Here is a 130,805-nt window from a genome sequence, read left to right on the forward strand (position 1 = left end):
GACATCCCCGGGAGCTCCCCGCACTCTGCTGACGACGAAGAGATCAGTGATCATGCTGGTCATTGGAGTGTATCGAGCCAGAACACTGAATGTGATGAGGATCGATATACACATACCAAAGCGGATCCGAATTCAAATTCTCCCGCCACGATTAAGGGACAGATAATGCTCGCGCTGCAATCGCCGCCGGTGATTCGGGCCATTGTTGACGCAATTTACTCCGAGATATATGAGAAAATTGCTAGTGATTTGCATGATGGTCTCCAATTAGAACTTCAAAACAAAATGCGAGAACTACAGTCACTTGAAGTAAAACTTAATAAAGTGTCGAAAAGTCTGTCAAAGATAGAGTCAAGTGTTGAAGAGCAAGAACAGTATAGTTGAAGGAGCTGTTTGAGGTTTCATGGAGTGAAAGAAAAACCCAATGAAACAACGGATCAGGCAATCATCAATCTAGCGAAGGAAAATATGGGTATCACTCTAGCACCGACCGACATCGACCGCTCGCATAGACTATCTTCTAGGCAAGCAGCGTCAAGTGTTGACGAAGGATCGGAATTGATAGAGTCCAGCAGAAAGCCAGTGATTATCATCGCTAAATTCAGCAGATATAATGTAATGGACATAATCTACCGCAATCGCATGAAACTTCGGGGCTCCAAGGTCTACATTCATGAGGACCTTACAAGCTACAGATCATCTCTACTTTTCAAGGCAAGAACCAATGTCAACGTGAAGAAGACTTGGACATCAGACGGCAATATAACTGCTTTCACCAACGATGGAAGGAAAGTACGTATTGCTTGTGAACGCGATCTTGAAAATCTTGACAGTTAGTTTATCCTTTATCTCGATAACTAAAAAAGCTTGAATTGTCTTATGGTCAAACTCTTTCCATGTATTAGATGTAAAAAATCAGTTACTAATAATCAAAATGCTGTGTTATGTGTAAAATGCCTTCGATGGATTCATCTTAAATGCTCATCCCTGAGTTCTGAGTTTTTTCATTCGGATACTGACTGGATTTGCGATGTATGCCTGTATAGAGAATTGCCTTTTCATCTTATTGATCAGTATGGAGAGACGGAAGGACCGAGTGTAATTGAAAAAACTTCAAATGACAATCATTATGACTCTATCCCACTTGTCTTTGAAAAACTGAATTGTAACAAGGGATTGAAAATTGGACATCTAAATGTATGTACTTTGTTTAAAAATGTAGATGAAATTAATCATATTTTAGAACAAAGCAATTTGGATGTCTTAACTCTCAGTGAAACAAAATTGGATAGCAATATATTTGACTCTGAAGTTTCCATATGTGGCTATAATATTATCAGACTGGACCGAAATAGACATGGTGGTGGTGTCGTTATATATTTAAGAGATAACATTGTATTTGAAATGCAAGAACATGATTTTGGTCACTTGGAATTAATATGTATTAAGATCGTTATTGAGAAACAAAAACCTTTTCACCTTGTGACATGGTATAGACCGCCAGATTCAAAGAAAGATGTTTTAGATGATTTTAATTTGTTACTACAATATCTGGATTCTCAGTGTCTTGATTTTATCATACTTGGTGATATGAATTGTGATGTATCAAAGAAACCTCATAACTTTCATACTAAAAAATTATTATCGCTTGCCAATGATTACAATATGAAACAATATATTTCGAAAGCTACCAGGGTAACTGACATGTCTTCCTCAACTATAGATTTACTATTTTCTTCTAATGATGACATAGTTCAATTCTGTGATGTTGTAACAGTTTCTTTAAATGATCATTACATGATTGTTGCACGTTTGGGAAAAACTAAAATGACATTTTCTAAGCACAAATACGTCACCTATCGTGATTTGAAAAAAATTAATTTTTCCTCATTCTGTAAGGAACTGGATAAATGTTCATGGTCTCAGATCCTTTCTGAAGTTGATGTAAACACAGCCTATTATAATTTTCGAAATATGTATAATGATATCCTTAATAGGTTTGCACCTGTGAAACGTAAACGAATTCGTAAGAAAAGTGTTCCATGGATCAATGAACAGATTTTAACGATGATGAAGGTTCGTGATCAGTGTAAAGAAAGGGCTCGCTTATCTGGTGACCCAGATGTCTGGCGTGAATACAGACTGTTACGCAATCAAGTTACGGCAAAGCGACGTAAATCCAAAAGGGAATATATAACAAAGAACATTCTTGAGAACTCTGGCAATAGTGCTGGAATATGGAAACTGCTGGGTAAAATCCTTCCAAACAAACGCAAAAGTCAAACTTTGAAATCACTTGATATTGGAGGAGGTATATTGTCTGATTCTAAAGACATCGCAAATTATATGAATGATTATTTTGCAAATATAACTAAAGAACTTAAAGATGGTGCTCAGTTTGCTAAGAAAACGTTTGAACCAACAATCAAACACTCAACTGTGTTTTCTTTTAATGAAGTTACACAGAACGATATAGTAAAGTGTTTTAATGAGATTCCAAAAAACAAGTCTTCAGGATTAGATGGTATACCTACCTGTATCTTAAAAGATTCAGTTTCACATATTATTGTACCATTGTTACACATAATAAATCTTTCTCTTAAGCAGGGAATAGTTCCATTAGACTGGAAAATGGCTAAGCTCACGCCATTATTTAAAGGTGGTAACTTAAAGGATCCTACTAATTATAGGCCGATTTCCGTATTGCCTGTACTATCGAAAATAATGGAAAAGGTTGTTTTTAAACAAGTATATAAATATGTTTCTGATAATGATATACTTTCAAATAATCAGTTTGGATTTCGCCCCAATTATTCAACAAATACAGCCCTCTTTACAATTACAGAAAATATTCGTAAAGAATTAGATATTGGGCAAGCTGTTGGATTAGTATCGCTTGACCTTCGGAAAGCATTTGATATGGTTTCCCACGATATTCTGTTAAGAAAACTTGATCTTCTGGGGTTCGATGAGTCAAGCTTACGATGGTTCCAAAACTATTTAACTTTAAGAAAACATGTAACAGTTATCAATAATACATTTTCTTCTTATAATACAGTTACCTGTGGAATTCCACAAGGGAGTATAATTGGTCCCTTGATGTTTATCATTTTCATAAATGATATTTCTACTGTTGTAAAGTTTAGCAGTATTTCAATGTACGCTGATGATACATGTATATACTATTCCTCAGATAATGTTTCTGATTTATGTTCCTGTCTAAATGAAGATTTGGCACGGATTTCAGACTGGTTGAAATGTAATGAATTATTACTGAACCCTAAGAAATGTGAATTTATCATATTTGGATCAAGGCGTAAATTATTACCATTTGCAAATGCACAAGTTCAAATTGACGGTGAAAAAATAAAAAGAGTGGAAGAGTGCAAGTACCTTGGCGTTATGCTCAGTGCACCGCTCAACTGGAACGCACATGTTAAATTTGTTAAGACGAAAGCGACAAAAACCCTGTATTGTTTGAAACGGCTCAGGCCGTACATCAGTCTGAATACTGCTATAATGCTTTACAAATCACTCTTTCAACCACAATTTGATTACTGCTCTATAGTATGGTTCAATGCAGGGAAAGTTTTACTTAAAGAATTGAGTGTTCTTCAAAATCGAGCACTGCGTATGGTCTTAAGAGTTGATTATAGATATAGTACCAACCTGTTGTATTCTACTCTGAACATTGACAAGTTAGAATTGCGATGGAAAAAACAGGCAGTTTCCTTTATATTTAAATTACTTAATGGACAACTTCCATCTTTCTTGTGCTCCAAAATAAGTATCAAGAAAAGTAATTATTCTCTTCGAAATTACCAGTGTAGGATTAATCTCGAAAAACCAAAAAAAAATTTCATAAGGGACGGCGGTCTCTATATAGGTATTCAATTATTTAATTCCTTACCAAGTAATACCCGTCAATTGGATCAGTTCTCTTTATTTATGAAATCAGTTAATTCCATCGACTTCTAACTCATCTGCCGGGGGGGGGGGGGGGGCTAGAGAATTTCTATAATTTCTTTTCGTACATGCGGTTTTATGTAGTTTTAATTATCATTGTTTTTCATTTTAATTATGTGTGTTTTATTTTATGTGTTACTGTAATATTTTTGAATATTTTCGTATTGTCTCACTTTTACATGTTTTTAATGTTCACGGACTTGCTGAAAAGCAGTCTGTTATGACTGAATGTAAGTTTTACCGTGATTAAATAAATACAATACAATACAATACAATACAATACAATACACAGACCAACCCGTCAGCAACACGTCAGCTACACGGACCAACACGTCATCAACACGTACCAACACGTCATCTACATGGACTAACACGCCAGCTACAAGGACCAACACGGCAGCTATGTTGACCAGCACGGCAAATAAAAATTTGCTCATAAAAATGAGCCTTTTGTCATTCTTTTTTCTCATCCTTGTCGCAAAATTATTTTTTTTCTGAGTGAATTACAAAAAATATCAACTCTCCAAACTTCATTAACCAGTAAAAATGCTGGTTATCGCGTTCTTTCACGTGGACGTACGTACACGTACAAGTCGAGTGAAATCTAAAATATTCGCATCTGTAGTGAACAAGGGCAGACGACGACGCACAGTGGGCCAGGAGAGAGCAAAAGTGCGCCAAAACTAGTTTTTGGTCATGAAACAAATTTTGTTTTTTTCATGTTCTAAGCAAAGATATGAACCTGTAGAATGCCTCCATACAATATTTCTCCATTAAATTGATTATTAGTTGCCCATTTTTATTCAATATTACCGGAAAATGACTCTATACGGCTACCGCATGTGTAAATGACACGTTTTAGATATTTCACTGTTTTAACAAAACGGATTGCTTAATTAATTTCTTATTCACGGTGCTCATTGATGAATGATTGTTCTAAGTGATGAAATATTTTCAAGATAAAGTGATAATCCCTTCAGAGGCAATTCTGGACGAAACCATTTGACAATGGGGGGTTTTAGCAATTTTTTTTTTCATGAGCATTTCTTTTACAAATTGCTACCGATTGCTGCGCTGTAAATACCATGACGGTCTTTGTTATAGTTCATGCTTTACATTGATACCAAATTTAGCTGCATATACGTGCATTTTCTGGAGATATAACCAATTTTCCAACCACATGTTCGCCGTATTTATCACAAAAATCGTTCCAAGTTAGTGTCCCATTATGCGCGTGCCGAACGTTGCGGGTGACATTAAACAAACTCCCCGTCGCGTGCTGGGAGAGAGAGAGAGAGAAAGAGAGAGGGGGGTGTCTGGCTCAAGTGTCTGGCTCTTGTGACTGGTGTCTGCCTTTAAAATATTTTCGTTAAACATACGTAAAGGCAAGCTTTCATTTCCAATTCCACTAACTATATAATAATACATGTAACACAACTTCATTTTGATGCCAAACTGTTCCATCCCGTGTCCCATATCTGATATGCTCAGCTGTCATCCTGAGAAGATTAATTCTTAAGGTAAGATTCCTAGGTAAGATTATATATTTGTTTTGTTGTTCATAAACCAAGTAGGGGCTACTGTATATCACTATAGCACACATGACTAGGGATGTGATAGGTCTCACGCAGTTTTTTGACAAAATATGAAAATTTGTATAGGACAGAGATGGGATATACGTGGGCTCTATTACATGCCTAAGTTGCATTATCATTATTAGTATTTATCCCCCCAAAAGGGTATGTAACTTTACATACACGTATGAATTCGTTTATCTCTTGGCTCATTTTAAATTTGCTATAATTGTTAGTATCGATCAAGAAGGAAGTGTATATTATCATTTCAAGGATTGTTTGGTTGATGACTCTCATTGACTTTATATGTATTCCACAGACTAATGGTAACAGGTGACATTGTGATTAGTAGCAAATTTTTAAGAGTACAACAATCACAGCCTCTTCCCCCTGATGTTCAAAATATGCTAACAGATCCTCTCACCAAAGACATAATAGTTGGTGAGATAGTAGAGAGAGACTCTGATTCGGAATAACTTTGTATACGCCGTTCTTGGTGAAATAGGTAGGCCTTGTAGGGCCTTGTACTGATTATTCTGCAGAGGACCCGGCCTCTATTATTGCATTGACGCCCAACGGCGACAATGCATTGTTCTTGTTCCGTATTCCTATTCCGTCGTCTTCTTCTTCTTCTTCTTCTTTGCATTGACGCCCAACGGCGACAATGCATTGTTCTTGTTCCGTATTCCTATTCCGTCGTCTTCTTTGCATTGACGCCCACTGGCGACAATGCATTGTTCTTGTTCCGTATTCCTATTCCGTCGTCTTCTTTGCATTGACGCCCAACGGCGACAATGTATTGTTCTTGTTCCGTATTCCTATTCCGTCGTCTTCTTCTTCTTCTTCTTCTTCTTCTTCTTCTTCTTCCACAAAATCCCATTTGTTTAACACATGGTGTTTGTTAGCTCTGCCCTGGCTCCGTCCCTCATCCAAATTCATCCAAACTTGGTAGACATGTTGTCCAGCATCCCTAGTTGTGCCCCTCGTCTTCCTTTTTTCAAAATCACTCATGCATGACCATCTAGGCGCCATTTTGTAAATTTCAAGTCCATTTGCATACCATTACTAATCTCGTCCTAACTCCCGCATCCTGCCTTCTACAGACTTCTAACAAATTGCTATAGATAGTCAAAGAGTTGCCCCATCAATTGCGACGTATAACCTGACCTTCAACATGCCATCTTCATGCCCTAAATTCAAATCCGAAATAGCCTTCCTTCAAAAACGTCATATTTATTGAAATGTAAAGTCAAAAAATCGTAAAATGGCCATAAGTTTCTTGTTTTTATTTGTTTTGAGCTCATATTTTCAGGAATTGATACTGGTACAATATCATACATAGGAATGAGTTTTCACGCATCACTGAATTTCCGTTACTGAAATAGCGCCCTCTAAAGTTTCAAAAACGCTTATCTTTGAATGCTCCTCATTGCGTCATGCATGGCCAAACCCGTACCCTTTTTTAGATTTAGGGTGTTTAAGATATGCCCTTTCATGCCATTTAGAAAAAAATATACCTTACCACTGACGAAATATCTGAAAAATGCTCCCGAAAATCAGCAAAATACGCAAAAATGCACTATAATGCCAGCACAACTTCAACTTGCTCTTATTTCCTTATTATTGAAGCTTATCCTTTCTAACTTGGCAGATATGAGTATTGATATATACTCTAACCGTTCGTCAACCTTTTGTAACAGAAACTGACAAAAATCTGACGTCAGCTTAAAATTATTGTGCAAAACCTTCATTTTTAATGTCTTTCTTTATATGGCATTTACTTCCGGTCTATTGCTTGAGCACAAATAAAAGTGGTATTAATGTCACCGCATTGGAATGCTCTTTCCAGTGATACCAAATATGACATAGGTTACAACAGAAAATTTCAAGATAAGCCAATCTGAACAAATGGTATACTACTCAGAATGCACACATTATCAATAACATAATTGTATACAATGTCTATGGCATAACGTATTATGCATGCACATCGTTCTGATACGTATACTTTACACTGAGTTACGTTAATGAACTGTCAGGGAAATTTGTAGCTTATTCATATCACTCTCTCTGTGTCTTTCTATCCCTTCTCTCTCTTTGTTGAGCGGCCATTTGGTCTAAAAATTGACGAAATCTGTTTGACTCGAGAATGTAACTTCCTATAGAGGGCACAATGTACCAAAATCCACTTTGATTAACATGTAATTTTTGTTAGTCCTCCCCTGCCTCCGCTCCTCATCCAAATTCATTCCGATTTGGTAGACATGTTGTCCATGATGCATTATTGTGTACCTCTTATTTCATTTTCTAAAATCTTTCATGCATGACAGTGCATGCGCCATTTTGAGTGAGTGGCATCATCATCTCTCTCATTTGGATGTAACTGGCTCGTTCATATAACTATTTTGTTAAAAATAAGCGAAACTATGAAATGTCATAACTTTCTTATTTTACATCCGATTTTGATGAAATTTTCAGCATTGTGCTTGTCTGATTTTTCCCTATTGATTCCAATCAAGATTTTTCTGAGGTGGAATTGACCTTTCAATCAGACGCGTCAATGCATGCACATCGTTCTGAAACGATTGCAGTTCTAGTCTTTGCATTGACGCCCACTGGCGACAATGCATTGTTCTTGTTCCGTATTCCTATTCCGTCGTCTTCTTCTTCTTCTTCTTCTTCTTCTTCTTCTTCTTCCACAAAATCCCATTTGTTTAACACATGGTTTTTGTTAGCTCTGCCTTGGCTCTGTCCCTCATCCAAATTCATCCAAACTGTGTAGACATGTTGTCCAGCATCCCTAGTTGTGCCCCTTGTCTTCCTTTTTCCAAAATCACTCATGCATGACCATCCAGGCGCCATTTTGTAAATTTCAAGTCCATTTGCATACCATTACTAATCTCGTCCTAACTCCCGCATCCTGCATGCTACAAACTTCTAACAAATTGCTATAGATAGTCAAAGAGTTGCTCCATCATCTGCGACGTATAACATGACCTTCAAAATGCCATCTTCATGCCCTAAATTCAAATCCGAAATAGCCTTCCTTCAAAAACGTCACATTTATTGAAATGTAAAGTAAAAAAATCGTAAAATAGCCATAACTTTATTGTTTTTATTCATTTCGAGCTCATATTTTTAGGAATTGATACTGGTACCATATCATACTTACGACTTAGTTTTCACGCATCACTGAATTTCCGTTACTGAAATAGCGCCCTCTAAAGTTTCAAAAACGCTTATCTTTGAATGCTCCTCATTTCGTCATGCATGGCCAAACCCGTACCCTTTTTTAGATTTAGGGTGTTCAAGATATGCTCTTTCATGCCATTTAGAAAAATATATACCTTACTGCTGACGAAATATCTGAAAAATGCTCCCGAAAATCAGCAAAATACGCAAAAATGCACTATAATGCCAGCACAACTTCAACTTGCTCTTATTTCCTTATTATTAAAGCTTATCCTTTCTTACTTGGCAGATATGAGTATTGATATATACTTCAACCGTTCGCCAACCTTTTGTAACAGAAACCGACAAAAATCTGACGTCAGCTTGAAATTATTGTGCAAAACCTTCATTTTTAATGTCTTTCTTTATATGGCATTTACTTCCGGTCTATTGCCTGCGCACAAATAAAAGGGGTATCAATGTCACCGCATTTGAATGCTCTTTCCAGTGATACCAAATATGACATAGGTTACAACAGAAAATTTCAAGATAAGCCAATCTGAACACATGGTATACTACTCAGAATGCACACATTATCAACAACAGAATTGTACACAATGTCTATGGCATAACGTATTATGCATGCACATCGTTCTGCTATGTACTTTACACTGAGTTACGTTAATGAACTGTCAGGGAAATGTGTATGCTTATCCATATCATTCCGATTTGGTAGACATGTTGTCCATGATGCATTATTGTGTACCTCTTATTTCATTTTCTAAAATCATTCATGCATGACAGTGCATGCACCATTTTGAGTGAGTGACATCATCTCTCTCATTTGCATGTAACTGGCTCGTTCATAATTAAAACTATTTTGTTAGAAATAAGCGAAACTTTGAAATGTCATAACTTTCTTATTTTAAATCCGATTTTGATGAAATTTTCAGCATTGCGCTTGTCTGATTTTTCCCTATTGATTCAAATCAACATTTTTCTGAGGTAGACTTGACCTTTCAATCAGACGCGTCAATGCATGCACATCGTTCTGAAACGATTGCAGTTCTAGTCTTCTTCTTCTTCTTCTTCTTCCACAAAATCCCATTTGTTTAACACATGGTTTTTGTTAGCTCTGCCCTGGCTCTGTCCCTCATCCAAATTCATCCAAACTTTGTAGACATGTTGTCCAGCATCCCTAGTTGTGCCCCTTGTCTTCCTTTTTCCAAAATCACTCATGCATGACCATCTAGGCGCCATTTTGTAAATTTCAAGTCCATTTGCATACCATTACTAATCTCGTCCTAACTCCCGCATCCTGCATGCTACAAACTTCTAACAAATTGCTATAGATAGTCAAAGAGTTGCTTCATCATCTGCGACGTATAACCTGACCTTCAAAATGCCATCTTCATGCCCTAAATTCAAATCCGAAATAGCCTTCCTTCAAAAACGTCACATTTATTGAAATGTAAAGTCAAAAAATCGTAAAATGGCCATAACTTTATTGTTTTTATTCATTTCGAGCTCATATTTTTATGAATTGATACTGGTACCATATCATACTTACGACTTAGTTTTCACGCATCACTGAATTTCCGTTACTGAAATAGCGCCCTCTAAAGTTTCAAAAACGCTTATCTTTGAATGCTCCTCATTTCGTCATGCATGGCCAAACCCGTACCCTTTTTTAGATTTAGGGTGTTCAAGATATGCTCTTTCATGCCATTTAGAAAAATATATACCTTACCGCTGACAAAATATCTGAAAAATGCTCCCGAAAATCAGCAAAATACGCAAAAATGCACTATAATGCCAGCACAACTTCAACTTGCTCTTATTTCCTTATTATTGAAGCTTATCCTTTCTAACTTGGCAGATATGAGTATTGATATATACTTCAACCGTTCGTCAACCTTTTGTAACAGAAACTGACAAAAATCTGACGTCAGCTTAAAATTATTGTGCAAAACCTTCATTTTTAATGTTTTTCTTTATATGGCATTTACTTCCGGTCTATTGCTTGAGCACAAATAAAAGGGGTATCAATGTCACCGCATTGGAATGCTCTTTCCACCGATACCAAATACGACATAGGTTACAACAGAAAATTTCAAGATAAGCCAATCTGAACACATGGTATACTGCTCACAATGCACATATTATCAACAATAAAATTGTACATAATGTCTATGGCATAACGTATTATGCATGCACATCGTTCTGCTATGTACTTTACACTGAGTTACGTTTATGAACTGTCAGGGATATTTGTATGCTTATTCATATCACTCTCTCTGTGTCTTTCTCTCCCTTCTCTCTCTTTGTTGAGCGGCCATGGTAAAAAAATGGACGAAATCTGTTTGACTCGAGAATGCAACTTCCTATGGAGGGCATAATGTCCTAAATCCACTTTGATTAACATGTAATTTTTTTTAATTCCTCCCCTGCCTCCGCTCCTCATCCAAATTCATTTGGCAGATATGTTGTCGATGATGCATTAGTGTGTACCTCTTATTTCATTTTCTAAAATCATTCATACATGACAGTGCATGCGCCATTTTGAGTGAGTGACATCATCATCACTCTCATTTGGATGTAACTGGCTCGTTCATATAACTATTTTGTTTAAAATAAGCGAAACTTTGAAATGTCATAACTTTCTTATTTTACATCCGATTTTGATGAAATTTTCAGCATTGTGCTTGTCTGATTTTTCCCTATTGATTCAAATCAACATTTTTCTGAGGTGGAGTTGACCTTTCAATCAGACGCGTCAATGCATGCACATCGTTCTGAAACGATTGCAGTTCTAGTCTTCTTCTTCTTCTTCTTCCACAAAATCCCATTTGTTTAACACATGGTGTTTGTTAGCTCTGCCCTGGCTCCGTCCCTCATCCAAATTCATCCAAACTTGGTAGACATGTTGTCCAGCATCCCTAGTTGTGCCCCTTGTCTTCCTTTTTTCAAAATCACTCATGCATGACCATCTAGGCGCCATTTTGTAAATTTCAAGTCCATTTGCATACCATTACTAATCTCGTCCTAACTCCCGCATCCTGCATTCTACAGACTTCTAACAAATTGCTATAGATAGTCAAAGAGTTGCCCCATCATTTGCGACGGATAACCTGACCTTCAAAATGCCATCTTCATGCCCTAAATTCAAATTCGAAATAGCCTTCCTTCAAAAACGTCATATTTATTGAAATGTAAAGTCAAAAAATCGTAAAATGGCCATAACTTTCTTGTTTTTATTCATTTTGAGCTCATATTTTCAGGAATTGATACTGGTACCATATTATACATAGGAATCATTTTTCACGCATCACTAAATTTCCGTTACTGAAATAGCGCCCTCTAAAGTTTCAAAAACGCTTATCTTTGAATGCTCCTCATTGCGTCATGCATGGCCAAACCCGTACCCTTTTTTAGATTTAGGGTGTTCAAGATATACCCTTTCATGCCATTTAGAAAAAAATATACCTTACCACTGACGAAATATCTGAAAAATGCTCCCGAAAATCAGCAAAATACGCAAAAATGCACTATAATGCCAGCACAACTTCAACTTGCTCTTATTTCCTTATTATTGAAGTTTATCCTTTCTAACTTGGCAGATATGAGTATTGATATATATTTCAACCGTTCGTTAACCTTTTGTGACAGAAACTGACATAGAGCTGACGTCAGCTCAAAATTATTGTGCAATACTCTCATTTTTAATGTCTTTCTTTATATGGCATTTACTTCCGGTCTATTGCTTGCGCAAAAATAAAAGTGGTATCAATGTCACCGCATTGGAATGCCCTATCCAGTGATTCCAAATACGACATAGGTTACAACAGAAAATTTCAAGATAAGCCAATCTGAACACATGGTATACTACTCACAACGCACACATTATCAACAACAGAATTGTACACAATGTCTATGGCATAACGTATTATGCATGCACATCGTTCTGCTATGTACTTTACACTGAGTTACGTTAATGAACTGTCAGGGAAATGTGTATGCTCATTCATATTACTCTCTGTGTCTTTCTCTCCCTTCTCTCTCTTTTTTTTTGAGCGGCCATACGGTCTAAAAAAGGCCCAATGGACGAAATCTGTTTGACTTGAGAATGTAACTTCCTATGGAGGGCAAAATGTACCAAAATCCACTTTGATTAACATGTAATTTTTGTTAGTCATCCCCTGCCTCCGCTCCTCATCCAAATTCATTCCGATTTGGTAGACATGTTGTCCATGATGCATTATTGTGTACCTCTTATTACATTTTCTAAAATCATTCATGCATGACAGTGCATGCACCATTTTGAGTGAGTGATATCATCATCTCTCTCATTTGGATGTAACTGGCTCGTTCATATAACTCTTTCGTTAAAAATAAGCGAAACTTTGAAATGTCATAACTTTCTTTTTTTACATCTGATTTTGATGAAATTTTCAGCATTGTGCTTGTCTGATTTTTCCCTATTGATTCAAATCAACATTTTTATGAGGTGGACTTCACCTCTAAATCAGACACGTCAATGCATGCACATCGTTCGGAAACGATTGCAGTTCTAGTTTATCACTGGAATCATTATTTTAAAGATTTCACTGTCCACTTCCGGTATCAATCCATTTTAATTCGTGTAGGTGTGGATAATCATTGTACCCAGGGAATAGAAAATACTTTTTTTTTACAATTTCACTTTGAATTTTACAATTCCGGATTCTTGGTAGGGCGCCCTCTTTAAGCGATACTCAAGTCACCAATTGAATTATTTGTACCCCGAGCACAGACCTTTCTTGTGTGTTTGCTGTTTGCTAATATGCTTAATTATTGCTGAAATTTCTCTAAAACTAGTTGCTGAAAATTTGAAACTTATTGTAGAATTAAAAACATGTAATTTCTTCTCAAATGTTAACAGCCAATCAGAAAACAGTATTTTAACGACGTCATCAATATTTAAAAATACTTTTATTGAATTCTACGGGGGGGGGGCAATTACCCCTATCTACCAAATTTAATCGTATAAATGTGTGAATAATGGGTTTTGGCGCACTTTGGGTTCATTCTGGCCCACTGTGCGACGTTGACTCGAACGATCAGAAGACTGTACTGCTACGTCGTTCTCGTTCACTGCTCCTAAAATTTAAGACAGCATTTACGAAGCGCTTTAGGATACTTAGATCTCCAGGAATTTTCTACGCTCGGCCGGAGTTTAGGCCAGAAAGAGTTCATGTTACGTGATGATATATGTATGGCCAACAGTTGGTCTTTTGGTGCTGTACCGATTTGTGTTCACAACGCTCAGATTCGGTGAGTCATACACCCGTCGTGCAAGAAGTTTTAACTAGTGTAATGCAATGTCGGATCCTGATAGGTCAAATAAGGCATGTGTGACCCTTGCCCACCCCAACCCGTTTGATTATCATATATATATATATATATATATATATATATGATACCATTGTTCTCTTCATCCATTTCTTTACAATATTTAAATAAAAGAGTTGCCAAAGCTGTTGTACATGTATAACTTTACACACATATATATATATATATACATACATATATGTATGTGTGTGGGTGTGTGTGTGTGTGTAAATGTTAGTTTAAAATATTTTGTGTTAAAAAAAAATGGGGGAAGATCGTTTTTTGCTTGTGTTTCTTTTTCCTGACACAAATCACCGCCAATTGGAAGCGAATAGCATTATTTCTTGTTGACCTTTTTATGAACAAAAATGCCCCTATTAAAAAATCCCGGACCCCCCCCCCCCCCCTGGATTCAAGGTATTGATAATATGATTGAAATCACGAAGCGGTCGGTGGATTCGGTTGTGCGTGAGTGAGCGTGCGATGGTATGGTTGATGGATGTGAATTACTTTAATACAAAATACTGGAAAAAATAAACCGGACTGTTTGTGTGTCTGTGAATATACTATAGGGCCTACGTATTATGATTCAAAATGTGTTTTCTTTTCATACTAGCTTAATGAAAGAGGTCAAGGAGAACCCGGATGAGTGGTTTCATTGGAGAATGAAAACGATGTATGAGGATGATTCTGTTCAGCACGTATCTACCTTCACCGGTGCCAATTCCGATAACATAGTCCTGATTGAGAACATGACTGCTGGTAACAAAAGGGGGACAAACTGTCACCCCATTACCAATAAGAAATATTTATGATGATGATGATGATAATTATATTGATAACAACATCATCAATTATTATAATAATAATAATGATAATATTAATAATGATACTAACACTAATACTAATAATACTACCAACAATAATAATAATACAATTTGTAGGGAGCAGCTTATACAAATGTTTAAATTTAGCGCAAGGGTGGGCAGGCAACAAAATTATTTGTCCACCGCTGCTGCAGTTCAAGACATCAAGTCTACATGATATGAATATTCATGGCCTGCGTCTTCGGAATAAGAGAACGCACGCATGTGCACTCGTCTTCACAAAATTGTGGTCGTTTGCGTTGCCAGGAATGATTCAGCATCCTCAAATTACCGGTACCCTTACCAGGGGCGGCGATCATGGGGGGCCGGGGGCACAGTTCCCCCTCCCCACTTTTTGAAGCACTACAAAGTGCCCTTCTTGCGCAATAAAAATTCTCCCTCATGATTGTGCACTGTGCCCCTTTCAGAGGAGGATCCGTTTTATGTGTTACCAAGTGTCCTTTCTCGTATAAGTGCCATTTTTTAAAAGCAAAATGATCCCTCTCAAACGTGTGTGCCCCTTTCCACTGTGAAGAACCCGATTTATGTCGTTAGCAAGTGTCATGTATTGTATCACTGTCAATTTTTACCGAAAAATACCTCCTCACGAACGTGTTCTGTGCCCCTTTCACCTGAGAAGGATCTATTTCATGTGTGAACAAGTGCCCAATTGCCTTCTTGTAAATTTCCTATTTCGTATCAGCCCCCCCCCCCTTAACCCAAGAAAAGTGCCCCACACGAACGTGTTATGTGCCCATTTCACCTGTGAATTATACGCGTTATCTAGCGATTACCCCTTTGAAACAAGAAAAACATTATTCTAATTTTCACATGTTACTATTGATAATTATGATAAGTGTTTATTAATTGGATCTCGATATAGATCCAAGGCCTACATGTATGTATACCGGCAATTTCAGAGTGCTGATTCATTCATGGCAACACAAGCAACCACAATTTTGTAAAGATGAATTCCGCGCGCAAGCGAAGACCTACTCTTATTACGAAAACGAAAGTCATGAATATTCATTATCAAGTAGACTTGGGGTCCGGAACAGCAGTGGGAAAAACAACTTCGCCGACTGGCAGTCGAACTGATATTGGCTGTTGTCATTGTTTCATTACTGTTGTTATGATTTTATTATCCTTATCGATAATATTATAATTTATTTATCGATTTATTTAGTCATGTTTTATTTATAACAAACGATAAAATAAGTTGGAGGGTAGTTCTGTTCAGTTTTAAAACTGCTTTACAACAGAGCCCCCCAACCCCTTTACAAACATAATTATTATTTGCAGTCCCTTTCTAATTAAGCTATTCTTAATTCCGATGTCAACATTATTTAGCCACACCCTCAAGCGTCATAGTATATTTTTACACCGTGTAGACCTAGTTATAATTATGTGACATCTACAATTAAAAAAAATATATATATATTGTCATTAAATGCCACACTAAACAAGGGTTTAGGCTGGTTTGAGCATGGGAAGTGGCACATCCTGGGAAGGTGGAACTAAAGTGGTATGGCATGTGTGGGGGTGCATATCTTAGGGAGGTGGAATGTAAGGTTTGGAACGTCAACTGTTGAAAGCAGAAAAAGGGGCACAATTTTCGTTTACTTGAAAGTGTCGGAACTCCTGTGCTTCAGCGGGAGGGTGCACCCGTCTACGCCCTAGCTATATACGAAAGTTTTGTGGCCGCGGACCTTCCGTAAGAACACGTTTTATTTTTATGTAGGTATCAACTCAATCATGAAGTCTTTCAAATTCCACAGAGGCGATTTTATCTTAATGACGAACTATACGTACAGATCAAATACGGCAATTGCAGAGATGATAACAAATACAAGAACAGGTAAGACTTTTGTATTTCACTTGTCATTAATTGGTCCAATATATTACTTAGTAAAAAAAACCTTTCCTTATAATTCTCGGTTGAAGTCGGTCTATTCACTTTGCTACTGGTCTTGCAATCCACTACAAGAGTGTCAAATCCATTCTTTAGGTCAATTTCTCATCAAATTTGATTTTTTTTTGGTCTGAATGTATAGATTTCTAGTAGCTCTATAAGATGATACCAAAGTTGAAATTCCCATTAAAAAGTGCTATAAAATGGCTTTAAAATATTCTTTTTTTCAAAAGGAGAAAAGTCCACACATATTTTTTTTTTGGAAAAGAATATGAATATGAAGACAGGTAGATTTCTTTTATACCCAATTCTATGTCCTCATGCATGTCATGGTAGGGTATCAGGAAAATTTGGTTTCGCATAACAATATTGCAATATGGGAGAATTTGAAAAATGATTTTCTTGGAGTGGACCTAACCCCTTTTGGAAACAAACTATTCTTAAGAGCTCATTTGTCAAAAGGGGTTAGGTACATTGTTCATAAATTTAATTGTTTTCTGTCTCCAAACCTCTAAATTTTTACTCGTTCTGATGAAAACAAAGAAAATTTCAATTTCACATGAAAACGTGAATAAAAGTGGCAAAGAAAATTAACTTTTTTAATCAAAATAGATTGGATTCATTTCAGTTTACTTGCAAAAGGGGTTAGGTCCACAATGATTTTTTTGGTTAATATATAGAAAAAAAAATGAAAACAGGTAGATTTCTTTTATACCCAATTTTATGTTCACATGATAGGGTAGTACATCATGACAATTTAGTTTCTCATAAGAATATTGCAATAAGTGATAATAAAAAACATGTTTTTTCTTTGAATGGTCCAAAGTGGACCTAACCCCTTTTTTAACTAAACTCTTCAAATACAGATCAATATCACTATTACCATCATTATCAAAAGTTTTGTAAAGGATCGTATTTATTAGAGTGACAGACTTCTTAAACAAACATAATAATTTTTTGCAAATCACAGTTTGGCTTTCGAGCAAATCACAAGACAACTCAAGCGATATTGAAATGCATCGATTTATTATCACATGTCGTTGATCAAAATTTACATACAATTGCAATATTCCTGGACTTTTCCGAGGCTTTCGATACAATTAACCCTGATATCCTACTATTAAATTTGTCACACTATGGTGTTAGAGAGACAGCCTTGGAATGGTTCAGGAATTATCTATCAAATAGAAAACAATTTGTACAAATAGATAATCATAGTTCTGCGTTGCGACCAATAAATTGTGGAGTTCCACATGGTAGTATATTGGGTCCGTTATCATTTATTATACACATAAATGACTTTATAAATGATTTATACACATCAATCTTCAGATGTTGTATCTTTCGTTTTATTTTCAGAAGATTCGACCTTATTTTATTCTCATGCGAACCAAAATAAACTATCATCTGATATAAATCTTGAACTGAGACATGTAGTTTAATGGGTTAAAGCCAACAAATTATCCCGTAACATCCTGAGGACAAACTTCATGTTTTTTAGTAATACTTTGCAAAATCTACCTGGAGACATCCTTTTGGACGACACTCTTCTGAATAGGGTCTCTTCAACCAAATTCTTAGGGCTCATGATTGACGATAAATTGAAATGGAACATTCATATTAAAAATGTATTCAAAACTACATTGTATATCCAGGAATATTGGTGTAATGAATAAAATAAGACAATTTTTTTTTCCAAAATGAACACTTGTTACACTATATTCCTCCCTAATACTTCCCTATCTGAATTATGCAATAATGACATGGGGTAACGCCAACAAACGCCAACAGGGCAATTCATGTACAAATTTAATTTAAATGAACTGCCAAACATATTAATTAACATGTTCACAAAAATAACGTCATTAACAATTACCCCACAAGACAATCCCCCGTTTTCCACCTTCCCCGTACCCGCACTCAACTTGCACAAAGAACAATTTCCTTTTACGGTCCTAAATACTGGAATACACTCAGTCACGACATCATTAACTCCGTTAGTCTGAACTGCTTTGAAATTAAGCTAAAAAGCACATTCTCGAATCTTATACAGTGCGTATCAAAAAAAAAGTTTGCAGTTAGAAAAAATCCTGTAAAATTATACTTTTGTAATATCCTGAATATTTTTTCCACATTTTAACATTTGCACAGATCCATTTAAGCAATTGACGATATAACTGTCGAAAAATATTTCCGCTTGAGTGAGCACCACTTACTTTTGAAAAGTTAGTGAAAAATGATTTGCGCAGAACTTTGAAATAGTTATGCGAATAAAAGTACACCTTATACACGTGGAATTTAGCAAGTAAAATTGATGTGAAGATATATTTTACCTTTTAAACTTGTTTCCCTGCCCAAAACACTTCAAAGAGTGCATTGCGCCCCACCCCATTCCCCACACACCTAGGCCATCGTGACGATATTTGCTTTACACTGAGCTGTGATTTACATGACATGGCTTAGGCTTGATTTTCATTTTGTTAATCATTGTCAAGATTGGGAAAAGTGTGGAGAAACAAGTACTAAATGAAAGATGAAATTTAAACTAATTTTAAATGATACAACTTAGTGAAAAAATGGTGGAGATATATATAAACTTTTGTATTTAGATGTAGTTATGTCCTCAGATCCAGCTGGCACAAAAAGGGTAAAAGTTGTGCTTACTAAGTGTTGAAATTCCAATTTGGGTGGCAGAATTTTTACAAAATGCTTGAATGTATCCGTTTTATTTCAATTGAATAAAAGTGCAAGGGAAATGTATGATGAATGTTTTGCAGGGTAAGTTTGATTTTGCCCTTTCCCCTTGACACAGCGTGAAAACGAGCGTTTCTGCGCAAACAGATTTCTGCGAGCTTTACAAAAATGGACAGTGTTCACTCAAGTGTAACATTCTGTCAAAACTTTTACTTTTATTGGATAGATGAGACCCAAACCCAAGAATATATTTGAAAAAAATTACCCACATGTTGTATATTTTTTAATTCCCAGGGCTTTTTCAAGGTGTAAATTTATTTTGATACGCACTGTAGATTAAGCCCCAATTGAGCGCTCACGACCCAACCTCTCTCTTCTCTCTCTCTTCCTTCCTCTTTGTCCTTCCCTTTCATCTGCCATCGCCCTTATTTTTTCTTCCTTTCTTTCTCTTTCATCCACACAGGTGCACCAGTCTTTCTTCTCGGTTACATTTCTTTTCACTTTCCATCCATCGTTTCCGTCCTCCATTCACCATAATAGCATAAGACGTTTTCTTTTTTAGGATTGTTTTGTTCTCGTTCTTGCATTTATACTTATACCTACAAATCTGTATTTTAACTTATTGTTTGATGAATCCTGCTTTTTAGTGGATCCCTCCAATTCCTCAACATTTATTTAAATAGTAAAGATGAATAAAAGAAGGTGTATGCAAAATGCTTTATTACGAATATTCTAGTTATTATTATCATAATTATCTAGGTCATTATAAATATCAGTATTAATGTGATATTGTTTGTGTTTATTGTAAATATTTGTTTATCTATGTCATATTGTCATACGGTATATATTTGTATATTCATTTATATATTTGTAATGATTTCTTTTACTGTTTAATTGACTTGAGTTGAAATGAAAATAAATCAAAACTGAAACTGTTAATGGCATATGACAAGTTAAGGTTTATGTTTATATAAGTATGTTTTGAGATGTTTTTTGAAGAGGTCAGGAGAAGAGAGGTTTCGGACATGTCTGAGAGATGGAGGGAGTTTGTTCCAAAGACGGGGAGCAAGAGATTGAAAAGAGTTGAAACCGGCCTGTTTTCTGCATTTTGGAATGACATAGGAAAAAGCAGCTGCAGAACGAAGAGAGTATGTAGATCTTTGTTGCTGAAATAATGAAGAAATGAAAGAAGGAAGTGTGGTTGACAGAGATTTATAGGTTTGAATAAGTATTCGATAATGTATTCTATCAGAAACAGAGCCAATGAAGTTCATTTAGAAGAGGGATAACACGACACCATTTTGGTTTGTGACAGATTAATCTTGCACATTTGTTCTGAAGGCGTTGAAGTCTTTCAAGATCTTGTTTACTAATACCCCCAAGCAAGCAACCGCCATAGTCGAGCCTGGAGAGCAAAAGTGCTCATACAACATTAAGACATGTGTTATTATCCAATAAACTTCTGATGCGATTGAGACTGTAAATTAGCCAGTTGAGAGTACGACACAATTATGTTACATGTTCAGTCGATTTAATTTCACTATAATCAACTCCTTAATCCTTAATGGTTGATGGTATATGAATATCTATGTCAGTCTTTAAAGGAAAAAGAAAGGTCAAGGAACCGATTAAGGTGTGCAGCAGATGCAGCAACAAAAAACTATGTTTTACAAGAATCTAATTTCAATTTATTATCAAAAAGCCACGATTGAATGCCAGACAAACATTTTGAAATCCGAAAATACGCGCAAGCTGCATTTTCAGGATTGGTAGGAAAAAAAAAGATGAACATCTGAATGTCATCGGCATAAACGTGATACTGAATTGAGTGCCGACTGATGATGTTCCCAATATTACCGATGTAGTATGTAAACAACTTTATGTGCACTCGACTAGTAGACATGTTGCTAAGATACGATTTGAACGAGGAAAGAGCATTATTTCATAGGCCGAAATCATCAGCCAACCTTTGGATTTTGTGATCTACCGTATCAAAAGCAGATAAGAAGTGAAGCATTAATAAGAAAACAGCTTGCATATTATAAATTGCACAATTCAGATCATTCTGTAGACTAATCAGTGTAGCTTCAGGGCTATGTGCCTCACGATATGCAGACTGCATTGGATCAAGTAAATTATTCTGTGTCACAAAAGTAGATACATGTTTGGAAACAGCCTTTTCAATCACTTTGCCTACAAATTGCATGTTAGACACAGGTCTATAACTACCTAAACTATCTTTGTCCAGGGTAGACTTCTTGAAAACCGGTGTTATAATGGACGATCTAAGACTTTCTGGGAAAATACCAGTAGACATTGACAGATACAGAGCACGTAAAAGTACTGGGAGTAAAAACAGACAAATGCTTCTTAACCAGCCATGTAGGCATGGGATCCAAAGTGCAAGATTTTTTTAGGAGCACTAAGAAATCATACGTTGTAAGACATTCTCCACTCACAGTATCAAATTTATCAAGGGATGAATCAAGTTTACATGTATTTGTAATACGTTAGATACACTACCATCAGTTGGAACAGTGCCCTCTATATCATCCCTAATTTGAGAAGTTTTACTGGCGAAATGATCTGAGAAACTTTCAGCAAGATCATGGCTCCCTTAATTGGCACATGTAAAGTTAATATTTAGGCCTATCATGCCTATAATCGTGTGTAAAATAAATGTTTAAAGGGATGGTCTAAGCTGGCGTTATACTTATATCTTAATAAATAGAGTAAAATTCACAGAGCAAAATGCTGAAAATTTGATCAAGATCGCATAAAAAATAAGACGGTTATTGAGTTTTAAAGATTTGCACTAGCCGTTGAAACAGTTGTAGGCATGTCTTCATGAATATTCATTAGGTGGGATGATCATGTCACATCCCCACTTGTTCTTTTTTGTATTTCATTATTATGAAATTAAGTTTATTCAAAATGTTCTACCAAGAACTAAAACAATTTGATTGACAACTGATTAAGGGCATTATTTATTTATTGCTGCCACATTTTTCATCAAAATGGAAAAAAATCATGTACACTTTTATGAAAAATTATAACAAATATGATTTCATGTAACATAGAAAAAAGAAATGTTTGTATGTGACATCACCAGCCCACCTAATGAATATTCATGACAACGTGCATATAACTGTTTTCACAAAATATTGATAAACTTTAATATTCAATAACTTTGTTATCTGTTATAAGATTTTGATGAAATTTTCTTCACATTCTAAACACTTTTTTGTAAACATGGAGTAGATCAATGTTATTAACCTAGCATGGCCCTGGGAAGGGGGGGGGGGGCGTCGGTGAATCGCCCCCATCAGTTTCCTTGGGGTTGCTGCGTGTATTATTCTCAATAGGCTGCACAACCAGGTATTCTGCAAGATGTGTAAAAATTGGAGAATATCTAATGACCTTTCTGTTTTCTTTTCGAATTTCGCGTACATTTTGTAATGAAAACCTTTTTTTTTTTTTTTTTGGAGGGGGGGGGGGCATTTTCAAATTAACTGCAGCACCCCCCCCCCCCCAAAAAAAAAAAAAAAAAATCGTTCCCAGGGCCCTGTAACCTAGACAATTATGCGAGCCTAATTGCGTGCGTTGCCCTGATGTAAAATGGCGTTGGTACATGTACTTTTTCAGAGGAGCGTGAATTTTCTCAAGTGAGCCCTGTAGTGTTTGAGCGTTATTAACTCTATATGGTTTCGATACAATCTTTTCCTTTGTTTCTTTCTTATGAAATTTTGTCTTACTTTGGCGATAGTGATTTCGTCCATAGGATTAGACCTTTGTCTGAGAGATCGGATAAGTACAAGACATGGTTACTCAGTATCCTGCGCAGCAACAATTGTCGACGTATTCTTGACGTAGCATGCGGAACGGGATGAGTGCATGTTTTATATACCTTTCAAGTATTCGAAACGTATATAATAAGCGGGTGTTTCAAAGAGAATTAAGCGTGACGTCGAGTAATGCGTATCTGCTGACGCGCAAATAAACGCACAATCTTATTGATTACAGAACATAGCGTGCGTCTTCTTAGCTTTTATCAAATGCGGCCTTTTTGCTGCATGCAACTGGACAATTAAATAAGTCCGGCTTTACACTGCAAAAAACTCCGGTGTTGATTTAACACCAGCCCGGAATGTCCACACCAGAGAAGTATTGAAACAACACCAGTTTGGAATCAAACCGATGCTGTTTTAATACTAATTGGTGTTGTATAAAAAAACCTATCTAGATTAGACCAAAACGAAACTAGTGTTGTTTAACACTTCTCTGGTGTGGACATATATAGATTCCGGGCTGGTGTTAAATCAACACCAGAATTTTGCAATGTAAGTCATAATTATCTTTATGAAACATCCACTGTATAAATCAATCGGAGTGGAAGTTAACCCTGATATTACATTAGTTTTAATAAAAAAATATATATTGCTAAATCTTTTATGAAAATGTGTCAAATATTAACGAGTCAGGATTTTTTTTACTTCGTGACGTCACAGACGAGTAGCTTTTTTTTATATCTCTTGTGATATAAACTCAGGCTCCATTCAGAAGCGGTATTGATGAAAAAGTATATACATTATATATATATATACAGTGAGTCCCAGAAAAAACGAAACCGAGATTAAGCGATGATTTATCATAACTTTATCACAAATACAATAGACAAATGACCTACCAATGTAAAGCTTAGAATCTCCTCTTTCATCTGATATTACTTAGATTATTCCCAATTCACGCATGAGTGAGCAAAAACAATTTGAAGAAAGGATACCAAAAACTCATGTGGCAGGGGGTATCTGAATTTCAAAAAGAAAATCACATGCCTAAAAAGTTCAATATCTGCTCTTTTATTTGATACCTTAATCACACAAAAAAATGGTCAAGAAGTAAAAAAGTTATGTTCCCTCGAAACAATGCTTGTATTTCCATAATTTCATTAAATAAACGTGTTTTCACCGGTTTCCCACAGAAGCTACCGCATGGTTAACAAAAGACTTCATGCATGGCTGATCGTCAACAAAACGGAGTGTCAAGTGAGTTTGAACGCTAGCCTGCAGAACCTCTTAATTTTATGAAATTATTGAAATTCAAGCCTTATTTCAAACAACCAGAACTTTGTTATTTCTTGACCATTTTCTGTAATTGAGGTATCAAATTAAAGAGCAGATATTGAACTTTTTAAAAATGTGGTTTTCTTTTTGAAACCCAGATACAGCCCACCAAATGACTTTTTGGTATCGCCTCTTCAAATTGTTTTTGCTCACTCATGCGAGAATGAGAAATAATCTAAGTAATTTCAGATGAAAGAGGAGATTCTAAGCTTTACAATGGTAGGTCATTTGTCTATTTTATTTGTGATTAAGTTATGATAAATCATCGATAAATCTCGGTTTCGTTTTTTGTGGGACGCACTGTATATATATATATATATATATATATGTAACTTATTAAGTGTCAAAATGCTCTCGAGTTTCAAACGGAAATACATTCCGCGTAAAGAATAAACAGACAATTTATATACATATATATTTACTAATTTAAGTTTTATATTTCAGTGAAGCCGTTACAGTTAGGAAAAATACAACTGTGTCCTGAAATGATCAAGATATAAAAATACATTGTACAAATGAACATACAAATATGCTAAGGAGTGCTACCAAAAAGAGAAACACAATATATTTTAAGTGAATAATCGTCGAAACTAAATGAAAAATATTAAAATCATTAGGATAAACCTAACAACTACAATTTTATATAAAAAGAAAATGGGAAGCCTAATAGCAAAAAAGAATATACAATAGTAGAATAATCCCAAACAACAACGAAGGTACATTGACATGAAGAATGGTAATATGTAAGTATAAGTTAAATAGAACCCTGTAACCAATGAATATATATCGAGATGCATACATGCATACCAACTTTGCTTTATTTGCATTCTATTTCAGTTATTCCAGAGGTAGCAATACTGAATCACTTATAAAATCACTATTGTCCATGAAAGTAAATCCAATATCTTCAAAGTAAATAAAACAAAGAGACGACTAAGAAATCATGTGGAAATCGAAATTTTACAGATGTTTACTTCACTATAATTAGACTGATGAATGCGGAAATCAATTAAGAGTTATTTTTTATACCTCTTAATTATTTTTTTTTTACAAGAAAATAAAAGCTCGGGAAATTAAATATATATAAAATGCGCAAATTTTGTCGATGACGATAAAATCGATTCATCGTGAATATATCATTTCAGCATAAGCATAAACGTAAGACTCTAACTAGGAACTAGGATCAAACTAAACGTCAAACTGATAGCGAATAGGCATCATAATTACACAATATATTTTATTTGGGGAATATAATTCAAGTAGTTGTTAACATAGACATTACTGCTTATTTTGATGATTGTGTGTACCAATCGAAACAGCCGTATTTCTTTCCTTCGCAACAGTCTTTTTTTAATCGATGCACCGATTTTGCTAAGTTTGCACCGGCGCTCGATGACAACGATAGAACACAGATTTTAAAATATTGCGTGATGTTTGTACACAAAATCACGTTGTCGAGACATTTTGGTCTGACATGTATCGCGTTATTTTGGAACCATTTTGGAGAATGGCCAGCCACTTTAGGAATCTATGTTCATTATAAACTATACAGCTTATACAAAGATTATGATTATTTGATTGGTTAAAGCCATTCAATATTTGATCCGTTTTTCGCTGCATGCAAATTTAATTTTCCATTGCACGGCGGCCATGGTGTCATGACAGGCTGGTTCTAAACAGAGTCGCAGTTGACGATCGTCTGTACACATTTGTATTGGCAAATAACTTTGGCTTATCTGAACATTAGGTTGCAAGCGATCATTCCGGATTCATTTGTTTAGAACCAGCCCGTCATGACACCATGACAACTGACGTCATCGCTTCATTACTCTATACATTACTCTCTTATACATTCGTATACCACGTGCTGAAAGTATACCGTATTTTCTGTATCACCTTGCTCTTGAAGATTTAGGTCGCCGTAGAGGGAGTACTTGCAGTTTGGTCCAAATATCTCTTTGAGTAAGCTACTGAATGTGTTGACGTGAACTGGCGCTAATGGCATTGTTACCCTGTGCAAAGAGAATGTAAAGCATAAAGGTACGAAATTATTAATATATTAACCGTATGTTTTATGTCGACCAAAGTTTGTTTGTAAAAAGTGTCGAGAGGAAGGGGGGGGGGGTGGTTGTATCAGCACACCAATTCAAAAATGATCCTGAATTATTCAAAGATGGAACAGAAAGTCATCTCAGAAAATGCCAAGTACATGGTGCGGGCGCGTCGTGGTCTAGTGGTTCTGACTGTCGTGGGTCTTGGGTTCGAATCCTAGTCATGGCGAGTTTTCCTTCAGCAATAAATGTATCCACATTGTGCTGCACTCGACCCAGGTGAGGTGGACGCGTACCCGGCAGGATTAATTCCTCGAATGCACTAAGCGCCGATGCACAGTGGGCCGGGGCGAAACAAAAGTGCGCCAAAAGTCATTTTGGGCAATTTCAGATTTTTAATTTTTGTCATGCCTAGCTGAAAGACAACACTTTGAAGAATACTTCATCAAAATATTTCATTCGGAAATTTGCATAAAGGTTGTTAATTTCCTACCTCAAATCGTAAAATGTGACATTTTGCGAAATGCCGCGTATAATTATGACAACTTAGTTGAAAACCAAGCCATTTCACATGAGGTTTTTCATGTAGGAATCTGAAATAACACCCACATTATCCTGATATATTTTTTTATCGTGTGGAAGGGTTCAAAGTAGATAAAAGACACCTTTCATGAGGTTTATAGGATAATTATTCTTCGAAATAGGCTGATAATCCATGTTTTTTGCATTTATATTAGAAAAGTTTAGATTTCCGTGGATTTCCGTTTAAATTCTATCATCATCATTTTGCTAGATGTCAAAGCTTTAAGTCGATACCAAATTTAGCTGCCCGTTCTTGCCCGTTTTCATGTTAGAGCCGATTTTACTTGACACAACACCCCCAAAACCTGTTCAAAAACTGTTATTTTTATACCGCGCAGTCATCGCAGCGCACCGTGTGGGGTGGATATTGCCGTTCATTTTTGCACGGCGATGGCAATTACCCTTCCATTCCATGAAAATGACATGAATTCCGGGCATAATGCAATCAAAAGAAAGGTTGATAACGCATATTAGGGCTACCAGCCCCTCTTCCAGAAATAAAAGTTACTTGTAGAATAATTTCAGCCAAAAACCCTCCTCATAGTAAAACATTCGTGGTGTTATACTCTGCGTTTTACCCAAGTCTACTCTGCTTGATAAAGCATGGTTAATATTTTTCAGATTTTTAGTATTTTTTTTAATCTAATGATCATTTCGATGCAATAAAATTATTTTCAGGATCTCATACACACTTTTTAGGCATGTGAGAAGCATTAACCAACATTCACTCTGGTCAATCTTAAAGTAACACATAACACAAAGTTTATATACTGCACATTGTTTAGCGTAATTTGTCTTTTCACAAATAGGTTTTAAGTAGCCAATCAAAATTTGGTATCAAACTGACGTCATATCGGCTTTAAATTATGTTCAGTCGATTCTACGCCCAAACTTACCCTTAATCATCATGTTAAAGTAAAAATATAACTGGGAATATAATTTTGGCGCAGTTTCAACTCATTCTGGCCCACTGTGCGACGATGGTAGCTCGAGCTAAAACCGGGGTAATAATAGCAGCGCTATGTATCCGCTGGCAAAAAAAGCTTCATAAACCAAGCTATTATTATCATTATTATCCCATATTGAAATTGATATTTATCAGACATGTAAAAGAATAACATGTCTCGGGAAAGACAACAAATGTCGAATAACCCCTACAAGGTTACTTCTCGGAAAAAAATATACAGTATACAAATACTTATCATGTCTTTCGAGGATCTAGCAAAAACTATGGGTACCGAAAAGATATAAAATAGTAACCCTTTTTTTCGGGGGCAACGTTCTATTAATCTACTATACCGGAGGCTGTAGTAAATTTGATAGAAAATTGAATTGATGGATTCCGAAAATTACTATATCATGGTAATCTCACGCTTTCAGATTTTGTAGTGGAAACTATACTTTTAAGAAATGCTGTAGAAGTCCTATGCAACACACTTAATGTAAAGGATACATTTATTGTATACAATAAAATAAAATAAAACTGAGAATTAAACTTAACACATAAGTATATATAAACATAGTAGTAAGCATACATTTAATACATATTGAAAACAGTGAAGGTAAAAGATATTGAAAAAAGACAACTCACGCGAGTTGGAAAATAAACATATAATTATGTGGTCAGACGATAATTGCAATTTGACAATTCATCTATTACTGAAAGTATTCTGTGTATAATTTCTGAATAAACTACAAAATTAAATACGTCATATTTCAAAATTCTTCTGCTGACGCGTCTACTTACTTTTCTATTTTGTCTTTCCCTGTTTCTTCACATTTGACAACCATATCGTAGATAATGTCTACCCGCTGCCGAACCCCATCCTTTTCTATCACATCGATTGATACACTGGGCAGAGTGTCATCCTATGAATGGGAAAAACACAGATAACGAGAGAATTAGAATTTCACTGTGGGCAAAGGCCATAACCACAGTCTTATCCAGCATATCATTCACCCACGTCTGGTACGCATCTGTAACCCTTAAAATACTTCGCTAATAAAAATTTGAAAGGAGTTTTGAGGACTGGTGAAGGGGAGGGACATGGTCGTGCCAGGCGCGGTTCTAGGGGGGAGCTTTGGTAACTGAAGCCCCATGCAAAAAAAAATAATGATAAAGCGCTCAAGCCCCCCTCCCCCCCCCCCAAAAAAAAAAGAAATATATATATATACATATATAGATGCGTATATGTATTGAATAATGCAGTATTCTACTTTTGTCTTCAAGTGCTCTAAAATCAAAGCTTTTACTATATTTCAAACATTTTCTCGCTCGGTCATATCTAAATGCAAAATGCATTAATGCTCTCTTAGCGAGTATAGTAAGTCCGTGAACCCCAGCAATACAATTAAATGAGAAACTTTTTTAATTGACCTCCCTAATTCAGCAAAGACGAATTCGAATGCTGTAAAATTCATGTTTTAACACTACATTTTTTCCTTATTTGTCAAACGCGATCTGAAATTCTGTCATTTTTATTATAATATACTTTTTAGGGTTTTGAGAAAATGCTTCAGTCGCTATATTCTCCCTGAGCGAGTCTAAAATTATCTAAAACATTTAGTTTAGATATAGGGTTGTCGATCCATGTTTGGATTGAGGGTGTGGTAAAAAACATATCCGACATTTTCAGCGCGCTCAATTTTGACGTCAACTTTTAACAGAATTTTGCACATGAATTAAGAGCTCCGAATTTAATGTCAGGTACAATAGTTTCACAGTGTTTTCCGGTTCTTTTTAAAACATACTTTTGAATTGAATACTATTGTCAAAAATTATCGTGAAGTTAAATAACATGCCCTCATTTATAACACAAATCAGGGCCTTATGGGTGTTCATACATAAAAATGAAATGGTTATTAAATCATTATCAAGCATTTTGTATAATTATTTTTTTTGCTAGGTCACTACGCTCCCTCGCATTGCATTGGAAACATATTTCGGGACTGGGGGGCGGCGGACGAGCTGCTTGGTCAAAGCAGTAGTCTCTATTGTACACATATCATGCTGCTCATCATAGTAAACAAATATATCAGGCTTTGAGAAAGTATAATGGAATTATTTATCCGAGGTTGGTCTGGCAATTACTATTTTTCCCGAGGGGCGAAGCCCCGAGGGAAATATAGTAGTTTTGCTAGTCCAACCGAGGATTATGCTTTCAAATGATACGCCTGAGCACGACCGCCCAGACATTTGGTTAGCACTTTAAAAAAAGTGCGATCAGGTAAGAAAGATTATCCTAAAATTATATATTTTTTTAAATTATAATGCTCAATATATGCTGATTTTTTCGTGAAAAATATTTATACACATGAAACACAAAATTTCAGTGTCAATTAAAATTTCATTTTTTTCAGATGTCATTTTTGTAATCTTATTTATAAATTGTTCAGTAAAAACAAAATAAGTGAAATTTGATTTCTCGCGGGATTTGAATGAAATTTTCAGCAAGATGCGTGTTTATTTTTTTATGTTACTATACATGTAAATTCGAATAAACTTTCTTTGGGGTTTGACCTGTATTTTTAAATGGAGGCCCAGGGCTTTAAATAATGATATGCAAAAAACACATGAATAGAATTCCGCGAGAAAATTGCTGAATATTTTATAAAAATATGATGATGAATAAAATGAAAGTTATTGAGTTTTAATTCTTGCCAATATTTTATGAAATCAGTTATCAGCATGCCTTAATGAATATGCAGTAGATTGACTGGTGACGTCATGTTCCCCACTTTCTGTTGTTTTTTTAATTTAATTTAAGTCCTTCATAATTATTTAATATTTTCATGTGCAAAGCTCGTCTCCCTTGTAATTAAACAAGTCCCGGAGCCAACAAAGATTATCTAACAAAGTAACTCAATAGTTCTGGGTATTTACATACTTGGAGGTAAAAAATCAGAACACACAAAATAAAATGTAAAAATCCTAAAAGAATAATTGAGGATATGACGTCATAAGCTCGATAATTGCATCATAAGACAGGAGAACTGTTTCAACAAAATAATATGTATAATTAAGCACATGAAACGTTCAAGATAGTGGATTTTAACAAAGAGCGAGCTGAGATGACAAAAAGGTGATTTTGTTTGACAAAACTTGAGGACATAAATGGTTGAGAGATTTTAGATGGTAAATCAGAATAAAACGTAGGCCTATACCTTATGATAAACGTTCCTGTTCACTACTACTCCGCGATCAAGCATCGAATCCAAGTTTCTGTGGTCAATCAACAGCAAGCCCCCTGGTTTCAAGAACTTCTTAAAGTTGGTCAAACATTTCCGATGGAGGGTCAGCGCTGGCGGTAGATCAACGAGGTGTAAAATGGAACTCCCCAAGCAAAGCACTGCGTCGAATGGTTCATAAGATGGTAGGTCTTCGGTTAATGTCAGCCAGTTCGCTTGTTTGACAACTGCAACCATCAATAAAAGTAAGATAACAAACTAGTTATTTACTATAATCGTAGGTCTACATGTGTCAATAAGAAGGCATAGGAACCTAATTCCAAACCATCAATGTTCCCTTGCCCTAAACAATGCCTCTATATTGAAGGAAAAAAATACACATTTTTACAAGTAAAAATTTGAATAAAGGCCATCATGTATGTTTCGTTCTTAATAAAACTGGTCGAATTTATGTTCAATTACCTTAAGATTCCAACTAGTCATTATCAATTAATTCATATTCAAAAGGGTTTGATAGAAAAGCATAAGTTCAATCAAAATACGTCCGATTCGGAAATCCAAATTTAAATATTACATTTATTTTCATTGTGAAAGTCAAGGCATACACTCTAAAAAACAACGAGTAAAACTTTACCCAATATTGGGTAGGAAGAGAACATGCATGTTTGTTGGGTATTTTTTCCCCTCAATATTGGGCAAAATGCATGTTTAAAGGGTAATTTTCAACGCACCATTGCGTAATATTTACAAGATATTTGGTATCTTTTAACCCAAGAAACATGCATGTTACCATTTTATCCAATATTGGGTAAACTTTTTTTTTAGAGTACCATTTGCTTACCCCAGTCTTTGAGTTCTAACCGTTCCTTTTCCGACCTTGCGTAACTAAGCATCGCCTCAGCATCATCGCAACTTACTACATCCATGCCATGCTCGATTAGGAATAGGGAATCTACACTGTATGAAATGAACAAAGTAATATGTATAATATATTATGACTATATTTGAGACTGCAGTTACTGAAAGTGCTCAGCTGCATACATATAAGAGCTCATGAAGTATTAATATAATAGGGCGGAGCAAGTTGCTTAGATGTTTAGTTGTAGACTGTTACGCGCGAAAGGCTCATCAGCAACTAAAATCACTAAATCAACTTAAAGTTAAATTTAATTTAAATTAAAGTACAGCACTTCCCCGAGCAGTTCAGGAGACTCCAATTTACACGTGCTTGCAGAATAAAATCAGCCACTAGACCATGTAGACGTCATCAAGAGAATAGGCTACCACAGGCAATCCAAACTCGCCTGTCCAACATTTCCAGCAGCGAATACATCTTCAACAGTGCAATAACCAGACTACGAACAATCGTTTTACGATGCTGGACACATACCCAAGCTGACATCCAGGTGGAGGGGGGCACTTCCATTGACGAGTGGATACCATGCGCGACCAAGGGGTCTCGAAAATCACCCTAAACACGTACTTTCCATATTCTGAAAATGCACCCCTTGACAAGTATTGGCGTGTGAAACCCTACCCTTAACAAATATTGGAAACGAAACTATTGGCAAGTATCACTGAATTGAGCCCTAAACAAGTACAGCGATATTTCAATTGTTATGTCACGGACGTCGGTCGTCGACTACCTTTACCTACATCGTTGGGTTTAGTACAGCCCCACCTCCCACACCTCGCGTCAATCGTACTCTAAACACGTAGGCCCGTATTCTGAAGTCGGGTTTAACTTAAACTCAAGTTTAAAGTTGTGGTTTAAGTATTGACAGCCAATTGTTACATAAATCACTATTAAAAAACAGAAGGGATATAATATTTCAGCTCATTTGGTTCTCAAATTATTCATAATTGTCTAGGAAGTATATATAGATTATTGTCTTCACCATCGATGAATCAGGAAAGAGCACAGCAAACATAAGAAACGCACAACTTAATAAAAAAATTGATACTTTTGGCTGTCCATACTTAAGCCACAACTTTAAACCTGAGTTTAACTTAAACCTGACTTCAGAATACGGGCTGTAGTGTTGACTCTTGGGGGAAAAAGTACATCCTTTATAAAACATTTTAGTCAAAATTTTTTTTATAACCTCGCAAATTCGACCCTACACACGTAGCTTTCCTACCAATTTTTTAATATTATTTTAGTGTTTTTGACACCTGTATTACGTTACGTACGTAACGTGCCCTATCTTGAAAAAGGCATCCTTTTTACGTGTTTTTGGGGTCGCGCATTGTATCCACTCGTCAATGTTATTGCCCCCCCCCCGCGACATACACACCGAAACAGACCAATTATCAAAGAAAACGAAAAAGAACATGGGTAAACCCACCACACATCAATGATGTGAGAATGAACATCGATAGAAAGTTCCAAGCCCTTGTTGATCAAAACTTCCAAAAGGAACACCAGCAGCTCCAGAAGGTCTGCAACATAAACACTCTGAATGGCTCGTAGGGCCTATAGCTGCATGGACAATATAGCCACAACTCCGGGGGGGGGGGGGGGGGCAGTTACATTGACGAGTGGATACATGCGCGACCCCCCAAAAAACACGTAAAAGGGATGTGTTTTTCAAGATAGGGCACGTTACGTACGTAACGTAATAATGGTGTCAAAATAGTAAAATAATGAAAAAGGGTGTCTATTTCGCTAGGAAAGCTATGTACATGCTTAGGGTCAAATTCGCGAGGGTATAAAATAGACTAAAATGTTTTATAAAGGATGTACTTTTTGCCCCAACAGTCAACACTACGTGTTTAGAGTCCGATTTGCGCGAGGTGTGGGAGGTGGGGCCGTACTAAGCCCAATCAGGACTTCCCTGGCCCAATGGTGTACATGTAGGTAAAGGTAAAACCGACGTCCGTCACATATGACAATTAAAATATCGCAGTACTTGTTTAGGGGTTCAATTCAGAGAATATTTGCCAAGGGTATCGTTTTGTTTCCAAAATTTGTTAAGGGTAGGGTTTCACATGCCAATACTTGTTAAAGGGTGCATTTTCAGAATATGGAAAACACTTGTTTATGGTGCTTTTCGAGACCCCATGGTCGCGCATGGTATCCACTCGTCAAAGGATGTGGCCCCCCGGGCAACTACTACAAAGGCCCACAACAACGGGATAATGAGACCATGGAGCTACAGTATAATAGCTCCATGATAAGAGAAAGCCAATGACTCCTGCAACCGAAGAAAAGCAAACCATTGTTCGTAATACTGGGATCCTTCGTAAATCAAACCACCGTGACACACTATTATGTTATCCTTGTATTCTACATTTACTCCTTCCTTACTGAAATTACGGTATTATGGCGTGGGGAAGTGCATTAAGTTTGCTAATTAATAGATTATTTATATTGCCAAAAGGAACTATTTGTACAGTGCGTCCCACACAAAACGAAACCGAGATTTACCGATGACTTATCATAACTTAATCAAAAATAAAATAGACAAATGACCTACCAATGGAAAGCTTAGAATCTCCTCTTTCATCTGAAATTACTTAGATTATTCCTCATTCAGGCATGAGTGAGCAAAAATAATTTGAAGAAAGGATACCAAAAAATATTTGGCGGGGGTATGTGAATTTCAAAAAGAAACTCACATGTCTAAAATGTTCAATGTCTGCTCTTTCATTTGGTAATTTAATCACATAAATTGGTCAAGAAGTAAAAAAGTTATGTTCCCTCGAAAGAATGCTTGTATTTCCATAATTTCATTAGATAAACGTGTTTTCACCGGTTTCCCACAGAAGCTATCGCACGCTTAAAGGAGGAATATATTGATTATGAATATGGCCTTATTATATATCAGTGGAAAGGTCATGATGTGGGGATTATCATTTGGTCATTCAAAAATAACGAAAGTAATACATAAGGTGGAAATCGCCAATAAAAAAGCGCTAAAATGCCTCTCCGAAATACGCCTCCCATCGGTCTCTGAATTGACTCGAATTTGATGACGTGTATGAGTGTACGAGACGTGATTGGCTCTCCCACGTCAAGCTCCATTGCATGCAAAACCTGTTGCAAGGGTACGTTTTCTCCACACTGTCACTGAATACTTCGATCACGAAATGAAAGAAAACCCAGAAGTTTATCTAGATTTTGGATTTTCAAATTGATGATTTTGAAGATGAAGAGAATGATGATGATCGCCCACGCTGAATGGAGTAAGTCCTGCCCCTCTAATTTACCAATTAGGAGGTAAGAATGAAATTGGAATTCAAAATAAAAAATTTGAGAGTTGAATTAAAATATTTTGACCAATGGAAAAGGGCTTTGCCCTGTCCATCAAAAACAGTGACAGTGGAGTGAGTAAGATCAGGTGACCAAAATATTATTATGTGATGGAAAAATAATAGCAAATAAAAATATTTTTTTCGGGAATAGAGGTGTGAGCTAGGTAGCTTGACTGAGTGTGGATGCAGTATAAAACCCCATGTTTTCCTTCCTCTTTGCACTTGCACAAGTTTGCATAAATTTTATCCAAGTCCCAGAGCATTTGCCACCCCCTCTCCTTCTTCTTTCTTTTCTTTCTTCGTCTTCGTAACCAAATGGGACTCCTGAAGAACCGGCTATTTAAGTTAAATCAAAGTTTGTCCTCTAACAGAAAGAAACTTTTATAATTTTTTCGTCTGTGTCTACGATTTGCCGAGTGTTAAACAGAGCAACGAACATGACGAAAGACTGTGATTTGGCGAAGCAATAATCTTCAGTTCAAAAGCCTCCAATTCTGTTCTTGAAATTCAAACAGCTGGACATGATGTATATCTTCTTTACTAATAAGTTCAGTAACGAACTGCAACAAGTTAAAGCGTTCAAAGTGATAGAGAGGAAAGAACACATTTTTGTTGATCCTGGTGGAAACCTGTGGCAAAGGAGCTGGTGACCCGACCGTGGATTGATTGAGATGGAGGAAACGTCCGTCACATCGTAGCGAGGAACGTCGAGAGAATCCAGAAATCAGCTAAGTAGACAAGTTTCTTCATATAAAAAGGTCTATATAATTAGAACTATAAACATCTAATCATATAATACTACGAAATGCATTAAAAACTTAGGGCCCACGGACTATAATAAAAAAAACTCTTTCTTTTCTCCTTGACCCTAACCTTTTCCCTTACTATCAGTTTGAGTGATGGTGTGAATGTAAATGTATGTTGAGCTCATAATTTACAGTGTATCTTGGGTAATACTAGAAAGTAAACCATGGTAATGGGTTTTGAGGAAACCAACTTTTGAGAAAACCAAGGAAGTGTAAGCATAAATTTTAGATATAATAAACAAACGACCAAATTAGAAATTTAAATCCTTTGCGTTTATGTTTAATGTGGTCTTTGTGTTAACTAACCTCCCCCCAGCTCGGCAGTGGTGAGGCGGTGCTTTTTCCCCTGAGCTAAACAGACCTTACAAAAAAACATTTCCCTGCCCGCCGGGATAAAGTCGCTGTCGAGGAGGGGTGGGGAGCGTTAGATATGGTACCATCTCCCCCGGGGGGGGGGGCAGTCAAATAAATTGCTGTACACACGCGTGACCCAAAAAACGCGTTTGAAGGGGTGTTTTTCAGTTTTGGACGCGGTCCACGCGCGGACTCGTTAAGGGTATCAAAAACACCGATTTTCACGAAAAATTGTGGTTTTGAAAGACTGGTCAATGGTCAATCGCGGGGTCAAACGTATTTAGGGTATGTTTTTGCCCCCAAAGCTTTTTTTTTAGACTAGCCAAACGCGTTTCGGGTATGTTTTTTTTCCCAAGCTTTTTTTTTGTCTTTAAGTATCGACTCCTTCGATTTTGATTACTTTTTTCTGAAACGCACTGTATTATCTAATTCATCAATGATGAATTACTTTGCTCATCGGGAAACCCTTACTTATATTTACACTATGATTTCTTTTTATATTTATTATGTCACGTCAATGATTTGAATTTCAATGTAGATATTCCATTATAAATAAATATAGATTTTGCTTTGTAATTGCGTATTGTATTATTATGTTAATCTCTCTATATAGTTCCAATGCGATTACTATGTCAACTGTATATATTAGTGGAAGATAAAAACAGGTGAATTAAATTGAACGTTTATGATGCTCATCATTAGCATGCAACGAATACAAGATGATGAGTGTTTCTTACTATACTACTACCCCTTATGTCCACGAGTCAACATGAAATTGATCCAGATCCATACATACTTTCTAAAAAAGTTTCTAAGTTTTGATATTTCCAAAAAAAACAATATTGGCTTATAACGAAGCATGGTCAAAGTTGAGTGACCGTAAGTGCCCTCTGATTTTGACCATTTAACCCCATCTCGTGCGAAATTATCAGTAGTACTTATTTGCGCCCAAGTCCAACATGTCCAAGTTTCATAAAATTGGTTCATATTCTTTCAAAGTTATGGTGACATGCCAAAAACGTAACCTTCGGCATGGTCGGTAAGATTTTGACGACACCACCCCGTCGCCGCCGCCGTTCCAAAAAGTCTCGCTCTGATATGCAGGCAAAACACACAAAAACAGAAAAGGGCGGGGGGGGGGGGGGGGACCTTTACATTATACCAACCATTCATTCCATTTATCTAGACTCTGGATATTCAAATTTCAAGTCTTATTAGCAATCATTTAAAATTATTCATGTTTGGGGGTATTGGCCTCGATCGGTATTTTGCCTTTGCCAATCCCTTAAAATTAAATCAAATGGATGTTGGTTTTACCCTTTCCTTTTGTCATGAAATCGATTTGTATGGATTGATTTGTTGTTTTTATTGTTTTGTATCATACCTTTTGAATGGGCGTGAATAATATTGGTGAATTTGAATTGGAATATTGTACAGCGACATGCGAGTTACATCAACAAATTGAAAATCTCCAACGAAAGTGACAATTAAGTAGTTATTTTTATAAACAACACACGGGTCACAATGCATTATGGCTGCCATGGTAGTTATGAATTTCTAAAATTCATTTAGTATCACATTTATACAGTTGTACATCCCGACATTTAAGCGATGAGGACTTGCATTGTCTGCAATAGTGATGTCAATGTGAGGTAGACATAGTTGCAAAGAATAATCATTTTACTCAAATACAATGTAGTTTTACAGAAATATACGTTTATTTCACGAAGATATATAACGGTGTACCATCTGTACAGTTCTGGGGTAAAATATACGTAGGTGAAACTCCATGAATTCATGATAACTAATTGGAAAACAAATAGAAGAGTATCCGAAATAGCTATTACTCATCAAGTAGCTAACTTGAAATTTTAATGACCTATTTTTTAAAAACTGATATCACTTTTTTATTATTGATCTAATGCCTGTATAAAAGCTTCACCGTGCACTCTTTACAATGAATGTGTAGGTGGAAAAAAGTTGTAATGTTTTCCCACCCACACATAGGTTAGATTCTGATTTGATAAGCCAGTTCCTAGTTCCACTTTGCGTATGATCAGAAGATTCTGCGCATGATCAGAGGAAGGTCATTGGTACTAAAGTGACATGGTGGTTTAAATTCAATGAGATAAGCACCAACTTTGAGGTCTTGATTATTATGTTCTTTGAATTGTTTTTTTTTTCATTTACATCCACTCAAAAAAATGCGTCCACGAATGACTGGTATATTTCACAGTTTGCAAAAGTAGAAATGCAACAAATACCTTCATTGTGTTCATTGATGTGCTATTCTTGTCACCTGGTCTATTCAATTTCTTCATCCTGCTATGTAAGGCATGCATACGTAATATCTTGCTTTGAAATCTGCCTATCATAATGAAAGAAATGGAAGGTAATTTGACCAAAATTGTCCATGAAGTAACTACGAACTGGGGCCCGTAACACAAAATTTAGCAATGATCGTAGAACATTTTTCTACGAATGATTGCATAGACTACAATGTACAATCAATTGTGAAATCAAGCGTACGATCAATCGCTAACCTTTGTGTTACGGGACCCTGGTCTTTTAAAACTAGTTAGTGATTGCATGCGGTTCTACTTACCCTGTTCCACACGCTGCATCTAGTATCCTATGGCAGTTGTTACTTCTCAACACCCCCAGTAACCATTTCTTGTACTCCTCAGATCTTTCTGCCAAGGGACCGAGTTTCTGGACGGCATCTCCGTCATCAAATGGATTGGCTTTCACGTCCTGAAAATAATGACATGCATGTTTAATATCGCTCATTTCAACCTCCCACGACTCTCAGAGCAAATACTCAATAAAATGTAAGGCAAATGCGCTCTGGTCTAATTTTACAGACTAATACGAAGGAAGAAAAATATTAACTATAATTTTCCTGTTTATATTATAATAACTTAATTTGTGCCCCCTCTTCACCTACATTTCACTCTTTCTCTCTCTCTCCCTCCATACATCTCTACCCCCCACTCTTTCATTGATTTCGATCTTGAAATTAAAATAAGTATTAAATCACCTCAGGTCACACGTGTCAGATACCATCACAAATTAATTGTCACTACAAAAATGTCCATGCGCTCTGGTGACACTGCTAAGTTGTTTCTATTTATACACATAGAATTTGGTGGTGACTTTTATACCGATGTAAACTGTATACTGGTACCATCTCAGTAATAGCTCCATGCTGGTTCTAATAGAATTGACTTGCACACCGGCTTGCACATCATATACATTTTACCACATTGCCATGTCAGGAATATTGCATGCGCTTGGATGTGTCTACCATATACATGCAGCGGCGAGCCAACTAGGCATAATGCCAAGATCAGTGCTTCGTTAAAATTAGTAGAAATACTATATAGTATACTATGCTATAATAAGTGCAGTAGGATTATCATTACCATTTATATTAGTATAACATATTTCACGTGCTGGCGTGCAGTAATTTGTATTTACCATGTTTCCTGTACGGTGACTGGAGCCTGTGAACAGATGTATCGGCTTGCACTTCTAGACGATTCAACTGTATCTCGTACAACTAGGTTGAGCAAACGGTTGGGTGTTTTCCAATGTCAACCATCCAGGAATAAACAGTGATCACACGTGTATTGTACACACCCTTATTTACTGAGCGTGGAGTTCTGCAGTTACCAATATAATGAGAATTCAGTCTCCCATCTGTGGTTGTAGTCTAGTACTCTAGACTCTATTCATTTTTTGTTTAATTCGCTAACCGTGCATGCGCAAAGCCAATTACTTATTTGCGATCCCCAAACTCTGGTCTCTCCAATGTCTTTCCAATGGTCAGAGTGGCTTCTCGGTGTGAACACTCTGCTTTGGCGTTTGGTATGTGAATAACGAATTATAGTGTCTAGAAATAGACTAGTGCTGCTAAGAAAAATAACGCGCAAAATCACTTTGCTCGAAAAGCCTGGATCGTACCATGATATGGACCTATTATCGAACCATGAATTTGGAAACTTCGCCATGATTAACCATACACAAAAGGAACGTACTTCCTTTAGAATTATGTTCAATGTGCAATCCTGGAAAAAATAGTATCCGAGCCGTTGCAGTAACGACTGAGGGTGGTATATAGTTTATTTGCCTCACTATCTTTTTGACTGAGTAATTATAGAAAAGGTGTTAAGAATGACAAGCATACCCAAATCTGGTCTGGTAAATCGTGTCTATCTTTTGAATCGTTGAATGAACTGATTTATCGTTTGCAAAATAGCAAAAAGCTTTATAGAAGAATTTGCCAGAATTGGAATAATGTATTAATATTTAAAAATCATGTAGTTCACGAAACACGAGTCTCGTCTGATTTCGCGATGAATAAATCATGAAATATGTTTTACATCTATATATATATGACAGTTGACCTTACCATCGTCATCAAAACACATGCGGTAAACCAATGATATATATATATATATATTTACCAAGTATGGACACAATTATGCAGAAAAAAAGAAGTGAGAGCAAGTTAAAACCTTCAACATTATTTTAACAAGAAAAATAATACACATGGCCTCCCATCTTTTAACCATTGACCTCTAGATGACATTTTACCTCGCCATCTTCTTCGCCAACTATTTGTCCGTCACTCCTGGTGCTAGCTCGCATTTGACATAGATCATCCTGTTCAACGGCATTAAATGGGCTTAGAGTAATCGGCGCGTAAAAAAACTTAAGAAAAAAAAAACCCAGATAAAATAAAGCTAGTTCAGCTTGTTGTATTTCGTTTATTATTATTAATATCAATACAAAGCGACTTATTTTAACGAAAGTTATATTTTGTTCTCAAATTTATATGTGCAAAGTTAATTCTCTTTTTTATATGTTTGTTTATTGTAATTATCAGTATTTTCATCTTTGTATATTTTGTACATTTTTATTGTCATAATTATGTTCTTGTTTGTTTGCACAGCCCCTTTGTAAAATAACCTTGTAGCTGAATAGGGCTTTACCGTAAATAAATAAATGATTCAATCAATCAATCAATCTTTGTTAATTTATTTCCCATTGTCATTATTCTTGTTATCCTTTGTATTTTCCTTCTCCATGTAATCGTTCTTGTTTCCTTGAGCACATTACACAGCAAAAACTGTGGTGTTAACCGGTGTACATAGAGGACCACACCAGTTATTTTACTCCGGTGTTAAATTGATGGTGTTAGTGTAACACCTATAGGTGTTATTACAACACCTTTGGTTGTTACATTTACACTCTTTGGTGTTATGTTCAACCTCTTTGGTGTAATTTTAACACCTCGGGGTGTGGTCCTCTATAAACACCAACTGGTGTCAGTTTTAACACCACAGTTTTTACAGTGTATGAATGTGTATTTGGCACTATATACAGTATTTTATCCATATCAGAAATCTGAGCAGGGCACCTTAAATACAGTGTTGCCTGCTAAATGACTGTGATCAAATGGTTGGTCAATAAGTTTTCATTTTTTATCCACGGACCCAATATATCGCCCGCTCTGGAAACTTATTGACAAAATGCGTGGATATGTAGCGGGCAATAAGGTAGAGCTAAAAGTAAAAACTGAGTCAGTGAGATTAATATTGTAAATATGTAATATGATTTTTCACTCTCATGCACTCGCCATTTCATTTCTCACTATCACAGCCTCTCTCTCACTCTCTCTCTACTTTATCGTTTCTAGTATCTCGTTCGTTTTCTCCAGTGATATTTTAATTGTGATTACAGTATTAAAGAATGTATTTTATTTACTCTGTATATGCATATGATGTGATTTTTGTAGGTCTTATCTTGATGCCATGGTAATGAACTAAGATGGTGCTTATCATTTAGCAACAGGTACATATGTATTTTCAGCCACCTAAAATTAGGGAAAAGGAAAGAAAATAAACATGTTTTTTTAATCAAAATGTGTGCCTTTCTGGGGCCATTTGCAACTTTGATATTTATCATTTAGTTCAAGCGTTACCAAAAATAACAGCAATTTTCATCATCCTAAAGAAATCATTTAGAACACTTACTGTAACTTTTGTTCAAAAATAAAAAAGTAGGTCAAACCATACGCATACTGAGTTAATTCTATTGTGTTTTCAAACTGTCCATTATCTTGTCAGCCATGTTATTTTTTTTGTAAATTAGATGTTATTTAATGACATGGCAATGCCTTATACATTTTTAAATTCATTTAGCAAAAAAACATGTACGCGTATGTTTGGCATCCTAAATTTAGGGGAAATGAAAGAAAAATAAGATTTTACAATGTATTTTTTTTTTAATCACAGATGGGTTTTTTCTGGGGAGGAAATGATCAGTTGCCATGGCAACGGGACACACATTTGCAAAATCAAATATCATTAAATTCAAGCATTGCCAAGACATCAGTTTTTATCATTGTAATGAACTCATGCGAAACACTTACTGTAATTTATGTTCCGAACTTATGTAGAATGATATTTATTTAATATTCCACCTGTCCATTATCTTTTCTACAATGTTATTTCTTTGTTTTGTAAATTATATCTTAATTGGTTGCCATAACAATGGCTGAAGATGTTATTTATATATTAACATCAAGCATATACAGTATGATTAGCACCCTCAAATTAGGGGAAATGAAAGAAAAATCAGACTCTTGAATTTTTTTTTTTTTTATCAAAGGTAATCTGGGGGGGAAATAAGCAGTTGCCATGACAACGGGACATTTGCAACGTTGATATTTATCATTAAATTCAAATATCACCAAGGCAACATCAATTTATACATTCAATGGGTAAACGCATTTTAATCGAAGAATTTAAAGTGTAAAATAACTTCAATCTATTGATAGTTCTCACAAAATTTTCTTCTGAGGAAATCGCAGTTTTATGTTTTACTGTGCCATATAGTTGTGTGTAATATTTAAGTTTAAAATGTAATATCAGACTTATAATTTGAAAATCCAAATAAATTTTTTTGAATATCAAAGGTAATAAAAAATGTTAACCTATTCAGTCAAATTATCAAAATGCGTGATTTATTATATCCTTTCACATTTCACGCTAAAATTACACTTTCGCGCAAACATGGCAAAAGTGCGCTTGGCATCCGGCCGCAAGCTATTCCTAAGTATTTTAGCAAGACTTTTAGCTGGGATGCCAAGCATTGAATAATAAAATACAAAATAAATACTGAGTGAGTGACGACGTCGCACAGTGGGCCGGGGCGAAACAAAAGTGCGCCAAAAGTAATTTTGGGCAATTTCAGATTTTTAATTTTTGTCATGCCCAGCTGAAAGATAGCACTTTGAAGAATACATTAGCAAAATATTTTATTCTGGAATTTGCATTAAGGTTGTTAATCTCCTACCTCAAATCGTAAAATGTGACGTTTTGCGAAATGTCGCGTATATGACAACCTAGTTGAAAAACAGGCCATTTCACAGGAGGTTTTTCTTGCAGGAATCTGAAATGGCTCCCACATAATCCTGATATATTCTTTTTTCGTGTGAAAGTGTTCAAAGTAGATAAAAGACACCTTTCAGGAGGTTTATAGGATGATTATTCCTCGAAATAGGCTGAAAATCCATGTTTTTTACATTTACATTAGAAACGTTTGGATTTCCGTGGATTTCCGTCTAAATTCTATAAGCATCATTTTTTCCGATGTCTATGATGAAATGTGCCCTTTTATTCAAAATAAAATACTCTTTTTGACGTAAAACATATATGTTTTAGCTTAGAAATTCCCTCTTCTTGTAATCGCACTTGGCGCTCGCATCAATTATTGTTAAGTTTAGTTGGGTACTCATCCTTTATTCAAGGTTACAAAAATGCTAAGAATGTCCAGTTTTCAGGTTGGAATATTAAAAGTTCTCAGCTCGCGTTTCGTGCTCGCATTATTTGATTGGTGAGATTTGTATACCGTTCATGAGTCACTAGATGCAAACGTGTTCCTTTTCTGGTAAGTATATTAAAATTTTCCTCTTGCGTTTCGCGCTCGCATTAATTATTTAGTTAGATATTCATCTTTTTCATGATTAAAGAAAAACTGCTCGGAATATCCTATTTTTATGTCCTATTATATTGAATGTCCAAAGTTTGAGCTTGCGACTCAGGCTCGCAACATCTCGCAAAAATGCCTTTTCAACAGTAATTAGCGCCAAAAGGCGAGTTTTACAATTTCAGATTTTTTTTCTCGAACCTCTCTCTCTGGGTATTTTTTTTTGGTAGTGGCCCTTTGAGAAGTTAAAAATCTTCAAAATGCAGTAATGGAACAATCTTTTAATTTACAGAGCAATGACTGAGAAGAAGTTTGACATCAAACAGACATTTATACTCTACGAATTGATTTTATTTCGTTAGGATGCCCAGTCTAATTATACCTTGACGCACAATTTATTTTAAACATATCATAAATATAACTACTGGAATTTTAATTATACACTTACTGGCCTTTTCTTTGTTTTTATTTATTTCCATTTAAAAACAAATTATAATACATGTAAAAACAATCAACATAATATCATACGAAGTGGGGGAGTCACTGAAAGCTTACCTGCTTGTCAAGAGAGGCTCATGTTAAAATAAAACAAAAACAATGGTCCTTCTGATGTAAATGGAACACATCAAAATCATACAAATTAATATATAACAAAAACGAAGACAATGAGGTCTTAGGAGAGAGGTAATACAGTTAAATAAGTGAACTCATTTTTATACACTATGGCCCGTATTCTGAAGTCGGGTTTAACTTTAAACTCAGGTTTAAAGTTGTGGTATAAGTATGGACAGCCAATTGTTACATAATCACTAAAAGTAGAGATATCATACTTTCAGCTCATTCGGCTCTCAAATCATTCATAATTGAGTAGGAAGTATAAATAGACGATTGTCTTCCCCATCGATGATTCAGGAAAGAGCACAGTAAACATAAGAAACATACAACTTAATAACAAATTTGATACTTTTGGCTTCCCATACTTAAACCACAACTTTAAACATGAGTTGAACTTAAATCCTACTTCAGAATACGGGCCTATATATAAAAACATTCAGTAAAATCTCACCCAATATTGGGTTAAAGGGAACATGAATTTTTGCTGGGTATTTTTGGTATGCCATATTGGGTTATTTCAACGCAACATTGCGAAAAATTTACAAAATATTTGGTATCTTTTTATCCAACCAATATGCATGTTACCAATTTTCCCAATATTGATAAACCTTTTTTAGCGTGCATAGGTTGGCAAATACATTACATTTTATCTCACATACATGTATATTTGTTTTGTATCTTCTCTTAAATTGGTTTAAAGATTTACTACGGATATGCATGGAATCAGGTAAAAAGTTCCATAATAATTGATCTTCATAAAATATAGATGATTTGGTAACCTGTTTTCACATTATATCTTTACTACGAGTATGTACAGTACACCTTTATTACACTGTATTAAATAAAAAGAACGACTAAACCGCTTTGGGAAGAAGGTTATTGTAACAGTGATACATAAAAAAATGCAATATTATACTGAATCATTTCATAAATAGGAAGTATCGTTCTTAATAAAGGTTTTGTATGAGACAAATATTCAGAATGAGTTATCATACGAATAACCTTCTTCTGTAAGATTTTTTAAAATTTTATTTGTCTTCTTTACCCAGGGTAGCCTGTTCAGTGGTTTAGACACTGTTGTCAACCAGGGCCCTGCACAATACATATTTACATAAAACAATCAAAAGAACACATTTTATACAACACATTAAAAGTCGACATTGTTACACTGCAATACGAAGAGAGAAAAATGATTTGAGTTCTTGAAAAAGGAAGCAGTATTGGAAATTGACAGGAAAACAAGGAAAAATTAATAGGTATGTATTTTCATTATTATAGGTTTGTACGTTTTTATACTTATAAATTTATCAATTCAGTGAAAAGATATGTGCACGACTTAAACTAGTTTTACGAGCAAATCCCATAACCATATTACAGTAAAGTGTGATGTTATATATGATTAATACAAGATCGTAAGGGCCTCCTCTGATAAAAAATATAACTTAACTGAGTATTCCTAAGCTCTTTTTTAAAATTTAATTGTGACATATGAGAATCACAAAAGAGTTTTTCATATATTACAACACCTAGACAATTAACTTCGGTCACATAGTAAACATGATAAATGGGACTGTTTTTAATAATAGTGATCTATCATTGTGCACATTTTTGGAGTTGCTACCAAATATCATATATTTTGTTTTATCAACATTTAAAATCATGTTTTTGCTTTCTTCCATGTATCAATATTTCGCAAGTGATTATACATGGAAGATATAAGAATGTATCAGTTCCTGTTAAATAAAAAGAGAATTGTCATCTGCGTATAGTTTATATTTTATTTTATCAGACTATAAACAGTTAAAGAGATATCCTTTCTGTAAATAAAAAAGTAGCGGGTCAAGTATTGATCCCTAGGGCACTCCACCTCCTATGGTCGCCTGGTGTGATATTCTCACATTTAAAAATACATACTGTTGTCGATTGTGTAAGTAATCAATAAACCAGTGTAACGAAATACCTCGAATGCCGTGGTGAAATAATATTATGGTCAATAATATCAACAGGTTTTTTAAAGTCCACAAATACAGAATTTAATTCATTTTGGTTAGGTGATTCAACACTTATCCTACCTTACCTGAACTACGGTATACTTGCATGGGGTAATTCGTTTAATTACCAACTGGATAAATTGTTAATTCTTCAAAAACGGGTATTGCGAATAATTTGCAATTCTGACAGGTTAAGTCACACAAACATTTTATTTTTCAACAATAAAGTATTAAAGGTGCATGATTTATATAATTTCTTTTTAGGGTGTTTCATGTTTCAATTGAACTCAAATGCTCTTCCTCATGCTTTTACATCACTATTCCAAAAGAATCAACATTTGCATACTTACCCTACCCGACAGTCGTCATTCTTTCACTTGCATAGGTTGAGAACAGTGCTTAGGAAAAGAACGATGGTATATACTGGTCCAGTTTTTTGGAATTCCTTGGATATGACACTTAAGCAACTACAAAATTATAATATTTTCAAACATCACTTGAAAGCAAAGCTTCTTCTTCGATATAATGAAACAAACTGAAATTGCTATTTATTGGCATGCTCTATTGCATTTTTGTCCACAAAGCTTATTATCCAGCTCCGCTCACAATCATGACTTTGTTGACCAAAAATATAAACCATGAGAATCGCTGAAAACTTTGTACAAACATTTTATCAAGCATTAATTGATTTTATAACATTTTGAACTTGGCCAATGCATGTTGAAATTATGTTAAAAATGACAAATATATATATAACAATGTGTATCTGAAAAAAATAAATAAACTGAAAATTAGTTTATGGTGCTCTCCCGATGTAAATTGACTTTTCTATTCACCCCAAAAGGTTGCAACTGTAAAGTTTCATATTTTCACCAAAAAGAAATTGTATTATATCTTTATTCATCCATTCAAAATAGACAACGGTTTTGCATGGCCGGGTAAAAGACCGTGTCAATCAGGATGAAAATCATATCGCTTTGTAAATGACGTGTTGGAAGTAAGCTGTGTTTTCTGTATCAGTCATGTCCTGACGTACAAGATCGCCGTAGATGGCGTACTTGCGACTTGTTCCAAACATCTCCTTCAACAGTATACTAAAATTGTGAAGATAGACAGGTGCTAACTGCAATGTTTTCCTGTAAAAACGATAATGAACGTATCAATTGATAACACAGAAAACAATCACTGGCGGCACCAATGGGGGGGGGGGCATGGAACATTGCCACCCCTCTCCCATTGCCCCCATAAATTCGTTAAACTGGACAACAGAAGTATAGTAAATTCTGCCATTCTCATACAGAAAGATGTAAACATTATTGAGAATATTCAGCGTCAGGGTGCAAGGTGTGTCCTTCGTGACTATAGCAGAGAGTCCAGTGTAACATTTATGCTGTCAACTCTTCACTGGGATACCCTCCAACACAGACGCCTTCTTAACCAATGTGAAATTTTCTACAAAATTCATCACAAATTTGTTCAAATCAGCATGCCGTATCAGGTTAGGCTCAGCAGTAATTCCCATCCACAACGTTTACACTGGACATCAGCTTAAGTACACCCAACCCTTTTGTTGAGTGACTTGCTACATATAGGCGCGATAGCTCAGTCGGTAGAGCGGGGGTTTCGGATTCCGGTGACCAGGATTCGATTCCCAAGTGGTGCGCTAGTGCCCTTTGGTAAGGCATTTATCCTCATTACCAGGTCCCTCGGAGAGGACCTTAAGCCGTTGGTCCCCTGGTTGCTTGCTCACAGGCAGTCGTGCTTTCTTAGCAGTCAGGTAGAAAACCTCGGTATGTTTCCAAGAGCCATCCGTATTTGGAATACTCTCACAAACGCTGTTGTCAGTTGTAACTGTAACCTCTGTAGCTGGCCTCCGGGGAGCAACATTGCCTGTCGTTCAACAAAATGTTGGCTCCCCGTCTTACCTTAAGATGCTGTAAGAGGGACACACACGCACCACCCGTACACTGTATAGTGCACCAACAATACCTCCAAAGGATCACCACATCACCTGAAGCACTGGCAGCACCTGACACGCTCAAACCTATATAGGACGCGAAATTATTTTTCCCCCACCGCAGTTCCTGACCCCAAGTCTATAAGAATATTCATAACATGCGTCTTGGGCTACAAAATTTATTGTAGCCGCTCACGTTGCCACGAATTCAGCATCCTTAAATTACCGATACCCCTACATAAGCCTTAGGCTTTGATCTCTATTTAGGTCCAATTCTTGCACACTTATCAAATTGGCATCAATGACAAGACAAAATGCTAGGCTAGGCTAGGGCTCGGGCTAGCCTATAGTGTCATGGTTAACCTAGAACCGGTAAATTCCGAACTTTACGTTCCAAGGTTACCAAACTCTTGATCTGACGTAAGTAAACGTAACGTTCGGAATTAACCAGTACTAAGTTAACCGTGACATTAGGCCAGCCCTAGCCTAGTCTAGCATTTTGTCTTGTCATTTAAGAATTGGATTTAGATATAGATCTAAGGCCTTTGTAAGGGTACCGGTATTTGGAGGGTGCTGATTTATTCGTGACAACGTGAAAAACGCAATCATTTTTTTCACGCATGCGTACTCTTATTCCGAAGACTCAATTATATCATGAATATTCATTATGTAGAATTGGGGTCGGATCTGAAAATTTCGCCTCCAGGAGAGCGTGCACGCTTTCTGGGACAGTACTTCAAGGTGCAAGGTTCGACTTATCTTACTTTAAGTGTGCATCGTGTTATCGGTTAAGATCTGCTTTAGAATGCAAAGCTTTACCTTAGAAGTAATATTTATGGGTGCTCCACTGGGGTAAAACAAAAATAAGAAACAAGGGGGGGGGGCAGCGAGGAAGAAAATGAAAGTTAAGGGGAATAGTAAAACTGAATGAAATAAAGGGAGGGGAATGATTGCAATCATATATATAACAAAAACAAATGTTCTTCACTGTTTGCGCTAGAAGTGACTGTTGAGTGAGATAAATACATGGTCTGCTGGAAAAGATTACATTGGGCTTAAAATATCGATTTTTAAAGTCAATATGCAATTGACAAGTTTTCGCGCAATATATTTCATTATTTGTTTTGAGCGATACGCATCCTTGCTAAAGATTATGCTTTGGTCACACGGCCATGTTACAGACCTGCGGATGCCTTCGTATATTTAGATAATGAAAATGCGTAATTTTTACCCACAATAACGGAAATTTGAGCAAATTACCTATATTCTGCAGACGATATTAGTTATGGATGTTACGTATGAAATACGGATGTTACGGGTAAAATCTGCGAATGAAACCATCCGCTGCTAATCCTGGCACAGACACATGTAACGGACGATTTACGGATGTAACGGACGACTTGCAGACTTTAGGGATGACCTACGGACATGTCAACGTCCTCTGGCGTCCGCATCATCCGCATATAAACCTACGTGGAGCGGAACTTGCTTCAGTCGCATTTCATCAGGCCTGGGAGCTAGAATTGTTTACCATAGTGTGCTTAAATATGCTTACAGACTGATTGGAGATATACAGATTGTTTGCAAATATACAGAATGGAAAAAGAAAGTCTTCATTCAATATTTCTCCACAAATCATATCATCAAATGCAAAGTGCATGTAATATTTTACAAACAATATTACATATACTAAATAGGTTCATTATTGCGGATTGAAATAATCGCTAGAGGGTATTCATTTGTCTCGCAATCTACTATGGTCAACAAGGAAATTCGTGATCACTCTCGCAAAAAGTGTTCACTGGCTTTCTAGGAAATTCGTGATCACTCTCGCAAAAAGTGTTCACTAGCTTACAAGTTCACGAGCTTTCGAGTGCCGCTGCAACTCTTTATCAAGTGACACTTGATAAAGATAAGTGACACTTGATAAAGAGTTGCAGTGGCACTCGAAAGCTCGTGAACAATATTACATATGTATAGCAAACAAAATATATATATTTCTTGCGTGCTCATAACGCGTTCTATCTCATGCTGATATTTTAATTTCTTGGACATTATGAAAACGATAAACAACCATTCAAATACCTAGTTAAAATATATCATATTTATTATACAAAATATAAAAAAAAAAAAAAAATAATTTCTACCTGGTATACCATATACAAACTTTTTTTTGAGAGTGATTTTTTTAATCATCTAAAAATCGACGAGTGAAGAAGTCCAAGCTGAAGAAAATCCCCAAAAGGCACTCGAAAAATCCCCAAATTGGACTCTATATCCCTAAATTTTGTAATCACAATAATTTCTGAAAAAGTGAGGACATTTATCATGGTTATAGCCCAAAACTATAGTTAATATGTGCGTGTTTGTTCACACCTTACATATCAGATTTGTTTTTTTCGATTCAAAGTAGATTTGCAAAACTACCATTGTATCGTACAGCCAACCAATTTCAATGCAATGAATACATCAGTTGAATTGCGTAGGAAATGCGTGATGTAAATTCTATGATCTACAATAGATTGTATACTATTATTAGCATCATATTACTGAAAACTTGAAAATAAAAAAATCTTAGTGCTTTTCACCGAAACCTTCAAAAATCCCCTAAACTGCTTGAAAATCCCCAAATTTATTTTCATCCTCCCAAATTATTTTCAATCCCTAAACAAAAGGCTTTTCAAAATCCCCAAATTTTCAAATGGCAACACTGTTCCCAGAATAAATAGGCAATAGTTTTAGACTGTTTTGAAGAAAACAAACACAAATCAGATTTTAATGTACGAAAAGTTTTTCTTTTGCTTTTCATTTTTTTTTTCAATGGAAATTATCACATACCATTTCACAACTGAATTAAACCTAAAATTAATTAAGCAGACCAATTACAACAAAATTATCCTTTTATGAATTTCCCATAGACTTTGTACACGAAGTAAAAAAAAAAAGGGTCATTTTCGGCACGATATTGTCTCATAAAAAGTCATGTGGCGTCGTGATGCTAAACCCGTTTATGAATTAGGTGTATTATTTCAAACATCGCGATTGGCCAATACGCGTCACATGACATCCAAATTTTTTGTGCATTGCACTGCAGTGCAAAACGTGCGAAACGAAAATTGACATTGCACGCTCAAGCAAACCAGTGCGGTAGAAGTCCCGGGAGAAGTCCAACAAAACTTTACTATAACTTTTTAAGAATTTGTTTCTGTGTTGCTATTTTATAAAACAATTAATGCACTTGCTCTGTCGTGCGTACAAGTAAATGCAGAGAAAGCTCAGTTTCTTCAGGTGGTGCACACTGGGGACTCGCCGCCAGCGGCTCGTGCACAGTGCGGCGCCTTTTGCGTATCGCGACAGCGCCATCTTTCGATATTACTTTACCTCAGCTTGCCAAACAAACTCAGTTGTTGTTTTTTACAAGTGCACACCTAGTTACAAATAATGCGTAAAGCATTTTCTTTTATTTGAATGCAGGATAAAAGAGCACATAGGTGTCGTAGCCGGGATCGAACCCGGACTTACCATGTATAGCCAGGCGCCTTAGACCACTCGGCCACGGCACCTCCACTGAAAGATGGTTGCCTTCAGCAGTTAAACGATGTGGTCAGTATACGGACAAAGATTACAATAGTTTCATCACTTTAGTTGACAGTGTAAATACCCCTAAATATATCAAAGTATATACTTTTGTTTTGTTCTGAGGTGGGAGTGAATATTCACATACTTGTATTTAAAGAGCTCACTTGCAAAAGGGGTTAGGTCCATTTTCATCATTTTTTTTTTGTCTCAATGTATATATTTTTAGTAGCTCTATAAGGTGATACCAAAGAAAAGTAGAAATTCCCATTAAAAAGTTATCTAAAATGGCAAAGAAAAATAACTTTTTTTTCAAAAGGGTTTAGGTCCATTTCAGTTTGGTTGCAAAAGGGGTTAGGTCCACATATAATTTTTTTGGAAAAGAATATTTAAAAAAATATTAAGACAAGTAGATTTATTTTATACCCAATCTTATGTTCTCAAGGTAGTGTATCATGAAAATTTAGTTTCGCATAAAAATATTGCAATATGGGAGAATAAAAGAAATGATTTTCTTGGAGTGGACCTAACCCCTTTTGCGAACAAACTCTTCTGAAGAGCTCATTTGTCAAAAGGGTTTAGGTCCATTGTTACAAAACCTCTAAATTTTTAGTCTCTCTGATGAAAAAAAAAATGAAATTTACATGAAAACGTGAATAAAAGTGGCAAAGAAAAATCACTTTTTTAATAAAAATAGATTGGATTCATTTAAGTTTACTTGCAAAAGGGGTTAGGTCCACAATTATAATGTTTAAAAGTATATATAGAAAAAAAATAAAGACAGGTAGATTTCTTTTATACCCAATTTCATGTTCACATGATAGATAGATAGATAAATTTTATTTTCACACGGTAAAAAACCCAAACAGATACAGAGTCTGATTTGCATTGGGGCCATGCCATGAATAAAATGTACAAAGTTAAAGGCACCCAATCTTAGTATACATGTACATAAATAATACATAAAACATAATAATCGTAATTATTACCAGGTGATAATACAAAAAAGTTAAGTTTATACAAATAATTACGAATTGTAATCAAATGATAAGTTGGACATAAACAGAATATCTCCAATATGAATGCATAATACACAAAATATAACACTATTACAGGGTGAAATATTACTCAGATACATAATTATAGGGTAGTACATAATGACAGTTTAGTTTCTCATAAGAATATTGCAGTAAGTGAGAATGAAAAACACGGTTTTTCTCGAAATGATCCAAAGTGTACATAACCCCTTTTGCAACTAAACTCTTCATTTGAAGATCTAAGCTTCGAAGGCCGTGATGAAATTATTTGTTAGCCTTGTACAGGATGTGTGATCGCAAATTAAAAAACAAACATACTCTGTCCAATTTCGAAATTCTAAGTTAAACTATGGGTTTCGATGCCTCCATTAGCTTTTAATAGCTAAAAACTAAACTCGGAAATAAATAATACTAAAATTTTACATATTGATAACCATTCTTAACAAAGTGTTTCTGTATTTATTGATATTTAACACATTAATCACATTTATTGTTATGCATATTAAAACATACAAAATGATATTACTAATTGTGACGGTTACATAATTATGATAGATAGTAGACGTAATTTACATACAAACAAGCGATAACACTTGAAAAAATTAAAATTCAGTGGACAGCTATCATAAGCAAACGGGGGAAAACTGTTTTTTTTAACTTACGTTTTCATGTAACTTTTCAATGAAAACTATTTTAAGGGATTTTAATCAGACAATTGCTCATTAAAGTTAAATGATGCATGGATGTAAGCACATTTAGTTCCTACAGTGTATTTTCATTTAAATAATGATATTAATACTGATGATAATTATAGTGACTGCTGATAAAGGGTACAGATCCACCCATTGGTGCTCATGGCGCTTCAAGGTCAAGTCCACCCCGGAAAATGTTGATTTAAAAAATAGAGAAAAATCAAACTAGCATTACGTTGAAAATGTCATCAAAATCGGATGTAAATTAAGAAAGTTATAGCATTTCAAAGGCTTTCAATGGCTTATTTTCCACAAAACAAAGATATGCACAACTCAGCGACATACAAATGAGTCAGTCGATGATGTCCATCACTCACTATTTCTTTTGTTTTTTATTGTTTAAATTATACAACATTTCATTTTTTACAGATTGGACAATAATGGCCCACTTGACTGAACCATATAGTATTAAACAATGCTAATTTCTAATTTTTAGGGAGGAAATAAATATTGTTTCACTTGAAATTGAGGAGAAAATTAGAATAATTCATATTTCATATAACAAAATATAAAGAATGGTGAGTGGATGACATCATACGTCTCCTCATTTGCATACCGACCAGAATATGCACATAACGGTTTTGTGAAAGTAACTGGAACTTTAAAATGTAATAACTTTCTTATTTTACATCCTATTTTGATGAAATTGCACTGCAAAAACTCCGGTGATGATTTAACACCAGCCCGGAATCTATATATGTCCACACCAGAAATGTATTGAAACAACACCAGTTTGGAATCAAACCGATGTTGTTTGATACTAATTGGTGTTATATAAACACCTATCTGGTGTTAGACCAAAACGAAACTAGTGTTGTTTAACACTTTTCTGGTGTGGACATGTATAGATTACGGGCTGGTGTTAAATCAACACCAGAGTTTTTGCAGTACGTCATCGTTATGCTTGTTGGATTTTTCTCTTGTCATTCAAATAAACTTTTTGTTGGGGTAGACTTGTCCTTTCAAGAACGTACTAGATACATAAACATAAAGAGCTATTAAAATCAAATACAATTATACAATAATAGAAAATATGAATTTTAGGTTTGCATGGAATATGCAGAATTGTTTTCATCTCAATATCTTTTAACTTCTAGACTGTCTTAAGTATTACATATATAAAACACATAATGGGTTAAACGTGTTGAAATTGAAATAATTTAATATGCATTTTATCGAAAGTATGATATTGGATTTTGCATTAATTGTTAGCGTAAAAATTACCAGTGGATTAGGCATGCTTTGCATGAAAAAAGTATTTTGATTTCGTGTTTTACGTCATGTATACGACACCACTCCTCATGTGTATTATGACATGGTCTGAACATCACATGGTGTGATATATATGTGAACGTAACTTTCTTGTGTGTAGTTACCAATATGTAGGATGTTTTAAAGTGTCCTTTTTACAGTCCCAAATTTTTAATGCAACCCATTTTCTACTATGAAATAATAATAATAATAATAATATAGGATTTGTATAGCGCACGTATCCACCTTGCTAGGTGTTCAAGGCGCTCCTATATTACCCCGGCTATTAAGCTAGTCTACCAATTCTGGTGCGCACAGCTTTTTGAGGAATTACTTCCTGCCGGTACCCATTTACCTCACCTGAATCGAGAGCAGCACAGTGTGGATAAATTTCTTGCTGAAGGAAAACACGCTGTGGCTAGGATTCTAACTCACGACCCTCTGTTTTGAAAGGCGAGAGTCAGAACCACTAGACCACGACGCGCCCACATAGGTTTAAGACTGAGTCAAACGCACAAGGTAAATTGATTTATGTTGTTTTGCGGAAGACATATTGATAATACGCCGGTGAATCCACCTCTTCACATGACTTGAAATCAGCAAAAGTGTCGTATTCACAGTCTTCCCCAAAAATCTCTTTCAGAAGACTTAAAAATTTATGCGTCCGGATCGCTTGCAAAGGGATCGTCACTCTGTATAATTCATAAAACAAAAACAAAAACAAAATTGAAGTTAACATTTCATAAAATATATTTTCACAAAGTAATAATACTTGGGATATGTCGGACGGATTATAATTCATTTTCTGGAAACTTCTTTTAACATTATTTAACATTTTCTTTCAGCCTTGCAATTGGTAATGCAGGCAGGCCGAGATCTTGTTCTACAGTCAGACTACACACATTTTTTTTCGAATAGCAAAATTATCATATTTATCTATTCGTCGAGGGTAATCCAGAGTATATGTATAAATGTATATATATATATATATATATATATATATATATATATATATATATATATATATATATATATATATATATGAAGAGTTCGGTTGCAAAAGGGGTTAGAACCCAGGGGTCCACTTCCATTGAAGAGTGGGTACCACGCGTGGCCAAAGAAACAAGTCAAGAGGATCTCTTTTTTCAAGATAGGGCACGTTACGTAATATGGGTGTCAAAAACGATACAATTATTTTAAAAAGGGTATATAGTTCGCTTAGAAAGCTACGTGTATATGGTCCAATTTGCGAGGGTATAAAAAGACTAAAATGCTTTAATAAAGGATGTACTACATGTATTTTGCACCAACACTACGTGTTTAGGGTCCTGTGGGAGATGGAGCGGTCCCGGGAAACTTACTCATAAGCTGTTTGTTTGTATGCTTTTCTGATGTAATTATTGTAAGTCAAACAGGCATGTATTGCTGCTCATGCTGTACCTGTTTAGGGGGTCAAAGTAAGGGAATACTTGTCAATTGTACCGTTTTGTTTCCAAAACTTAAGGGAAGGGTTTTCAGTGGTGCATTTTCGGAACATGGAAAATACTAGGGTGCTTTTCGAAACCCCATGATCACGCATGATATCCACTCGTCCATGGAAGTGCTACCCCCCCCCCCCCCGGGAAGGATGACATTTAATGCGATTTACGGTTGAAAAATTTTGTTGATTCCATTAGCGAATTGTTATCTAGTTTATATTACAAAATATCATATTTTTGTTTTTGGCTGGATTGAAATGTGGAAAGAGTGTTTTCATACGATATGAGGTTCCCTTTTTTATTCATTATCTGCCTGAAGTGCATGTCAAGGTTAGGCATTTGTATCTCCATCGGCCTAAAAATGCTATTTACGAATTCGGTGGAAGTGCATACGTGTATACCGTGAGGGCTTTTAAAAACAAATCAAAGGACGCATATTTTTTCTTTCATGTTTTTTTGTTATAACTTTTCTTTCTGTCTGGCTGGTTCTTTTGATCCAACACTTTGCCAGGTTTACCGAAAAGGTCCATGTATATGACCAGGGGGTCGTTTCATAAAGCTGTTCGTAAGTTAAGAACGACTTTAAGAACGACTGGTGAGCCTTTCTTACGGGCTTAATCATTGTCACTGAATATAACATTTACCACAAGAAAGGATCACCAATCGTTCTTAAAGTTGCTCTTAACTTTAATACGAACAGCTTTATGAAACACCCACCTGGAAAAGTTGTTAAGGGCAATGTTTTTTGGTTGATTTGTGTTCTGGATGGGTTTTAAAGTAAATTGTGCTTCGTTGCCATCTCGTCAACCTTGGGAAATTCGAATTAGCATAGTTAGTATAATCATGTTATTAGCATACTTCTTTTATGTAGTATGCTACTAAATAATAAAGCAGAAAGATTGAAAACAAAGGATACAATTGTTCTAAGGGTTCCAGTGACGAGATATTGGGTGTACAAGTCCCTCCCAGTTTCCGCGAGTTGGAACTCGCGGAAACCAGGGGGATGGTACATTTTCAGGATTTGTTTAAGATTAAACAGAGCGCAGTACGGGTCACGAAGAGTTATGAACGAGTAGTACCGAGTACTGCTCGAGTGATTGCGATCTTTTCTCGAGTTTGGCAGAGTTTACTGAGAGTCTTTCAAGATCTTCATACGAGTAATTCAGCCCTTGATAGGTGGGAGTTGTCGTGCTTTCTGCTTTTTCTGAGATGGATGACCAGATAAACCTTCTGGATGGACCTTCAAACTCTGACTCGGAACCAATAACAATTGTTCTTTCATACTTGTATCAAATTTGATGAAATGGGGTTCTGAATGGTGAAAGACAATCAGGCATGAAGGGGGGGGGTGCGAATATATGTGTAGTAGTGCTCAAAAGTTAGTGGGGCCCAGCAGAGAATGAACATATCTAAAGTGTTGAAGTTATGTCATGTTTTAGATATATGATTGTGAAGTCAGGTGATACAATATTACATTAAAGTTTGCTTTATAGTGCATGGCTCCCTGAACGTTGTAGTGATATTGTCTACACTCAACACTCAGCACAATGGAGTACATTTTGTGGTGGGGTTCACTAACAACTCTTTTTTTTTTTACATGTAAACATTGTTCCTGACAACCTGAAAGCTTGCCGAAGACTGACAAGACATAACAATTAATGTGTGTCAGGTGTTGTAGTATACTTAGCAACAGCTAAAAAGAAACACCTTGTAATTGTTACTACACACCGATGAAAAAACATTGACTGACTTATAGTAAAAAGACCTATTATCTTGATGTTGATTTCATGCAAAGAGGGGGGCCTTCTAAGAAATGAATGAATAACTTAAGAGATATCTGAAAGAGTGTTATTGACTTTCGTAAAATAAGGGAGGCTATATGTAGCAACGTTAAGCTGCTTGTGAAAACAACTACTATCAGGATTCAAAGGTAAAATAATAGGACCCTCTAGCAAAAAGAGTATTCTTTATGTTTTCAGTCTTTCTGGTTTAAGATTTGTAACACATTGCATCATAAAAATATGCTAATTACATGATTATATATACTATGCTAATTCAAATTTCCCAAGGTTGCCGAGATGACAACCAAGCTCAATTTACTTCAAAACCCATCTACACTGTTATAAAAAAAACAGAGGATTTTACAGAAGAAAGAAAAACAGATTTTACAGAAAGAAGTAACCAAATCATTCTGTAAATTGTTAAAACAGAAAAAAATGTATACAATTGTTATAGAATTTTACAGAACAGGTCTGTTTTAAAAAGGGGAAAACAGTTTTATTACAATAAATTTGTAAGATTACATACACCAAATATATATTTTCTGTAATTTTACACAAATGCATGTAATATTACACAGTGCAGTAAGATTACAGGTGTTCTCGAGACTCTGCTGCAGGAATTTTTGTTTTTTTAAGTAGAAATTTTCTAACAGTGTAGAACACAAATCAACCAAAAAACATTGCCCGTAACAACTTTCCCAGGTCATGTACATGGGCTATGGGGCTTTCCACTGGACTTTTTCGGTAAACCAGGCAAAGCGTTGGATCAAAAGAACCAGCCAGACAGAAAGGAATGTTATAACAAAAACCATGAAAGAAAAAATATCTGTTCACTGGTTTCTTTTTAAAAGCCCTCACGGTATATGCACTTCCAATCGATTGCCTAACCCTGACACGCACTTCAGGCAAATAATGAATATAAAAGGACCTCATATCGCATGAAAACACTCTATATTTTGTAAATTGTCCCAAACGATTGTGGTTATATATTTTGACCTTATTTGTATGTTGATTGTATTATATATATTTTTTATATTTGAAGACAATAAGCATGCATTCCAGGGCTCTCCACTAATTGTTCAACTTTTCAAAATAATAATCGCGGCAACTCCATCCGGAGCGGGTTGCTGAACCTCAGCATGAATTTTAATTCGATACAAACGCGATAAAAAGGAAGACTCTGGATGACATTGAAACTGTACTAATTTTGTCTTCCCTGCATAGCAGAGTGAGACTATAGTCGCAGTTTTTCCGACGGCGGCGGCGGCGGCGTCAACATCAAATCTTAACCGAAGGTTAAGTTTTTGAAATGACAGAATAACTTGGAAAGCATATGAACCTAGTTCATGAAACTAGGAAAAAAGTTAATGAAGTATTACTGAACATCCGTCATGAGTTTCAGGTCACATGACTAAGCTCAAATGTCATTTAGGGTCAATAAACTTAGACCATGTTGGGGACTCAACATCAAAATCTTAACCCAAGGTTAAGTTTTGAAATGTCATCATAACTCCGAAAGTATACATATTTCATTAAACTCGGACATATTTATCGTGAATTAATGATGAAAAACATAAATTTTCTGATATATTTCGAGGTCATTGACCTTAAGTTCATTGACCTCTAGAGGTCAGCAGAGGCCAAATCTGTATTATATTCTAATTTCAAAATAAAGCCTATGGTAAGATATAACACTGGTAAGAGTTTAATGCTTAAATCATAATTTTTTGAAAGGGCTTTGGTCAGATCAGGCTTTGTACTACTACTACTACCAGGCGCGGATCCAAGGGGGGGGGGGCGAGCCGGCCCCGGCCCCGGCCCCCCTATTTTTTGGCAACCCAAAAAAAAATCCTTTTAACTTTACAGAAACGCTGAAAAAAAAACAGAAAGAAAGGTACGAATGGGTATTACCCATGTTTAATTTACAGCCTCTTAACGGCCGGCCCGATCCCAGACCTACTTGCAGTGGCACTGCATTCTGTTAGTTCACAAACTGTAGGTAAACCACGCTACCGCAACTGCGCGCATCAAGACATTCTCCTGCACATGGGTCACCTGCACTCCATCAACGGCCGATTAGCTCGATAGGAGGATTACCATATGTGCACAAGTAGGCTGTAAAACAGTATTTCAAAAAATTCTCAAAATGTCCTGTTTTCAGGCCCTTATATCAACGGATTTCGAGCTCTCATTAATATTCGATTGATAAATAAGGTAACAGTTTCACGAATTCCTAATAATGAAATTGTCCCTTTTTCAGAATGGAATATCGATATCGACAAGTTTCATCTCGCGATTAGGAAGAGGAATAGGAAAAAATAGTCATTTTCATATGATGACAAAATGTCCTTACAATTTATCCGGGTGCTTGGTCTAAGTAATAATTAAAACAAATCGACTCACGCTCACATCATTCAAGTACGATCCATATCCACTTCACAATTTTCCTACGATGCTTGAAATAGTGCTTAAATTGACCCTCTTCAGAACGCCTTCAATTTTTTTTTCAGCTCGCGCTTGCGCTTTATTGATTTTCATGATAAAAGAAATGTATCTAGAATGCAGATTTTAGGTCTAAATCTAAAAAACACGCAGTTTGTTTTTTATTCAAAACGTGCTTGAATATTTCAGTTTCAGGTCAGAATATCAAAAGTTTTCCTTTTGCGCTTCGCGCTCGCATTATTAATGGAGGAAAATACCCAATTAGTCAACATTTTTGTGATTTACGAAACATGAATAAATAAATGTGTCCCGTTTTTAGGTATTAATCTATTTTTTTCGCTCGCGCTTCGCGCTCGCATGAAATGTTTAGTTATATACCTTTTCTGTATATGATTACAAAAAGTGCTTAGAATGTTCATATTTTAGGTCAAAATGTCATAAATTTTCAGCTCGCGCTTCGCGCTTGCATTATTTGATTGTTGAAATATGTATTGTTTTCATGGGTAACTGCAAACAGTTCTTACGGTTTTCCGTCAGGCCAGAACGTATATTGAAAAATTCTGCTAGCGATTCGCGCTCGCAGTTATTATTTAGTTACATACACAGCTTGTTTACGATCACAATCATTGCTCAGAACAGTGGCGTAACTACGGGGGGCTTGGGGGGGGGGGGCACGTGCTCCCTCCCCCAATCGGCTGGCCAAAAAAAAAAAAACGGGGAAAAGGAGAAAAAGAGGGAGAAAGGGAGAGAAACGTAGTGGGGAAAGAAGAAATTATTGTTAATTATAATGTTTTATTATGTTATAATTATGTTATGTTATATTATTTAAAAAAATAATAATAATTTTATGAAACATAATTTGCGCAAGGCATATGTCTTCATTGTTCTTGGTGCTCGCAATGACTACAAAAAGTGCTTCATGTCAAGATGTATATTATTCTAACAAAATCAGCAAGAGATTGGCACTCACAAAAGATGACTATGGTGAGATATGTATACTCTTAATGGATCCTAAAATATAGTCCTTATGATGTCCCTGTTTGGGGTCAATATATACAAAAATTTCAGCTCGCGCTTCGCGCTGGCATTGTTTGTTTAGGTGGACAGGTATGTAATATGTTTACAAAAATTGCTTATAATGTCCTTTACAGGTCTGAATTTCAAAAAATTTCAGCTCGCGCTTCGCTCTCGCATTATGTGATCAGTGAGATACATAACCGTTTAATGGCACTGTCCTAAAAATGTCTCTATTATGTCAGTATACCTGGCAACTGAGCGCGCCTCGCGCGCTATTTAAGTGAGTCATTTCTTTTGCTGGTGCCCCCCCCCCCCAAATGCCGTGACCCACGGTACGCCACTGGCTCAGAATATTCAATTTTCAGGACAAAATACATGAAATTTCCGTAAAAATTTGCTCGCGCTCGTACTATTCAATTAAGGCTTATATGACATTATTTATGTAATTTCGGTTTGAGCGGTTTCAGTTTCCCCTGTACAAATACGCAATAGGGGATACAACCACACTGACCGCGATCAGTCGAAACGTCGTAGCGCCTTGTCACGTGCAAAAATCATTGTAGCGACGATACGACGGTTTTGCATTTGCATATCAAGTGCGCGCAGCTGTTGTTTGCTTTGCTACAGTGCACGATTCCAATGCCGGGATTTGCGTATTTTATCAAACAGTGTATGGCATCGCCCTGAAAATCCGCACATAATAAAATAAAGTGAATTGCTGCCTGGAAATCAAAATATACAATAGAGTAGAACATTTACTCTCAAATTCTGCCAAAATCTCAAAATCGAGTTTTGACCAAAATTGACTGATTCGACGGTTCTGATTAACACCGACGATTAACATCAAACTAATATGATAAATGCATTTTTCAAACAATAATCTGGCAGAATATTATTACGATTTGAAGGAGCTCGGAGAAAAGCCTTCAGATGCACCACCAAACCGATCCTCTTACCAACGAACGTAGAGGGCGTTAATAATGGCTATGTACACTGCAAAGTTTTGAAGCCCTCTATGTCCGTTGCCCCTTACCTTTCAACGATCCCCTTGGATGGAAGAGAATCCTGTCGATCACTGTGTTCCTGGATCATATCATATGAGATATTTGCAGCAAACGGGTTTCCTCCATTTGTAACAAGCTGGGACTCCATATTAGCAATGGTATCGTGCTGCGGACAAGGGAAAGAGGAGGGAAACAAACTGGACATAATTGACCCATGATCATGATATTTAACGTCAATTTTGTCAGAATTTACCATTTTCATTCAAAATAAGGTATAAAGATATGTACTATAGAAATACATGTATTTTATAATGAAGTAAATCGGAATATATAGATGATTCGCAAAAAAGAGAAAAGCCAAATAAGCCCATTGGTCAATATTTCATCAAACTCGAATGTGGAATAAGTGAATGGCCCATTACATCGGGTTGACGTGTCCAGTTAGGCAATCGCGTAACCAGACTATTCGAGAAAAGGGTTCCTCATAATTCTGGAAACATCGGGTCCAGTTTACCCGACCTTTTGTACAATTGCCTATAGGCCTATTTCATTTTCAAACAAGTGGAGCATCCCTGGCAGTCTCGTCTGCATTACGCCATTCAATAAAACAGCAGTGCTGACTTTGAAAAAAAAAATATTGAATAGTTATATATTATATATAATAAAATACTACGTTCATTTGTTCTTAATATATATTTCTGAAAATTGAGTTTTCAAGTTTGAGACAATATAAGTTTGTGAAAAAAAAGATATCCAAATTTGATTGCTCTGCCCCGGCATTGAGCACTTTTGGAAACCTCAACCAATCCCATACCAAGTGGATATATATATATATATATATATATACATATATATATATATATATGTATATATATATTATATATTTATTTATGTATGTATATTTCAATACTTTAATTTTACGCCCGATAAAATGTAAAAACTTGATATGAAATTGACATCGCTTGGAAGTATTGTGCTTTGATGACATGTCTCATCTTTAAATTTGCAAATTCGCAAAAATGTAATAAGGTATAATTTATACAATATTGACAAAATAAAATGCAAAATAGTGACTGACGCCATTGTCTCTCTAATTGCCGTATGTCTTTGTGGTTTTTAATGAACGTTTGGTTAATTTTGTGAAAAAATGCGAAACTTAAAGATGTCATTCCTCATTTTACATCCGATTCAGATACTTTTGCATAATACATGCATTATTTATTATAATCATTGGATCATTTTCGTTTGATTGAAATCAATCAGCTAATTGTTCCGGATGGCTTCCCTTTTAATCGTCTGATTTAGGTGGAGAAATGCTAAATTCAACACGTCTTTTGCTTTTTTCTTGGGGGGGGGGGGCTTTTTAGTTATGATAACCGAAAATCGCTTGTGTAGTCATTTATAGAAATCAGCAGGAATAACGACAATTTACTTCATGTCAATTAACTTTTTTATAATTTTTGCAATATAAACATGAAAATGAATAATAATGTAGCATTTGCTTTTCAATTTGACATTTAAAATAAAGGTTAAACAGGAAGGTAAATATCAAGTAAATTAATGGATTTTGCGAAAGTTGTAAAAAAAATCTATATTGTAAAAAATATATATACAAACTATGCCTTGAAATAGAATGTACAAAACAATACCTTGTAATAAACGTTCTTGTTGACCGGTGCGCCTTGGTCTATGACGGCATCCATGTTCCTATGGTCGATGAGGAGAATGCCACCAGGTTTCAACATTGATTTGAAATTTTTGAAACTCTGACGATAGAGGGCCAGTTCTGGTGTTTTGTCGATGAGACAGATAATGGAACTTGAAACACACAACACTGCATCAAATGTTCCAAGCCCGTGGAGATCGTCTCTTAGAGATAACCAATTAGCTGGTAATATTTCTGTAAAACGGAATAAAATATCATACAGTGGAATGCTAAAATTAGCATTCATAAGTAATCGCATTTCAAAAGTTGGAGAAAACCGGGGAAATCCCAACGAGCATGACAAGGGTAACCACCCGGGAAAAGCCTGTCCGGTACAATTGAGAATGGTATTGCCCTGACGTTACCATGTAGTACATGTAGTAAAAGCTGTTGTATAAATTATTGCTAGAGGCGCGAAGAATTGCAATTAATTTTTCTTTTATTTAATTGATTTCGTCTGTACTTTCGCCTTGCTCTGCACCCTCTATCAATCGTGACTGTGGTTTAAATGCAAAGGCAGCTAAATCACCTGATTTATGGTGAAATGTCGAAAAGGACAATATATATATATATATATATATATATGAGAAAGTATACCTGTACAACAGCTTTGGAATGAAGAGAACAATGGTAGGCGTAGCTTTAATCAAGATACCCCAGAGCTATCTGCCCTTTGGAAAAATTGGTGATGCCGAAAAATGTATCTGACGGGAACGGAACCAGGGCCCCCAGCTTTGAACACCGGTGCCCTAACCACTTGACCACAGAGACGGGTTAGTGGCTTAGGCGACCCAGATCCAATTGACCGTCAAATAAACAGATTTTTTATACCACCAATTAAATTTCCTTTATCGGGTGTAGGTGAGCTTTGAAAAATGACAGGCCGCCATGCCTCAGCTGGATCAAAGCTATTGCTCCGATTCAGTACATTTATGCGACAAATTAAACAAAAGTGAGAAATTATACATGGACAACAGCTTTAGCAACTCTTGTGATTAAATAAGTTGTGAAAGAAATGAATGAAGAGAACAATGATAGGTGTAGCTTAAATCAACGGTCCCCAGAGCTATCTGCCCTTTGTGAAAATTGTTGATGCCGAAAATTTATCTAACGGGAATCGAACCCGGGCCCCAGCTTTGAACGCCGGTGCCTTAACCACTAGATCAAAGAGACGGGTTGGTGGCTAGGGCGACCCCGATCCGATTGAACGTTAGATAAACGGAATTTCGATACCACCAATTAAATTTCCTTTGTAGGTGAGTAAGTGATTTTTTAACAATGACAAACCGCCAAACTTCAACTGGATCAAAGCTATTTTTAGATACAGTGCATGTATGAGACAAAGTTAAATAAACACGAGAACGCTGCCTCATGCAGTACCAGGGGGAAATCCTCAGATGTTTTCACCAGTTACTGGGAGTTTCTTTCGGCCCTTTATAAACAATACTCCCTCTTGGTGATGAGTCAACAGAGCAAATCACCACCTTCCCCACTGGTAACAGAAAAAAAGGAAGGAAAAAAGAAAGAAAAACGAAAAGAAAAAGTTGCTCAATTGCTGGTTACCCTCTTCCTTCGGACATACTTGGTCCAAATCCAAGCAGAACCCTTCTCTGCAGCCTTAGAAGCAGCCCTATGCAAGCAAGCTTATTTTCTCTATTTGAGAGCCATTGCTTTGAATACAGTACAATTGTATGGGACCTTTTATACAAATGTGAGAAATTATACCTCGACAACATCTTTGGCAACTCTTGTATTCAAATATGTTGTTAAAGAAATTAATGAAGAGAACAAGCTTCCTAAGAGCTATCTGCCCTTTTTGGAAAAAAAAATTGATGTCGAAAATAAATGCCACTGCCGGGAATCGATGAAATTTACTCTGATGATTTCCCAGTGCCTTTTGGCGTCCCACAAGGATCACAATTGGGTCCCGTGTTATTTACAATGTACACTGCCGATCTCATTTCAAAGGTTCAGACGGGCTTTCCTTAGATATCTAGTCACTGTTATGCTGATGACAAACATCTCTAGAAAATAGCATTTAACAATCTTGCTAATTGTATACAAAGCACTTCTTGGTAAAGCTCCCGGTTACAATACAGATTCATTGATGTAAAAATAACAGTAATCATGGTTGCAATTTGCGCAGTTCAACGAATCATCTGCCTTTACAGATCCCATCATTCAAAACTAAAGTAACTCAAGGTGATCGAAAATTTGCTTGTGTATCCCCAAAGCTCTGGAATAGCTTACCCCTGGAAGTTAGGAAAGCACCACCCGTAAACAATTTTAAATCGAACTCAAAAGACATGGATTTAATTAATAACAAGCATTTTAGGAGACCTAAAAGCGCACTATAATATATTCTTTGGTGAATAGTTTCTGCACTCTTTAAAATGGGTATATTATTATTATGTTTATAATACCAGGCTCTCTTCTACAAACTGACATGGACTGAAATCTACAAATGTATCAGGCTGTGAAAGCCTGATACATATCACACGTTCTTCCGGGGTTATTACTATTGTATTCCTGACAAGAATGTCAACCATTATACTTACCCCAGTTTTCAATTTGTTTCTCCTGTTTTACTTGTCTTGCGTAGTTAACCATTTGCTGGGAGTCATCCGAACTAGTGACATGGAAGCCTTTCTCCAAGAGCAATAATGAATCCCCACTAACAGTGTAAAGTAGAAAAAATGGCATTCGTTTTTGAAAATTATTGAGATCAATCTCAGCGTTAGTCGAAAAATCATTTACACTCTAAAATAGAATAATGATTAAATTAAATCTATATCGGCCTATTGATAAAGAATAGCCGAACATTCGGTTTGATTTTGAGCCTAAGGATTTATTTAATATGAAACTCGAAATATGGATTTTTTTTATATCGCTTTCAAACTAAACATGGTTTTAAACTCAAATCCACAATGCCAAGTCTAAATATTATGTTCGACTGTTCATTATTTACAACCGATCGGGATTAATTGTTATATCCTTAAAAGTAATAGTGTTTTAAAAAATAAATGAGTGATCATAGGGTTAGAAAATACTTATATAGAAATTTAAGAGACACAGAGTCACAGACCTTAGGTCATGATCACTTGGATTGAGAGAGTCCACATGAGTGAACGAAAGCTCGCCCCAAAAACGAAATTAAGGTTGGTAGAAGTGAAACTTAACACTATTTCAATTTTAAATACTATATACTTGTACCCTATGAAACTAGAGAAGAAACAGATCATGATAAAACTTTAAACGCATTTATCCCCAAAATCGTTCTTTTTACTGAAATCGCTTCCAAGCCGGTTCGTACAATCGCTGACGATATAAAGAGCAGTGACCCAACAAGAATTTGTCCTTGCTTTTGGTATTAAAAGTCCATCAGTTATTGCAGCTCTGGTTCTGTAGCCATGAATAGAATTCGCTTTGTCAAATAAATTGGTCAGTTATTTTGGTGCCTGTCCATTTATAGCTCTGTATACCAACTTACATCTTTGCATTTTCCACCGATTTTCAATTGATGTCCAGTTCAACTGACTGAAAACATAATCTGTGGAAGTACGTGTACCAATTTCAAGGACAATTCGTGCCATTCTTTTATGTTGTTTCACAAGCGACTCTTTGGTCGTAATTGCACAATTTGACCAAGCAGTGTATTGTTTTCCATCATGATGAATAAATATTATGAATTGAACATTTTTATCGGTACGACCCTGCGAAAGAATAGTTTGCATATTGAGGTATATGAAATTTGCATTGATATGGACAGAGTAATAAAGGTTTATTCCTATAATTTGAGGCTCCTTGTTTATTCCACGTAATTATTCCATAATTGGAATATTTGGATGCTAAAATAAGGCTGTGTAAATTTTGATGAAAAGGACATGTATATCAATTTAGCCTCGTAATGGTATGCCCTTAATATCCCGTTGCCCGTAAGATTTTCACGGAAATTCAGGTGACCATTTGAACCATGCAGAGCAACTTCGTAGCCAGGATTTACTTTTGGATGGGGCGGTAAGTGTCATTTACAGAGCGGGCGAAGTGTGCTTCCTAGGGGGGGGGGGGAGTTTTTGATATCTCATTAAATTCAAATAAAAAGAAGACGTCTCTTACGTCTTTAGTATACCCTTATTAACTCGGATTCGATTGACTTGCTGTGACTATTTTTTTTCGAAACTAATTACGATTGAGGAATTTGAAGTATAATTCATTTGACCGCGGGGGGGGGGGGCGTTTGGAGGGGGCGACCGCCCCTACCGCCCCCCCCCCCTGGCTACGAGCCTGATGCAGAGACCATTAAAAAAAAAACTTTCCTCAACATTTCACTTTATACTCAAAGTACATAACCTGGGTGTGTATGTGACCAAGTTCATGACAGGTATTAGATATATTGCTCGATCAATGGATTGAATGTTATATAAAAGCAGACAATCATTATTACACAAGATTTAAATAAAAATCATTTTACTCACCCAGTGCCGCAAGCAGCCTCTAAGATACGGTGACATTGATAACTTTCTAGTTGCTCTAACAGCCACCTTTTAAATCTTTCTGACCGTTCATATTTTACGCCAAATTTTATCACAATATCTTTTTCTTCAAATGGGTTGGAAAAAATTGAACATGTTGAAGAACCCGGCATGTTTACTTAGCGGTTGATTTTAGTAGACGCAAATTATATATATATATTATTATTATTATAATTCTATACACAAGGCAGACCGGTGGGGAAGAATGTTAACCTATTGCCCGCTTCGTTCGACTAAACATGCTAAATAAAGGTGCGTTGGACTGCCAACTTCGACTCAAGTGATAGTTGCGACCTATCCCCGACCTTTCGATGGAGAACACGAACGCTTATTTACGACGGTACTTGATTTTGGAAGAGACTTTTGGGCCCGTCGTCATGTTGGTAAAACTCTGTCCTGGAATGCAAATTGTGTGACATGAGATTTTTTTTTCGTTTCGCATCTGGAACGGAAACATTCAATATGCGTTTCGTGTGCAAAACTCTGGTTGCTACTATGGTAACAGCGATATATCCGATTTAGGACGACTTTCCAGAGCCACATTTGGTTCCTCCCAGAGCTCGAGAGGCCGCCCGGGGGCCCACTTCCATTGAAGAGTGGATAGCAGGCGCGACCACGCGTAAAAAGGGAAAGAGTGGGCAAGTACGTTATGTATAGGCCTATGTAACGTTATAAGGGTGTCAAAAACGATGTTTAAAATACTGAAAAGGGGGATATATTTCCAATACTTGTAGGGTTTCACAAGCTAAATACTTGTTAAGAGATGCATTTTCATAATCTGGAAAAGACTTGCTTCCCTTGTTTAGGGTGCTTTTCGAAACCCCATGGTCGCGCCTGGTGTCCACTCATCAATGGAAGTGGTCCCCCGGGAATTTGAATCCAATCCCCCATTTCTGGGGAAAGTAAAACATAATGCCCATTATATTGTGTGCTAGAGGCATATCGTTTGTGTAGGAGTATATATAGGCAAAAGAAAAAAACCCCGCAAATTCGACTGTTATTCAGACGTTTACGCCTATTGTCTATGCCGTGTACATATCAACGCATGCGAAATGGTTTCGGCTGGAGAGGTGATCTGACCCATGGAATAAATTGCCAGTGATCCACCAATAATCCACATCAAATGCAATATCGATTCGATGGACTGTAATGATCTATATCTAAGCCTTAATTCAGTAACTTTTCCATCACTCAATATGTACTCGATTTGTTTGAAAAACCACTTTCTTATCCATGTTATAATCTATTGTAGGCCCTGCATTTCGAATATCTCCAGCCAGCTGTCATAGTAGAGGCTCGCCGCCGGCTCAGGGGGCATATACATGTACGATGATGACCATCAGTCGTAATGTACATGCATGTATGGTGCGGGTGTCGCGTGAAATAATTTTGCACACGAAAAGCAGATCTATGGGGCCTGTAACAAAAAGCTTAGCAATGATTGTAGAGCAATTTCCTACGTTTGATAATATTGACTATAATGTACAATCACTCTTAAAATCAAGTGTATGATTAATCGTTAACTTTTGTGTTAGGGGACCCTAATGTTACCGTCCCTGAGGTTTGCGAAAGGTGGCTGATCATCTCAGCGACGCGGACATTAATGTACATCGCAGAAGAATCGCATATAGCCACTTGAAAATTTAGACGAAGCGGACGGCCTGGCATGGTGGCATCCTGATATGGGGTTGCATTCTGCACATTATACATGTAGGTCCCGGGATGTAGGTGCTAATTTGGGGAAGAGCACCATAACGTATCCCCACTAAAATTGAAAATAAAACATGGAGAAGGTTCACAATGATATATCCAGCCCTAATATAGAACATATATGATGGACGAGTGGAAATAAATACAAAAATGTGGCTTTATTCCTTGCGTGTAATTGTCCATAGACATCCGTTCATTTGGTCAATAAATGACCATGACCTGTAAGTCTAGACTCGTCGAAGTCTTGGCACATATTCACTAAAAACCCCTTCTGGTATCAGCGCTTCTCGCTAGCATAGTGGGAAGAGGTCTTGACTGCAATTACAATGAGGTGAGTTTGAGTCATAAGGTCCCAAACAAGGTAACCCACACTTTAAATCCATCGAAAAAAATCTGAAGTGAACAAACCGGAAATGTCAGCAATTTTTTTGTTATTTTTGGAGCGGGTACACATGGCAATATGTCCCTTATTTGCAACTTTCCAAAAAGCTACATGTAGTTGCAACTTAAAGGTGCGCCCAGTGCATGGGCGGAAATCCCAGGGGGGACAGGGGGGACGTGTCCCACCTACTCAAAATAGTAGGGGGGACACAATATCAAATGTCCCCCCTACTATTTTTGGTCTTTTATGATGGTAAGAAATACATCATTCTAAATCGAAATAAAACATGTATTTTGGGACGAGATATGACCTTACTTTGGCGATGATAAATTTTTTTTTGCTTGTCAAATTTTCCCGCCCCTTGTCCCCATAGGCGGATCCAGGGGCCGAGGAGCCCGCCCCCCCCCCCCCCTCTTGGCGGAGCAAAAAACGAAAAAAAGGTAAGAAAGAAGGAAAAAAGGAGGGAAAAGAGAGGAGAAAAGGAAGAGAAGGACGACGAGTGCATAAAATAAGATGAGGGGAAGACTTGGAAAATAAAAATAATCTTTCGTAGTGCGTATCAAAAAAAAACGGGACAGATTTGAAAAGTCTATAAAATTTTAGTTTCAAATAATGATGTCTATAATTTGGTGTCAATAGATGCTCTAAGGTCTTATCTTTGAAATGCAATTTAAAAAAATAAATTTTATTCATGCTTGACCGAACACGGGACGTTTTTGTTGGGGGTTCAAAAAGAGGCTTGCGCCAGAATTGCAGAATATGTGCATGTAATACAATGATCAGACTTCTTGCTAATCAGGAGACTTCCTCTTGACCTTTTCATTATCTGTGCCACAATTTTCGAATTATGTTGTCAAATTTCATTTACAAAGTTATTTATTTAATTGAATTATTTTGTTTTTTCATTTAAACTTCTCTTACCTTTTAATTTTCCTTCATAAGTAACTGAGAAAAGAAGATTTTTTTTGTTAACCCAAGCAAGAAGATTTGAATTATTAATTGGGAAAACTTGTGATTATTCAAATCGTTTTATTATGTGAAACAAATTATGTTATGTACCTTTAAAAGACATGAATCTATTTTTCAATGGGTCATTAATTCGTTGACCAAGTTTAATTGCTTGACAGGAAACACAGGAAGGGATTCATGTCTTTCAATGACAATGGTGTATTGAGTCAATTTTGAAGGAGCTAGATATGGCAGATCGGGTAAAATGTATTAAAAAGTTGTGAGCGAGCGAAGTGAGCACGCAAATATTCCCACTTTTTTAATTACAATATCAAATTTTGTGATAGATTTTGACATAATATTCAGCAAATAATATCATATTTTACTTTCTATCTTTCCTTTTATTTTCTGTCCACTTTTTTTCTTGGTCATGATTTTTTTTAATTGAGGGGGGGGGGGAGCAACCCCAGAGCGCCCACCCATCTGTGTGGCTTTGTTCAAAAGGCACTATAACCTTTGTAGCACATAATGAAAGGATTTGAATAAAAAATCCATGCTCTCCCATAATTCGGTTGAAAAAAATAATTTAAGCTTGAAGAAGGAATATTCAAAGCTAACAGAGAGCATATTAAAAAGAAATAACAGAATAATTCAATCAAATAAATAGATCTGAAAATGAATTTTGACCGCATGATTTGAAAATTATGGCAAAGATAATGAAAAGGTCAAGAGGAAGTCTGCTAATTAGCAAGAAGTCCGATCATCATATTCTGCAATTCTGGCGCAAGCCTCTTTTTGAACCCCCAACAAAAACGTCCCGTGTTCGCTCAAGCATGAACAAAACTAAATTTTTTTAATAGCATTTGAAAGACAAGACCTTAGAGCACCGATTAACACCAAAATATAGACATAATAATTTGAAACTAAAATTTTATAGACTTTTCAAATCTGTCCCGTTTTTTTTTATACGCACTGTATAACATTTTCGCTCGCGCTTCGCGCTCGCATTGCCTGTTAGGTGATTTACATATCTTGTTCAATATGGAGTTCGAATATCAAGTTTGGAAGTCAATATACAAAACATATTTCACTTTGGAAATCGAACTTTCATTATTTTGTGTAATTTACAAATAGGTTTTTAAAAAGTGCTCTGTAAAAATGTCAGTGTTATGGTCTGAATGTTAACATTTGCTGCTTGCGCTGCGCGCTGTCGCAAATTTCGATTTATCAGGTACCTATTATTTTTGTGTATTCCATAAAGTTTTTAAAATATCCCTTTTCAGGTCTGATTGTCAAGACGTATCAGCTAGCGCGCTGCACGCTCGCATTTTTTGGCGAGTTATATAAATGTTTCAATATTGACTATACAACAAACTACTTAAAATCCCCTTTTCATGACAGTTTATCAAAAATTTTAGCTCGCGATTTGCGCTCGCATTAATGGTTAAAAATATATTAACTGATGCATCCTATTCATAATCACAAAAAAGAAATTTCAAATTTTTATGCCATGATATCATCAGATTTCGCGCCCTCATAAGGCATTAATAAATATGATATTAATTCAATAACTAAATTGTCCCTTTTGTTTCATCTCGCGCTTAGAAAGAGGAATAGGAAGATAGTCATCCTTTTCATATGATGACATGTCGTAAGAATGTCCCTGTCCTATGTCAAAACTCAAAGTAATAATAATATCAGCTCTTTTTTATAAAGTGCGATACATATCCACCTTACCATTTTTCTACAAAGGGCTTGAAATATAAAGTTGAAATTTACTCTTTTTTCAGATCGGAATATCAAAGTTTCATGATTTTCATGATTAAAGTTGTATTTTGAATGCCTAGATTCTAGGTCTAAATATGAAACACGCTCGCGCATGTTTATTTCAGATATTCAACTTGTTCTCTAATTTAAAACATTATCCAGTTTCAGATCACAATATCAAAAATTTTCTGCTCGCGCTTTGTGCTCGCATTATTATTGTAGAAAGACCCCATATTACTCATCATTTTGATGATTTACAAAACATGAACAGATTGGCCCATTTTTAGGTCTAAATCTCGAAAAAAAAAATCTGCTCGCGCTTCGCGCACGCAGCAATCGTTAAATTATATAGCTATCCTGTTCACGATTACAAAAACTGATTAAAATTTTCCAGTCTTTCTTTAGAAAGTTCAAAATTTTTCAGCTCGCGCTTCGCAATCGCATTTTTTTATTGTTGAAATAAATTATGTAACGCCTTAATGGCTAAATGCAAGCAGTCCTTAACAGGTACCTTTTCAACAGGTACCAGTTCAAAACGTATATAAAAATTTTCTGCTCGCGGTTTCCGCTCGCATTGTTAATACTCATCTTTTTTAGGATTTACAAAACATGTATAGAGTGTCTCGTTCAGTAAATATTATAGGACTAAATCTCGAAATTTTCCACTCGCGCATCGCGCTCGCATTAATTGTTTACTTATATACCTATTATGTTTGAGTTACAAAAAGTGCTTAGAATTTCGATTCTTTAGGTGGAATGTCAAAAAAAATTCAGCTCACGCTTCGCGCTCGCATAATTTGATTGTTAAATGCTACTTTAACAGGTATCTTTTCCATCAGTTCATTTCTGCTCGCGCTTTGCGTTCGTAGTAATTATTAAGTTGCATACACATCTTTTTCAGGATAACAAACATTGCCCAGAATCAGTTCAAATTTTAGGAAAAAATACATAAAACTTCCAAAAAAATTAGCTCGCGCTTCGCGCTCGCATCATATATGAGGATTATGGTATTATATATTAATTTATAAGAATAAAGCTAAGAAGTGACTAATGAGGACTACCCCTTCAAAGAAACAAACAAAAATCATCTTCGAGCTGCCGATCGGGGAAAATAATTATGGCTGAAACAAATTTCCGCCCCCTCCCCTATTGGCGAAGGCTGGATCCGCCCCTGTGTTCCCCCTACCTTTTGGGAGAGATTTCCGCCCCTGGCCCAGTGTGACATCTTGTCTGCAAAGTGCAGATCAGATTTAGAAAATTAAGCCTAGGCAATTTGATGTGAATCACAGCTCCGTGTAAAGCAGAAATCATCACGATGGCCTTGGTTGTGAGGAGGGGGAGGCCGGGGACGCAATTGTGTTTAATGACGTGTTTGGGGGCAAGGTTACCAGTTAAAAAGGTAAAAAGATTTCTTCAAAATCAATTTTCTTCTATACACGCACTGTATATTGCTATGAACGTAAACATGAACATATTGCTATGAACGTGAACTTCATCAGCTAGCTAGCTGCCTCCCGGACGCAAAATTATTTTTCCCACCGAGTTCTGGACCAACATATGAATATTCATGAGTTGCGTCTTCGGATTGAGAGTACGCATGCGCGTGGACTTTGCCTCGACCAGTGCCGGTCGTAAGCATTCACGTTGCTCAGAATGAATTAGCATCGTCATATTACCGGTACCCTTACATAGTTACATAGGCCTTATAGGCTTAGATCTATATATATATAAACTCCTCAAAAAAAAGTTTGGAAATCTGACTTTGATCGATAATCCCTCCTCGGATTAAATAAATAACAATGTTTAATTAATATCAACGAATAGAACATTTAATTTTCTTGCAGTCAGATGTCATCAAAGCACTATTATCTTGATCATGACCCCTTTTGCCTAATAATTTTGACAACATTTTTCAAACCAATAGAGATATACATACATATAATACTAGAAACTCAGCTGATACTTGTGCAATATATGGCCATTATTCTTTCTCAAACAACATATTTTTATGTAGGGGACCCATTATTTGGAATAAGATCCCTCAAAATATCAAGCAGTGCAAAACCCTTCAAAGCATTAAAAGACATTTAAAAATACATTTCATGCAGAAAGTCTAATACTAATAGTAATACTGATATAGATAAATTGTATACTTTTGTTATGTTTGTTGTTCTGTATTTCCTGACTGCATTTGTTTTTTAATTGTGTTGTTTTGTGTTAATTTCAGGATCACTAACTTATAAGTTCCTTGTAACTTCTCAGTGATCCTTCCACTATTCTTAAATATACTCACTTTTGTTATAATGTATTTCATTGAAATATTTATACTTTTTGATTTATATGTTTTTTATGAAGACTGTGGTAAATAAAATTTCAATTTTAATTTCAATTAATCATTGTTAAAAGGGCATCCTTGCGCAATGTTGCCAGCGCGAACCACCAGCTCAAACTTCTTGACATGTCGTGTAATAAGACATGGAAATTAAATATTTTGAGCTGGTTTTGTAATCATGAAAAAGATGTCTATCTAACTAAAAAATAACTTTACGCTCGCTAATTTTTTTTTATATACTGACCAGTAAAGGAAGCAGTTAATTACTACATTTTAAATAGGATACATAACTCACCAATAAAAATAATGCGAGTGCAAAGCGCGAGCTCAAAAATGTGTGATATTCCAACCTGAAAACTGGACATTCTAAGCATTTTTTTTGTGAACGGGAAGAGAACGAGTACAATAATTGATGCGAGTGCAGGAAGCGAGACAAAAATTTGTGATATTCTAACCATAAAACAACATTTTATACATTTTTGTAACCATGAGCAGGATTAGTACTGTACTAAACAATAATTGATGCAAGCACGATTCAAAATCTGTGATTTTCGAACCTAAAATGTTTTATGTTTTATTATTAAAGAAGGTATATTTCTCTTTTAAAAAGGGCATATTTCATTTGGAAAAAAAAAATCCTACAGGGATTTTTTTTTTTGGGGGGGGGGGAAGAGAGCACAAAGCGCAAGCTAAAATTTTCACATGCTTAAACTGAAAATGAGTAAATTTTAGGACTCTTGTCAGTTTTCATAATTTTTTCTGCTTACAACCACCTTTAAATTTCAATTCACATTTCTTGAATCTTCTACACTTATTTTACCTAAAAAAACAGAATAAAGAATACTAACAAAATAAAGTTATATTCAAAAGGATATCAAACAAACAGGGCGCACCCCATACCCTTAGTTGGGAGAGGGTAAATCTTAATTATTTCTTTAAACAGTTAATCAATCATTAATTATTAATACTTATTGACAATATTAATAATTTTTAATTATTCAATTATTATTTTTTTATTATTATTTCTTGAAACCATATTGACACAAAAACAAATACGTTGTTTATTTCCTTGAAACTGTAGAGAAATGAAATTCACTGTTGAACGATATATTTGCAGATGATACCAATATTTTTTATTCTCACCCAAAACTTGAAATTGTAGTATCTACTTTAAATGATGAATTATGTAAAGTGTCTACTTGGTTCAAATGCAACAAATTGTCTTTAAACGTAAACAAAACATATTTTATGCACTTTAAACATTATAATACCCATGCAGTTAACGAAGAAATAATGATAAACATTGACAGCGTCACCTTACAACAAAAACAACATTCAAAGTTTTTAGGAGTAACTATTGATGAAAATTTATCGTGGAATAATCATTTACGCCATATCACCACTTCCGTATCCAGAGGTGTTGGGATAATTTCCAAATTAAAATACTTATTACCCCCGAAAACTCTTTTTCTTCTTTATAATGTCTTGGTTCTCCCTCACATATCATATTGCAACATAGTTTGGGGTAACTGTGGTAATACAAAAATTAATTCGATTTTCTTGTTACAAAAAAGAGCAGTTCGTATTTGTGCAGGATCACAATATCTCGCTAGATCCAGTCCTTTATTTTTTAAATTAAGAACTTTAAAAATTTCAGATATAAATACATATCAAGCTGCTAACTTCATGTTCAAATACAAAAAGGGAATTCTTCCCACTTCCTTTCAAAATATGTCCACAATCAACAACACCATTCACTCGTATCCAACACGAAACTCTGACAAATTTCATCTCACAAATCCAAAACTAATAATAGCACACAAATCCATTCGACATTACGGTGCAGATTTATGGAACAATTTATCACCTGAAATTAAGTTATGCTCTACACTTTATTCATTCAAGGCTGTTTTGAAGAGAAATACACTGTTAAAATATAATACCTAAAATTTCTGTGTGTTACGTACCAACCGATATTACAATCCCCCCCCCCCCCCCTCCCCTGCACTTGCACTCTCGCACACTTTAACTTTTATCAACATGATTATAACTTCCTCATTTTACATTTTCTTTCCCTATCTACTTTTTTGGTAATATTTCTATTATTTTGTGCAATAAAAGATAAGTCTCTTTTATTGCACTATTTGTCTGATTTTCCTTCCCCTTTCCTTTTGAGGCCTTTATCAATTTCAAGCTCTAAGCTTAAGATGAAGGTCTCCCACATTTCAAAATGTATTAATGTTGATATATGTATATATATATATATATATATATTCTGCTATTTTTTTTAACAATAAAAAAAAAAAGAAATTTATCAGGTATAAGTATGTTTCAATTAGATTGTATATTATGCATATGTTATTAATTATATCATTTGCTTATTATGTTATGCTAAGGAAAAAAATGATTACACTTGTATATGCTTTTTTTGGAATGTGGAAATAAATAAATCAAATCAAATATATGATTAAAAAAGAAGTAAACATTTCTTCCCCTTTGTTTTGTCAATCTGACCCAAAACATATATACAATTTAGAAAAGAGATAGAGAGAAGAAGAAGTTCCACCACCAAGAATAAACTTAGACAAGGGGGGGGGGGGGAAGGGAAAGGAAAAGATGGAGTAAATGTGATATTATTTTTATTATCTATCGCAAAATTAGCTTTTCCTATAGAAAGAGGGGGACAAATTTTGTTCACTCGCTCGCTTCAATCGCTTTTTTCTTTTTTTTTGACAGAAATTTTGCTTTGTATGCCATGTTTGGCCCCTCAAAGTTTCTGGCTCATCATGCCATTGACATAACCCATTTGGATATGACAAAATTGAAGACTGTGTTCAAGTTTACCAAATCTTTTCAGAATATCATTAAGACTTAAAACATTCTTGTTGGCCAAAGAAAATAATACAAGGAAAATCCTAATGGAATAGAAATCAACCTTGTTATCGTTCCTTAGAGTTAGCTATGTTTAAAGTATGAAAATTGTTGTCAAAATTGCAGTCAGATGTAAAAATTATTCTTGTAATCAAAGCACTATTATCTTGATCATGACCATTATTATTTACTGTCATTATCATCATATGATTACAACATATTACCAATACATAATGCTATTTTTCATAACTGATGTATTCTTTGTTTGAATTTCTTGATAATGGTGACAATTACAATTGATGACACTGCTAGTACACTTACTACTGCTGCTGCTACTGTTACTGGTGATTGGTAGTATTGACCATTAGTGTTATTAAATATATTTAAAAAAAAAACAATTGAAACATTTATAATTATGCCTTGAAATTTCAATGCTGAAAATCCTCAAGGCCAAGGCTTTGAAAAAGTAGGCATTACGGCGCCTTAAGGCCAAGGCCGAGCATCAAGGCACTACAACACTGATTAGTACTAGGCATTAATTAGACAGGTCCAGATTTGAGGTAAAGTTAATGCGCTAGCCTAAGCTAGCCCTACCCTAGCACATGTCTTGCCATTAATGGCAGCTAGTTTATTAAGTGTTTAAGAATTGGATATATATATAAGCCTATCTAAGCCTATAAGACCTATGTATCTATGTAAGGGTACCGGTAATTTGACGATGCTAATTCATTCTGAGCAACGTGAATGCATACGATCGGCACTGGTGGAGGCAAAGTCCAAGCGCATGCGTACTCTCAAGCCGAAGACGCAAGTAATGAATATTCATATGTTGGTCCAGAACTCGGTGGGAAAAATAAGTAACCCCGAGTGCTAACAGCTGACTGTTTTACAACTTGGGGAGTGATACATTTTTATAATAGGGGTGATCAAACTCACTGGAGGGACTTTAATTCACTTATAACAAAGAAATGTTAACTACAGTACTCATGTTGAATGCTCTGATGAAAATTATATGAGTTTTACATTCATTTGAACGAGAGGACAAGATTATATACATCCAGTGCATTATGCGTGAATCATACTACCATTGAGACCCCTGGCCGGCCGCGAATATTTAGGCAGAAATCTTTCATAATGCTTAAGTTAAACCACGGGATAGCATATCCCCTCTGTAGCGGCATGAATATAATTGGGTATATTTGCCATTATTATGTACTGTTTACATGCATGTATCTTGTATACAGAGTCAGTGGAAAAAGAAAGTAAGAAATGTCAATGCAAGATTGTACACAGCGCATTGCTTATTGTGCTCCTTGATTCCAAGAAGTCCAGGAGAAGATGAGTCATGTGGGTGAAGCATCACCCAAAGTATAGAACAAAGAAAGTAAGATTCAGAAGTTGCAAAGATTCAGAAGAAGATAGTCAAGAAATTATATTTATTCCTATAAATTGTGAAATTCTCCAGGATTGCAAACAGTTGCGAACCGCTCAATTACCGCTCAATCGCTCAATCGTCGCTCAATTGCCGTGCAATTGTTGAAGTACAGGTTGTTGACAGTTGATGCTGGTTAAAGGTTTCTTCGCTGGTCGTTGGTTATGTCGACCTAGAAACTTCATTACAAGGCCGTATTTGATGTCAAGTTGTTGATTTATGTGTCGTCATTATTACGGAAGAAGTTGAAGAAGGAATAAACAGACAAGTAACTGTAAAGCCGCTGTTTGAGTCTTCAATTAGCGTGTTCGAACTAAGCAATTAAGAATTTCCACGTGTAGTTTAAGAAAGGCAGCTACACGACAGTTCGCAACTGCATTATGGATCCCTCAAATAAACCAAATTCAGAAGCCCTTGCTGGAGTTGGACCTGGAGCTGGAGACGACGAGGATGATGTAAAGTCTACCACATCTCGGGGGAGCGCCATGTCCAGAGTGTCTTGTGTAAGCGATACATCAAGCCTGAAACTAAGAGCAGCGAGGGTGAAGGAGGAGCTGGTGAATAAGAAAAGGGAGCAGTTCTTACAGGAACAAAGACTAAGACGAGAACAGTTTAAATTACAACAGGAACAATTTGAACTGAATGAAAGAATAGAACTTCTCAAGATCGACCATGACAAGGAAAATGCCAAGGTTGAAGCCACCATGTGGCAAGAACAAGTAAATGAAGAAAGGGCAGAAGCAGGATTCCGCCCTTACCTAACAAGGACTTGGACAATGTACAAATTACAGAAAGGTGGTTCTCCACCCAGGGAGAATCAAATCATCAGGGTAATGTACCAAATGTTCAAAAGGATAATGTATATGTTAAAGGTAATGAACATGTAAGTACTGGTGTAGTAGGTGAAGGTACTACAACAATTCATAAGCCGGGTAATGAAGGAGTAGGGTTAAGCAGGGGATACAATGGTAATCACCAAGTTAATAGCCAAGCACAAGAACAGAAACCCTTCATACCCAATCCATTTCAGACCCCAGTTAATAACATGTATAATCATAATATGATGGCAATGGCTCTAAGTTTGCCAAAGCCAGACATGCCAACTTTCTCAGGCAATCCGATTGATTATTGGAATTTTGTGAATAGTTTTGAAGTTAATATTGCTGACAGAATTCATGACAGTAGGTTAAAATTGTCTTACTTAATTCAGTTTACCTCAGACAAGGCCAGAGAGGCCATAGAAAATTGTGTATTATTAGATCCCGATACAGGTTATTCCCGAGCTAGGATAATACTACAGGACCAGTTCGGACGGAACTACATAGTGGCTAGAGCTCACCTGGAGAAGGTCATCAATAGATCACCACTCAGGGCCACGGACAGCCAAGGTCTGTGGGATCTAGCCAGAGACATGAGGAGGTGTCAGATGACAACTTCTCAGATGGGGTACTCGGCTGATATGAGTACAACGGATACCCTACTGAAGATTCAACATCTTCTCCCAGTCCACATTCAATCCAAGTGGGCCAGCCGAGCACATTCACTGATGGAGCAATCAGTGATGCCCAACTTCTCCCATCTGACAGACTTCATCGAAGAGTCTGCTAAGGTGGCGAGTAATGTGTTCGGTAAGAGCGTAGGGCGTCCAGCCGTGCAAGACAAGAAGGCATCTGCGGGGAAGCCTAGGCCAAAGGTTTCGACCTTTAATACTACAACAAGCAAGTCTGAGAAACCTAAGGAATCGAGCTCATGCCCATGCTGCTCAGAGAAGCATGAGCTTGATAAGTGCCGCAAATTTAAAGGTCAGTCAGTAGATGAAAGGTTTGCCTTTGTCAAGTCTAAGGGGCTATGTTTCAATTGCCTCAAAGGGTCGCACATGGCAAAGGGCTGTACAGCTACCCCTAAGTGCAGCAAGGATGGGTGCAAGAAAAGACACCACACCCTTCTTCACATGGAGTGGTCCACCAAGGGCAAAGATAAAGGGCAAGAAACAGGTAAGCAAACTGGGGCCGGGCAAGGATCTGACTTAGATAACCAGGCCGACACTAATGCTGTTGGTGGTCAGAAAGAGGTTTGTCTCCGAGTTTTACCTGTCAATGTTAGAGGCAATGGCAGGGAGGTGACAACATGGGCTTTGCTGGACCATGGCAGCGATGTTTCCCTCTGCGAACAGCGTCTTGCAGATGACCTCGGCATCCAAGGTAAGGAGACAAACTTCCGACTGACCACGGTGAACAACACTAATACCCAAAGGGGAGGACAGGAGGTTAGTTTCTCCATTCAAGGAATTAAGGACAGGGATGTAATTGATATGCCCAGGGTGTGGACGGTAGAATCACTACCAACAACCCATAGAAGTATACCAAGGCAACAGGACGTAGATAGATGGTCCCATCTGAAGGGAATAGAGCTTCCAACAGCTGCCAAGAAGGATATCACCTTGCTCATAGGGAGTGACACCCCAGAGGCCTTCTGGGTCCAGGAAGAAAGGAGGGGAAAGAAGAAAGAACCATATGCTATCCGTTCTCCACTGGGATGGACAGTCATGGGCCCCACCGGACGCAGAAGGAAAGGAGCATTTGAGGTGAACAACATCTCAATGGATGACCATTTGCAAGAGCAAGTCCAGAGATTCTGGAAACTGGACTATGCTCCTGGTGATGAGAGTGAAAGATTAGGTGACTCGGTAGAAGACAGGAAGGCTCGTGCCATGATGGAAGACACAATCCGTCTTATGGATGGCCATTATGAGATGGGTTTACCTTGGCGTCAATTCCCTCCGTCTCTACCAAACAACCACAAGATGGCAGAGTCACGTTTACGATCTCTAAAGAGAAGACTGGAGAAGGATGACAGCCTTCACCAGAAGTACACAGAAACTATGACAAATTATTTGTCGAAGGGATTTGCAAGGGAGGTGGACGAGGACCCTCAAGAGGAGGGCTCTATCTGGTATCTACCTCACCACCCAGTGACTCATCCCTTCAAGCCGGAAAAGGTGCGTGTAGTATTTGACTGTGCTGCCAAATACCAAGGAATCTCCCTTAACAGCCAGTTATTGAGTGGACCGGATTACACCAATAAGCTTGTTGGTGTGCTTCTTCGCTTCAGACAAGAGGAAATAGCACTGGTGGCAGATGTGGAGGGTATGTTCCACCAAGTGAGGGTCACACCCACCCACACTGATGCGCTCAGATTCTTGTGGTGGGAGAACGGTAACACAGACACGACGCCTAAGACGTACAAGATGCAAGTGCATCTGTTTGGAGCGACTTCGTCTCCAAGCTGTGCAGGCTTTGCACTCCAAAGGACTGAGGAAGACAACAGGCAGGACTTTGATCCAGAAGTTTGTCAGATAGTCAAGGACAATTTCTATGTCGATGACTGCCTGAAGTCTGTTCGCTCTACAGAGGAAGCGATAAGGCTCATTCCTCAGTTATGCAGCCTACTAAGAAAAGGAGGATTCAGATTAACAAAGTGGGTCAGCAATGACAAGGAAGTGTTGGAAACAGTCCCTCCTACAGAAAGGGCTGCATCGGTAGTTGATCTAGATTTGGATCATCTTCCAATAGAGAGAACACTTGGAGTCTTATGGAACATGGACTCTGACATGTTTAGCTTCAAGGTTTCTCCCAAGAACGTACCAGCAACAAGAAGGGGTATACTGTCCGCCACAAGCTCCTTGTATGATCCACTTGGATTTATGGCACCTTTCACAGTAAATGCAAAGCTTCTTTTGCAGGATCTTTGCGCCCAAGGTCTTGGCTGGGACGAGAAGATCAAGGACCAGGACTTGCAACGCTGGCAAGCCTGGCTGGCTGAGTTACCAGAATTAACCTCAGTACACAACCCCAGATGTTTCAAGCCATCTGACTTCAAGGACCCTGTCTATATGATCTCCATGTGTTCTGTGATGCGTCAGAAAGAGCATATGCAGCATGTGCCTATCTACGGATAGAGGATTCTGGTCGCACCCACAGTGCACTTGTGATGGGAAAGACAAAACTTTGTCCTCTGAAGAAGATGACAGTTCCCAGATTGGAGCTATCAGCAGCAGTACTAGCGGTAAAGCTGGGTCGAACCATCATGGAAGAACTCAGGCTACCAGTGAGGAGCGTCACATACTGGACTGACTCTACCTCAGTGCTGCTGTACATAAGGAATACCAGCAGGAGATTCCGTACATTTGTTGCAAACAGAGTAGCTGTCATTCAAGAAAAGAGTGACACTTCACAGTGGCGCCACGTTGATACCAAGAGCAATCCAGCAGATGATGGTTCAAGAGGATTGCATGCAGGACAACTATCAAGATGGATCCAAGGACCAAACTTCCTTCTAAAGCAAGAAGAAGACTGGCCGGAAGCATTCCTAACCCCGACTGACCAGAGAGTATTGCCCGCTCAGGACCTCAAGGATGATCCTGAGATGAAGGGGACTAATGCCATATCAATCAAGCCTGAAGATAGCATTGGTAATCTGATCAGTCGCTATTCAACCTGGAATAGATTAAAGAGAGGAGTAGCTTGGATCCTTCGCTTCAAGGCACACTTGATAGCCCGCACAAAGAAAAGTACATCTCAGAAGACTACAGATTTGACACCTTCCGAGTTGTCGGAAGCTGAGCTGGAAATAGTGAAGTACATTCAGAAGGATGCCTTTCCAGCTGAGTTTGAGAAGAACAAGAAGTCAAGGGTTGAACAGTCCTCCATGAAGAAATTGAACCCTACCCTAGTTGATGATGTCCTGAGGGTAGGAGGGAGACTGGACAGATCACCTATTGACTTTGATGCCAAACACCGCATGATATTGCCAAGCAACCATCATGTGACCATACTGCTCATTGAGCACCACCATCATGAAGTTGGTCACTCTGGTGCAGGCATGACATGGACGGCACTAAGGTCGAAATATTGGATCCTGAAGGGGGTTCCACTGTTCGACGGATCATAGGGAAATGCATTCAATGTAGGAAGAGGAATGCACCAAGAGGAAGGCAAATGATGGCTGACTTGCCGAAAGAAAGAGTGACACCTGGCAGGCCACCATTTACCTTCACCGGAGTCGACTACTTCGGGCCATTCAGTGTTAAGCAAGGACGGAGCCAGCCAAAGAGGTATGGCTGTATATTCACTTTTTGACAACTAGGGCTGTACATCTGGAGATAGCCAACTCCTTGGATACAGATTCATTCATTAACGCTCTTAGAAGATTTGTAAATCGCAGGGGGCTACCTGAGAAAATCTTTAGCGACAATGGCACAAACTTCAGAGCAGGACATAAAGAACTAAAGCAGAGCCTAGCAGAGCTCAACTCAACAAAGGTGGGTCGCTTTCTAACTCAGCGAGGGATTGAATGGGCGTTTAATCCTCCGGGTGCGAGCCACATGGGTGGTGTTTGGGAAAGAGTAATCCGGTCAGTTAGGAAGATATTGGGAAATCTTCTCAAGCTTCAGACTGTAACCGACGAAACTCTAAGCACACTCATGTCTGAAGTAGAAGCAATCCTAAATGCTAGACCGTTGACACCCTTAAGCGCGGATCCTAAAGACGAGGAACCGCTAACTCCGAACCATCTTCTTCTCATGAGAAGAAATCAGTCACTTTCACCAGGGGTATTTGATAAGAGTGATTGTTATACTCGAAGAAGATGGAAACAAACTCAATATCTGGCCGGACAGTTCAGGCGTTGGACAAAGGAATACCTTCCCTTGCTCCAAGAACGCCAAAGGTGGCTTAAACCACAAAGAAACTTCCAGACTGACGACCTTGTACTCATAGCTGATGACACTGCTCCTCGTGGGCACTGGCCACTAGGAAGAGTGACTATGACCTACCCAGACAGACATGGACTAGTTAGACAAGTTGAAGTTAGGGTAGGATCTAAATACTATAAACGACCAATTTCTAAATTATGTCTCTTAGAGAGCAACGATTAGGCTACTTTGACATATGACCGACATAAGACTTGTAGGGACCACACCCTCTTTATTATTGTTACATTAATGATTGTTGTAAGATTGATTTGATGTATTCTTAATCTCATTGTTATTTTCATTACTATGTTTATGTTTATATCGTTAAGTATGGTATATTGGTTAATGATGCCGCTTTACATGTTTACGGTTTAATGAAATGAGTAACTGGTGGTTGCCTCATTTGGGGTCGGGTATGTAGCGGCATGAATATAATTGGGTATATTTGCCATTATTATGTACTGTTTACATGCATGTATCTTGTATACAGAGTCAGTGGAAAAAGAAAGTAAAAAATGTCAATGCAAGATTGTACACAGCGCATTGCTTATTGTGCTCCTTGATTCCAAGAAGTCCAGGAGAAGATGAGTCATGTGGGTGAAGCATCACCCAAAGTATAGAACAAAGAAAGTAAGATTCAGAAGTTGCAAAGATTCAGAAGATGATAGTCAAGAAATTATATTTATTCCTATAAATTGTGAAATTCTCCAGGATTGCAAACAGTTGCGAACCGCTCAATTACCGCTCAATCGCTCAATCGTCGCTCAATTGTCGTGCAATTGTTGAAGTACAGGTTGTTGACAGTTGATGCTGGTTAAAGGTTTCTTCGCTGGTCGTTGGTTATGTCGACCTAGAAACTTCATTACAAGGCCGTATTTGATGTCAAGTTGTTGATTTATGTGTCGTCATTATTACGGAAGAAGTTGAAGAAGGAATAAACAGACAAGTAACTGTAAAGCCGCTGTTTGAGTCTTCAATTAGCGTGTTCGAACTAAGCAATTAAGAATTTCCACGTGTAGTTTAAGAAAGGCAGCTACACCCTCCTTCCCCCTTCTCATCACTTAAGTATGAATTTTGTTATGAATTGAATTGACGCGTTTGAGATGTAAATAATTATTATCTTTTGTTTTATGTTTGTTTATGTATACATATACTGTATTCAATTTATGTTGCCCTGTATTACGTTCGTTTAGAACTGGTAACCTGGGCCCATTATTGTAATTGTTTCCCTTTTTATGAATAAAAGGTGATTTATAAACAAATACATTCTTGCCAATTAAGCAAACTTGTGACCCAATTATTAGCTGTTATTACCAATTTGGACATATTTTAACTAGTTTTGTAGACAGTATGTTGCCAAGTGATGATTAAAAATTTTGCCTTTTTTGCCCAACTTTTTCAAGAGTGTACCTTCTTAGGTCACCCAAAATTTAAACATCACTTTATTAACGTCGACCAAAATGTATAGAGGCCACCATGGACCAATACCAGTATAGGCTTTATAGACTCATCGACTGTTACTGATTATTCTAATAATTTTGTTGAGATCTAATTGATGCTCATTTAAAAGTATCACATGAAATGGTCAGAATATTGAGTCTTGTCGAACCACGAATAAGTTTGGCAGGGGAGTGCTGTCATTACACATCAAAAATTTCTGATAGATAGGGTCACATTATCTTTCCAAGAGACATTAGAGTTTGATCGACCATATGAAGGAATAGTTTGGTGAGAAAGAACTACCAGGAGAACTATTTGCATTCTTTATTTTAATGTGTATTTTCCCTGCACTGATTCCTTTCGGGTGGCTCTGACCACTGGCGTAAATCCCGGGGGGGGGGATGGGGGGATATATCCCCCCCCCCACTTTTCGAGGAGGGGGGATGGCCTGTACAAACATCCCCCCCCCCCACTTTTTACGAAAGAAATGAAAAAAAAAATCACAAGAGATAATTGTTTTATTGGTGAAAATTCTTCCTAAAATACCGCTTAACAAATAAAACAATATTATTGAATCATAAAATGCAAATAAAGAGCCAGTTCACCATTTCCAAACGAAATACTTATGTCATTATTATGACATTGAAGCGAAACCCCCGTTTCTTCCAATTCATCAATGTTGGGATCTTTGGGAAGGGATTAAGATGGAATGTCAAAATTTTTTAATGCAATCTCTAATAAAACCATTAAACCATCATGGGGTAAAAAAGATAATAATATTGGAGGGGTATTTGCCATATGGACATACAGTGGCGTAACTACGAGGGGGGCATGGGGGGCACATCCCCCCCCCCCCCCCCATCGGCTGACACAAAAAAAAACGGGGAAAGGGGAAAAGGAGAAAAGAGGGAGAAAGGAAGAGAAACGTAGTGGGAAAGAAGAAAATATTATCCATTATAATGTTATATTATATTATAATTATGTTATGTTACATTACATAAGAAACATATTTATCATAACTTTATGAAACATAATTTGCCCAGGGCCTACGTCTTCATTGTTCCTGGTGCTCGCATTGTCTGTTTAACGTGATATATAATCCTGTTTTACTAAAAACATCCCGTTTTCAAGTCAATATAAACCAAATATATTTCCTAGCACTTGAGATATCATTGTTTTATGTAGTGACATATGCTTCTTTTTCACGACTCAAAAAGTGATTGCCCCATGTTAAGGTCTTCGTATATATGAAACATTTCCTGTCCGTGATTACGTTCGCATTAGTGGATTGGTGAGATATGTCTGCTTTTCATAAATTCCTAAAATCAGTCCTTTAAATGTCCCTTCTGATCTGAATATCAAAAATGTTCAGCTCGCGCTTCGCGCTCGCATCATTTGGTTAATGAAATACGTATGGTCCTAGTTAATTCTTACAAAAAAACCTTAGAATACCCCATTTCAGGTCTGAATTATCTAAATTTTCAGCTCGCGCTTCGCGCTCGCATTGTTTAGCGAGACAGGTACCTATCATGATTACACAAATTTGATTATAATGTCCCTTTTTAGGTGTGAATATAAAACAATTTCAGCTCGCGCTTCGCGCTCGCATTATTTGATCAGTGTGATACATATCAGTTTAATGACATTGTCCTTAAAGTGTCTCTATTAGGTCAGTATAACTGGCAACTGAGCGCGCTCACTAGCGCACTCACTCAGTGATTCAAAATTTTTGCTGGTGCCCCCCCCCCAATGCCGTGACCCACGGTACGCCACTGTGGACATATCAATGGCAATTCTTTGCATATCTAAAAACATGATTGCAAAAAAAATGCCAAAATATTTCAGTCATCCCCCCCCCCCCCCCCACCCATCAACACGGATTTACGCCAGTGGCTCTGAGCTGTCAATCTCGCTGTCTTCTCTAAAAAGTCTCCTTATTCTGAGCTCAATATACATAACGTTTTAGCCTACATAATTATCCTCTTAGTCACCCAAAGTCAAACATCTCTTTTCCACGTCGAGCAAACGTACATGCCTGTTTCCCCTCCCTAGATCTCTCGTATCAGAATGCCAACGCCTTAAATCCTCTGTGTGCATAAACCTACTTGAGTTCGAGGCCATGCAGCATCCGGGACGCGTTCGGGAGGACAACAGTTTTCTTCTCGATCACTTTGCTTTGGAATTGTCATTGGTGGTACATGGCCTGTACATGCGGGAGAGCTAGACTGCAGGAAGGAAGCCTCCGTACATTAATCAATAACGTCTTATGAAGTTGATCGATCCAAAATACTTGGTATTCCCCATCGTATAGCCAATACTCCACTGGACCGTGTCATTGCCCTCCTTGTCCCAGCTAGCTTGTTTCGAGCAACCGTGGTCTCTGGATCAGCTAACGTAACAGGAACGTGGCTGTGCTCTGCCTTCTGAAGACAATCAATACCATTTGTTTTTTCTGGGCTCCGTACCACAAAGGTTAGCAATTGATCGCTTATTTGAAAGAGCATTTCTGATTGGTTCCTAGTCAGTCTATTGAGCAAGATGCACGTGCAACGATGATCTCGATAGGCTATTTCATTTCAGCGATTAATTGTTAATCTTTGTGTTACGGGGCCCTAATGCTAGCACGTACGGTCTGCATCACTGACGCACTGTATCGATCATCCTCAGAACTTTTGTGCGGACTTGGACTGTAGTTGATCAGGTCGGAGATCTCACGTGAGAGCAGAATAGCGGCCCACCTAATTCTGCTGTAGGTTTATGGTCTTCAGCTGATGCGGTTAAGGCTTCAAGCCAACTCGGACAAGTGGCTAGATGGACATTACACCAACTGGAAAACAACCATAAATGGTAAGTCTTTTACCAAAGCTTTTTGTCATGCCTATTTCTTTGGCTATTAGCGCGTGAATATTTATGATGTATATATTATTTTAAACAATCAATATACATGATATAGGCCTACAGATATCCCAAAAGGCCATGTTCGTTATGATGTTGATAATTTATATTATTATATTGAACGTGGACTCAATGCATCTGCTTAAGCACAGTTTCTATATGATTAAGAGTAAAGATTAATAAGCTCAATGTACACCAAGAATTTGTGACGCCTCCAATGAAACAAGACCACCTTATTTTTATCAAGAGCTGCATGGATTAGTAATATTGTGTCCGTATGGTATTTCACTGCACTCTAAAAAAAATACTGGGTTAAAGCGCTCCATGGGGGTAATGTTGTGTCCAACCAACATTGGGCATTTCTTTTGGGCATTTTTATTTATCCAGTGTGATGACAATTTTGGCCATTCTAAAGTAATTGCTGCTTATTGTTTAACCTTACTGGACAATAGGCTTCCTGCATTAGGTAAAATACTGCCCAAAATTGGTTTGACACGTAATTACCCTCGTGGTGGTAGATTTTTTGCCCAATATTTGTTAAAGTGTGCAGAAATTATATTCATCTGTCATACAAGTCATGCAAATTATTTAGCAACCGTCAATTTTGAATTATTCACCCGTATCCAAGAGACTAAAGTAAACCAAAAATATTTAATTTCTGATATTATGTTTGCGTTAAAACTGATAAACTATAAAATTTTACCTTTGTAAAATATTTATATTTTAAGCCTTGAATTAGAAAATATTTTTTTCTTGATCATATTTAAACCACTGTGTGACTGTACCAACCAATCATGCTATTAAATCAATGACTGTCTTACACGATATAGAGTACTGTAGGCAAGCCAATATTTTATTTTTATTAATGTTTTAGCAGTAAGAACCACGGGTTACCCTGTTGCATAAAAAATAAAATGGAGATCATTAAACGCGACGACTTTCCCTGTTAATACACACTGCATGCTAACTATGCGACACTAGTGTTTGGCTGTGATGGGATGCACAATTCTGAGAAGAATACAATTGCATAATTACAATGTTAAAGAGGTAACAGGTAAACATTTGAGGCGAAGGGGTAAACATTCCGAGCTAGTCGATGTATGTTTACCCATCCCCTTCATACCTGTCTAACAAAACTACCCTTTGTGACATATGGGATGCAAGCTAAGGGGGAATTAGTGAGTACCATCAAGAACGGCATTTTGAAGCCACCAACGATTGCGGAAATTTTCCGAGTTTACGAAGGGAGCGATTACGTGAATTCTTGGCCAAGAGCAAATCATGAAATATTAAAAAAACATACAAAATATTAAGGATTCATATCAGGGCCCATAGGCGGGGGACGGGGGGGGGGGTCCTGCCCCCCCCCCCCTAAATTTGAGGTGGGGGGGGGGACGGTCCCCCCTAAAGTTTTTGTTGATAACCTTTTTGTTTTTTCTTGTCAAAAACTTTTGGTGGTCTCCCCCTAAAATTTGGTTGAAACCCTTTTTTTTTTTCTTTCTTTTTTGCTTGTCAAATTTTTTACCTGAGTCCATCCCAAAATTTCAGGTGGACCCCCCCCTAATTTTTTTTGCTTCCGCCGCCAATGTCAGGGCCCCGTCTTACAAAGAGTTACTATTGATCCCATCAACCACAACTATATATGGATGGCCAGTATTTTTTTGTCAAAATGTTATCTATATATGATGAATATTCTCTTGGAGATTCAGTGTGATTCTTTTTGTTTACCAAGGAGATTGCAAAAATGGATGGATTTCCATACAGTTGAGATTGATCGGATCTATCGTAACTCTTTGTTAGAAAGGGTGTCCAGATCATGTAAGATATATATACATAAATATATATATATATATATATATATATATATATACAGGGTAATACTCTTAATGCAAACAAGCTAATCTGGTCCCTAATCATACTCCTCTCAGAGTGAGATGGAGGACCAATCCTGTGGAAATATGATTTCAATATTTCGGGAGTGATTTTTTAACCTTTTTTGGAGTGAAAGTGTAAGAAAGATGCACACTTTCACTCAAAAAAAGTAAGAATTCACTCTTAAGAGATTGACATCTCATTCCATCAGGACTGATCCCTCATCTCACTCTGAAAAGAGATAAGAGACCTTTGCATTTAGAGAGTATATACATGTACATGTATATTATGTAAGATACACAACGATATATTCCTTCATTATCGACTTTCTAATACATTTTGTGTACGTACTACGCGGCCAAACGAAAATATTTGAAAGGAGATTTAGCTGGAAATCCAATGATTGGACAGCAAGAATCACTGAAGGGTTCGCGCCGTCAGTGGCATGTATATATTCGGCCATTAGTAGAGGTAAAAGAACTTGAAATGGATAGGGCAAATCTGCAATAATCCCAAGAATTCCCATACTTTTTTTGTGCAGATTGAAGGGCACCACACCTGGATTGATATGAGCCATTTTGATGAAGAAACAAGCGGAAATCGACCAGATATCTCTTCCCACATTGTAGCAGAAAGAAACCCACAACAACTCCCAAATATGACTGTAACATGTCTGAGGCGGAAGGCGTTTAGAAGTCCTTTCCTGGCGATCTGTACATTGGCAGTCGGCTGCTGCGCCCTCTATATGTTTTATGGTTATCGGACGTTTACAAAAGGTGAATTCACTGAATATTTAGGCTCCTTTCATTATGACGTCATGATCTCATAGCGCCCTCCCTCAGAGGATATAGGAATATATATGTCGGAGATGTGCCGGCTGCAGCTGCAGATCACTAGCAATCGCTTCAGCCTCTGAGATTGCGGTTTGATGAGACAAGGATGCTTTCTCGTGCTATGAAATAAGCAATTATGTATATTAGAAAAGTTCATAAATATATGCTATTGACAGAGGTTGCTAAATTCAAGCACGAGAGTACGAGAAATATGCACATAGTCCATGATTTTGTTCCATAGTAGGACCACCTTTGAGAATTTGGGCCAATGTAGGAACCAGTGCACCATAGCGTCGTGACCGTACCTTCGGGTAGGAAAGGGGTTAAGATTTTATGGGGGCCAAATTTACAATGGAGCAGATAGTTATTAGCATATCGGGTACATACCAGGAAATGATATGCAAGTACACACCATTATCCAAAATCGCAGATTCCTCCAAATTTAATTTACTCGTATATAATTGAACTATGACTTTTGTGAGCGCGAAGCGCGAGCTTAATTTCTCTTGTTATCATGACCTGACAAGGGACGTTTCAATCACCGTTTAAATTCATTAAGAGGATATAAGTATATTACTAAACAAATAATGCAATTGTTATTGTTATAGTAATTTATCAAAAATATATTATTAATCTTTCCTCTATAGCGCCTCGATATGTTCATGTTGACAAGCTCTCTTCGTCTCCTTTAGAAGGAAACACGAATGCTTACATCTCCAATCAGATACTGCATTCAACTGTTCCAAAGTCAAAGGTGAGCTATGCTTGTTTCGCTTTTAGCATGCCTAGATGGGCTATTTCTACATATTGCTATTTTAGGTCGTAGTCGTCGTCGTTCTTGCTGTGTGTGTTTTTTTTTCTTAAGGGGCGAGGGCAATTTAAAAGTTGTCTTAGGTATTAATGATAATGATATCTGATTGGCGTATGACTCTAAGAACAAACAAATTATAAAAAAAACACGCATACACTGAACGTACAGCGGAAAACATCAACATTTTGCATGTTATTCCAAAGCAAACACAATGCAAATAAAATGTCGGACGAAAGACTACAGACTTTGTTGAAATAACATTCATCATCACTAATATAATTTATGTAACGTGCATGTTTGTAAAATTGATCACAATTGGCCTTTGACTGCGATGATATTTTAATAAACCGTTTAATCTATGTATCTATCTATCTAAGATCGCTCAATTGGAGAGCCCCTGCCATGTAAAAAGAAAGGTCATGGATTCGATCCTGGGGCCCGTTGCAGAAGGAGTTGCAATCAATCGCAACTCTAAAAATCATGCGCAACTTGATTTTCAACCAATCAACAGCGCGCATTTTTGACTTGTGATTGATTTTTTGACTTGCGTTTAAACGCAACTCTTTCTGCAACGGACCCGTCTGAATCATACCAAGGAATTTTTTTTTTTTTTTTATGTGAGATTCTTCCTTGTCATGCTTACGACGTATTAAAACGGAGAAGGGTAATACACGATGTTATACATGGTTTTCTGGTAAAAGAGATTTTGAGCTGAAGTGGCTACCCGAATGGGTGAACAAGAAGTATTATTGTTGTAATTATTGGTATCATTGTCATTATTATTATTTTCATTATTATAATTATTTCTGCTATAATTATTATTGTTGTTTATATCATTATTTTCATTACCATTATTATTATACGGAAATCATATATTTAATGTGATTTATTTTTATTCATTTTGTTTCTAGCAGGTGAAAGAACCGCCTTCAGTTGGAAAAGACATCGGAACAAAGGACTTCATTTTGAAATTCAATGAAGACAACATCTCAGTTACTAATGCACCAGAGCACATCTCACCTTCTAAAACAATGGACAGTGAGCCTACGAATCACGTGACTGCATCTAGGGGACATCAATTTCACAATAGAACTGCGAAATTAACTGAAAGCCCTACACCATCAGTCGAAGAAATACTGAAGCTTCAAGCAAAGCGGAAGCAGCGAATTGCAGATGTATGCCACGAACACAGATTGAAAATTGGAGGGAACTTTTTATACAAGGATACCTTTAGACATATGTATGTTATTGAAGATCAGAAACTTTTATTTTGCTACATCCCAAAAGTTGGCTGCAGTAATTGGAAGCGTGTTCTTATGGTGCTCGATGGGAAGCGTGACGTCATGGATGATATAACGAGCAGAGAGGCGCATGCGCATAACGGGATAACGCGTTTCGGTATGATAAGTAAAGAGGAACAGGAATATCGATTGCAGAACTATCGGAAGGTGATGTTCGTGCGTAATCCGCTCGCGCGCGTGGTCTCTGCGTACAAAAACAAGTTTGCAGATTTGGCTGTCTACCGCACGGCCCCTCCCGTTTTTCACAAATTTGGGAAGAGAATCGTGAAAAGATATCGAAATAATCCGTCACCTCTAGCATTGACGACAGGAGAAAATGTCACGTTTGCCGAATTCGTGACTTATCTGACAAACAAGAATGAAAGGCTGGAGTTCGATAGGCACTGGAAAGAAATGTATAAGCTTTGCTCACCGTGTCAAATCCACTACGATTTCATTGGCAAACTAGAAAATGCATACGACGAGGCTGAGTATGTTTTACGGAACATGAACTTCACACGATCCCTAAGTTTCCCGGGCAGAGAGAATAGCCACCCGACGAATGTGAGCAGCAGCGGTACAGATGAATATTTTGAGAATTTTTCTACAGAGACTCTAAGAGCACTATGGGATATTTACCATACGGATTTTGAATTGTTTGGATACCCCAAGCCAGATTATATCAATTAATGTTTGGAAGACCTAGCAACTTGATTATTATTACTTCTTTTTTTTTGTTAATGTGGAATATTCGATGGTAAAAGGATAAAATAAGGCCTCCACTGTCCACCATTCCACTGAATGATGCTGGGTTGGAGCGTAACCCGACGCTCATTTCGTGAAAAAAAATGATTTCAAACATCGGATATATCTGTCCCCGGCCTTTCGGGAATAAGGGGGCACTTTTTTTACGAAAGTTCGTGCTATATGACGGGACTACCCTACCCGACGCAATCACTCGGTGAAATGGAACAAGTCATGAATATTATATGCCATGTTGGATCCTAACTCATAACAATGTCTATTATTTTGTTCATAATAATATTAGTAATATTACTTCTCAAACTAGCGTGTGTATCAACATGGACCTACATGGTGCTTTCTATCGTCCAATAATGACTTTGTATAAAAAAAAGGGGTCGCATATTTACAAAATGGAATAAGTTTGAAATTAGCATGATTACGTAGGTCTGGTCTAGTGTGGTTTTACTGTAGGGCTCATGATGGGCCCGTATTCTGGACTCGGATTTAACTTAGACCATGCATGGTCCAGTTATTCTAAGATCATGGGAAGCCAATCATGGCAATTTTTTTATCTATATATTTTTTTTATTAATAAATCGTCAACATACAAATCTTTTACATCAAAGTTCACTATAAAGACTGTTCATATGGTATGTTTCTTATGGTTATTATGCACGTTCCTAATTCTTTAATGGTGAAAAAAATTATTTAATCTATCCTTTCAAGGTAGAGAGTCAGATGCGCTGAAATTATGAACCTCTAATTTTAGAGATTTGTGTCACAAATAATGACCTTTTGTGTCACAAATAATGACCTTTTGTGTCACAATTGGCTAGACATAGTTAAACCACAACTTTAGACTAGAGTTTAAATTAAACACGACTTCAGAATACGGATCATGGTGTTGGTCTATGTGCCTCACAGGAATAACCCTGATAGACCTTTTCGATATTGTTACCATGGTTACCATGTTCTCTGAAGTTCTGTCTTAACGATTTCAGTGAATGACCAACAACGTGTATAGATCGAGGTCCCGTCTAATGAAGAGTTGCGAATGATTTGATCAATCTCCGCTATATGGAAATACATCATTGTCATAATTTTTCCTACCGAAAATTTGCACAATTTCACTTGTAAATAAAGAGGAAGAACACTGATTGGTCAAGACAACGATGAATGTAAGAGCATACACTATATCTAGAAAACATTCTGACCTAACCACGGAAATTGGATCAATGGCAATTCTTTGTAAAGAGGTGGCCCATATCACTTCTGCTAAAGTCAATACATGATGTTACTGATTTGCATTGTTCGCACGAACGATATCACATTAAATTTTGAAACATATGCACGCTTCTGAAAAGATGTGATGGTTTCATAGACACAATAAATAAAAAAAAAAGATTAGGCGACTCATTATGCATATCACTCATACTAATGAAACCTCTTAAACGATCCGTGTATGTAATAGGTAATGAGGTAATTCAGTGCGTCCCACAAAAAAGGAGTGTTGTTTTTAGCGATAGATTTCACAATTATTAATATGATTTTACTATAAAGTTGATGCTCATGGCAAGAGTGGAAACTCATCTTTAGTTTGAAAACAAGAGCTTTGCAAATCGTTCATGCATGGCAGATCACAAACAATGAATATTGAGACATATCAGAAACGATTTGCGCAGAAACTCTCGTGTGGATCTGAATCCACTCTCATTTCAGGGGTCAGTAACAGAATACAAAAGAAATACTAATTAGCAAATCGTCGAATAAGCAAGATCGTCGTTCCACGAACCAATCCTGTCCAATTTTTCTGCGCAACCTGGTTTTGACTTTAAAATTCCAAACCCGTCTTGCTCAATTAATGCGTGAAATGTTCGTCTCGTATTAATTGTGTTGAATCAAATTAAAGAGGAATGATTGAATTGTATGATTATGTAAATAAAATATTATAATTTCTTTGCCATTGACGGAAAAAGACATGGGAATCCCGGTTTCCCTTTTTTCTGGGACGCTCTGTTTATTTTGTCTCGTTCAGTAAGTCGGTCTCTCTTTTTTAATTTCTTATTTGACCGTGTTCTCCATGACCCTTTAACATGTTGACGGATGACCAGATACTACATACATCTGATTGTGCCTTCATGTTATTGATTTGTGGCTAATTTTATTGAGATCGTGTTGACAATTTTATAGTCACTCGTACGTGCTTTATAACGTGTCGTTTGATCTCTATATGTATAGGCCCTCCCTCTGAAATATTTGAATAAATTATTGGTTTTGTCCAACTCTATATAACGTTATAAGATCACATCATTTGCATTCATGGTTTCTCTTCATGTCATGTGCATTATACTTTTAGTGATATTTCATCATCTCAACAACCCGGCAGCTCACCTTGGTGATTAGTTGATGTTAACATGGTTAATAAGCTGAAAAAATAGAGCAAAATATTAACTCCCTGGATATTTTTTCCGCTTCCCTTCCTTACCTATATTTATTTGATACAAGAGAAGGCAAGGGTTTGGGGTTTTTTATCAGTTTATTGAATATTGTTAGAAAATTACATGTACGTTCAATTCCATATCAGGTATGTTTAGTCTAAAAAATCAAGCGTATGGTCTTTTTAACACAAATTTGAATTTTTGTGCATTTAATCATAGTACTATGTTTGCATGCAATGCAAAGTTACACTTAATTTCGGGTATGGAGGCGTTGCAAGATTATTTGCAATCAGTTGAAAATATTTCGTTGCAACTTTACAATATAAAGCTGTAGCCTTTGTTAGATTTACAAGAGACGGATCAGCAGTCAAACACAATTTTGCGTATAAATACAAGACAAATGATTGTTTAGGGACCGAAAATAGACTTGAAAATGACTGCAAGTTTCTCATAACGCCCCATTTGGCTAATTTGCAATTGAACATAGGTTTCTTGCAACACCTATTTGATTCACTTTTTTTTTTTTTGAGAGGGGATATTTTTCCCCTTAAAGTCACGCTCCCTCCAATCCGGCCAACTAGCTATGTTATGCTATGTACATCGTCACAAGGCCCCATGGTAGACCAACATATTGTTGAATGGGCTTCCATGTTATTAAACAAAAAATAATAATAAAATAAATTATTTCCTACTTTTCTTCCTCTTTCCCGTATTTATTTTCTCTGTCTCTCTCTCTTTCTCTCTCTTCCTCTCTCACACAGGTTCCTTCTTTTCCTATTTTATTCCATTTACGTATTCGACTTTCCTTTTTCGCTCTCTGCATAACGGGGGGGGGGGTAAGACAGCAGCGTTGGAACGCGACCGTTTCGCCAACAAACTCCTTCATTTAATAATGATAATAATGATAATGATAATGGTAATAAAATAATAATGATAATAATAATCATGATAATAACAATAATAATTTCATGAGGAGTGCAGGGCCGTTGGGGCACGGTTTCCTTCATCCCCTCTTCATTTTTGTTTATTCTTTTTTTGGGGTCCCCTTTTTATTTTCCTTTTCAATTCCACTTCTTTTTTCCCCTTTACCCTTTTTTAGGGGTGGGGGCAAGGCCCCTTGCCCGCTGTATCCGCGCCTGTCGAAGGCAAATTCTTTTCTCATCAGACCTTTACTTTTTTTCTTTTTTTATATCTTTTCCAGTCATTTGTGGGGAAAATGCTACGCAACAATAAACACCATCCTTTATCTTTAAAAAAAATTATGAGTTCACTTTTCCCCGTTTTTCTCTTCCCCTCTTGGTTTCGTTTCGTTTGCTCATCTCTCTCTCCCCCTCTCTTCCTCTCTAATTTTCTCTCTAGCTCTCTCTCTCTCTCTCTCTCTGTTCTATATTCACGCATAAAACGACAGTTGAACTATGTGGTTCGATCCTGCACCAAAGTAATTTTTTTTACGGCAAGATGGTCAAATCAGATCATCGAGGTACAGAGACTATGGTGGCCCTGAAGGGACATCGCAAATAGACCAAATCGCGAATATTCACGACGGAATTGGCGACGAAATTCACGACATCGTGAATTTTGTCGCCAATTTCGTCGCGAATTATTCACGACGTCGTGAATTTCGTCGCCAATTTCGTCGTGAATTTGTTTTGCTTGCCTGGGCGGTATGCGGGTTGAAACCAATTCGTCTGCTGCTATTCCTCCACTCACAACAGGGTCTACATTCATTTAGTCTAATGCAATTATATCTATTAAATTTTCGCCTAACAACCATATGGTCCAATAACCATTTGGTCCAGTCATCACTTCGTCTAATCACCAGTTGGTTTATGACCATTTCGTCTCATAACTAGTTGGTCTAATATCAATTTTATTTTCCTTAATTTCGCCCAACTAACAATTAGTTCAATTAGACCAAATGGTATATGGAATAAATGGCAATTGGACCAACTTGGTTATTTGACGAAATGGCAGTTAGACTAAGTGGATAGTGGACGAACTGATGGTAGACCAAAATGATAGCAGACGAGTTGGCATTAGACCAATTGAAAATAAACCATTGAAACGACAGAACGATGTCCACTGCTATCCATATGCATAGGTGGATCCAGGGGGGATGGGGCCGAGGGGCCCGCCCCCCCCCCCCCCCTATTGGCGGAGCAAAAAAAATAAAAAAGGGAAGAAAGAGATTTTAAAAAAGGAGGGAAAAGAGAGGAGAAAAAAAAAAGAGGAGGAAGACGAGTGAAAAAAATAAGATGAGGGGAAGACATGGAAAAAATAGAATCTTTCATGTCACTATATAAAATTTTCGCTCGCGCTTCGCGCTCGCATTGCCTGTTAGGTGTTCCAGGGGCGAATCCAGCCTTCGCCAATAGGGGGGGGCCGGAATTATTTTTTCAGCCATATTTTCCCCGATCGGCCGCTCGAAGATGATTTTTGGTTTCTGTGAAGGGGTAGTCTTCTTAGCTTTATTATTATAAATCAACATAAATATATAATATCATAATCCTTATTTATATAATGTGAGCGCGAAGCGCGAGCTAAATTTTTTTGGAAATCTTATGTATTTTTTTCCTAAAATTTGAACATTCTGGGCAATGTTTGTTTTCCTAAAAAAGATGTGTATGCAAATAAATAATTACTACGAACGCGAAGCGCGAGCAGAAATGAACTGGTGGAAAAGGTATCTGTTAAAAACTGCATGCAGTTAGTAATGAAGACGTTATATATTTTAAAAATCAAATAATGCGAGCCCGATGCGCGAGCTTAATTTTTTGACATTTTTACCTAAAGAATGGAAATTCTAAGGACTTTTTGTAACTTAAACAGAATAGGTATGTAATAAACAATTGATGTGAGCGCGAAACGGGAGCTGAAAATTTTTGACATTTCTACATAAAGAATGAAAATTTTAATCAATTTTTGTAATCGTGAACAGGATAGCTATATAACTAAACAATTGATGCGAGCGCGAAGTGCGAGCGGAAAATCGAGATTTAGACCTAAATACGGGTCACTCTATTCATGTTTTGTAAATTTTGAAAAGAATGAGTAAGTCCTACATTAATGATGCCAGCACAAAGCGCGAGCAGAAAATTGTTTATATTGTGATCTGAAACTGGATAATGATTTGAATAGAGAACAAGTTGAATATCTGAATAAACATGCGCGCACGTGTTTCATATTTAGACCTAGAATCTAGGCATTCTAAATACATCTTTTATCATGAAAATCAAAGCGAGCGCGAAGCGCGAGCTTAAACTATTTGATATTCCGATCTGAAAAAAAGAGTCAATTTCAGCTCTATATTTCAAGCACTTTGTAAGAAAATTGTAAGGTGGATATAGATTGAACAGAGCTGATTTTTTCATTATAATTACTTTGAGTTTTGACATAGGACCGGTACATCCTTAGGACATGAAGGACATGTCATCATATGAAAATGATGACTGTCTTCCTATTTCTCTTGCTAAGCGCGAGATGAAACAAAGGGGACAATTCAATTATTAAATTAATATCTTATTCATTAATGCCTAATGAAGGCGCGAAGTTTGATGATATTATAGCCTGAAAACTTGAAATTTCAAGCACTTTCAGTTTGTAATTATAAATGGGATGCATCAGTTAATATATTTTTAACAATTAATGCGAGCGCAAATTGCGAGCCTAAATCTTTGTATACATTTTCATGAAAAGGGATTGTATAATCAATATTGAGACATACAATCAAAATGCGAGCGTGCAGCGCTAGCTGATGCGTTTTGACAATCAGACCTGAAAAGGTATATTTTGAAAACTTTATGGAATACACGAAAATAATAGGTACCTGATAAATCGAAATTTTCGAGCGCACAGCGCGAGCGGAAAATGTTAATATTCAGACCATAAAACTGTCATATTTACATAGCACTTTTTAAAAATCAATTTGTAAATCACGCAAAATAATGAAAGTTTGAATTTCGAGATGAATGGAAATATGTTTTGTATATTGACTTCCAAACTTGATATTCAAACTTTATATTGAACGAGATATGAAAATCACCTAACAGGCAATGTAAGCGCGAAGCGCGAGCGAAAATTTTATATAGTGACATGAAAGATTCTTTTTATTTTCATGTCTTCCCCTCATCTTACCATTCACTCGTCTCCTCCTCTTCTTTTTTTCTACTCTCTTTTCCCTCCTTTTTTAAATTTCTTTCTTCCCTTTTTTCCTTTTTTTTTGCTCCGCCAATAGGGGGGGGGGGCGGGCCCCTCGGCCCCCTCCCCCCTGGATCCGCCTATGCATATGGATAGCAGTGGACATCGTTCTGTCGTTTCAATGGTTTATTTTCAATTAGTCTAATGCCAACTCGTCTGCTATCATTTTGGTCTACCATTAGTTTGTCCACTATCCACATGGTCTAACTGCCATTTCGTCTAATAACCAAGTTGGTCCAATTGCCATTTATTTCATATGCCATTTGGTCTAATTGAACTAAGTGTTAATTGGGCGAAATTAATGAAAATAAAATTGATATTAGACCAACTAGTTATGAGACGAAATGGTTATAAACGAACTACTGGTGATTATAGACGAAGTGATGACTGGACCAAATGGTTATTGGACCATATGGTTGTTAGGCGAAAAGTTAATGGACAGAATTGCATTAGACTAAATGAATGTAGACCCTGTTGTGAGTGGAGGAATTAGCAGCAGACGAATTGGTTCAACCTGCATATACTACCCAGGCAAGCAAAACAAATTCACGACGAAATTGGCTACGAAATTCACGACGTCGTGAATTTCGTCGTGAATAATTCGCGATGAAATTCACGATGTCGTGAATTTCGTCGTGAATATTCAAATTGACGACGAAATTCACGACGATGTTGGCGACGTCGTGAATTTCGTCGCCAATTTCGTCGTGAATATTCGCGATTTGGTCTATTTGCGATGTCCCTTCAGGGCCACCATAAGAACCCGGTTCTGTCTTGAGGGGGAGAAAGCATACTAACAGAATTTCCAAGGGGTACGTGTTGCGAATGTTATATAACGTAAGTCAGCAGTTCCATGAAATTTGCTCCGGCGACAATTGCATCGCTCTAAATTCCACACACTAATCGAATGACCAACTTCAAACACCTACTCAGTACCCCCCCCCCTGAAATAAGGGGGGGGGGGGGCTTCAGCAGCCCCACTTCCCACTCCTGCGCAATTATGTTGTCTGTAAAGTCTGTAAAGACCTGAATTATCTGCCAACTTTACTCGTTTTCAATATAATAAGAAGCCGTACATTTACAATTTTATTCCGTTTTCTATATACTATTATTTAACTCCGTAAAGTTTACTTATTGTCCATAAATGGAAATTCTTCTTCTTTACATGCCGTGCAATATTATAAAGTAAACAAATTATATAAATCTACACCGCAATTTATAACGGTGCAACGGTATCTGACGTTTGTTAGTCCCATTGATAAACCATAGTTTTGTCTTCACAACCATGGTCCAGTATCCATTCTTAAACCAAAGTCATCGTCTACAATCATAATGGTTGTTTAATAAGGGGGGTGTTTCATATTAAAAGCTGTTCGTAAGTTACGAATGACTTTACGCACGACTGACTTTACGCACGACTGGTGACCATTTCTTGTGCTAAATGATATCCCTATGTAACTGATTTAGTGCCTAAGAACAGGTTTCAGTCGTGCGTAAAGTTGTGCGTAACTTTACGAACAGCTTTATGAAACACCACCCAGGATAATGGACATAAATCGAAGGTGTTTTTTTTTTACAATGGCGGTGCCTTCCCCAAAAGCTATTGCTCTTCAGGAAACCATACAGCTTTATGAACATTGACTGGTGACGTCATCATTTTTAGGGGGAAAGTGAAATACTTTTCCATACACTCTGTTCTCTTCCTTTTGACATAGGATTTGATCTTCATATCCAGGTTGCCCCGCTTTCTCTGCAGTTGGTATCTGTATAACATGCATCTACCCCGAAGTCACATCTATCGCTCAATATCGCGCTATAGCACAAACTTTATCATTTGTAAATGTGAAAACATATGCACGCTTATAAAAAGATAGAATTACATAGACCCCAAAAATAAGTAGCAAATTCGAAATCTAGAAATCTCTCGACGTTTTGCTTTAATAGCACAGTCATACTTACAGAATGTCTAAAACGACTGTGCAATCGGTAATATTTTTTCTTGTTTTTTCGTTTTGCTTTGTTCTTTTTTTTTCTCTCTCTCTCCTTATTGTGCAATGTCAGTTTGAATTTAATGGGATTTTAAAGAAAAAAGTCGTCATTCAACTTAAGATTTATCTATAGATTATGATGTGTGTTTGTGTTTTATACAGCACCGATTAGTATTAAAACAGCATCGGTTCGATTCCAAACTGGTGTTCTTTCATTACTTCTCTGATGTGCACATGTTAAATCAACACCGGAGTTTTTGCAGTGTTCAACGCACTGGTGGATCTAGGGGAGGGGGGCATAGCCGGTCCGTGCCCCCTCCCCTTTTGAGAGGCACAATTAAAATTTGCAATGTAAAAATGTCGTTAAAACAGGAGCATGTCCACCCGTTTGAAAGTGAAGACCATTTTTATTATTTGTGTTTTCTTGTCAATTTTTTTCGTGGACGAAATGTCCTTATTCTTTGGTTGAAAATCTTTTTAGTTATTTTCTTCTTTTTTTATCTTTTTTTTCGTTTTTGCTTGTAAATGTTTTTCGTTGACGAATACATTTTTGCTTGAAAAGCTTTTTCTTTGTTTGTTTTTGTTTTGGTTGTCAATTTTTTCCTCGGGGAAAATTGCCCCCCCCCCCCCTTCCCTTCAGAAAATCCTGGATCCGCCCCTGCCTCAACGTTATTTTTTACTTCAAGATGGTCTTTCACTCCCATGAAAAGATTCTCTATTGTAGAATATGTAGAAAGTGTCCTACTGAGTTTATCGATATATTGACAAGTGTATATACATGCATTCATCCACCAAAGTAATTTAACCAATATCTTACATGAGCACTTACTGCGAAAAAATAAAAAGTATCCATGTGAACAAAAAGATGTACATACAAAAGATTATTTATTTTTTTGGTTCTAATATGCATTATTTGTGCTTAAATGGGGGAAAATACAAGTATAACATGAAACAAAATGCACATTAACATATTTTGTCTTTAAATTATAAACATTGTGAAGAACTTGGAGTCAATCAACTCTGCCAGAAGTCCAGGGGATGCATGGCATCGGGCCTTTTTACACATGAATCTTGAATCATCATTGTAAAGACTGCAATTCGTCTTTAGAATCATCGGACCTTTCACACGGAAAATTCGTACCGTAATTTGAGTGAAACTTAACTGGAATTCACCTCCGGAGTAGAATTTAATTATGTGATTTTGATTCGCGTTCGTGAATCTAGTTTGGTTTCACACGTGCTAAAAATTCGTCTTTGGCCTTATTTTTCACTGGAATCATTCAAATTACGATTTTTTTTACCGTGTGAAAGGGCGGATAGATGTAGATGAGAGACTTTTTTTCATGTGTGTTATTGAATAAAGATGATAGACTTAGAGTTGCACTTCAAAAATTGAAATTTTCAGATCAAAGTAAAATTATATCAAATGTTGACGCTGTAAGGAAAAATGCACGGAAACAATATCTCAATTTAGCTGATTAATCTGTACATTTATTAGTTTTCTATAAAAAGCCGTATTAATTAGCGATTTTATTCCGTATTCTATCTTCAGCTTGAAAATGATTTACGGAAATTGTTAGCTATGCATGATAATTGACGTTTGTTCGTCCATGGTTAAGCAATGTCTTTAAAGTATACATCCAAAGAATCAAAAGTATTTTATAATGACTTTATGTGGTCATCATTGTAAAGGGGAAGTATTACTAATCAGATATATAACTTCACTTTTCAAAATAGTGATCAGAGATTGCAGAAATCAGCTCTCAAAAATGATTTATTTTCATGCCATATTTCTGCCTTCCACCGGTCCTCTTGCGAGCTCCAGCTGAGTGACGTCACACAATGAGCAGTGAGCAGCCAGCAGCCCATTGGAGACGATCTTTCCAATCAGCGTTTTTTGCTCTTAGAATTGTTTATTCCTCTTAAGATTGGTCTTGTTATGTAGATAAAAGTTTGAATTTACTGAACAGTGAAAAAAAGTGCACATTTAACGTATTTTGGTAACCGATATTTAGCTTAGAATTTTTTTTTTTTCAAGAAATATATGTGAATAAACAAAGCATATTTTCACGTAGAAATCACACTTGCGTCACATTAATGTTATAGTCAATATAAAGCATAGACATTCTTCTTTATGACTGAACAAAAATTATGAAATTTCATTAAGTAGCAAAGTCAGGAACCACAAAAAAACACGGCAATATCCATCGCGAAATGACTGAAATTGCAGTTGAATTGCCGAAGCATTATTAGGAAACAGCGGCGAGCGGACTTTCTTTCATATATCTTAAATGCCTTCGTGTTAGGGCGATGGTCTGTGGCCAAATGCGTTGGCCATTGTTTTGTCATGTGCGAGGACCCTGGTTCGAAACTCGGATTTTTTTTACTGGGTATTTTTTTTTATTCCTTCCCCGTCCCTACCCATCTTTTTTTTTCTCTTTTTATTTTCTTGTGAAATTCTATTCAGACCTGTATTTATCAAATCTTGCTTCTTAATTGCTGCTTTTGATTTTCAAGTTCTTGATTAGATTATTTCTACTCTTATTTGGGATGGGAGGGGTAGAGTTAAAAGTCAAGTCCACATCAACTAAAAATTATTTGAATAGAGTAATTTCCCTTGTTGTTTTTACTCAAAACAGTCATATACACAAAACAATGATATGCAAATTAGAGTTGTCACTCACAGCACATTCGTTTCTATTTTTTGTGGCATTTTGTTTTTTATTCTTTGCAGATTTGACGATAGGAAACTCTTCATCTGATCACAATAGGTTATATTTACGGAACTGTTAAAATAGTAATTATATAAATTTGAATCAAAGTTTTTAAGAAATTTCCTGCAATATCTTGTTATTTTTCTTTAAATTCAAATGAATTTTTGATTGCGTGGACTTCTCCTTTACTCTTAATGTAGGGAATGCATAGCAAAATTTATCCAGAAACAAAATTGTCTTAGAATATGCAAATCAGTAATTGGACACATGTTTACTTTTCTTTCATCCAGGCCACTTCCTCACATCCACCAGGCTTTCAGTCTTATAACAAAAATGATGAACCATCACACAACATTCACAGTGCTTCACAATAAATATTTCACTTCTGTTCATATATGCAATAAATATTGTGGAAAACAAATAAAAGGCGTACCCATATTCAAATACCGTTTAAAAGGACAAATATATTATACCTTTCGAGAAAAATCAGCACGTTAAATATCTGATAACAAAACATAATTATGGGGCACTGCAAGAAACTTATGTTCAATTGCAAATCAAGCGTAAGTCTTAAATTCAAATTCAAGCGTAATAAGGTCGAGTTGCAATCGCAATTCAACTACATGTTTAATCAAAGGACTTCCCCTTGATTTGGGACGTGTGATTGAGTATAACATTTCTCGCAAAATGCCCTAGTAACATTAAAATTGTTCTTTCGTTTAAATTGTGTGTTATTATTTTTGACAAGCTGTATTCCTGTCCAAGTCAAATTTCTTAGTTCTCTCCAAAACTGTGCTCAAAGTTGTTTCCAAGATTGATAAGAAAAATTTTCTTTTGTATCATTATCAGTCCACAACTTGCAAACCGTAGGTCCTGGAAAGAGTGAAGAAAAAAATGGCTATACCCAAATCATAGTAAAAGGACATGATGGAATCTCCCAGATTGAGGTAGCAAGCAGAGACCAGAAGTCACCAGAGTCAGCAAGTGTGCAGATCTGTGTGTAGAAGAGAGAAAAAAAGAAATAGTTTAAATAATCAAATCAAAGTATGAATTTAATTATCGTGATGATTGATGACGTGCGGTGGCATGTAATTCCCGGTCAACAACAAATGATAGTAGGTTTAGACACCTGAAAAGTTCCACTCAGAACACTGGTGCTCTACCTCAAGTGACGTTTGTGTAGGCCCCACTCCACTTCACTACCGCTACACTACCGTACATGTACGCCACACCTACCCGGGTAGGTGTGTAGCGTAGTGTAGGCTGTAGCAGTACTCCAGTAGTGAAGTGGAGACTACACGAACATCACTTGAGGTACGGTGCTCTCTGAGGTTCTGTGTCATTACAAAGATTGCATTTATCTTCATTGTTGAAGGCATTACGCATACATATATGCAGCAACACTCTAATCAGAAAGAAACACCAGACTCTAATTTTGGCCCACCCAAGGGTTCATTACATGCCGCCGCGCACAGAAAATTCAAGCCATAGAAGTGGTGGACCCAAGAAGTGAGATCCCAGCACGCGCGACCCACTAGTTAGAAATCCACTGCCAAACGCGGTTCGTGGTTAGTATACTAATACTAACCTCGCAATACGTACTAGTAGTATACAAATACTAACCTCGCAATACGTGTGAGTGATTTTGGCCAGGAATCAGGGTAATCACTGCTGAAAATTTGTCTGGCTTCATGACATCGGCATCATGGTGATATAATTCTGTGTATAATAAAAACTTAAACATTCCTCTGAAACAGCAGATTTTCAGCCATGGTCCATACCACTCAGTGCTCCTAAATAATTTAATCGCCTGCCTGAGTCCTGACCAGTTTTAGAAATCTGAAGAAAAAATCTGCTGGAATTGTGCCACTCACACGTATTAAGTATACTAACCTCGCACCACGAACCGCGTTTGGCAGTGGATTTCTAACTAGTGGGTCGCGCGTGCTTAGCCTGGAGGCGTCTGGGATCTCACTTCTTGGGTCCACAACACACGACTTCCATGGCTTGATTTTTTATGTGCGTGGCGGCATGTAATGAACCCAAAAACATTATTTCTAAAATAAAAACGTTTTAATTTTAATAGTAGTTATGCCAAAATGCATGATTCTAAACTTATATCAGATCTGTATCTGTCATCTGACCTGAATGCATCGTCAGAACAAGTACAGTTTCCAAACATGCTTACCTTGACTTTTGACTGGATCAAACAGCGTAGCCTGCAACATGCATCGGGAGCAAGTGAATGGGACCATGCAGCTTGGAGTTTTTCAATAGTTAGTAGAGCAACACAACGAAGACTGTCGAGTGGACAAAATCGATCTTTCCAGTTCACAATTCAATAAAAAAACGGGCAAAATAACACAGTTCTGGTTCCCTTATAGTCTGAAGTTGTCGAAAACAGAATTCGGATGTCCCATTACATGAAGAAAACGGTAAATTCGGAAGATATTGAAGAGGTCAGTAAGGTGATTCAGTGTATTTCACTATTATGCACAGTACAGAGGGATGATGAGCTCGATGATTGTGTGACGTCATTATTCTCGACTGTTTTCACTGCGTGAACTGTCGGTCTGGGGGCGGCTGGGGGGCTTAGAATGGTCTCTAATAATTTCATTTCTTGCATTTCCACGACATCAATAAGACTTTTTAGTGACATATTTGTGTATAAAAAGACAAGACCTTTCCATTCATATATAATTTGTCTATAATCATCACTTTCGTGAATTTTTTTGGATGTATACTTTAAACCATGCGTGGTCAATCATCGATCTAATCTAAAAACTAAAATCCTCGTTTGCCTTGATGTTTATTATGGTTAATCGTGATGACGGAAATAAATCGAAAGGGTTTTTTGTTTGTTTTACAATTGTGGTGCCTTGCCCAGAAGCTATTGCTCTGAAGGAAATCATTACGAACCCTGACTGGTGACGTCATCACTTTTAGGGAAAGTGAAATACAATTTCAGACACTCTAATCACTTCCTTTTGACATAGGATTTGATCTTTATATCCCGGTTGCTTCGCTCTCCCTTCAGTTGGTTTCTGTATAAATTCAATGTCTGCATCCACCTTGATCTCACATCTGTCGCCAAGGCTTGGGCGTCCTGCATCTGCAACACAACCATTGGTAAGTGAGCGATATCTTCTGTTACAGAATTTAGATTTAGATTTTATTTCCGTTCAACAATTTTTTTCAAAATATAATCAAAGTAATACATATTCAATATAATCGATAATACAGACAAATCAATGAAATTTCGTAACAAATGTTGAATATAAATTAAACAAAACTACAATTTGTTTCAGTAATATTATCAATGAAAAGAAACAAGAAATGAACGGAGGGACTTGCCAAGAAAAGCAAAAGCTTGTAGAGAAGGCAAGCCCCTAAACTTAGTTTCAATACTAATTATAAACAAACTATATATACAACTCTATACAAAAATCGAGACGGACACAGAAGACAAACTTAAAACAAGTAATCCACAAATATCAAAATAAAGCGAATAAGCGACAACAAAAATAAGAGAAAGTAATTCAAATAATAATAATTACAGTGGTAACACACACAAAAAAAGTACTTACAAAATCATAATAGGGAGGGAAAAGTGGCAAAGGAAAGAAAGAGGGAGATAAGGGAGGTGCAAATAAAAAGTGCAAATGAAAGGAGGAACATGGCAGGTGCACAGGTCGTAATGTATTGTATCATGTTGTAGTGTTGTTGTTTTTTTTTTATAAGTAAAGTTTGACAAATTTATTGGCAGTTAAAGGTTAAGTTATTATGTAGTTTTAGTTTAGGTTATGTGTTAGCTTGACTTGTTGGTGTGGAGTATTGACAAATGAGCATCTTTTTAAGTTTGCGTTTAAAAATATTAAGGTTTGTAGATTCTTTAAAGTCGTTGGGCAGGGAATTCCAATACACAGGTCCAAAAAAGATAAAAGAGTTTTTCGCTAATATAGTACGGGTAGGGGGTAGGTGATAACAATTACGTTGTCTCGTTGGGTAATCGTGTATAGAGGAGTTTTTACAGAACATATTTGAAAAAATTGTTGGGAGATCATCTTTGTTTAGTTTATACATAAATTGGGCGAGTTGGAAACGATATAAATCACTCACTTTAAGAATATTATTTTGGAAGAATAGTATATCTGTGTGTGATCTGAATTGGGTTTGAAAAATTATTCTAAGAGCCTTCTTCTGCAGCAACAGTATTCTTTGTAATTGTGTTTGGATCGCACAACCCCATGCCAAAATGCCATAATTAATGTATGGTAATATTAATGTATGATACAGTGTAAGTAAAGTGTGAGATGGGAGAAAATATTTGAGTTTGTTGATAATTCCGATGTTTCTTGAAATTGTTTTGCATGTATTATTGATGTGTGGTTTCCATGATAGCTTATTATCAATAGTAACCCCCAAAAATCTTGTCTCTGAAACATTTTCAAGAACAGTATTATGTCAGGTATTGTATTTATTCTGTTACTAAAAAGCATAAAATTCGTCTTTTGTAAGTTAAGTGATAGTTTATTCGCCTTAATCCAGTCAGTGACATGTATAAGTTCTGAGTTTACAATTCTTACAAGTTGGTTTACGTTATCATGAGAAAAGAAAATTTTCGAATCGTCAGCAAACAATACAAATGTTAGTAAATTTGAACTTTTTTTAATGTCATTAATATATGTAATAAAAATAAGAGGACCAAGTAAACTACCCTGTGGTACTCCACATGTAATAGGAAGAGTAGAAGAAACAACGTTGTTGACTGACACAAATTGAGACCTGTCTGTTAGGTATCTCTTGAACCACTCCAAGGCCTTCCCCCTGATACCATAAAAAGAAAGTTTATGAAGAAGTATATCGTGGTTAATGGTATCGAAGGCCTTGGAGAAGTCCAGGAAAATACCAACAGTATGACAACCTATATCTATGGAAGAAGTAATTTTATTAATAAAAGTCAAAATTGCATGCGAGGTGCTATGATTTTCGCGGAAACCAAATTGCGAGTTCGAAAAAGTATTGAATTTATTAAAGAACGTAATTGTACGAGTATGTATAAGTTTTTCGAGAATTTTAGATAACGAAGTGAGCAATGAAATAGGAAGGTAATTAGAAACAAGTTGATTATCACCTTTTTTGTAAAGGGGGATGACTTTGGCTATTTTCATTAGGTTAGGTACCTTCCCTGTGTTCATAGAAACATTAAATATGTGGACCAGAGGATCGACGATAGTTAAAATAATTTTCTTAAGTAGGAAGTTAGGAATACCATCGAAACCTGGGCTCTTCTTGGTCTGTAGATTATTAACAATATTAATAATTTCTCTTGTGTTCGTAGGATTAAAAAATATAGAGTTTGGATTTGGGTTGTCAAGAAAACTGTTGAAAGATTTATAGTCCAGGCAAAATAACTGATTTTGGGGGTCAACCGCAAACAAATTGCAATAGAATTTTTTTTACCACAATGCATTTCCCTGAAGTCCCCAAAATGACATACTAAAAGTCCAGAAAAATCCCAGTAGTGGAAAGACGTCTAATTTGCATAAATCCAAAATGGCCGCCAAATTTTCAGAAAATTTGAATTTTCATACATAGATTTTGGTATGAACATTTAATTGCCACAAAATCAGTGTCATATGAAAGAGAAATAAATTTCCTATAATTTGGTACTATTTATAGGGGATAAATAGATAATTTGGCTGAGATTTTTTAGTAGAAAACTGCATTTTTGTCATTTTTTCCCAAAAGTTTAAAATTGTGAAAATACATGATTTTACATAAATCCAAGAAAAATTGAACAATTACCTTGAAATGTTCCAGAAAACTTTGTTGATATACTATTAATATGTGGATGCAATTTTAAATTTGTGTCATTCTTTTTAACAAATTTAGAAGGTATCAAAGTTGACAACTCAAATTTCACAAATGTCGCGTTTTGTATGCATTTTCGTAGACTAATATGTATAACGTATCTACTGTATACCGTACAGTAGTTAAAAATTGTATGCATTTATCTACGCTTTTTAAACACCTAGTTAAAATTAGGCTTTTCTCTATCAGCTACATAAAAAGGGCTGGCACATTGACGCCTACCCCTCTCAGGGGGCTGTCAAAGTCACGCCCTCTGGCTATATCATGTTGTATGGTGTGTATCAAAATTAACGCAACCACATTTCATTTCCAATTTGTGAAAAATTTGTTGGCTTTATAGTCCAGGAAAAATTACTGATTTAGGGGGTCAACCAAAAACAAATTAAAACAAAATTTTTACCACAATCCATTTCTTTGAAGTCCCCAAAATTTCATACTAAAAGTGTTTCTGAAATCCATGTAGTGGAAAGACGTCCTATTTGCATAAATCCAAAATGGCGGCCATCGTAAGAATTTTTAGTAATAATTTCTTATAATAGTACAAACTCTTGTCTGATCATCGCACTTAAAAAATATGATTAAAGCATTTACCTTTCACCAGTGTTATATCTTACCATAGGCTTCGTATCAAAATTAGTATGCAAGTCAGATTTGGCCTCTGCTGACCTCTAGAGGTCAATGACCTTAAGGTCAACGACCTCAAATATCAGAAAATTGATGTTTTGCATCATTAGCTCATGATAAATGTAGTAATAATGCAAACAAAATTATTATTAAATATTGACTTTCAAGGTAACCTGATATTCTAGAAAGAATTTGTGTATCATAAATGTTGACCTTTGACCCTGGAGCACTGGCTAAGGTCAGTAAACTTAACATATCACAATAATGATACTTAGAATACTTATGATAAACAGGTCTCTAGTGAAAAAATGCAATACAATTTATTTCAGCACAATGCATTTCCATGAAGTCTCCAAAATTACATACTAAAAGTCCAAAAAAATCCATGTAGTGGAAAGATATCAAGTTTGCATAAATCAAAAATGGAGGCCATTGTGAGAATTTTCAATTTTTACAAATAATAGTAAAAACACTGGTCTGATCATAGCACTTAAAAAAAATAACGATAACAGCATTTAACTTTCACAAGTGTTATATCTTACCGTAGGCTTCATTTAAAAATTCCAATGCAATTTAGATTTGACCTCTCCTGACCTCTTGAGGACAATGACCTTATAAGGGCAATGACTTAAAAATATTGATGTTTTGCATCCAGAGTTCTTGATTAGCATAATTATGTTATATCAAATTATGTTTGAAATTTGAGGATCTCTAAACAAATTTGACCTTAAAATGTAAAAGTATTGGTACTCTGCATCACTGGTTGATATGATAAATTGATGTTTTAAGGTAATTGACCTGTCACTTTCCTCAGCAGTCAAATGTTGAGATCTGCAATCTTTACCCAAATGATCTGTTAAAAATAACAAAACTATATCATCTGTATAGCTGTAACTCTAGGGACACGTTTCATAAAGAGTAACTTTGCCATTATGGCAACTACCATAGCATTAGGATTCAGCAGCCAATCAAAATCAAGGTTACCATGGTAGTTGCCATAATGGCAACGTTACAACACTTGTAACTCTTTATGAAACGGGCTCCAGGTCTTTTTTGGCTAGTACATTCTGACTGAGGTTAGAGCATTGGGAGGTTTTGAAATGATATGTGAAATGCCTCAATTAATTTTTTTGCAATTATCATTTATGTATACATCCCGAGAGACTTGAAAGTTTTCCTATTTGGCTAGATAGTAACCTGGCGTATTTGCTCTTTAGAAGGGAGATGCAACTTACCACGATGCTGGTTGGTACTGCACTTCTCTTCCCATAACTTGCACTTAGTCATAATGGTGACTGTCAGAGGTAGGACAGAATTAAAAATGTTTCCTAGATTTTAGCCTTTTTCAACTAGTTTGGCATCATAGATTTGATGGACGCTATATCTTCGCTGAGAGCTCTGTGGTATATAGCTACTGATCTGCGTATATCAGATGGGCAATACCTGACAGGACATACAGACTCTTCACATTTTCGGGCTTCAGATAGTTTGTGATAGTCCCACAAGGTTAGTGCTGTCTAAAAAGGAAGAAGTGTCCAAGACAGCACATGCATACTCTTGTAGCAGAGTATTGGTGGAGGGGTTTGTCAGTTCCGGAGAATGTTATTATTATGGATCCTCACTTTCCCCCTTCACTCTTAATGTGACTGATCAAGGGTGACACCAAGATATATTGCATGGTCGCAGTGCTGGAATGGAATTCAAACCATAGGTTGTTTTGAGTTTCCTCAAAGCCTGAGGATTATGGGGATGAAACAAGCTAACCTTGGTCTTTGGGTTTGAAGACTGGACTCAAGAAAGAACACGACCCTGAGAGAGTCAATTCTTTTGAATTTACCTGCTGGTCTTCCTGTTGAGATCCATAAAGAGATGTCTGTTTTCTAGTACAAGTTTAATGAGTTTGGTCAAATGAATATTATCAATGATTTGTATAGTTGTACGAGTAGACCACAGTATCAGATGCAGCTGCTAATTCAACAAAATTTTCTTTACCCGTTAGTTAGTTACCGTATTAAGTCGGAAGTCCTCAGTGAACTGAGTCTGGTTGAGAACCTAGCCTGTATATTATTTCCAAAGTTAAAAACCAGCCTGGTTATGAATATGATATGTTGTTCTATAATGGGAACATCTTTTTGTTTAGGATGAGAATTATGAGATGCTCAAGTAGCTTGTAGAGATATCAGAATAGGGCGATTGGCCTGTAGTTTTTAGGCATGCACATTTGGATCTTTCCCAGGTTTGAGGAATTACTTTAGCCTTCCTCAAAATTTCTGGGAGATGGGACTGTGTAGCACATTGTTAAACAGACTGACAAGCCATTCTTAAGTTTGCAAGCTTAAGGTGTTCATATAATCATCTCGTCCTGTCTACATATCTTAAGGAAAAAGATAAGATGACGAAATCTCGGATCTCGTTATGTCTACATCCTGTGGGAGAGATGATCAGATGACAAGATCTGTGATCTCGTCATGTGTACATCTTTTAGAAGAGATGATCAGATGGCAAGATCTCAGATCTCGTCATATCTTCACCCTGTAAGAGAAATGATCAGATGGCAAGATCTGGGATCTCGTCATGTCTACATCTCTGAGGGAAAAGGATAAGATGACAATTTCTAAGATCTGATCATCTCTCCCACACAATGTAAAAATGGGAAGATCCAAGGTCTTGCCATCTGATCATCTCTCACACAGGATGTAGACATGACAAGATCTAAGATATTGTCATCTGATCCTTTTCCATAAGAGATGTAGACATGACGAGATGATGAAATGAACATCTGGCGGCAGATCAAAATGTTTCATTTACTCAGAGGGGTGTCACCGAAGCGTGCTGTCTTTTCCTTCTTTGTTCCTTCAATTTCAATATCCAGGTGAAATCTCCATTGGACTGGTCACTTGGAAGATATCCACTTTAGTGTAGCTTGTACTGGGTTGTTCTATTCAGCAGACGCTGGATAGTAAACTAGTTATGTTTAATATTCTAAGTACAATGACGATTGAAAGTTTTAGGGTTAAAGGTCACAACTTTTAATACTCGCCAATTTTTTCATGTATCAAGGGACCTTATAAGCTAAAATTACTAGTAACTTTTCTCACAATCTAACAATGTGCAAAACGAATTATCATAATGCAAAACATAAATTTTTATGATATTCCGACGTCAATAATCCTTTAGGTCATTTCCTCTAGAGTTCAGCACAGGTCAAATCTGAATTGCATCCGATTTTTAAAATGAAACCTGTGATAGAATATAACAGTGATGAAAGTTTAATGCTTTAATCATATTCTTAGTGTTATGATCAGACCAGTGTTTGTACTACTACGATTAATCATTTTGGATCATTTTTATGCAAATTAGACGCTTTTCCACCACTTTGATTTTTTTGGACTTTTGGTATGTCATTTTTGGAGACTTCATGGAGATGCCCTGTGTTGAAATAAATAGTATAACAATTTTTACACCTTGACGCCTGTTTATCATAAAACAGTGATGCTTAGCGTCAATATTCCAAAATGTTAAGGTCATTGACACTTTTTAGCTCTCCAGTGTTCAAAGTTCCGAAAGTTTATAACCCACCAAATTCTTTCTAAAATATCAGGACACCTCGGAAGTCAATATCAAATAATTTTGTTTTCATTATTACTATTTTTATCATTAGCTAATGATGCAAAACATCAATTTTTTAAAAAATATTTTGAGGTCATTGACCTTAATGTATTTGACCTCTACAGATCAGCGGAGGTCTAATCAGACTTGCATCCTATCTAATTTTGAAATGAAGCATAATATTATGGTAAGATATAACAATGATGAAAGTTCAATGCTTCAATAATATTTTTTTAAAGTGCTTTGATCAGACCAGTGATTGTACTAATAATCATGAAAAGTTTTCATGATGGTCGCCATTTTGGATTTATACAAATAAGACGTCTTTCCACTACATGGATTTTTCTGGACTTTTAGTATGTCATTTTGGTGACTTCATCAGCGTTCATGGAAATGCATCGTGCTCAAATTAATGGTAGTGCAATTTTTACACTAGACAACTTTTCATATATCAGAGATGCTACGTGTCAATATTATACATGTTAAGGTCATTGACCTTTTCCAGCTCTCCAGGGTCAAAGGTCAAGATTTATAACCCACCAAATTCTTTCTAAAATATCAAGATACCTTGAAAGTCAATATTGAATCATTTTGTTTTCATTATAACCATATTTATTATGTACTAATGATGCAAAACATCAATTTTCTGATATTTAGAGGTCATTGACCATAATGTCATTGACCTCTAGAGGTCAGCGGAAATCAAATTTGACTTGCATCCTGATTTCAAAATGAAGCCTATGGTAAGATATAACACTGGTGAAAGTTTCATGCTTTTATAATATTTTTTGAAAGTGCTATGATCAGAACAATGTTTGTATTACTATCAATAAACATCAAAAATTCTCACGATAGCAGCCATTTTGGATTTATGCAAATTAGACACCTTTCCACTAAATTGAGTTTTCTGGACTTTTAGTATGTCATTTTGGTGACTTCATAGAAATGCATCGTGCTCAAATTAATTGTATTGCAATTTTTACACTCGAAGCCTGTTCATAAATCAGATATGCTATGTGTCAACATTCTAAAATGTTAAGGTCATTGACCTTTTCCAGCTCTCCAGGGTCAAAGGTCAAGACTTATAACCCACCAAATTCTTTCTAAGATATCAAGATACCTTGAAAGTCAATATTTAATCATTTTGTTTTCATTATAACCATATCTTTTATGTACTAAGGATGCAAAACATCAATTTTCTGATATTTAGAGGTCATTGACCTTAAGTTCATTGACCTCTAGAGGTCAGCGGAGGTCAAATTCGACTTGCATCCTGATTTTAGAATGAAGCCTAAGGTAAGATATAACACTGGTGAAAGTTTCATGCTTTTATCATAATTTTTGAAAGTGCTATGATCAGAACAATGTTTGTATTACTATCAATGATCATCAAAAATTCTTACGGTAGCCGCCATTTTGGATTTATGCAAATTAGACACCTTTCCACTAAATGGATTTTTCTGGACTTTTAGTATGTCATTTTGGGGACTTCATGGAAATGCATTGCGTTGAAAAAAATTATATTGCAATTTGTTTGCGGTCAAACCTTATTTTTCCTGGACTATTATGAGTTTGAGGGACTTTGCTTGCCAGATTGTTGCCAATGTTTGAAAAATATGAATTAAATTCTTGTGCTATTGAGATGTTGTCGTCGGTAGTTGTATTGTTTACTTTTATTTTTGTTATAGAAGTACTTTTTTTGTTTTTGTTTAATGCTCCATTAATGATTTTCCATGTGTTCCTCATATCGTTTTTGAACAAATTGAGTTGGGAGGTATAATATTCTCTTTTTGCAATGCGTAATAAAGTAGTGAGTGTGTTTTTGTATGAAGTATATTTAAGGACGTGCATGGATCAAGGATTTACTCATCTATAGTTATAATATAGCCATATTGTTTTTTTCGTTATCAGATTATGCTAAATTATGATGGTAATGTTATAAACTGCAGGCCTACAAGCCTATAGATATTGATTTGTCTCTGAGTGATCGTAAGCCTGCCTTCGATTTCTGTTAAGTTTTAAAAATAATGATAATAGTAATAATAGTCACGTCTTGTAGAGCGCATAACACATTATGAATAACGTCTCTATGCGCTTCCAAAGGACTTGGATATCATTACCCCGCGGCTGTAGCTCAAGCAGCCTTTCCAGCGCTCGGCATTTCAAGGAATAAATTCCTACCAGGTGGGTGTTTCTTAAAGCTGTAAAGTTAAGAGCGACTTTAAAAACGACTGGTGATCCTTTCTTGTGGTAAATGATATAGATAGATAGATAGATAGATAGATAGATAGATAGATAGATAGATAGATAGATAAAATGGTTTATTAAGGACGTTCCACAGTTATGTTTGTGCGCATTATGATCTGCGCATAGTTTACACTCTGCGCGCTGACGTCACAATGGATGAACAGGTGATTAATTAGCTGCGGGTATGAGCTAATTTTTCTCATCTCCTGCACTTTAACTGCAGATCCTATGCGTTATTTCATGAAGCTAAAAAATGGTATTATTCCATGGACCATTCCAAAAAATATTCTCTACAATTTCAAAATACTTTACTCTGCAGTGCTGCCAAGAATCACGAATATTACCCCGAGTTTGAATAAATGGTAGAGTGGTGTTGATTTTTTTCTTCACATAGATACTAAGCATTCGGCGCATTTTTTGTGTTTTAAAAAGCACATTTGCTCTAATAAAAATGCTGATAATTTAAAAACAAGCACATGAACCCCTATTTTTTAATGTTTGTACCTCTTAGATATACCTTCCTCTACAACTCTGCAAATTTTGGTGAAAATGACATGGATTTTGAATAAGGTGCAGCATTTACTGTACGTTTGTAATTTGTTACTGAAATTTTACATTTTTCAGATTGGGATTTTGTTATCTTTTACGCCATTTTTAAGAACTGACAGTGCTGTTTAACTTAAAATTGCAAATAAATAGCACTATAAATAGATTCTCCATTCTAACGATACAATTATTAACACTCTTGCGAAATCTGATGACTTTTTCATGTATTTTGACTGAGTAGTAGAGGTTAAAACTCAGTGTAGTAATCTTGGGCGGTCTAAAAATGCCAAATATTTTTGAATGCGCAATTTTTAAGAACATCAATTTGGGTGAACTTTGAAGCTCTATAGCAAAAAATCAAGCACATGGACCTATGTTAATTTTTGCATATTTCGAATATTAAGGTTCTAAAGTATCTATGTGCAAAGTTTGGTGAAAATGACATGGATTTCACTTTAACTGTGGAACGTCCTTAAAAGATCATCGCAGCCAAAGGCCGAATTGTGATCAATTTTACAAACATGCAAGTTATATATAAAGTTCTCATACAAAGTATCGTAACAGTTTCTTAAAATGATACACGAACCTATTATGTATGTGATCTTAGAAAAAGAGTCAGGGGAAAAAAAGAAGGATTCCAGTGATAGGTGAGCGAAAATAAAGAAGAAAACTAGAAAAATGTAAAGGGAAGTTGTGAAGGTGTAAGGGAATGAATGGAAAGAATGGAAAAGAGAGGAGAGAAAGGGAGGAAAAGAGGAGAAAAGAACAGATCACGTTCATCACATCTTGACATGTACACACCATATCCTATCACAGATGGTAGCAAGAAAATTGCAGTGAGATTAAAAAAAAAAACAATAAAAACGTTCAATATATTAACATAGTAAAAAGGTAAAATGATGATAAACAAACGATGTAATTAAAATGTGGAAACGTCAACAAACAAAATTAGATTGATTACATGTTATTTAAAAGATTAACAAAGTATGGAAGAGAGCTACATTGGAAACGTTTAGTTTTGCATTTATATTGTTGATATTTCAATTGTGATCTTAAAACATAATTACATTATTGCAAGCATCGTTAATCATGACGACAAAAAGGATCGGGCCAAGTCTGGTCCCTTGAGGGACCCCTGCATTGACAACTTTAGTGTTTGAGATTTGGCCAAAATATTTAACCTTTTGCTGACGACACTCAAGGAAACTCACAATCCACGATATAACACAGGGTCTCACATGAATGTTAATCAATTTATTAATAACAATGTTGTGGTCGATGCGATCAAACGCTTTTGAAAAATCGGTGAGTATAACAGTGGATAGAGTCCTGGGTTCATCAGCATTGGCAAATATCTGATGAAGAAATTGTATCAAATAGTGATCCGTACTTAATCCAGGTCGATTTCCGTACTGGTTTGGATCAATACCCTCTACAATATCTTGTAGTAGCCATTTACATATAAAATATTCAGCAAGTTTGGCAAAGTAGGAAGTTAACGAAATTGGACGCAAGTTCTGCAATGTATTTGGTTTAGATTTTGGAATAGGTACTATTTCGGCTGTTTTCCAAATTGAGGGTACAACAGAGTTCTGAAATGAAACATTTAAAATATGGGCTAAAGGAAAACACAACTCATATGTTCATTCATATATTCATTGGCAATGGTTTATCGCGAAAGAAAGGTTCACCGGTCGTTCTAAAAGTCGCTCTTAACTTACGAACAGCTTTATAAAACGGCCCTCAGGTACCCATTCACCTCACCTCGGTTGAGTGCAGCACAATGTGGATAAATTTCTTGCTGAAGGAACTAAGCCATGGCTGGGATTTGAACCCAAGATCCTCTGTTTCAAGGTCCGAAGACTAATTCACTGGGCCACAACGCTCCACATTATTATTGTTATTATCATCAAAATTATTATCATTATTATTAATATTATTGTTATCATTATCATTATTATTTTTGTTGTTATTATTATTATCATTGTTTAGGTTCACTATTCTATTTTGAAAGCCAACCAGAGCTCATATACATTCTTAAGAATTACCAGGTGGACAGGGACCTATCCACAGAGGATTAGTTTATTGTTACTGGGGGTGCTGAACATTGTCACAGCACCCCCAGTAACAATAGATAATCCTCCGTAGCCAGGTCCATGCAGGTGCATGGCAGCATGGGTGTTTCATAAAGCTGCTCATAAAGCTGAGCGACTTTAAGAACGACTGGTGATCTTTTCTTGTGGTAAATGGTATATTAACTTGGCGATGGTTTAGCGCGTAAGAAAGGTTCGCCAGTCGTTCTTAAAGTCGCTCTTAACTTACGAACAGCTTTATGAAACGGCCCCCTAGAATCTGCATGGATTACGTCCCATATGGCGGGGGGGGGGGCAAGATTAATAATGCCCCAACACAAATCTGGGGAGTGATTCATCAAAATTTTCATCCGACAAGTTATCAGATCTGACAACTTTCTTTGATTTTGATTGGCTGAGAAGCACGATTACTATTGTTACTGTCGGGAAAATGAGACTTGTCAGATTTTAAAGGAGTCCGACAGGTCCTTTCATGAAAAGCTCCCCCGCCTGACCTTGAATTCAGATAATGTAATGTTTCTTGTAACATTAATCAAACTAAAGCTAAATACATACTCCAAAATACATTTAATTTATTTGATTTATGAACTCGTTATATCTGGAACTTTACGTTGTAGATCCCTTGGTCATTTATTATTATGTATTTCTTCTCATTGCAGCGTTGTTACATGCATCCGTCATCATGGCATCGAAATCCAAAGCGGATAGAGATGAAACGGACAGGCTCCCCAAAAGAAAATGCCGAGGGATAACATGGTCATGTGATGTACATGGTGAGCCAGTCAGATTTTACTGCACAGAATCCGAAATCGCTCTCTGCAATTCGTGCGCTAGTACCGAAATGTTCAACAATCAGAATGAAGATCAGCTCAGAAGCATCGAGGATATCATCATAGATCGGAGGAAACGGTTGGATGACAAACTGCGAAAGACAGAGGAGATGGATAGGGAACTAATGGTGGTCGAGACTGAAATCGAGTCCACTGAAATTTCTGCAAAGAATCATCTTCAGACAGTCGGCGACCGTCTAATCGCATCGTTCGCAGGGTCGAGGAGCGTGCTTGAGAAAGTAAAGGATGATGAGATAAAACGAATAAAAGAAAGGATGAAATGGTTGAAGGAGACCGACGAGAAGGCGGGAGAAGAAATCAAGACCTGGAATGCTCAGATGGAACAGGAGCTTAGAGTCAGCGAGCAGAGAGAAGCAAACCTTCTGTCTGAGCTGAAGAATATCGGCGAGATCGTTTGTAAAAATATCAAAGATCTTACTAACAAGACTCAATATGCACGGCACACTGCGAAGAACATGGCGTCAACCATCACACGTATAATTCATCATGATAAATCATCGGTGAATGAAGCTCCTCATGTAATTGCATCCATTGATGGAAATCTATGTGTGGAAGACCATCGTGATATTAGGGAACGTCTAGGTCGGTTACAACGTGAGGTTGAGAAGGTGGATTTCTTTGTTGGAACAGCAGGCGGGAGAGAGTATTCAAGAATCGATGGCTATGTAGGCGAATGGGAACTTGTTAAGACTATCACGATCCCATCTGTTCTTAATTATCAATTTTTGCGTAGAGTCGATGATGATAAGATATGCGTAAAAGAGCGTTACAATGGGGAAGATAATATCACCACGTATGTTACAAACATCAACACCGGACAAATAGAGGAAATTATCGAAGACAACTGTAAGGAAATTGTATCATGCACTGCCTTAGGCAACGATCTCATAGTATGTGGTAATTACAGATGGGCCGATGAAATCATGCATAAACAGCACATGATTTGGATGCTAGGTGGGCTCATAACAATCTATGACAAGCAATGGAATAAGATAAGAGATATCAGCATCCCCGCCTGTGACAATGACTACCCTGGGGACCCTTGGAACAAAGTGGTTCTGGATGTTGACCGGAATGACATGATCATCGCTGCTCAGTATAATCAGCCAAATGTCTACGTCATCAACCCCCACGACGGAGGCATCGAAAATACTTTTACATTTGAGAGTAAACGTGTTTTAGGTATAGACGCCTTGTCATCAGGTAACATCGCTGTGCGCACCGGCCCAGATGAAGTAACTATCATCTCAGAAGAGGGACAAGAGATGTCTGCCGTTCGCTGGGATCATCACGGATGGTTCATGACATTTTGCGCCTTTGACAAGATTACAGAAATAGCTTACTTCGGGCCCGACGAACCTTCGGAACCGTCTGCCGAGGTCAGTGATGTTCAGGAAGTCATCATCCAGGCTAAGATGCTCGATAAATCCGGAAAATCTAGTGACACCCAGCTCCCGAGGGGATGTCGACTTGTGACTCCTTCTGGCAACCTAGTAGGCTGTGATGGAGACAAACTCGTGGTGTACAAAAAGAAATTTAGCGTCTAGATCATTTCAACAGAATTAACTTTTACTGGTGATGAACTTAAAGTGCATTTCGGCTGGTTGATATGTTTAATGTTGAAAAAACGACATAGTAATTATTCATTTAGATACCGATAGTTTTATCATTTAATTTTTCGTCGTAGATTTAAATTTGAAGAAAAAAAAATGGGTGGCGATACATTTTGGGTGATACCCTCCTCCTTAGGATTTAAGTAGTCAAATGAAATGAATGAGGGGAAGAAAATGAGGGTAATTTATAGAAAAGGAAGAAAATGTAAAAGGGGGAGATCTATAGCTGTCAACATTACCCAACATGATGAACAGACGTACACATGCATGAAAACGGGTGTCGCGTGAAAGAATTTCGCACACGAAAAGCACATCTATAGGGCCTGTATCACAAAGCTTAGCAATGAATGTAGAACAGTTTTCTATGATTGATTCCATTGATTATAATCTACAATTACTCGTGAAAATCGAATGTACGATTAATCGTAAATTTTTGTGTTAGGGGACCCTAATCTTATCGTCCCTGAGGTTTGCAAAAGGTGGCTAATATATTATTTTGGAGCCTCTCCTGATTTTTAAACGATATTTATATGGCTTCATTTGATTTTTATTTAAGTATGATACATAATATTCAAATCAATGATTTACATACCTTATGATATGGTGTTTACTGATTTTTGTACTTTGCTTCGCAATCATTGGTAATATGGCACAATGATCAAATATGTCAAGCACAGGAGAATTGTGGTGCATAATAGTATTTTAGCCCTGGTTGGTATAGTCACGAATTGTTATTATGTTGCGTTTTCCGTCACGAGATGGAAAAATTTATTTTCGATATTTAAATGTACTTGATAAGGCAATAATGGATCTATCTTTGGATTAGAGAAAGGATTGCACAACATCTCAGCCCCTCCCACCTCCCCCCCAAAAAAAAAAAAAATTATGATAAAAAGATAAAATTTTTAAAATCCCGCAAAGTAAAACATGACCCAGACCGTTCTATGTGTCCCTGTTCTATCTTTATTTTATTTTTCATCTTTTATACTCTTGAAACATCAATGTGATGATCACTTATTTAGCCTCTCCCCCCACTGTTAGAAAAAGAATGCGAATTTGAAAAAATTTTCCCCTTAGTTTGAACCCTCAAGAAAAAAGGGTTCCCAAAGTTAAAGAGGGTGGTACTTGTTTTGCTCCTATATTTTATATAATAAATGTGCTATGAATGTATTGAGTATATAAATTGGCGTGTTATCATTCAAGAAAGCCTCTACAGTATAAAAGACTCCACTGCTTAGAATGCTGAATTAGGCTGGAATGATGTGAGGAGTTGAGTACTTGAGATGGCGCTATTAAGACAATATTTGGTTCGTTTCTTCTTTAAAGGCTCCAAATACGGGTCAAGCATATAGAACCCAGTTAAAATTGTACAAGACTCATTTAAAGGAAATTCATAACTTCGTTTTTGCATTTTCCATTTCACTTTTATCTTTGGCTAGCATATACCGTTACGTTTGCGAACTTAACTTACAATAATATAAAGCAATACGTGTATTGTGGGTTTTAATCCAGAAATCGTTTCAAGCGTGTTGAGTGAAATTATTTGCATTGTATCCTTTTATTATTGTTGTTTACAGTTTTAATGAATATATGAACTATCATTGGCTATCTAATAAATGAATGATAAAAAAAATAAATGAATAATTCATCATCATTCAAAGAGGATTTTTAAAACAGAATTTTTTTATTGAAATCGAGGGAGAACGAGTGATGGGTAAGGGAGGGGGTAATGAAGAAGAGAGAAGGAAAAAAAAAAAAAAAAGGGCGGGAGAGAGGAGGATGGTAATGAGCAAAAAAGATACGATGTTGCAGTCGTTTGGATTTGAGGTCAAAGGGAATGCAAAACTGTGCATAGTGTGTCAAACTGGGCACTGTCTTTCATGTAAAGAGTTGCAATTGATCCAATTAACCACAACTAGGGGAATTAGCCCCCTACGGTGACATTTAAAATACGAGTCATATTTGTTCAAAATGTAACATTCAACGTTGTCTCAACAATTCAGTCTGAAGCCTCTTTGTTATATCCAATTTTATATTCACATGATAGAGTAGTACATCCTGACAATTTAGTTTCGCATAAGAATATTGCAATATGGGAAAATAAAAAACATGATTTTTCTCCCCAGAAGGAAAAACCAGTTCCACTGGACCAGTTAGACAAGTATAATTTTAACTGGTAACTCTGGAAATTGGAACATCGGTTTACTGGTCTAACTGGTCATACTGGTCCAGTTAAAATTTTACTGGTCCAGTTAAAAATTAAACTGGTCTTGAATTACTGGAATTTTATACTGGTCTTGTTTCTGGTGGTTGTTACTGGTCTCACTGGTCTTCATACTGGTATCCAATTCAAGCTGGTTTTTACTGGTATTTTCTACTGGTCCTCAAACTGGTCGAACTGGTCCTCGTACTGGTCTTACTGGATCAATTTATTACATGCATTTGGTTTGTTATATACCATTGTCAGTGAAATGTGATGGAAAAGATGGTTAGTAAATTAATTTTTCTGCTGTTATTTTAAATGTGATATATGAAATTACACATTTTCATTGTGAATTAGTTCACACACTTATTTGGAAAGTTTTTAAACAACAATGAGTGCCATTGCAAGGATATGCCATTCTAAATCCTGATTTTTCTTTTTAAAATAGGAAATATGCAAATGAGGTTAACCACGTGATCAGCATCATCAGAATTACTGGTAGTACTGGTCTTGACCAGTTTAATTTCAAACAATGAATTACTTTAGACCAGTTGACTATATTAGAGGAATATATCTTGCTTTGATCTTAATCATAATTAAAGGAAATAATTATTTTAATGATAATGTTAATACTTGATAATTATGATAATATTAATAATTATTATTACAATATCGATAACAATGATAACAGTAATAAGAATGATGACAACAATTTTGATCATAATAATCATAATAATAATAATTATGATAATTATAAGAAGAATGATGATAACAATGATAACGATAATAACTTTCTCTGAATTGCAAAATTCATTTTCCATAATTCGTCAAATGATCTGACTTGAAATAAAGTCATTATTTATTGGACCAGTAACACCAGTTTGATGAAAAACAATTTAATTGGTATTACTACTTTGCTTCAACTGGAATGCAATTGTTTGAACTGGTCTCCAGTTGATTTTTACTGGTCCAGTTAAAAATCAACTGGTCCAGTAAACATAATACTGGAAACCAGTAAAAATCTACTGGAAACCATTTATTGGACCAGAAACACCAGTTTGATGAAAAACAATTTAACTGGTATTACTAATTGCTTCAACTGGAATGCAATTGTTGGAACTGGTCTCCAGTTTATTTTTACTGGTCCAGTTAAAAATCAACTGGCCCAGTAAAAATATACTGGAAACCAGTAAAATTCTACTGGAAACCAGTAAAAATTCTTACTGGTCTTACTGGTTTTTCCTTCTGGGTCGGACCCCTTTTGCAACCAAACTCTATGTAGACCTGTACGTCCTGTTAAGTTGTGTACAATTGTATGTTATAACAGTTCAGAATGATTCAGTCTATTTTTCTTCAATATGTTCGGGTTTTTTTAACCAGTGTACCTGGTGAATCAAATCAATCAATAATTTGCATCGCATACATCCTTCCTTCACCTTATGCCACTTATGCGAAGACAGTTAAAAAAGAATCGATGGGGTCTTTTTATTTGTCTTTCTTCACTCACAAAAGCTGGTTTTACCAATCAATACTACGTATAGACGCACCTATAACACCTATAAGTATAACCTATAATAGCAACTATAGCATCAGTCACACATGTGCAACGTCTTTCTGTAGCCTACCCCACATCTATACTCTTCTGGTTGAACATTAACAATGTTATCGCTAACATGAACTGCTTGAAGTTCAACCAACGCACCGCCAAGCTTCATCCAATATCGATCTGCCACAAGCTTCGATGAGAACCAACGCACTTTACGTAGTAGCTAGTAGGGTAAGTAGAGCCTATACATATGTTTGTTTGAATTTAGTTCCTTACCCTATTCCTCTACAAGCTTCTATGGGTCATTTTCTAACAAGTGTTATTCTGAGGAACGAGTATGATGGACTGAGCGGGCGGAAGGGTGTGGTGGGCCTGCGTGAAGACTTATCGAGCATAGAATTCAATAATGAGGAGTATAAGCCTATATGCCTATATAAAAAGTGTAATTATTATTATTGTCATGATTATTCTTGTTATTATTATTATTCTTATTGTTATTGGTATTATTTCCCTTGTCCACAACTTGGTGTTCTGTTGGTATATCAAACAGCAACCGGACTTCTTCCAGAAATCTAGGGTTATTGTTCTATAATTATAATATCAAATGGGTCCTCTTCTCATTGTTATTATTATTGTTGTTATTATCATTTTTGGTTTTATTATTATTATTGTAATAGTTATTATTATCATAATTATTAATATTATTATTATCATCATCATCATCATAATCATCATTTGTAGAAGAAACAATTTTGATTTGTTTGGGTGTGGGTGCTTATTTGAGTATTCTATCAGCCAATCTATTCGAATGACATGGGCCTGGTGTGAAAAAAAAGAGAAAAAAAGCTTTACAAAATGAAGGTGATTTTTGTCTGAAAAAATGTATGACAAAAAGCAAAAGAATAAAGGATTCAATCTGCTGCAAAATGAAGGCGATTTTAGTCAAATTTCCACATTTTAGCACCCCCCCAAAAAAAAAACAGGGGGTGCTGCCTATGGTGTATGACGTACGCATGCAGCCCCCCCCCCCCCCCCCGAATAAGTTAGGGGGTACTTCATCTCCCGCTTCCCAGGAATATGTTGAAAATGTTGAATGAATATATTGATTTCAGGATCTTAAAACTGTTAATTGCAAAACTTATT

At 36.4% G+C, this 130,805-nt stretch overlaps 4 protein-coding genes across 12 annotated transcripts in view; 2 read left to right on the top strand and 2 right to left on the bottom strand.

The window, feature by feature from the left end:
• Positions 1-25,084: 25,084 nt before the first annotated feature.
• Positions 25,085-40,853, bottom strand: LOC129283549 (glycine N-methyltransferase-like). 2 transcript variants are annotated; one of them, XM_064101047.1, is made up of 7 exons: positions 40,395-40,853; positions 39,520-39,668; positions 32,339-32,454; positions 31,474-31,724; positions 29,057-29,178; positions 26,486-26,688; positions 25,097-26,342 (listed from the first exon to the last, which is right to left on the bottom strand). In XM_064101047.1, the coding sequence occupies exons 1-6, from the start codon at positions 40,395-40,397 to the stop codon at positions 26,514-26,516; spliced, it is 816 nt and encodes a 271-aa protein (XP_063957117.1). In that variant the 5' UTR covers positions 40,398-40,853; the 3' UTR covers positions 25,097-26,342; positions 26,486-26,513. The 2 variants fall into 2 exon arrangements, with proteins under 2 accessions (XP_054775292.1, XP_063957117.1); XM_054919317.2 differs by having other exon boundaries at positions 25,085-26,688; positions 40,395-40,794.
• A 12,996-nt stretch (positions 40,854-53,849) lies between these two features.
• Positions 53,850-91,102, bottom strand: LOC129262884 (glycine N-methyltransferase-like). Of its 2 annotated transcripts, none has more exons than XM_064101055.1 (5): positions 90,790-91,102; positions 68,077-68,192; positions 65,463-65,713; positions 63,843-63,979; positions 53,850-56,783 (listed from the first exon to the last, which is right to left on the bottom strand). In XM_064101055.1, exons 1-5 carry the CDS (start codon positions 90,810-90,812, stop codon positions 56,621-56,623), a joined length of 690 nt encoding a protein of 229 aa, XP_063957125.1. In that variant the 5' UTR covers positions 90,813-91,102; the 3' UTR covers positions 53,850-56,620. The 2 variants fall into 2 exon arrangements, with proteins under 2 accessions (XP_063957125.1, XP_063957124.1); XM_064101054.1 differs by lacking the exon at positions 90,790-91,102 and adding an exon at positions 69,994-70,250.
• LOC129262885 (carbohydrate sulfotransferase 11-like) lies at positions 87,884-98,564 on the top strand. Of its 7 annotated transcripts, none has more exons than XM_064101048.1 (5): positions 87,884-88,309; positions 90,737-91,531; positions 93,993-94,227; positions 94,932-95,038; positions 96,007-98,564. In XM_064101048.1, the coding sequence occupies exons 2-5, from the start codon at positions 91,529-91,531 to the stop codon at positions 97,063-97,065; spliced, it is 1,404 nt and encodes a 467-aa protein (XP_063957118.1). In that variant the 5' UTR covers positions 87,884-88,309; positions 90,737-91,528; the 3' UTR covers positions 97,066-98,564. The 7 variants fall into 7 exon arrangements, with proteins under 7 accessions (XP_063957118.1, XP_054756837.2, XP_063957121.1 ...); XM_064101051.1 differs by lacking the exon at positions 87,884-88,309 and having other exon boundaries at positions 90,749-91,156; positions 91,307-91,531; positions 96,010-98,564; XM_064101050.1 differs by lacking the exon at positions 87,884-88,309 and having other exon boundaries at positions 90,792-91,156; positions 91,352-91,531.
• Positions 98,565-129,545: 30,981 nt separating this feature from the next.
• The window catches only part of LOC129262886 (heparan sulfate glucosamine 3-O-sulfotransferase 1-like), a 4,460-nt gene continuing 3,200 nt past the window's right edge, over positions 129,546-130,805 (top strand). Inside the window, exon 1 of the mRNA XM_054900864.2 lies at positions 129,546-129,893. The gene's annotated coding sequence lies outside the window, so the exon portion shown is untranslated. The remainder of the gene's footprint in view (positions 129,894-130,805) is intronic.

The sequence above is a fragment of the Lytechinus pictus genome, chromosome 6 (genome assembly GCF_037042905.1).
Source record: "Lytechinus pictus isolate F3 Inbred chromosome 6, Lp3.0, whole genome shotgun sequence".
NCBI classification, from domain to species: domain Eukaryota; kingdom Metazoa; phylum Echinodermata; class Echinoidea; order Temnopleuroida; family Toxopneustidae; genus Lytechinus; species Lytechinus pictus.

Coding starts and splice junctions, on each gene's coding strand:
- LOC129283549 (XM_054919317.2), bottom strand. Junction 31,725..32,338: donor GTTAGAACTCAAAGACTGGG/GTAAGCAAATGG, acceptor TGATGGTTGCAG/TTGTCAAACAAGCGAACTGG. Junction 29,179..31,473: donor ACAGGAACGTTTATCATAAG/GTATAGGCCTAC, acceptor TCCCATTCATAG/GATGACACTCTGCCCAGTGT.
- LOC129262884 (XM_064101054.1), bottom strand. CDS start 70,163: ATGCCGGGTTCTTCAACATGTTCAATTTTTTCCAACCCATTTGAAGAA. Junction 65,714..68,076: donor GAAACAAATTGAAAACTGGG/GTAAGTATAATG, acceptor TCCGTTTTACAG/AAATATTACCAGCTAATTGG. Junction 56,784..63,842: donor TCCAAGGGGATCGTTGAAAG/GTAAGGGGCAAC, acceptor TGAATTATACAG/AGTGACGATCCCTTTGCAAG.
- LOC129262885 (XM_064101048.1), top strand. Junction 94,228..94,931: donor TTATCGGACGTTTACAAAAG/GTGAATTCACTG, acceptor TTTCCTCTATAG/CGCCTCGATATGTTCATGTT. Junction 95,039..96,006: donor CAACTGTTCCAAAGTCAAAG/GTGAGCTATGCT, acceptor TTTTGTTTCTAG/CAGGTGAAAGAACCGCCTTC.